The sequence below is a fragment of the Delphinus delphis genome, chromosome 20, assembly GCF_949987515.2.
Source record: "Delphinus delphis chromosome 20, mDelDel1.2, whole genome shotgun sequence".
Lineage (NCBI taxonomy): Eukaryota > Metazoa > Chordata > Mammalia > Artiodactyla > Delphinidae > Delphinus > Delphinus delphis.
Window position 1 is genome coordinate 54,891,516 of NC_082702.1, and position 143,402 is coordinate 55,034,917.

The following is a 143,402-nucleotide window of genomic DNA, read 5'->3' on the forward strand; positions in this document are numbered from 1 at the left end:
AACCGCGGCTCAGAGAGGACACGTGGCTGGTCCCGAGCCTCGCAGCGGCTGTAGGAGTCTGACTCAGCTCCCGCTAACCGTGCTCCCAACACCTTAGTTGACCACACGTGGCTCCCCATGAGAATCACCTGGGTGCTTGCTAAAGTCCAGCTTCCCGGCTCAGGGTAGGGAGGGGTGTGGAAATCTACATTTTAAACAAGCCTTTATCGCTCATCTCCAACCCATTCCGCCCCCCCGCGCCCAGCTCCAGATGCATCTCATCATCTGGCAAGTTTGGGAAACAGCTAGGCGCCTCTGCAGCCCCCGGGCCTTCCCGGGCCGCCGCGGCCCCTAAGGGCGAGAAAGTCTCGGGCGGAATCGCCGGACGGGGCGGGGCCAGGTGCGCGAGGGCCGCCGCGGGCGTAGCTCCGCCTAGGGGGCGGGGCCTCAGCTGCGGCGCACAGGTAGACGGCTACCCGGTAACGTGGGCCTGGCCCGGGAGGCTTGGGCGCGCGCAGCCAGCCCCGGCCACGCCAGGGACCGAGGGACTCAGGCAGGGGCGGCCGCCGGCGGGACGGGAGGCTGGGCGAGGGGCCTCCGCCCGCTCACCATGGTCGAGGGACGCTTCTCCAAGTTTCTGAAGAAACTCGCCTTCTCGGGCGGGGGCCACCAGTACCAGCTGCTGGAGAGGGGCGAGTTGGAAACCTTGGTGAGTCCGGGCGCGGGGCGTGAGACCCGACACCCCACCCCCCACCCCGTCCCACCCCAAGAGCCCGTCCGCGCGCTGCGGGCTGCGTTCCGCCAGCTCGCCCGCCTCCCCCGGTTCTAGAAAGAAGGTGTCTTCATAGCAACGCCAGCTCGCGTTTCTGTTCTGGGCCCGGCGCTCGCCTTTTAACCCTCGCCTGCCAGCCCATTTTGCGGACTCGAAACTGAGGCCGAGACAGGGGAAATATGTCCCTTAAGGGACACGCGGCTAGCAAATGACCCAGCTAGGAACTTAACTTTGGTTTCTCTGACTCCAGAAAATTTAAATTACCGGGTCTCCACACCAGGTTGCTATCCGGATTTTTTAAAGTGACTTGAATGGGGCGGGGGGATTAGAGCGCCGTAAAAAACAAAAACTGTCGTGCAAATGTTTTAGCTTGAATAGTAGGAATAATGGTGGAAATCAAGGTAAGAGTGGCCATGCCTACCACCTTTGTTTCCCGCATCTCCAGAGACACTTTAAAAGAAAACACCCAGATTTGTGTGTTGACTTTGCAGCCTCCAAGGGACCCTCGAGGATAAGCCAACAGGATTCTAGGGCCAGGGGAGTTTTTACCAGCAGAGAAACTGACAAAGCTGCCCCCAAAAGCCCTTCCTTCCATGTGGAGGACCCAGAGATGAAGCAGGGTCAACGGGTGACCCCCAACTTTCTCCGTAGCTTGTAAGCAGAACTCAGTGCGTGATACAAGAGCAGAGAGCATGGAATTTCTGCAAAAGCATCTCTGGGTCACTGCACTTTTTAAAATGTAATCAGTCATTCAAAAATAAACTTCCTGATGTGGAACTCTGGAGGTGCTCGTGGCCTTTCCACGGCTGAAGGGAAACCTCAAGTTAAGTTTACTGGTTTTTTTTGTTTGTTTGTTTGTTTGTTTGCGGTACACAGGCCTCTCACTGTTGTGGCCTCTCCCGTTGCGGAGCACAGGCTCCGGACGCGCAGACTCAGCGGCCATGTCTCACGGGCCCAGCCGCTCTGCGGCATGTGGAATCTTCCCGGACCGGGGCACGAACCCGCGTCCCCTGCATTGGCAGGCAGACTCTCAACCACTGCGCCACCAGGAAAGCCCTAAATTTACTTTTTAATGAAAGAGGTCAGCTGGAAAAACTTGACAGCAGTCAAAACATTTTGGTTGTATGGGTCTTAGTATTTGTGCATTTAAAAAACTAGTATTTTATACATGGTTGCTAACGTGAGAATTCTGGTGCTAGGGTGGTAGACCACGGTGCCGTGTAACTAGCAGTTCTCAGATAATCTCTATTATTCTGAAGCGACATGTATGTTAACCACGGGTTGGATGCAGAGTTCCAATATTTTGCCGACATCCATTTCTCTCCCTATATGCCACGTAACTCATTCTGTTGGAGGAGTTTGAAGTTAGTTTGCCAACATGGTTGCCTGTTCTATGTTACTTTGTCTCTTTTCTTTCCATCTTTTGATTTTTGCATCAAGCTAGGTATTTTTCAAACACTCCTGATGTAGTTGCTTGCAGTCAGATTTTATGGGATGTCCAGGTTTGCCAGGTATCCAGGTGTACCAGGTATGGGGATGATGTATCATGAATAGAGATGCTGGGGCGAATTTGATCTCTGCACCAAAGTGGGCTTCGTGCCCCCAGAGGGGCCCTCGAGAGTGGGACAGGTCTTCAACCCGTCTATAGGTATGCACTGGCGGGGGCTTGCCCACCTGGTGTGGTCGGGATGTTCTCAGCTGCACCCCGAAGGGTGTGTGACGACTTAGCAGTGTGGACGTGAGGCGAGACAGGAGACCCAGGCCGCCAGCCGCAAAGGTTGGCAGAGAAACAAAGTATCCTGTCTTTAAAGGCAGTTCATCAAACCCAGGAAATTGAAATAAAGATAAATGGGGAGTGTGATGAGGGAGGAGACCGGCCGGGCCAGGTGACCGGCTTCCTGCCAGCTCAGCTGACAGTCTTTGCTCTCACGCTTACATCCTCCAATTTGAACTCTTTTTTTTTTTTTTTCCTCAGAAACATTTGAAAAAGAAGCAAAGTTTGCTTACCGTGGTCATTTCCGTAATAGTCGTAACTCTCTTTCATGAGCACTTGTTGTAGGGGGTGTCCTGGGCGGGCCCTGAACCTCCCCGCCACTTTGCCGAGTCACCTCAGTTATAATACTAATTATTATTGAGAACATGCTGTGTCTCTTCACCCCTAGTTGAGTTGTGTTATTGTACCGGTGTGTTAGATGAGGCTGCTGAGGCGCTCATGTCGGCCAGGTGGTAAGGATACGGTTGTATCCAAAACAGAGTTCGTGGGGGAGGCTGACGGCAGAGACCCCAAGAGAAGTTTAATTTAAGATCCAACCGTCTTAAATGGCAGAGTGACCGGGCAGGGGATAGGTGGCTGAGACAGGGATGGGGGAGGACCCAGAGTTAGGAGCTTCTGAGGCTGAATCAGCATAGTTCTTACGGCTCCGCAGACGGTTCATTCTTGCTGCATTTCCAGTGTCATGAAAAGAAAAATGTGTGGGAGATCCCCTTTCATTATTGGAAAAACGCTCTCTCTGCTGATCTGAGCTTTGGACAAGGAAAATGTTGGACCAGAAATACCTGCTTCCCAGATGACTCAGTACCAACTCAGGAAGTTATCTTTGACCCTCAGGGCTCCCTTCTCTTAACCGAGACCGGCACGGCTCCATATCCTGTGCCGCCTTCCCTCTTGTGAACTGATCCACCTTCCTGGGGCTCTGCAGGGGGAAGCCTGGCTTCCAGCAGACCTGTGTCCTGGTTATTCATTCAGCCCAGATTCATGGGGCGTCTACCCCGTGTTAGGGTGGTGCTGCGTGCCAGGGATGGGGTGGAGAAAAAGATGCACACACTCCCTGCCCTCGTGGCACCCTGTCTGGTGGGCAGAGATGGGTCCCAAACTACAGATCATAGTTGACTGTTTAATGAGAAGGGATGTTTAAGACTCATAGGAATGGCATAGACTAGGGTGAGTGGGAAGGGCAGAGCTGATGGAGAGTTCTAGGCAGAAGGGAGTGAGGTGCAAGGGTTAGTGGCAGAGGTTGAGGCTGCCGAGGTGGACCACTCAGAGCCTTTGGGCCTTGTAAAGGGTTTGGGCTCCATCCATAGCGCAACAGGGAATCACCGACACGTTTTACGTCGGGGCATGGTAGTCATTCATTTATTCAAAGATGTGCCGAACATGAGGAATGCAGGTAACAGAGCAGACACAGTCAGATTTGCGTTTTTAGGAGATCACACTTGGGTTGCAGGAAGAGGAGTTCTGAGGTTTACACACACACACACACACACACACACACATGCACACATCATTGGTGTCTCTCAAAATTTAGCAGTATATGTCATCTTTTTCTTTTAAATTTTATTTTGGTTTTATTTATTTATTTTTACTTTTTGGCTGTGTTGGGTCTTTGTTGCTGCGCGCAGGCTTTCTCTAGCTGCGGCGAGTGGGGGCTACTCTTCGTTGCGGTGCGTGGGCTTCTCATTGCTGTGGCTTCTCTTGCTGTGCACCCTGGACTCTAGGCGCACAGGCTTCAGTAGCTGTGGCTCGCAGGCTCTAGAGCGCAGGCTCAGTAGTTGGGCGCACGGGCTTAGTTGCTCCGCGGCATGTGGGATCTTCCCGGACCAGGGCTCAAACCCGTGTCCCCTGCCTTGGCAGGTGGATCCTTAACCACTGTGCCACCAGGGAAGCCCATTATATGTCATCTTGAAGAAATGTATTGGAAGCCCCCAGTGTTGTCTTAAATTATTTGTATCAAAATGTGACTTAACTAAGTAGAAGCCTAAAATTTGCAACAAACATAGCCATGTGCTTATAACTCAATAAAAGCGAACTACGTTTATAATAAAATTAGGAAGTACACATGTAGCAAGTGCATTTTGATGTGACTGGTGATGTATCATTACAAGTCAACTAGTCGGGCTTCCCTGGTGGCGCAGTGGTTGAGAGTCCGCCTGCCAATGCAGGGGACACGGGTTCGTGCCCCGGTCCGGGAGGATCCCACATGCCGCGGAGCAGCTGGGCCCGTGAGCCATGGCCACTGAGCCTGCGCGTCTGGAGCCTGTGCTCCGCAACGCGAGAAGCCACAACAGTGAGAGGCCCGCGTACCACAAAAAACAAAACAAACAACAACAAAAAATATGTCAACCAGTGACGTCGAATGATTGTGTTCATTATAGATTGCTGTGTAGCAGGTCACTCCCAAATGCAACAGCTGAAAGCTGTTCATGAGGTTGCAGACACTCTTAAGGTTGTGTTGATCGACCCCACCAGTGTGCCCCAAATCCCTGGAAATGGCTCGTGTTCTTCCAGCTCGTCTTGCCCGTGAACTTCCCGTGGGCAGGGAGCAGAGCCCAGCAGAGCACGTGTCTGACCCAACTTGAAACTCAAGTACATGCCAAGGAAGACGTGCTCAAAGTTCATGATTCTGGAGTCCCCGGGGTAAGAGAGACTTGAAACATCTAGAATAAAGTCAGGCATTACCCATAAGTATTCTTTATATTTCAAACCACTGAAACCGGACTACTGTGGTCGGGCTCTGGTAGATTCACAGCTGACACACAGGATCACCCTGTGTACATCTCAGTATCCTCCGGTCTGTGCCTCTCCAGTAACACTGAATCTGGGGGACCTTGTGGATATGGGGGAAAGAATATTGGCCCAGAAGATTGCTCCTAACCAGGAGGTCTTGGTTTAGGGAAGGGACTGGGGCCAGAAGCCCAGAGGTGGAGCCCAGGTTCCATCACTATGACTACGTGAGTTTGGGCAAACTTACTTCATCTCTCCACATCAATGTCTTTGTCTGATAGCGGGGATGTGCCCATAGTGGCTTCGAGTTTCCCCATGGGTGCTGTTCCCTGACTCTTGGTGAAGATTAGATTAGGTGATATATGCAGATACTCACACGAGTATGACCATAGTAACAAAACAAGGATAAATGAGAGGGACTTCCCTGGCGGTCCAGTGGTTAAGACTCTGCACTTCCACTGCAGGGGGCACGGGTTCCAGCCCTAGTCAGGGAATTGAGATCCCGCATGCCACGAGGCACGGCCAAAAAATTTAAAAAACAAAACAGAATAAATGAGAGAACGGTTTAAAATGCTACACGATGCCTAGTTCAAAATGTGACGTTGGGTTTTATTAGGAATCATCACTGTCTTGTTCATTGTCTGGCCTCGGGTCCAGTGCTCAGCTCTGTGCCCAGGGAGGTGCTCAGTGGTGAGGGCAGGACCAGCTACATAATTTGCAAAACGAAAGTGTGGGTTCCTGTCGTGAAAAATGACTGAGAATTTCAGGTCAGCGCCGGCAGGGTGTTGCACGCAGCACACGCCCTCCTGAGCACACCTGCCGAGCCGGCCTGGTGGGCATCTTTGTGTGAGGTCCGTAGTCGGAGATGCCGGAAAGTCCTTGCCATCTGGTTTCCTCCTTTTCAGGCTCCGCACAGCCTTCTGACCCTCACATACTTTTGTGGTTCCTTTAGATCAGCTCTTCCTCACATGTGGTCTGGGGCCCAGGAATCTGAGTTGGTTGGTTCTGATGCTCAGTGAGTTTGAGAACCATTGCTTCGCCATCCCTGTGACATCTGTCCTCCTGAGGCCTGACCCCTTCAGTGAATAAAACACCCATCTACTGAGTGGAGCTTATAGTCTGGTGGGTAAGTCATCAAGTAATTATATAGTGAGCATATAATTACAAAATGAGATAAGTCCCATGAAGGAAAGCAGTGCATGTAAGAAAGGAGTTGGATACCGCCTGTGTATGCCTGTCACCTGTGGGGACGCTACTGCTGCAATCCAGGGAGGCTTCCTGGAGGAGGTGGCAGGGACTTGGCAAACTGAGATTTGCACTTAAGCGACATAGTCTCATTTTAATTGTTTCCATGGGCCACATGTCATGCGTGCCCTGGAACATGGCCTCCCTCCTCTGATCTGGGAGGTACCTCTCTGCCTGGGGGATCCTGCTGGTCGCTGGTCTCATTCAGCAGCACCTCATCTCCAGTTTCAGAAATCAACCTACTGGGCTGCCCCTCTCTCTGCCCCTCCCTCCCCCAAGTACCTGCATATTGAAATTTGAGTGACAGTTTCGCCTTCATTGACCACTGAATTAGGCTAACATTACCTTGGCTATTTTTCAACTGTCTTTTATGAACCAGGAACGCTGCATGGTTTTTTTCTTTATTTGCCTCCCTCTTTGTCCTTTGTTCTTTTCCCTTTCGAAACTTGTCTTAGTTTTTGTTTGTTTGTTTTTTCATGAACCACAGTAAAAGTTTGCGGAGACTGAGATTCCTGCTTCACTGCCCCACTTCTTTGCTTTAACTTTCCTCCTTAGTGAGGGGAGGAGGGAGGTACCGTTTGCCAGCTAATCAGTTTGCAGTAATCAGATTACCGTTTGCTTGGGTGGTCCTGGCCCCCTTTCTATGCAATTCTAGAGAGGCTATGGTTAGGAACACTGGAGTCTGCAGCACCAGATACCTGGCTGCAAAGTCCAGTTCCGCAGCCAGCGGAAGATGTTAAGCAAATTTCTTAATATTTCCAGTGCCTCTGTTTTCTCTCCAGTGGTGTCAAGTGCACACAAATCAGAGATCTGTTATGGGGTGGAATGATTCAGTACTAACGGAGTACTCAGGGCAGCACCTGATCACAGTAGTTACTGTTATTTATATACAACAACATAAGTCTTTTTTTTTTTTTTTTTACATACATAGGGTCCTACTGCACACACCGTCAGCAACTCCTCCACTCTCCCCACATCCCTGCAATACATCCCAATCAATCACATTCTTTTCTTTTTTAAATGTGATTGAAGTATAGTTGATTTACAGTGTTGTGTTAATTTCTTCAATACAGCAAAGTGATTCAGTTATACACTTATGTATTCTTTTTCATATTCCTTTCCATTATGGTTTATCACAGCGTATTGAATGTAGTTCCCTGTGCTCTACAGTAGGACCTTGTTGTTTATCTGTCCTATTACGTAACAGTTTGCCTCTGCTAATCCCAAACTCCATCCCTTCTCCACCCCTCCGTCTCTCCCTCCCCTTGCCCTTGGCAGCCACAAGTCTGTTCTCTATGTCTGTGAGTCTTCCTGTTTCGTAGATAGGTTCATTCGTGCCATATTTTAGGTTGCACATGTAAGTGATATCATATGGTATTTGTCTTTCTCTGTGACTTACTTGGCTTAATGTGATAATCTCTAGGTCCATCCGTTGTTGCTGCAAATGACATTATTTCATTCTTTTTTTTATTAGTTATCTATTTTATACATGTTAGTGTATATGTGTCAATCCCAATCTCCCAGTTCATCCCACCACCCCCTCCCCACCTTTCCCTCCTTGGTGTCCATACATTTGTTCTCTACATCTGTGTCTCTATTTCCGCCTTGCCAACTGGTTCATCTGTACCATTTTTCTAGATTCCACATATATGTGTTAATATGATATTTGTTTTTCTCTTTCTGACTTCACTCTGTATGACAGTCTCTAGGTCCATCCATGTCTCTACAAATGACCCAATTTCATTCCTTTTTCTGGCTGAGTAATAGTGCATCGTATATATGTACCAGATCTTCTTTATCCGTTCATCTGTCGATGGACATTTAAGTTGTTTCCATGTCTTGGCTATTGTGAATAGCAGCACGTTCTTTTCTAGTGGCCGTGTAGCCATTTTTATTTAACCTCCCTCCCCAGCTGATGGGCATTTAAGTAGTTTCCCTTCTTTAATTTTTAGAACAGTGTTCCACTGAACATGTGTGGAAGCACCACATTACTTTGAATCCTTACAAAAATCCCTGCAGGAATCTGAGCCTTGGAAAGTGAAGTAACTAGCCCAGGAGCTCGGACCTGGGTCTGCCTGATTTCTGTGCTTGAATTCTCCACTCCTACTGGCCAGGTTTCTCTGCTGTAAAGTTACTGTTTCCCCATTGTAATCAACTGGTATTTTATGACGAGTCGCATTAAGGCTATGTCAATAGCCTGTTTCTCATTTTCTGTTGGTGATCCTTGCCTGAATCCATTACTTTTATTTATTTATTTTTAAAATTTTTATTGGAGTATAGTTGCGTTACAATGTTGTGTTAGTTTCTCCTGTACAACAAAGCGAATCAGCTATAATTATACATATATCCCCTCTTTTTTGGATTTCCTTCCCGTTTAGGTCACCACAGAGCATTGAGTAGAGTTCCCTGTGCTATACAGTAGGTTCTCATTAGTTATCTATTTTATACGTAGTATCAATAGTGTATATGTGTCAATCCCAATCTCCCAATTCATCCCACCCCACTTTCCCCCTTGGTATCTATATGTTTGTTCACTCTGTGTCTCTTTCTGCTTTGTAAATAAGATCGCCTATACCATGTTTTTCAGATTCCACATATATGCATTATTACACAATATTTGTTTTTCTCTTTCTGACTTACTTCATTCTGTATGACAGTCTCTATGTCCATCCGCGTCTCTACAGATGACCCAACTTCGTTCCTTTTTATGGCTGAGTAATATTCCATTGTATATATGTACCACATGTTCTTTATCCATTCTTCTGTTGATGGACATTTAAGTTGTTTCCATGTCCTGGCTATTGTAAATAGTGCTGCAGTGAACATTGGGGTGCATGTGTCTTTCTGAGTTATGGTTTTCTCTAGGTATATGCCCAGTAGTGGGATTGCTGGGTCGTATGGTAGCTCTATTTTTAGTTTTATAAGGAACCTCCATACTGTTCTCCATAGTGGCTGTATCAATTTACATTCCCACCAGCAGTGCAGGAGGGTTCCCTTTTCTCCACACCCTCTCCAGCATTTATTGTTTGTAGATTTTCTGATGATGGCCATTCTGACCGGTGTGAGGTGATACCTCATTGTAGTTTTGATTTGCATTTTTCTAACAATTAGTGGTATTGAGCATTTTTTCATGTGTTTGTTGGCCATCTTCCATTACTTTTATAATGTTTGCTAAACAGAAAATTTCCAATTTCCTCATTCCTCCCTCATTTATTACCTGTGTTCTGATATCAGGAAGAGCTGCCCCTTTCCCCTCTTCACGTAGTTGTTTGTGTATTCATTCACGTATCGTTATGAGCTCACAAATTCCTATTCTATTAGGTGGGTTAAAACTGGTTACCATCAATTTTTTTTTATTCTGATGCCCAGATTGCCCAGATTTGGCCAATAGAAGCCTTTTCTCGTGGTGACGTTTGCATCCTCTAGACATTTTTCCATCCTTCTTTGAGCACTTGCCTGCTCTCTGGCATCCCAAGAAATTCCAGACTCATTGGGTACCTTCCCTGCCCCAGCCCTGGAATCAGCCATTTCTCCCAGGAGTCTTGGCTGTCTTTTCACTGGAAGAATGGTCTTTAGAAATCAAGATCTGGTATGATGTGTGTTCATGCTCTTGGGGTATGACGGCCTCTGGGCCCTCAGAGCAGGTGTGTGTGTATGTGTGCACTGTTAGAGCCATATTTAGTTTTATACCTGTGTGTATGTGTACACATACATATTTTTAATATACTTGATCATAGAGTTCAATGCAATAAATACCACAGGGCTGGTGCCAGCTCTTTATATATTTGTAAGTCCCTTCACCAACAGGGAGAGCGCCAGCTCCCAGGATCTTTGGTATATTTACTTATTGCCAATCTCCCTGTGTGTAACCAGGCTCTTCACCTTGCCAACCACCTATTGGTCCCCAATCCACTGGCCACCTCCTAGCTCTGCTGTCTTCTCTCTTGGCCCCTCGACTGCACTGCACCCCACCCCCCCAACAACATATGTTTTCTTGAGTATCTCATGTCCTATTGGCAGTTCTTTGCTGTCTGGGGTCACAGCACCGTTACACACACACTCACAGACCACAAACACTACCTAGATGTGATTTCAGGGACTGGAAAACACCTCTGAAACCCATCTTGACCTGAGGCTGGACTTTAAGAACCCCCACCTCGGCAATGCTCCGTGTGTGGTATCATTCCCATTTTACAGAGGAGAACACGGAGACTCAGGGAAGTCAAGGGAGTTGCTGAGAGTTGCACAGCTGGTAGCTGGGGGAACTGGAATCAGAGCCCAGATCAGTGAGACGTGGGCCTCCACCCAATTTCTGCAGTTAGGGTTCCTCCCCCCGCACCACCCCACAAGTATTAAAAAGTAGTAGGGGGAATAAAAGAGAGGGAAAAGAAAAGGGAAAAAAAAGAAAGTAGTGGGCAGGCCCTTTGAGTTCATTACATCACTCTTGCCCCAGGATCTGGGCCTCCTGTTGCTCTGTGCGCCCAGCCCTACCGGCCTCCTTATGGGTCCCTCTGGTCCCAGCCTCTGCCCCTCCTTCCCAAGTGAGCAGCGGCCCAGTCTGATTCTCCAAGCATCCCTGTTCCCAGGAAGCCCCTCCCCTCCTGCACCATCTCTGCCCCCAGGCTTGGTCGGGACTGGTTTCTCCCCCTTGGAATCAGCAATTCTTACACGTGGTTCAAGATTTAAGAAGATACAAAAGGGGGTCCAGTAGGAGTCTGTCACTGCCTCGGTTTTCCACCACCCTGTTCCCAGCCCCAAAGGCGACCCAGCCCCCGGTCTCTGTGGCTTCTGCTGGAGGTGTGCCCTGATTCGACTAGCAAATCCCTCCTCTCCTTCTGGTTATACACAGGCTAGCGTATTGCTCATGACATGCTGCACCTTTTTTTTTCTTCTCAAACTATTGCTAATGGTACCACTACTTGGGAGAGCTCTTGGGCAGTGTCTACTGTCACTAAAAGCACGTAAACCCACCCTGTGACCCCGCGGTCCACTTCTAGGTCTGTGCCCAGGAGAAATGGGGGCTTCTGTCTGCTAAAAGACGTGCGCACAGTGGTCCCAGCAGTGTTACGTATAAGAGGCCAAACTGGGCACAGCCTGAACACCCAACCGCATGCAAAGAGTTACATGAATCGTGCATATCCATGCAATGGCATCCTGGGAATACTACACAGCAACAAAAGACAGTGACTTACAGACCATGGAACAAGCTGGATGAGTCTTGCTAAGAGCCAATTACAGGAGTACATGTGTACGGTTTCCTTTGTGTGGAGTTCCCTAACGGGCAGAAGAAATCCACGTTGATAGAAGCCCCAGTGTCGGTCATCTTCTGGGGGGCTGTCAACCGGGAGAGGGCCCGAGGGAGCCTTTTGGGAGCTGGAGAGGTTCCACGTGGCACCTGGTGGGGTGACTCTGTCGTACACATGCGCAGAAGTGCGTCCAGGCACACGCGGGATTTGTGTACAGGATACTGCCACATATATTTCACATTTTCCATGTAGGCAAAGAAAAAATAAACGCTTATGCTCTTTGGGTGGCAACAAAGGGTTTCACGGTATGGTGCTACCGTAATTAATGTAACCCATCCTTTATTAGCAGCACGTGGGTTGTTTCTAGTACTTCGTTATTATAAACAATATTGCAATGGATGACTGAACAGAAGCCATTCTGCAGTAAATAAATCTGCAAACGATATGAGGAGAGCAGGTCCGTTTTCAACTTTGATGCTGCCGCCTGCCCTCCCCTGGGGCTCATCTGGCTTCACCTGCCCCTCCCGGCCTCGATGAGAGGCTCCATCCCCACCCCCTGGCACCAGCTCTCCTGTTACAAATTTCTGGAACCTTAGCTATCAGATAGGTGGCGGAGGGTGTACTGGAGTCTCTTGAATGCGAATCTCTGATTTTAAATGAGTTTGATGATCCTTTCATGTTTCAAGGTTATTCATCTTTATTCCCTTTCTGTGACCTCTTTGTTTATGTCCTTTGCCCTCTTTTTTTTTTTTTTTTTTGCGGTACGCGGGCCTCTGACTGTTGTGGCCTCTCCCGTTGCGGAGCACAGGCTCCGGACGCGCAGGCTCAGCGGCCATGGCTCACGGGCCCAGCCGCTCCGCGGCATGTGGGATCTTCCCGGACCGGGGCACGAACCCGCGTCCCCTGCATCGGCAGGCGGACTCTCAGCCACTACGCCACCAGGGAAGCCCCCCTTTTGCCCATTTTTGAAAAACATGAGCTGCTAGTTTTTTCCCTTCTTCATAAGTAAGAGCCCTTCATTTGTTTGGGGAATTGTTTTTCATCGGTGTTCTAAGCTACAGATATGTTCCACAGTGTGGCTTTTACCTTGGGACTTAGCATGTGGTGCTTCTTGCAGAAGACAACCCGGTTCTATGTAGTGAGTTTATCAGTCTTTTCCTTCCTGGCGTCTGGCTTCATCTGGCACTCAGAACGCCCTTTCTTACTCTGAGATGTTTTTGAAATGTAGTCCATAGTTTCTTCTAGTACTTCAGTGGTTTCTTTTGTTTCTACTTGTCCTAAAATTTCTTTTATTGAAGTATAGTTGAGTTACAATGTTGTGTTAATTTCTATTGTACAGCAAAGTGATTCAGTTATATATATATACGTGTGTGTGTGTGTATATATATATATATATATATATATACACACACACACATTCTTTTTCATATTCTTTTCCATTATGGCTTATCATAGGGTTGTTTTTTTTTTTTTTTTCCGGTACGCGGGCCCCTCACTGTTTGGCCTCTCCCGTTGCGGAGCACAGGCTCCGGACGCGCAGGCTCAGCGGCCATGGCTCACGGGCCCAGCCGCTCCGCGGCATGTGGGATCTTCCCGGACCGGGGCACGAACTCGCGTCCCCTGCATCGGCAGGCAGACTCTCACTCCCAAGTGGGCCACTTGCTGGCTCTTCCCGGTGGCCTTTCCACCTGAAGGCCCCCTCTGCTCCATGGGAGCTCACTCCTGCACCTTCTTCAAGGCTGTTTTCTCGCGATTCCTGAGCGCCCGCACTCTGAACCGGGGCCCCGTGGCTCCTTCGTAGGGCGAGGTGTCCCCGTCACGGTATGGCCGCACGGGTCACGGGCATCTCTTGGCTTGTTCCTTCCTGGTGTTGCCAGATCCCCAGAGGACGTCCAGCTGCATTTGAGTTTCAGATAAACAGCGAATCGCTTTTTAGTATACGTGGGTTCTATGCAGTGTTTGCCAAGCACATATACTGAAAGATGATCCATTGTTTATCTGGAGTTCGGAAGAAACTGGACATCCTGCACTTTTTTTCTTTTCTTTTGTTTTTTTTGCTTATTCTGGCGGCCCTATTAGGAACCCCCTCCCCTACCGTGTTCTTGGAGCTGCTGGAGGATGAGGACATCCCCGCCCTCTGTTGTCCCTGTTCATCACCCCATTGCTTAGGTTCGCTTATGCTTCCCGGGTGCCAGGCCCTGAACTCGGGGCTCCGAGTCCCTGGTTTCCTGTTACCTCACGGCAGCTTATGGAATCCCTGCTGTTATAACCCCCACTTTGCAGAGGGGGAAATCGAGGCACGGGGGAGGTTTGGGGCAAATATGTTGCAGAAATAAATGTTTGCATGAACCCTTTAAAGAGGGAAGCGAGCATTGGGGTCTAACTCAGTAAGTGTTTGAGGTGAACCAGAGCTGGATGGGATGCAGAGGAAGCTGGGCTCTGCTCAGAGGAGACGGTTCACCCCCAGGTGCCATGTGGTCGCTTGCTCTGCTGTGAGCTCACAGCTCATCTTTCAGCGATGCTGTTTACCTCTGTGGTTCCCTTGGAAGCCTCCGCCAGGTAGCATCAGCCCTGGACTGTCTTGCTTGGTGAAAATGCCCTAAGAAGTTCATATGTTCCAGACTCTTTCCTCGGGTCTCGGGAAGACCCCACTCACCATCACCAGTGTGGGTCTGTCCTCTGTGAGCAAACGATCCTTCGGGGTCACAAAGGAGGCACAGAAGGTCACATTATATGATTCTATTCATATGAAATATGTAGAATTGGTAAATCTGTGGAGGCAGACGGCAGATTGGAGGTTGCCAGGAGCTGGGTGTGTGTGTGTGACTGATGATGGTACAAGGTCTCCTTTTGGGGTGACGGCAATGTCTTACCACTAGGTAGATGGGGTGATTGCACGACACTGAGAATGTTCTGAATCTCCCTGAATTGTTCACTCCAAGATGGGTCATTTTATGTTATGTGAATTTCACCTTAGTGAAAAAGAACTTTGTGAAAAAAAAAAGGGGGGCTTCCCTGGTGGCGCAGTGGTTGAGAGACCGCCTGCCGATGCAGGGGACACGGGTTCGTGCCCCGGTCCGGGAAGATCCCACATGCTGTGGAGCGGCTGGGCCCGTGAGCCGTGGCTGCTGAGCCTGCGCGTCCGGGGCCTGTGCTCCACAACGGGAGGGGCCACAACAGTGAGAGGCCTGCGTACCGCAAAAAAAAAAAGACACAAAGGAGAAAGGAGGGGTGGTGCCCCCCAAATCAGGCTGGACAGGAAGGGAGAATCAGGGGTGCCCCAGAGGGTGCCTGACCTGAGTCAGGATGGGCCAGTCTTTACAGAAGGAAAACGCCGCGATTCAAACCCGGCAGAATCCACAAAGCACATGTCCTTAAGGGGTAGAGGGGGCCACACGAGAGCACCCACGTGCCAGTGGGAACAGGGACCACATTGCAGTCCCATCTGAGGGCTGTGCTTTCTGAGAATGGCACCCTGCAGTAAGGCGGAGTGAGCCCCTGCGGATGCCCTGTCCTAGCAGCCTGGGAACACAGGAGGGACCTGGGAGCCCGGCTGAAGTGGGTTGGGAAGTGGATGGGCGTTAACAAAGGAGAGACAGCAAGTGTAGACGGCTTCTTCCCAAGCTCGATCGTGGGCAAGGAGAGGAGTGAGTGTGTGGTCTCCAGCGTGAAGCCCAGAACGGAGGTTAGAGGTACGGGGAAAACCACACGGAAATGCGGCAGAGGGATTGGAGACCCGCAGGGGTGGGGCGGAGGTCTGAGACCTGATGCAGTTGGGGCCCAGGAGCGAGTTGGGGACGCAGGTCAAGGTTTTGGAGGGAGTTCAAGTCTAAGTGGCTTTTTATTTTTTAAAGAAGGAATATTTTCTTTTTTTAATTTAATTTACTTATTTATTTTTGGCTGCGTTTTGTCTTCATTGCTGCACGCGGGCTTTCTCTACTTGTAGCGAGCAGGGGCTACTCTTTGTTGCGGTGCGCGGGCTTCTCATTGCGGTAGTTTCTCGTTGCAGAGCACAGGCTCTAGGCGCGCGGGCTTCAGTAGTTGTGGCTCGCGGGCTCTAGAGCACAAGCTCAGTAGTTGTGGCACACGGGCTTAGTTGCTCCGCGGCATGTGGAATCTTCCCGGACCAGGGCTCAAACCCATGTCCCCTGCATTGGCAGGCAGATTCTTAACCACTGCGCCACCAGGGAAGTCCCCAAGTGGCTTTTAAATTTTTTTTTGAAAGATAAAATTTATTGAGGTGACATTCACATAACATAAAATTCCCCACGTTAAAGTGACCAACTCAGTGGCACCGAGTGCATCCCTAATGTCATGTGACCCCTGCTTCTAGTGGAACCCCCAGTGGAGGGCTCCAAACATTTTGGTCACCCCTAAAAGAAAGGTCACACCCAGAGCAGCCGCTCTCCAGTCATCCCCCTGCCGCCGGCACCTGGCAGCCATGCATCTACCTTCTGTCTCCGTGGATTTACCTGTTCTGATCATCCCCTAAAAACAGAATCACGTGATATGTGGCTTTTGTGTTCGGCTTCCTTCACTCAACGTGAAATTTTCGAGGTTCATCCGTGTTGGGGGATTGTCGTCATTCCCTAGGGCTCCTGAGACAAAGCGCTCTAAATTATGGTGGCTTCAAACAACAGAAATTTATTCTCTCACGGTTCTGGAGGCCAGACGTCCCAGATGACGGTGTTGGCAGGGCCTGGCTGTCTCTAACGGCTGTAGTGGAGAACCTGTGCCATGCCTTTCTCTTAGCTTCCGGTCCTGCTGGCGATCCCTGATGTCCTGGGCTTGCAGAGGCATCGCTCCTTGCTCGGTCTTCACATCGTCTTCTGGCCATGTGGGTCTGTCCCTGTGTCCAGAGCACTCCTTATGAGAACATCAGGCATATTCGATTAGGGCCCACGCTAGTGACGTCATTCTCACTTGGTTACCTCTGTAAAGACCCTATTTCTAAATGAGGTCGCATTCTGACGTTCTGGGGGTTATAACTTGAAGGTAGCTTCTTTTTCATTCCAGATTTATGTTTTTTAAGATTTGTTTATTTATTTATTTTATTAGTTTTGGCTGCGTCGGTCTTAGTTGCGGCACGCGGGATCTTCGTTGAGCCACGTGGGATCTTGTGTTGCGGTGTGCAGGCTCTGCGTTGTGGTGTGTGGGCTTCTCTGTAGTTGCGCTATGCGGGTTTTCTCTCTCTAGTTGTGGCGCGCAGGCTCCAGGGTGCATGGGCTCTGTAGCTGTGGCGTGTGGGCTCCAGAACACGTGGGCTCTGTAGTTTGCGGCAACAAGCTCTCTGGTTGAGGCGCGAGAGCTCAGTAGTTGCGGCACACGGGCTTAGTTGCCCCGAGGCGTGTGGGATCTTAGTTCCTGGACCAGGGATCGAACCCGCGTCCCCTGCATTGTAAGGCCGATTCTTTACCACTGGACCACCAAGGAAGTCCCTCCTTCCAGATTTATTGAGATATAATTGAAATACAGCACTAAGTTTAAGGTGTGCAGCAGAATGATTTGACCTACACACTTCGTGAAGTGATTATCACAGTAAGTTTAGCGAACATCCATCTCATATTTTTTCCTTGTGATGAGAACTCTTAGGACTTACCCTCTTAACAACTTTTGTACATAACATACGGCACTGTTAGTTATATTTATCATTTTGTACATTATATGCCTAGTACTTATTTATCTTATAACTAGAAATTTGAACCTTTTGACCACCTTCATCCAATTCACCCTCCCCACCTCTGGTAACCATAAATCTGATGTCTTTTTCTATGAGATCAAATGTTGTTTTTTGAAGTTTAATTGACCTATGACACTATGTTAGTTCCTGGTATACAACATAGTGATTCAGCATTTCTGTATATTTCAAAATGATCACCAGGATGTCTAGTGACAATCTGTCACCATACGAAGATATTACTTAATAACTGCATGTGTCCCTCTCACACTGTCGATTTCATACCTGCGACCCGTTTACTTTGCAGTTTGTAAAATTTGTACGTCTTAATCTCCCTCACCTATTTCTCTCCTCCCACCACCCCTCTTCCCTCTGACAACCACTTGTTTGTTTTCAGCGTCTGTAACTCTGTTTCTGTTTTGTGATGTTTGTTCATTTGTTTTTTAGAGTCCACATATAAGTGATATCCTACAGTATTTGTCTTTCTCTGTCTGACTTACGTCACTGAGCGTGATACTCTCTAGGTCCATCCATGCTGTTGCAAATGGCAAGGTTTCTTTCTTTTTTATGGTTGAGTAATATTCCATCGTGTGTGTGTGAGTGTGTGTTTACATATATATATATATACACACACACACATATATATATACACTGCATCTTCTTTATCTCTTCATCTATTACTGGGCACTTAGGTTGCTTCCATATCAAGGTATCTTTTTTGAAAAGACACAGTTCGACCCAGAGCATAGCATCCCTCAGCACTTCATTCCTTTCTGAGGCTGAATAATATTCCATTGTGTGGAGAGAGCACATCTCGTTCATCCCTCATCCGTTGATGGGCCTTTGAGCTGCTGTGAATTGTGCTGCTGTGAACGTCCACGAACGTGTAGTTATTTGAGTCCCTGTTTTCTGTTCTCTTGTTCACATACCTGGGAGTGTGTCAATGACTTTCACTCAGAGAACACAGTTGGAGGCCAGGTGCCCTCCCACTTTGGCCTCAGACTCTGTCCCCACAGTCATGGTCACAGTACACAGCTGGAATGTGGACCCTCCTTTCCTGGCCCCTCCCCTTACACACCCAAGCCTCTTTCGGCCACTTGGCTGGTTCCCAGGGACATGCGCTCGGACAAACTGGGAGTTCCTGAGAAATGGTGGGAACTCCTGCTAATCGTGACCCACAGAGGCAGAGGGAGTGGATTCCTTTGATCCTTTTTTTTTTTCTTGTGGATTTTGTGTGTGTGTGGTAGAATGTACATAACATTCACCATCGTAACTGTTTTTAAGTGCACGGTCCAGTGGCATTAAGTACATTTGCGTGGTCCTCCAATCATCACTACCGTCCGTCTCCAGAACTTTTTCAACTTCTCCCACTGAAACTCTGTCCCCATTAAACACTAACTCCCGGGACTTCCCTGGCGGTCCAGTGGTTAGGACTTGGCGCTTTCACCGCCGTGGCCCAGATTCAGTCCCTGGTCAGGGAACTGAGATCCCGCAAGCTGAGCGACGTGGCCAAAAACAAAACAAAACAAACAAACAAAAAACCCACTAATTCCTCCCCAGCTGCTGGTAACCACCATTCTACCTCCTGTCTCTATGAATTTCTCTATGGTGGGTACCACACATAAGTGGTATCATAACAGTATTTGTCCTTTTGTAACTGGCGTATTTCACTTAGCATAATGTCCTCCAGCTTCATCCATGATGTGGTAGGTGTCAGAATTCCCTTCCTTTTTCAGGTTGAATAATATTCCATTGTGTGGTTAGACCACACTTTGCTTACCCATTTATCTCTTGATGGATTTTTTTTTCCTGAAACATTTATATTAACATATTTCCATACAAATAACCCAAAGAAAGTTTAGTATTAGTTTTTTTGTTTTTTTTTAAATTTTATTTCATTTAACTTTTTATACAGCAGGTTCTTATTAGTCATCCATTTTAGACATATCAGTGTATATATACATGTCAATCCCAATCGCCCAATTCATCCCACCACCACCACCACACGCCCGCCGCTTCCCCCCTTGGTGTCCATTCCTTTGTTCTCTAGATCTGTGTCTCAATTTCTGCCCTACAAACCGGTTCATCTGTACCATTTTTCTAGATTTCACATACATGCATTAATATACGATATTTGTTTTTCTCTTTCTGACTTACTTCACTCTGTATGACAGTCTCTAGATCCATCCACGTCTCAACAAATGACCCAATTTCGTTCCTTTTTATAGCTGAGTAATATTCCATTGTATATATGTACCACAACTTCTTTATCCATTTGTCTGTCGATGGGCATTTAGGTTGTTTCCATGACCTGGCTATTGTAAATAGTGCTGCAATGAACATTGGGGTGCATGTGTCTTTTTGAATTACGGTTTTCTTTGGGTATATGCCCAGTAGTGGGATTGCTGGATCATATGGTGATTCTATTTTTAGTTTTTTAAGGAACCTCCATACTGTTCTCCATAGTGGCTGTATCAATTTACATTCCCACCAGCAGTGCAAGAGGGTTCCCTTTTCTCTACACCCTCTCCAGCATTTGTTGTTTGTAGACTTTCTTTTTCTTTTTTTTTTTTTTTTGCGGTGCGCAGGCCTCTCACTGCTGTGGCCTCTCCCATTGCGGAGCACAGTCTCCGGATGTGCAGGCTCAGCGACCATGGCTCACGGGCCCAGCCGCTCCATGGCATGTGGGATCTTCCCGGACCGGGGCACGAACCCATGTCCCCTGCATCGGCAGGTGGACTCTCAACCACTGCGCCACCAGAGAAGCCCCATTTTGAGTTTATTTTTGTGTACAGTGTTAGGGAGTGTTCTAATTTCATTCTTTCACGTGTAGCTGTCCAGTTTTCCCAGCACCACTTATTGAAGAGACTGTCTTTTCTCCATTGTATATCCCTGCCTCCTTTGTCATAGATTAGTTGACCATAGGTGCGTGGGTTTATCTCTGGGTTTTCTATCTTGTTCCATTGATCTATGTTTCTGTTTTTGTGCCAGTACCATATTGTCTGGATTACTGTAGCTCTGTAGTATAGTCTGAAGTCAGGGAGTCTGATTCCTCCAGCTCCGTTTTTTTCCCTCAAGACTGCTTTGGCTATTTGGGGTCTTTTGTGTTTCCATACAAATTGTGAAATTTTTTGTTCTAGTTCTGTAAAAAATGCCATTGGTAATTTGATAGGGATTGCATTGAGTCTGTAGATTGCTTTGGGTAGTATAGTCGTTTTCACAATATTGATCCTTCCAATCCAAGAACATGGTATATCTCTCCATCTGTTGGTATCATCTTTAATTTCTTCCATCAGTGTCTTACAGTTTTCTGCATACAGGTCTTTTGTCTCCCTAGGTAGGTTTATTCCTAGGTATTTTATTCTTTTCGTTGCAGTGGTACATGGGAGTGTTTCCTTAATTTTTCTTTCAGATTTTTCATCATCAGTGTACAGGAATGCAAGAGATTTCTGTGCATTAATTTTGTATCCTGCTACTTTACCAAATTCACTGATTAGCTCTAGTAGTTTTCTGGTAGCATCTTTAGGATTCTCTATGTATAGTATCATGTCATCTGCAAAGAGTGACAGTTTTACTTCTTCTTTTCCAATTTGTATTCCTTTTATTTCTTTTTCTTCTCTGATTGCCGTGGCTAGGACTTCCAAAACAATGTTGAATAATAGTGGTGAGAGTGGACATCCTTGTCGTGTTCCTGATCTTAGAGGAAATGGTTTCAGGTTTTCACCATTGAGAGTAATGTTTGCTGTGGGTTTGTCGTATATGGCCTTTATTATGTTGAGATAGGTTCCCTCTATGCCCACTTTCTGGAGAGTTTTTATCATATATGGTGTTGAATTTTGTCAAAAGCTTTTTCTGCATCTATTGAGATGATCATATGGTTTTTCTTCTTCAGTTTGTTAGTATGTTTTATCACATTGATTGATTTGCGTATATTGAAGAATCCTTGCATCTCTGGGATAAACCCCACTTGATCATGGTGTATGATCCTTTTAATGTGCTGTTGGATTCTGTTTGCTAGTGTTTTGTTGAGGATTTTGGCATCTATATTCATCAGTGATATGGGTCTGCAATTTTCTTTTTTTGTAGTATCTTTGTCTGGTTTTGGTATCAGGGTGATGTTGGCCTCATAGAATGAGTTTGGGAGTGCTCCTTCCTCCGCAATTTTTTGGAAGAGTTTGAGAAGGAAAGGTGTTCTCTCTTCTCTAAATGTTTGATAGAATTCGCCTGTGAAGCCATCTGGCCCTGGGCTTTTGTTTGTTGGAAGATTTTTTTTTTTTTTTTTTTTTTTTTTTTTTTTTGTGGTACGTGGGCCTCTCACTGTTGCGGCCTCTCCCACTGCGGAGCACAGGCTACGGACGCACAGGCCTAGTGGCCATGGCTCACGGGCCCAGCCACTCCGCGGCATGTGGGATCCTCCCGGACCGGGGCACAAACCCGTGTCCCCTGCATCGGCAGGCGGACTCTCAACCACTGCGCCACCAGGGAAGCCCCTGTTGGAAGATTTTTAATCACCGTTTCAATTTCATTACTTATGATTGGTCTGTTCATATTTTCTATTTCTTCCTGGTTCAGTCTTGGAAGGTTACACCTTTCTAAGAAATTTGTCCATTTCTTCCAGGTTGTGCATTTTATTGGCATAGAGTTGCTTGTAGTAGTCGCTTAGGATGCTTTGTATTTTTGCGGTGTCTTTTGTAACTCCTCCTTTTTCATTTCTAATTTTATTGATTTGAGTCCTCTCCCTCTTTTTCTTGATGAGTCTGGCTAATGGTTTATCAATTTTGTTTATCTTCTCAAAGAATCAGCTTTTAATTTCATTGATCTGTGCTATTGTTTTCTTTGTTTCTATTTCATTTATTTCTGCTCTGATTTTATGATTTCTTTCCTTCTAGTAACTTTGAGTTTTGTTTGTTCTTCTTTCTCTAGTTCCTTTAGGTGTAAGGTTAGATTGTTTATTTGAGATGTTTGTTATTTCTTGAGGTAGGATTGTATAGCTATAAACTTCCCGCTTAGAACTGCTTTTGCTGCATCCCATAGGTTTTGGATCGTCGTGTTTTCATTGTCATTTGTCTCTAGGTATTTTCTGATTTCTTCTTTGATTTCTTCAGTGATCTCTTGGTTATTTAGTAACGTATTGTTTAGCCTCCATGTGTTTGTGTTTTTTACACTTTTTTCCCTGTGATTCATTTCTAATCTCATAACGTTGTGGTCAGAAAAGATGCTTGATATGATTTCAGTTTTCTTAAATTTACTGAGGCTTGATTTGTGACCCAAGGTGTGACCTATCCTGGAGAATGTTTCATGCGCAATTGAGAAGAAAGTGTACTCTGCTGTTTTGGGATGGAATGTCCTATAAATATGAATTAAATCTATCTGGTCTGTTGTGTCATTTAAAGCTTGTGTTTCCTTATTTATTTTCATTTTGGATGATCTGTCCATTGGTGTAAGTGAGGTGTTAAAGTCCCCCACTATTATTGTGTTACTATCGACTTCCTCTTTTATAGCTGTTAGCAGTTGCCTTATATATTGAGGTGCTCCTGTGTTGGGTGCATATATATATTTATAATTGTTATACCTTCTTCCTGGATTGATCCCTTGATCATTATGTAGTGTCCTTCCTTGTCTCTTGTAACATTCTTTATTTTAAAGTCTATTTTATCTGATATGAGTATTGCTACTCCAGCTTTCTTTTGATTTCCATTTGCATGGAATATCTTTTTCCATCCCCTCACTTTCAGTCTGTATGTGTCCCTGGGTCTGAAGTGGGTCTTTTGTAGACAGCATATAGATGGGTCTTGTTTTTGTATCCATTCAGCAAGCCTGTGTCTTTTGGTTGGAGTATTTAATCCATTCACATTTAAGGTAGTTATCGATATGTAGGTTCCTATTACCATTTTCTTAATTGTTTTGGGGTTGTTTTTGTAGGTTCTTGTCCTCTGTTGTGTTTCCCATTTAGAGACGTTCCTTTAGCATCTGTTGTAGAGCTGGTTTGGTGGTGCTGAATTCTCTTAGCTTTTGCTTGTCTGTAAAGCTTTTGATTTCTCCATCGAATCTGAATGAGATCCTTGCCGGGTAGACTAATCTTGGTTGTAGGTTCTTCCCTTTCATCACTTTAAGTGTACCATGCCACTCCCTTCTGGATTGTAGAGTTTCTGCTGAGAAATCAGCTGTTAACCTTATGGGTGTTCCTTTGTATGTTATTTGTCGTTTCTCCCTTGCTGCTTTCAGTAATTTTTCTTTGTCTTTAATTTTTGATTTGATTACTGTGTGTCTCGGCGTGTTTCTCCTTTGGTTTATCCTGTATGAGACTCTCTGCGCTTCCTGGACTTGGGTGGCTATTTCCTTTCCCATGTTAGGGAAGTTTTCAACTATAATCTCTTCAAATATTTTCTCGGGTCCTTTCTCTCTCTCTTCTCCTTCTGGGACCCCTATAATGCGAATGTTGTTGTGTTTAATGTTGTCCCATAGGTCTCTTAGGCTGTCTTCGTTTCTTTTCATTCTTTTTTCTTTATTCTGTTCTGCAGCAGTGAATTCCAGCATTCTGTCTTCCAGGTGAATTATCCGTTCTTCCACCTCAGGTATTCTGCTATTGATTCCTTCTAGTGTAGTTTTCATTTCAGTTATTGTATTGTTCATCTCTGTTTGTTTGTTCTTTAATTCTTCTAGGTCTTTGTTAAACATCTCTTGCATCTCCTCGATCTTTGCCTCCATTCTTTTTCTGAGGTCCTGGTTCATCTTCACTATCATTATTCTGAATTCTTTTTCTGGAATGTTGCCTATCTCCACTTCATTTAGTTGTTTTTCTGGGGTTTTATCTTGTTCCTTCATCTGGTACATAGCCCTCTGCCTTTTCATCTTGTCTGTCTTTCTGTGAATGTGGTTTTTGTTCCACAGGCTGCAGAGTTGTAGTTCTTCTTGCTTCTGCTGTTTGCCCTCTGGTGAATGAGGCTATCTAAGAGGCTTGTGTAAGTTTCCTGATCTCTTTTCTTAAAAAAATTGAAATGTAGAGAAATTATTTGAGCCTAGCATCAAATGCAAATCAAAGGAGATTTTTAAAAAATAGAATTCACAATTTTTCTGCCTGTACTTTCAGTGTTGGTTAAAAACACACAGATTCGGGACTTCCCTGGTGGCGCAGTGGTTAAGAATCCGCCTGCCACTGTGGGGGACATGGATTCAAGCCCTGGTCCGGGAAGATCCCACATGCCACAGAGCAACTAAGCCCGTGCACCACAACTACTGAGCCTGCACTCTAGAGCCCATGAGCCACAGCTACTGAGCCCACGTGCCACAACTACTGAGCCTGCGCACACCACAACTACTGAAGCCTATGCTCTGCAACAAGGGAAGCCACCTCAACGAGAAGCCCGCGCACCGCAACGAAGAGTAGCCCCCGCTCTCTGCAACTAGACAGAGCCCGCACACAACAAGGAAGACCCAACCCAGCCAAATATAAAATAAATTTTAAAAAATAAATAAAAGCACACAGATTCAAAAAAATGAATAAAAATTTAAAAATAAAATAAAACCACACAGATTTAAATATTTATGTATCTTCCAGAGCCACTTGTAGAAGCCTCGGCCTCTGAGAGAACATCAGGGAATATCATCTCCAAAGAGACAAAGTCCCAGAGAGAAGCTCCTCCAGTGCTGGGGTCACCACACCTCCTAAATCCCTCTGGTTCTTTAGGCTGCTGGTCGCTTGTGAAATATTTACTGAATGCACCTGCCACGTGCAAGTCACAATTACAGAGTTGGGTTTTCTTAAATCTTCAAAACTACCTGGGACAGATTATCATCCCTGGTTACGGGGCTGGTCAGTGACAGAGGGGGATTTGAACCCAGGTCTGTGTGATTCCAACCTCCGTGCCCCTTCTGTCGCTCTGGGCGTCTTCCTGCTCTTGAGTTGTCTGAACGTGGCTGAGCCACCCGAGTGATGTCACCGTCATTGTCATTCCAACCAAGTGTCGGAGGCCTGGTCCCTGAGACAGGTACCAGGCCAGCATTTACTCGGAGTTCATGGTGAGTCTAGACTGTGTCAAGCCCTGTACAGGCACACACTTGCTTGATTCCAAAAAAGCAGGACGAGGTAGCTAGCCATCATCATCCCCATTTTGCAGATGAGGAAATTATGATCAGAGAGGTCAACACTTGCCCGAGGTGACATGCTGGCCAGTGGAGCTGGACTGTCTCCTGGGCAGTGCTGACAATGAGGGTAAAATGAGGCTTGTGGCCGAGAGTGCGTATCCAGTCGTCCACACCGTGGCGCTAAGTGCACGTGCACTTGGATTGGTGTCCTGAGCTCTGACTGACAGATGCTCGCGGAGCAGCCCCTGGGTACCGGGCCCTGGTCTTGCCTTCTGGAGGGGCTGCGTCATGAGCAGATGGCGGCATCCGAGTGATAATCACTTGCTGGTCATGTTGCAAATGAAAGTTGTGTAAGTGCCGTCAAGGAGACCTCCAGGGTGCCGAGAGGGTAGAGCAGGGTAACTCAGCTGGTCTGGGAAGACATCAGGACAGGACCCCCACCTATTTCTTTCTTCAAAAAAATTTTTTATTTAATATTTATTTATTATTTATTAAATATTTATTATTTTAAATGTTTATTTATTTGGCTGTGCTGGGTCTTAGTTGCGGCACACAGGATCTTCCTTGCCGTGTGCGGGATCTTTTAGTTGCGGTATGTGAACTCTTAGTTGCAGCACGCGGGATCTAGTTCCCTGACCGGGGATCGAACCCGGGCCCCCTGCATTGGGAGCGTGGAGTCTTAACCACTGGACTGCCAGGGAAGTCCCCCATCATCTATTTCTAAAGCAGGTCTTCTCGCCCTCAGCTGGATGGACGTTTCTTTTCCAGGTCATTCCTTGTAGGATGCTTGGCAGCACAAGTGGCCTCTACCCACTAGATGCCAGTAGCACCCCTGACCCCCATTAGGACAACCAAACATGTCTCCAGACAGTGGCAGAGTCCCCCAGGAGGCAAAACTGCCCTTGGTTGAGAACCCTGGATTTAAAGTTTGGTTTGGCAGTCGGGAAAGTGTACCATCTTCTGCAGGGGCACCGGAGCAGTCCACTCCTGGGGACACAGGACTCCTCCAGTGGGCAGTGGATTTTTTAGCTAGTATGCTGCTGCCCAACCCGAGGCCAGGAGAGCATGGAGGGTGGATGTGAGGCGGGGTCTGCTGCAGCCATATTGGAGACGGTTGGGTACTGCCCTGTAACTGGAGTCTATCCAGATGTTTCCAGCATGGGGTGTGTGTGTGTGTGTGTGTGTGTGAGAGAGAGACAGACAGACAGACAGACAGACAGAAAGAGACAGAGAGCAGAAGGGAGAGGAGGGGGCTAGATTTATACCTTCAGGGTTGCTTGAGATGCTGCATAAAAAGTGAGTTGAGTGTGGTCATGCCAGACAGAAATGGTCAGCTGGAGAACACCAGGCAGGCAGGTCCTGTAACCCCAGGACTGTGTCCATCTGCAGTGTGATCAAGGATTGAGCACTTGATTTGGTACCACTGAACCAGGTCTTGAGAGCAGAAAAAACATCCTGTCTCGGCTGTGATGTGCATTTCTCTGGGAAGTGGATCTTGCACAGTGAAGAAAGTAAGCTTGACTTAAGCAGAGAGAGTCTGTCGAGTGATATGTGTAATAATCATTGGTTGCTTCCTGGTCACTGGCACGGTGAGAAGCACCCCCCGGAAGTGGGTGTGGTTAGCAGTGCATTTCTAAGCAAACAAGGCGTTTGGGAGATGGGGGCGGGGAATGGCAAGAAGTAACAGAGGAATATACCGTCTCTGTTCCAGCTGAAGGAAGAGGTTAGCCAATGCCACTCCCCTTCCTCCTTCCCAGTGCCAGACTACCTGGTGGAAAAGGAAAAGATGATTATCATGTTCTAGGGGTAAGAATACTAGGAATAATTTTGCAAAAATACTCAGCGTTTTCCTAATTATGAGGTCTCCTCTGTGTTCCCGTGTCCTCCCACACCCTTCAGGTGTTTCAGGTGGCTTCTTCCCAGACCTGCTAGACACCCATACCTTGGCCAGGTTCCCCCTCTCTTCTTAGGTTATTGCAGACATCTCCTAGAACAGGCTGTGATATCGCCAGTCACCATCAGGGGGCACTCTCTGTAGTATGGGGCAAACGTCACAGAATTCCAGACGTTCAAGGTCCAGGGTTCTAAGCCTGTGCATTGTTGCCTTGTTCTGTCAGCTTTGTGAGTTCCGGTGCTTGCATCTGTAATAGCCAACAACTGGAAACAATCCATCAGCAGTAGAACAGATAAAGAAATTGTGCTATAGTCTTTTGGCGGTATATTATGCAGCCATGAAAATTAGCGAACCATCACTACACACATCATGCATGAATCTCACTAATAACCTTGAGTCAAAAGCATATATATTGCATGTTACCATTTACACAGAGTTCAAACCCCAGCAACACAAATCTCCTGGGGGCTGGTAATGTCTGTTTCTTGATATGGAGGCTGGTTATATGGGTCAGTTTGTGAAAATTCGAGCTGTACAGTTAAGATCTGCACACTTTCTCTTTGTATATTATACTTTAAAAAGACATATCAGTACAAAACCTGTGTGCCTAATAGCAATCCTGCTTTTTTTCACAGATTGACGGACAAAATGAGTTGAAAGCCATCGAGAAAGAGAAGACGGTGGTCGCTCTGCCCGCCAAGGAAGCAAGCAAATGCCACAGAGAGGATCTGGCCAAAGCATTTTATGTAAGAATTGAATTTGTATCTGATGCCAGGTGCGGTAGGGTTTTTAGATTAAGGAGAGAGCAGTACAAAGTCCTGAAAGTGGCTTTAGAATTCTGTGCTATAGTACCTTTTTATCATCACTGCTAGAAAATACTATCGCCGTTGAGCCATTCTGATTTCCACCAGGAGTGGCATCCACATTAATGGCAGTGGCGCTAATCGTCAAGGCCCTTCCTAGCAGCCAGGATCCTCCCAGCTCTCTGTGTACCTGTTGATGGGAGACAGAGGATGTCTCAGGGGACCCACACGGTTCCACAGCAGCACAGCCAGAGTTGAGTCCAGGTGTTTTGACATCAAATCTCAAACTCTTCACCGTGTGCTGTGCACACCCTTCATCTTTTCTAATCCATGGTGTTTCCAGTGACCGAAAACAAATCTCACCAGTTTCTCCAGCGAATTTGAATTCCTGGCCAGCACAAGACAAAACCCAAACCAAAAAATCACTTCCGTTCCATGAGGCTCCCCTCTGAGGCTGAAGGACTTTGCTTGCTTTATGTTTTTAATTATCTTTACTTAGATAACTGAGCACACATGGGGGTGTGTGTGTGTGTGTGTGTGTGTGTGTGTGTGTGTGTCCGTGTCCGTCCTCACCGCATTTTGCTTATCCATTCATGCATTTGTGGACACTGGGTTGCTTCCACCTCTGGCTGTTGTATGTTATGCTGCTATGAACATGGGTGGACAAATATCTCTCTGAGATGGCCTTCCAGTTCTCTGGGTATACACACCCAGAAATGGAATTGCTGGATTATATGGTGGTTCTATTTTTAATTTTTTTTTTTTTTTTTATGCGGTACGCGGGCCTCTCACTGCTGTGGCCTCTCCCGTTGCGGAGCACAGGCTCCGGACGCGCAGGCTCAGCGGCCATGGCTCACGGGCCCAGCCGCTCCGCGGCATGTGGGATCTTCCCGGACCGGGGCATGAACCCGCGTCCCCTGCATCGGAAGGCGGACTCCCAACCACTGCGCCACCAGGGAAGCCCTGTTTTTAATTTTTTGAGGTACTTCCATAACGTTTCCTACGGCAGCTGCACCATTTTACATTCCCAGGCCCATGCATTTTTCTAAAGATGAAACATAAGTGTTCCTGCATCTCCAGGTGTCCATACTACAGTTGCTCCTTGAAATGTAGGCCCAAGGCTGTCTTTTCTGCAGTATCTGGAGGGCAGAGTGCGGCCTAACTGACAAAGAATTGGACTCTGGGTTTCCTCCTGTCTCTGCCCCTCTTCGCTCGGTGTCTTTGAACCGGTGCCCCCTCCTCTGTGGACAGCCCATTTTCCTTGATCATCATGGAAGCAGCTGCCTTCCAGAGTGGGTATCCTGTGACCTGGGCTTCTTAATCCTTACTGGCCCATCCTTCTCCCTCCAGGTGGATTTACAGAACGGACTGTCAGAGTTCTCGGTGACACAGCGCAGGCTGGTCCATGGCTGGAATGAGTTTGTCGCTGATAACACAGAACCCGTGTGGAAGAAATATCTCGATCAGGTAGGACTGTAGGTGTCATTCCGTGAATGAACTCGTGCATGCCTGGGGGGTAGGGGTGGGGGACGGACATTCATTGTTTAAGTATGGATTGAGGGTGTCCGTGGACAAGTCCCAGGGTGTGGGGCAACTGTACTACAAAGTTAAACAAGGCTCTCCCCATTCAGGCTGCTCTTAGCCGGCAGGAGGGATCACTAACTACCCCAGCAGCCCTGGCCATGAATAGTAGTTGTTCCGTTCAGGGAGGGTTTACCATGTACCAGGCACACGCTGACTGAGTGAGTCCGCAAGCATCAACTCACTTAATCATCTTCCTAATCCCCACTTCGAGATGAGAAGGGTGAAGTACAGAGCAGTTGAAACATTTCCCGAGGCTGTGTAGGGTTGCCAGATGTAGCCAATAAAGTTACAGGATGCCCTGTTAACATTTGAATTTCACATACATAAAAAAACTTCTTTTTTTTTTAATCTATGTCCCAAATGTTGCATGGGACCGACTTATACTTAAAAAAAAAAAAAAAGTTCCTTGTTTATCCGAAATTCACATTTAACTGGGTGACCTGTAGTTTATCTGGCAACCAGGGCCCAGAGTCACGCAGTAGGTAGCGGCACTGCTGGGAAGTGAAGCCAGACATCTGGTTGCAGAGCCCCGGCCCCCTTAGCCTCTGCCATTGGTGCTGAATGCATGGGGCATGAGTCAAATGCCTGGAAGCCATTGGGAAGGGGGAAAAAATGGAAATAGACACGGCTGCAAATTCCCGTCTAGAAATCAGCCCCCCACCCCCCCAGTACCAGCTCTGAAAGCTCCAGTTAACAGGCAGAACTTCCCATGAAGCCATGGGAACGTGAAGCCATGCAGATTGCCTCAGTGTCCCCTCTGGCCTTTTGCACCCTCTCCCAGCCCCGACACCTCCCTCTTAGCCTAACTCAGGGCTGCCCCGCTTCAGCTGCCTTCCCCTGGCTCACATTTAGGGCTCTTCCGATTGGTCAGTTCAGGAACCAATCACAGCCCTCCTTGCAGCATCCCCACCTTCCTTTCTCCTCCAGTCCCCACCCCGCTCATTGGTCGGTTCTCAGTGCCCTAGGGATGTCATTCATGGACGCATTTTGGCCCCAAAATAGGCTTCTAGGTATGCAGGTGGTTCTGGGCAACCCAGAAACTTCCTGGAATCCCAGTGTTGGGAAGAGGCAGCAGAGGCTCCTGGAAGGTGAAGTTCAGGGAAGGGGGCAGACATGCAGGCTGTGAGGGACATTCTCCCTTCTGGAGTGGGGCCTTGGTCAGTTCTGCCCTGGCCGCCCCTTCCACTAGGACCTGCTCACCTGGCCTCTACCTCACGCCAAGGGCTGTCCTCCAGCCAGGGCCTTTCCGGGAATGCAATCTCTTCAGTTTCTAAGAGCAGGAAACGTGCTTCTTCTTCTTAACCTCATCAGTTCAGGAATCCATCTCAGGGAATCCTCGCGGGATTGGAAGGAAGCTCCCGATGGCCATGTTTACCCGCCCTGGATGGGCACAGGAAGTCCACGTGCTCTCACTTATTAATTCTTTTTGTTCATTGAGCATCTGCTACATGCCAGAGGCTGTGACTCTCCTGTCTGTCACCTGCAGTGACAGGGAACTCAACCACTTCACGAGGCAGCCCTGCTTCTCCGTCTCAGGAGACTCACCATCAGGAATTCTACCTTAGCGTGACCCGAGATCCCTGTCCTGGAGTCATGAAGCAAAGGCAGAGGAGAGTCAGCCGGGTTCAGATCCCACTTCAGCCTTGGGACTGTTACTCCTCCTTGAGCCTCAATTGTCCCCATCTAGAAAATAGGCCTAATAAGTACCTCCTGTTCTGAGTTTTACAAAAGAAGAGGCTGAGTCCGTATTAAGTGCCCAGTAAAGCTTGCCCCAAGTCCCAGTGTCTGCCAGTTAGCCCTGGTTTGATTCGAGCGTAGCTGTTAAGAGCACAGGTGTTGGAGTTGCCTGATCTAATTCAACCCTTGGCAATTCAGTTTCTTTCAGAGCCCCAGGTTGGTCATTTATCAGGCAGGACTACTTAACAGTACCTGTGTCTTGGGGCTGGGAGGAGCCTACGAAATGATGCAGGGAAAGCGCTGAGCACAGGGCGTGGCCTGGAGGAGGTGCTCGGGAAATGCTGGCTGTTGCGGTTGTTACTGTTCATGGTAATGAACATCTCCCGTGTACCACCATTGCACCGCACAGTAAGGTTTCAACAGACCGCTTTCTACCTGTCCCCCTTTACTTGTGGGCTTAGAAGGGGCCCCAAGAGCCAGAAGAGTCTGATTATCTGTGGCCAGGGCAGCCCTAGTGGCACGTGGTGGGATCTTCCCATTGGATCTGACACTTGTGTGCCGTGTCTCACGGTGACTCACCTGTCTTGCGTGGGAGAGGGCAGGTGCTTGGGATGGTCTCCTGGAGGGGAAGGAGGGAGGGAGGCTGATGGTACCAGTGTCAGTCTGGAGGGTTGCTCAGGTCCAGCCTCAGGGGGAGGGGGTGAGATTATGGGCTTGGGATTAGAGTTCAGGGTGAGGCCAGCACCTGGTCCCAGCTCTCAGAGCATCCTGGCCGGGACTGTGGACCCATGAGCTAGCCCTGAGCCCATGGCTGGAGGGGTCCCTTGTGCAGAAACAGGCACCCTGCTCTCTGAGTCTTCACTGGGTACAGCCTGCAGGGAGGGAGGGAGCTGCCAGCCAGGGCCGGCAGAGGTGAGGGCAGGGATCCAGGCGGCGGCACAGCAGTGACCTGGCCAGGAGGACGCGCCGCCGGGGCAGTGCAGACCCACTGCTGATCCGCACCGTGCTGGGTGACCGGGGTCAGGAGCTCCAACCCCACCAAGCCTCCGATTCCCCACCTAGCGATGGGCGTTGGCTGTTCGTTCATTCATTCTAGATAAACGCCTTTTGCGCTCCTGGCCAGGTCGAGGCACTGTGCACAGAGCAGTGGCCTAAACTGAGTTTCTGGTTTCAGGGAAACAGACACTCGGTGAGTGATAGAGCACCCAGTGGGCGTGGCCTGAGGAGAGGAGTCAAGACAGGAGTGAGGACGTGCCAATGGGGAGCCGGGTGGTCAGCAGAGGCATCTGACTGGCGTCTGGAGGGGGCGATGTCTGAGCAGAGACCCAGTGAAGTGAGGAGAGGAGCCGTGGTAGGGTCTGGATGAAGGATGCTGCAGGAGGGGGACGTGCAAAGGCCCTGAGGAGAGGCCTGGTGCATGTGGGGTAACCCGGCCTCGGAAGGTGGCCTGGAATGCAGGTGCATGACAGGTGTTCAGGGCGTATTTGTGCCCCCTCCCCCCTCACTTCTGTCCAACCGGGTGGGAAGTCTATGATGGGCTCGGGGCTGAAATAAAATCTTATTCTTAACTCCACTGAACTGAGGGGTTCTCCTTCCCTGTGCAAGGTTGAATAGCATCCCCTCAAAATTCACATCTACCTGGAACCTCAGAATATGGTCTTATTTGGAAATAAGGTCTCTGCAGATGTGATTAGTGAGGATGAGGTCATACTGGGTTAGGGTGGGCCCCTATCCAGTGACTGGTGTCCTTAGAAGAGACTCAGACACACACAGAGGGGAGAAGGCCCTGTGACAGCAGAGGTGGAGTGATGTGTCTACAAGCCAAGGAGTGCCGGCAATACCAGGAACTGGAATAGTCAGGAAAGGTTCCTCCCCTAGGAGACCCCGGGGCCTCCGGAGAGAGCACGGCCCTGCCGACACCTTGATTCTGGACTTCCGGCCTCCAGAACTGTGAGAGAATAAGTGTCTTGTTTTAAGCCCCCCAGGTTGTCATTTATCACCACATCCCCAGGACACCAATATACTGTTAGCCGGCTTGCCCTTGTATCTGGCCCTTCATCCTCCCTGGACTTCTAAGGAAAGGGTGTGTCCCTCTCTGGGGTGGTGGTGTTTGGCCGTGGCTGTGAGCTCTGCTGGGCAGCTGTGAGTCTAGCCCAAGGACTCTTGGCAGCCCCTTCCCTCTGCAAACTGCCCCCAATCCCCTTACCCCCATCTCCGGTGCTTCCAGGTGCTCTCAGGACCAGAACTGGAACTTCTCTGACCAAAACCTTTTATTAGGGAAAATTTCAAAAAGATACATTAGGAGGGAGGATAAGATAATAAACCCCATGTATCCAGCATCTAGTTTCACTAATTGTCAACCCGTTTTGCCCCATTTTTTATCCCCCTTTTTCCTCTGCAGCATTTTAAAGCAAATTCTAGATACTGAATCATTTTACCATCTATACTTTGATGTGTATCTCTGCCCTGGAGGACATTGTTCTTTCTCTCTCTCTCTCTCTCTTTTATTTTTTATTTATTTATTTATTTTTGGCCGCCCTGTGCGGCACGCAGGATCCTAGCTCCCCAACCGGGGATCGAACCCGTGCCCCCTGCAGTGGAAGCTCAGAGTCCCAACCACTGGACCACCAGGGAAGACTGTCTTTTTTTGTTGTTTTTCTTTTAAACCATAACAACAATACTGTTATCCCACTAAGAGCATGAGCGTTTCATTCACATCATCCAGTGCCTGGTTCAGAGCTGGTTTTCCCCACATGCCTCAAAGGCACCTCTTCACAGTTGATTTGTTAGTGCCCTTTAAATCGAATCCCTTTTCCTAATCTGTGGACTCATGCCCATGGAATGGCTTATAAGATCCGTAAAATGGATGGATAGTTTATTTACATGTTGAAGACATCGCTCTTGGGAAGAAGCCTGTAGCTAATTGAATAAGGTCCATCTCAGGAACTTTGATGCAGGTTTCAAGTTTTTGTGGGAAGCTCTTTCGCGGGTCTCCCGGGGTTGACTCCCACCCGTGTGTCTCAGACCGGAGCACCGGGGCTCCCAGGCAAGCTGGCTTTGAGGTGTGGTTCTCTCTGAAGGTGTGGTGACCCCCCCCTACCCCAGCCCAGCCCAGCCCTGGCAAGGATCGATGGGAAAGCTTCCCTGAGGGCCAGCTATTGGATCAAGAGCCCTGATAAGAGGGACCGTTTTCTGGAGCTCAGGCAGCCACGGTTCCTCCCTTTGACCAGTGTTTATCCAGTGCCTTTTGGAATCAGTCTTGGTCCTTCTGGCTCCCGTGTACTGAGCATCTACTGTGTGCCACCCACTGGGCAGGTCACTCTATCCTCCTTATGCCCTTTAGTCCTCCCATCAGCCAAGAGAGGCTGGAGAAGTCAGAGGCTCGCTCGAAGTCTGTCAATGAGCTCATGGTGGAGACAGCTGGAATTCTATCAGATTCCTGAGCTCTCGCCTGCCTCCCCATGTGCTCAGATCCCCTTCTAGGTCCTGGAGGGATTGGGGACCCCAGGATGGGCATGGCCTGTATGCTTAGGAAGATTACATTCTAGCAGAGAATAGAGACAAATAATTTGATACAGTCGCAGAAAAATTGTAGCTAAGAAGGTGAAATACATTCGAGTTGCCCAGTCTTGAGGATTCACAATAGATGCGGTGGCTAACACCGGGTGACCCGTGAGCTGACCGCAAAGTGCCCTGTCCCTCATTCAGAGGAGTTAAAGCACAGCAGTTCTGGGGTGAGAGGCATTAAATCCCTTCATGTACCACACTGGCATGATGCTGATGTGCTTCTTTCTGTCAGCAGTACGAATCACACATCTGATCACATTTCCCTTTTTGCCTTTGCTGCTGGGAAGCTCAGAGCCAAAGGTACAGCCCCAATTTAAACAACCATGATTTGCTTATTGATATTTTGACTCCCACCCCGATCCTGATCTTTGGTCTACTCTCTCCGATCCTGTCTTTATATGTTTGTGTTTATGCTTCCTTTCACTTGTCTGTAACCATTGAAATGTATGTGTGAAATGAGACAGATACAGTAGTCCCCCCTTACCTGTGGAGGGTACATGCCAAGACCCCAAAGGATGGCTGAAACAGTTGATAGTACCAAACCCTATATATACTATGTTTTTTCCTGTACATACATATCTATGATACAGTTTAATTAATAAATTAGGCACAGCAAGAGATTAACAGCAGTAATAATAAAATAGAACCATTATAACAATATACTGTAATCAAAGCCGTGTAAATTAATCTCTCTCTCTCTCAAAATATCTCATTGTCCTGTACTCACCTTTCTTTTCCTTGTGATGATGTGAGACGGTACAATGCCTACATGAAGAGCTGAAGTGACGGGAGTGACGCAGGCATTGTGACATAGAAGGAAGCTTATCTGCTTCATGTCATCCTGGATCATTGAGCCACGAGGGTGTCAGTGGTTGGATGCCAGGAGCAGGGGATGTGTTTGGTTGGGGATCCCAGGCAGGATGGAATGGGATAGCACAGACTTCATTATGCTACGCAGAATGGCACAGAATTTTAAACTTATGAATTATGTATTTCTGGAATTTTCCATGTAATAGCTTTGGACCACAGTTGACCGCAGGTCACTGAGACTGTGGAAAGCAAAACCACTGATAAGAGAAGACCACTGTACATAAAATCATAAAGTAAAAATCCTTTGGGAAGTTTCTGGAACACGTTTTCTCAGGAGGGACATCTCTGGAGCTCCCAGAGGCAGTTACAAGAGTGAGTCGTTGTGATTGGGACACACAGGATTGCAGGCCTGGTGTGGTGAGAGGGGACCCCTTGGCCATGCTGGGCCAGGGCTGGCATCCCACCAGAGGGGAAGATTCTGACCCGGAGCGTCGTGGAGATGTGGCAAAGCAAGACCAAGAACTCAAAGACAGGGCCGGGGCTGGCGTCTTGACAGGGACGGTGTCAGGATGACCCCAGGAAGTCGATGTCAGTGAAACTGCAGTGGTGGGTCTTCAGGTGGTGGAGAACCATCGGGTGGCGGTGGTCCTCGTCTCCCAGCCCGCGCATCACTGTAGGGTTGGCCTGGAAGCGGGCTGTGAGTGAAGAGCTCACGCTGCTACACGGGAGAAAGCCCAGTCTCTGATCTCTGTGAGCCCAGAAAAGATCCCCCTGCCCTGTGTTCATTTTTCAGTTTAAGAACCCCCTGATCCTACTGCTTCTGGCCTCTGCCTTGGTGAGCGTCCTCACGAAGGAGTACGAGGATGCCATCAGCATCGCCATGGTGAGTGCACCCCGTGGGGGGCAGTGCCCCATCCCAGACCCGGCTGCCAAGGGGCTTGCTGAGTCTGTGCTTGTCTTTGTTATGCAAGGAAAAAAGAGTTTGGCTGTAGATTTTTTTAGAAAAAGAAAACACAACAGAAAGAAAGGACAGGAAATCCACATCCTTCTCTACCCCCAAATAGGGCGTCCTGGTTCCCTGGCCGTCGCTCTCTTGGCGGTTACGCTGGTGGCTTCTGGTTCTTTGCCGTCAGGAACAATGTTGTAATGCACTCCTCCCCTGTGACCCGTGGGTGGAATTGCCGGATCCTGGCTGTGTGCGCAGTACAAAGAATAATTGCTCGGGGACTTCCCCGGCGGTCCTCTGGTTAAGACTCTGCGCTTCCGCCGCAGGGGACGTGGGTTCGATCCCTGGTCAGGGAACTAAGATCCCACATCCTGTGTGGTGCGTCCAAAAAAACAAAAACAAAACAAAACAAGAATCATCGTTCGTAATCATTATACAGAGAGAACCGTTGGGCACCTTTAAAAAAAATGTTTTTTTTAATTTTAAAAATCAGCCGTTTTAAAGTGAATAATTCAGGGACATTTACTCCATTCACAATGTTGTGCCACCACCACCTCTGTCTAGTTCCAAAATGTTTTCCTCACCCTAAAAGAGATCCCGTACCCATTACACAGATGCTCTCCTCCCCCGCCCCCCCCCCACAACCAGCCCCTTGAAACCACCATCGCTTTCTGTCCCCACGGATTTACCTGTTCTGGGTAGTTCCTATAAATGGACTCATACAGTACGTGACCTTCTAAATGTGGCTCTGAACATATTCTGATGACTTTTGTTCCTGCCTCCTTCCATCTGTCAAGTGCCGTCGTTTAAAATACAAAAACAGACTTCTTCCGTGCAGTGGAATGCGACGCTTCTGTTCGAAAGCCTGAGGCTAGGTCCGCATCTTCTGATGTGGACTGATGTTTATTAGCTGCTGTTGAGATATAAACGATTACCTCTGTACTAGCTGATCCTGTGTTGTACGTGTATCTATGCTGAAAAATCTAGAAGGCTCACCCCCAGATGTGAACCTCTAGGTGGCAGAATTGGAGGTGCTTTTCTGGCTCGTCTGTTTTCTAAATTTCTGCACAGTGTTCTTATTTTGCAAGAAAAAAGGAAATAATATTTTGCAGGACGATGCCCCCTCCTTGCCTCCCCTGGGCTCGTTCGCCTGCTCGTTGGGCAGCTGGGTGTTAACGTCCCTCCCGTTTGCCCCCTAGGCCGTGCTAATGGTGGTCACCGTCGCCTTCATCCAGGTGTGTAATGTGTGTCCTGAAGTCCTGGGCGGGGTCACCCGGGCTGATGGGAGCTCCGTGGAAGCCTCCCTCTTAAACACCACATTTCACATGCTTCCTACCAGGAGTACAGGTCAGAGAAATCTCTGGAAGAGCTGACCAAGCTGGTGCCTCCCGAATGTAACTGGTAAGTCAGAGACCCGCCCTGGGACTTTTTGGTTCCTCAGAGGAGCCAGTGGGCTGGTGAGTTTGACAAAAAGCTTGGCAATATTAATATCCTTTGTAATGTGATATGGGAGAAGCATGTCTCACTGGGGGTTGGGAAACCTGGTCTCTCTGCCCCGCCGGCCGATTGCTACATGTCTTTGGGTGTGTCGTTCAACCTCTCTGGGCCTCCGCTGTCACTGGTGTCTAATCAGGGCGCCCGGCCTGGGGGCCACGGGTGACGGGAGTGGCTTTGGGGAGAGGGTGGCCCACAAAACCTGTGATGAAGTGTGCAAAAACGTGTGCATTTTTCCTAGGGAGGCATTCGGAATTTTCACTGGATTCTCAAAGGGGGGCTCGGAAGAGGCTGAGAGGCGGGGCTTGAAGGAGCTGAGGCATCAGAACTCTGGCTGAAGGGGGTGGACAGCTCAGTAATGAACTCCGGTCATTTGCTCAGCTGCCCGCCAGCCTCTTTCCTGCCTGGACATTCCTGCTTTGCCATTTGGTTATCACACAGCCCTCCCCAGAGACATTTAAAAAGGAAAAAAGAAAGACAAAAATGTCTCCCCATTCCTCCTGGGCCTGTCTGCTTAGCGCAGTGCCATAGGACTTTCTGGAATGTTCTGTCATGTGTGCTGCCTGGGACGGCACCACTAGTCCCATATGGCTACTGAGGACTTCACCCGAGGAACTGAAGTCTTCACTTTATTTAACTTGAATTCAAATAGCCTCACAGGCTAGTGGTTGCAGTCTCGGACAGCTCAGCGTAGAGGATATTCAGGGGCTGCCGCCATGGGTAAAGGGAGCCGCAGAGGCAGAAGGGAGAAGGTTTGTTTTTGTTTTTTAATTTATTTATTTATTTTTGGCTGTGTTGGGTCTTCGTTGCTGCACGCGGGCTTTCTCTAGCTGCGGCGAGCGGGGGCTGCTCTTCATTGCGGTGCGCAGGCGTCTCACTGCGGTGGCTTCTCTTGTTGCAGAGAACGGGCTCTAGGCGCGCGGGCTCAGTAGTTGTGGTGCGTGGGCTCAGTAGTTGTGGCTTGTGGGCTCTAGAGAGCAGTCTCAGTAGTTGTGGCGCACAGGCTTAGTTGCTCCACGGCATGTGGGATCTTCCCAGCAGGGCTCGAACCCGTGTCCCCTGCATCGGCAGGCAGGTTCTTAACCACTGCGCCACCAGGGAAGCCCCGGGAGAATGTTTTAGGCTTGATTTTTTTTGTCCGTTTAATTTTTTAGTGTATCAGTAATGCCTATGTTATTTTCCCTGTAAAAATGAAACTCTTTTGGAAAAGGCCCAGGTCTTCTCCCTTACCACTGCTAGCGTCAGTTGAGGTTGTTTTAAAGTCACGTGTCTTTCCCAAATAGACATTGTTGCTCAAAAGAAAGTAACTGAAAGTATCTCGTGATCTGAGGTACTTTGGAAGGATTTAAACATACAGTAACTCTCTATTACCTGAAGGATAATTTGGGGGAAAGAACCTTAACGTGTATTTGGCAAAATGGAGCATAGGGCTGGGGGATAGAAAAATCTAGTGAGACAGAGTTCCACCTCTCATGGAAACAGCGAGCAAAGAGTATGTGTGTGATGTGTGTGCGCGCACGTGTGTGTGTGTGTGTGTGTGTGAGAACAGGCAGAGAATAATGAGTAACAAAATAGAGACCAGAAGAGCACGATGTGAAAGCATGAGAGAGGATGAGTCAATTCTAGAAGGTTCATCGGGGGGCAGTAAAAACGTCTGGGCCTAATGATTGGATGAACAAGGCTGTCAGAAATCCAGACATGTGATGTGTGACGTAATCCTATAAGCGGACGGAAGTATCTATGATTTAAACAGCTTGATGAGCTGATCTTAAGTTTAAATATCAAGTCTTGGCCTTTTGGATGAATAGTGTGCATTATTGATGTCCCTGGAAGTCACTTCTGAAAGATATTTTTATTTTCAAGAGCAGCGGAGGCGGACAGGCTGGTAGTGTTGAAAGAGCACTGAAGGGACACAGCCTCACTCCCCGAGTCCCTGAGACCCGTGGCACAAATCGGGAACAGCATCTGCCCTGCAGACACTTCCTATGTTACCTCCATCCTTTATGCATTCACTAAATACTTACTACGCACCTACTGTGTGCAGGGAGGTATTGTCCCAAGCGAAGCGATGGGAAGGCCCTGGCCTTCGGGGCGCTCACGTTTCTAACAGGGGAGCCAGATGATGAAGTGAAGGATGAGATGATTTTGGAATGTGGCAGGTGCATTAAAGCCAAAAAGATCCCCTGAAACCCAAAGCCGCACAAAAATTAGAAGGAAGAGAACCTCACGGAGATGCGGTAGTGACGAGGGGAGGTGTGGGAACTACCTTAAATAACTGGCTGGCAGCCCACCCTGATCTGACATTTAAGGAGGAGCTGACCTTTAGGTTGAGGACTGAGAAACAGCAGGAGCCAGCCATGGGAAGAGCTGAGGGAAGAGCAGATGTATATCTGATAGGCACTCTTGGATACAAAACCCAGAAAATTCAGCTGTGCAAACCACAAGGAAATTGTGTTGTCTTATGGTAAGGGATCTGAGTGGGGGGTGGATGCTGGGGTTAGTTAATTCAAGATGGTACCAAGGACCTGGTGCCTTTTATCCTCAGCTTGTTAGCTTTGTTCTTGGGCCAACTTCCCTCATGATCCCAAAATGGCTGCCACAGCTCCGGGCATCACAGCCAAGTATAAAAAGGTCCAACAGAAGAAGAGGCCATCTCTGTGTGTGTGTGTGTGTGTGTGTGTGTACGTGTACAGAGTGAAAAAAACTTTCTCTCAAGCCCCCAGGAAATATCCACTCCTGTCTCTTAGGCCAGTATTGTAGATCATGCCTGTCCCTATGCCGGTCATGGCAGGTGCTGGGATCACCCTGATGGTCTCAGCCACTCAGGACCCACCCGCTAGAGCACTGCGCAGTGGGGAGAAGGGCGGTACCTGAATAAGATTGAATTCTGTTAACAGGGAAGAGGGGAATGTCTGCTCCAGCATTCCAGGTCAGCAAAGACCTTGAGACTAGAAGCAGTTGGGTGCATTCGGGGGCGGGGTGACAGGAGGCAGGGCCTCTGGATTTGACTCCAAGGTCACTGGAGACGGTTGGAGTAGGAGGAAGTTGTGATCTGATTTTGTGCGTTAAGAGCTCTCTGGTTGCCACGTACAGGATGACTTGAAGGAGGTCGGAGGTGGGGTGGGCACAGGTCCATCTGGGAGGCTCCTGCCATGTCGGGCAAGGGGCAGTGTGTGGTGGGATTCCAGTGGGAGCCCATGCACAGAAGCACATCCGTGTCTAACGTTAGACGGCAGATGGCCGTGAGGAACAGTCCAGGCCCTGTGGGAGGGGGTGTCCCCAGCTTCTCGAGCACTTAAGATGCTCCTCCCAGCTTTGGCAAGCCTCTGCCATCCCTGAGGTCCCGAGCCGGGCTCTGCACACCAGAGTGCTGTGTCCTCTGAGGACAGAAGTGCCGCTAGCTGCCAGCTTCATTAAGGAATCGCTTCCCTAGACCAGCAGAAGCGTCTGGAGGCCGTGTGGCCCAGCCTTGTTTCCAGGCAGAGTGAACAGTAGTCACCCCACTTTTCAAATGAGGCTCAGGGTCTCCTAGAAGCCATACACTTTCCCAAAAGTCTTTTAGGATAGGTGAATTTAAAAAATAATAAAACCGTAAAGGCACAAGGGTTTGTCCATAAGGGAAAGAGAAAGTGTGTTTCTGCAATCTTTGCTCAAGGTTGTCAAAGTGCCTAAAAATGAGATGTCAACATGGGTGCTTTTGCTTTTTCCCATTTCAAACACAGCATAAGAGAAGGAAAACTCCATCACCTTCTTGCTCGAGACCTGGTGCCTGGAGACATCGTGTCTCTCTCTATCGGAGACCGGATCCCTGCAGACATCCGTCTCACAGAGGTGAGGGGTCCCAGACCCTGGGTCCAGGGGCCATGCAGACACTTAGCTTCTCAGAGGCAGGCGTTCTCTCTGTCTCGTGCACTGCACAGACACAGGCATGTGTGCACACAAACAGGAAGTTAGCAAGCGAGCTCATTTTAAGCATAAACCTCCTCCAATGGCACTTCACAAATTATTTCTTCTCATTTAAGTATAAGCCTAACCAACTGTGGTTATGTGATTTTTCTAGTTTACAGGAAACTGCAGTGGCAATTAAACCAGGGTGGGGCTGAGGAATGAGGGAAAAGTTGCTTCTAGAAACGGCCACACTGATGTCGGAGAGAAACGCTATCTGACTGCTTAATCACGAGGATGGGAACAACCGGTACAGCCATAAATAGTAGCGCAAGATTTTACAAGAGCGCAGTTGGGGACATCGGGTGTGGGGCAAGCTCTGTCCCCAACCTTTGTGGGTCTCAGGGTGTCACAGCTTCACAGAACATTTCCTGAGGCTCTCCGAGATACATTTGATTCTGGAGAAAAGCTTAAATCAAGTTCAGAGGGATCCGTCGATGGGAGTAATCTATTTTATGATCCCTGGAATACTTAAGAATATCAGCCTGATTTATTTATTTAGGGAGGACATGTTCTCAGGATGCACAGCAGGCTGTTTGCAGGGTGGCCTGGAGTCGGGGGATGGAGAGAGGCAAAGAGGCTGGGAGCTAACCCCCGGGAGCTGTGTTGACAGCATCCTGAGACAGTCTTCGACGTAGAGGCAGAGGCCAGAGGGCACCCAGGCTTTCAAGCCCTTCTGCCCCTGGCTTTCAGATCTCCAGGCGGGGCAGGTGGGTCCCATTAGAGGAACCATCGTCCAGTGGCCAAGCCCCACGTGCGGGAAGGCTGGGGAAGCCAATGTGACGTTGTCCATGCCTCCCCTAGGGGTGGGCTCTGCCCCACAGTGTGAGGGAGTCCCCAGGTACAGGGTGGGGAGTCCACATGCCGGTAGGGAGGATACACATATACTACAGGCTCTCCAGAGAGGCAGTGTTGCCGAGTGGTTAGTGCCCTGGGACTGGGCATTAGCCGGATCCTGTCATTCATAAGCTGTGTGACCTGGAGCGAGTTGCTTACCTTCTCTTTGCCTCGGTTTCCTCATCTATCCAAGCGGTTAATGTTTATTCCTGCCTTGTGGGGTTCTCCTGAAGCTGAAACGCTAAGACCTGCTGCCTGCTCGTGCAGCACCTGATGGGGGAACAGAGTCACAAATATCTGCAATTGATTTTACTGTTGATCAGTGCCAGGCTCTACAACAGTTCTTTGAAACAATTTTTTAAACCCCAAATGACTCCTTTCCTACTTCAGCTGGTTTTCTTCCTGCCCCGCTTCTGTCAAATGAAATTGTGCCTGGTCATTGCCACCACGAGGACTTTTTTCAAGGCTGCCAGCCGCCAACACTCTACAGGTTTCCTTTTTTGTCCTTTTGCAACTCCAGTGAACAATCAATAGCTTTGTTTACTCACAGTGGAATATTCTTCTCCACTATTAAGCTCTTAATTAGTTCCAATTAACCACATTAAGCTATTAATTGGTTCCCTTGCATCTTTCAGCCTCCAGAGGCCGCCCGCATTCCTGGGCTTGTGGCCTCAAATTGCTCCAACCGCTGCTTCTGTCTTTGTACTTCCTTCTCTGATCCTCCTCTTAAAAGGACGCTTGTGATGACATTTAGGCCCCATCAGGATCATCCAGGGTAATCTCCGCATCGCAAGGTCCTTAATTCAGTCACATCTGCAAAGGCTGTTTTGCCATTAAGGTAACACTTTCACGTGTTCCAAGGATTAGGACTTGGGTGTCTTTGGGGGATCGGATGGTCGGGGGCTATTACTCAGCCCAGCACACTCAAAGCCCTCCTCTAAGCCTCTCTTTCCTCCCTCCCTGCCTCAGGGCACCCCTCCCCATATCCTCATCACTCATTCAGTTAACAAATATTTCTTGAGCACCTACTATGTGCCAGGAACTGTGCTGCGTGCTGAGGAGGCAGTGGAGAAAACAGACGAGATCTCTGTGCTCATGGATTTATTGCCCAGAGTAACACACAAACCACATCTACTCATGACAGGTAACGATTGCTGCAGGGGCTTGAGGGAAAAGCCCCGGGAACTCTGGGTTTCCCAAACAGGACAGACTTGCCTGGCCCAACGCAGTCACAGAGGGCTTCCCGGAGGCAGTGGCTTTTGAGCCGTCCTGGAATGGACGTGAATCAGCTGTTCTAGGCAGAGGAGGCCCAAGCTGTATGCCCAGCCCTGACTTAGAAGCCAGGCGCATTGATGCTTTCAACTGCCTGCAGTGTGTCTTCACTCAGGAGGGCCGTTTCTGCCGCCAGAACCCACTTTCCACCAGCATGACTTACAGCCTTTCTCATTCCTGAGGTCTCAACTCACTGTCCCCTTCTCACTGGCCTCCCCTGACCCGTCTCCTGAGGCATCACCCCACCCCCCCACCCTGGGTATCTGCTGCTCTTTCCAGTGTCTGTTTGCTTTCATGTTTATTGCCAGTCCCTCCACAAAGGCAGGGAGTTTGTCTGTCTCGGCCCTGCTGGATTCCCAGGGCCCAGAAGAATGCCTGGCCCCTCGTAGGAGACAGATGGACAGATGGACAGATTGCCCACCTGCATTCCAGTACATCCAAACCCACACCCACCTCCGCACCTGCGTCCCCTTCCCTTCCCAGCCCCGCGCCCCATTCTTCCTGCTTCTCTGGCCATCTGCCTTCAGAGAGGCACCTTTGTCTCATCTCTCTCTTCCTTTCCTCTTTTTAAGAAAAACAGACTTTATTTTTTAGAGCCATTTTAGATTTACAGAAAAATTGAGAAGATAGTTGAGAGGATTCCCATAGATCCCACACCCTTTCCTGCAATGTCAGCATCATAAATTAGTAGGGTACCTTTGTTCCAATTAATGAACCACTCGAGGCACATTATTATTAACTAAGTCCATACTTTTACCAGATTGCCTTAGTTCTTCCCTAATGCCCTGTTGTTGTTGTTGTTCCAGGGTCCCACGTTACATTTAATCATGTCTCTTTAGGCTCCTCTGGGCTGTGACAGTTGCTCAGACTCGCCTTGTTTGTCATGACCTTGACAGTTGTGAGGAGGGCTGGTCAGGTATTTTGTAGAATGTGCCGCAATCGGGACTTGTCTGATTAGACTTTTTTTTTTTTTTTTTTTTTTTTTTGCGGTACGCGGGCCTCTCACTGTTGTGGCCTCTCCCGTTGCGGAGCACAGGCTCCGGACGCGCAGGCTCAGCGGCCATGGCTCACGGGCCCAGCCGCTCCGCGGCATGTGGGATCTTCCCGGACAGGGGCACGAACCCGCATCCCCTGCATCGGCAGGCGGACTCTCAACCACTGCGCCACCAGGGAAGCCCTCTTTTTTGCTTAAATGAGAAGGTCCTTAGGGGCAGAGCCCACCCTGATGCCTTGCATGTCCTCGGTGGTACCTCGCACAGTTCTGGCCACAGGAGACTCACCTCTTGAATGATACGTACTGGGCCTGTGGTCAGTTTTGCAAGGTGGTTAAGAGTGCAGTTTCTGGAGCCATCGCCTTGGTTCAGACCTCTGCTCTGCCACTAACTAGCTGTGTAGACTTGAGCACATTTCTTAATCAGTCCATGCCTCAGTTACCCCAAATGTAGAAAGGAGAAAATAATAGCATCTTTCATGGAGTCTGTGAGGATTGAGAGATTAGCCTTGTGTGGGACTCCCCTCGTGGCACAGTGATTAAGAATCCACCTGCCAATGCAGGCGACACGGGTTTGAGCCCTGGTCCAGGAAGATCCCACATGCCGCAGAGTGGCTGGGCCGTGCGCCACAGCTACTGAGCTTGTGAGCCACAACGACTGAGCCCACGTGCCGCAACTACGGAAGCCCGCGCGCCTAGAGCCCGTGCTCCACAACAAGAGAAGCCACCGCAATGAGAAGCCCGCGCACCGCAACAAAGAGTAGCCCCCGCTCGCTGCAACTAGAGAAAGCCTGCGCGCAGCAACAAAGACCCAATGCAGCCAAAGATAAAAAATAAATTAAAAAAAAAAAGAGATAAGCCTTGTGAAGTGTTCCGCGCCTGGCCTGGCGCATGGTAGGTGTTCTGGAAGTGTCACCCTGGAAACGTCTGGGTGTGTGTGCGTATCTGTGCCCGAGTATGTGTTTTGGGTGTTGACATGACCTTAGGCTGTCACTGCATAACACGGCTCAGTGCTACTCAGACTACACAGATTGTACGGGACCTTCCAAGGCAGGTGGGGTGTGGAGTGTTAGGGGAAAGACAGGATGCTCTGAGAGGGCTGTTCTAATTTAACCATTGCCTAAGTTTTTAACAATATTAAAATTTAAAATAATGTTAAAATAGGATATGAGACCTTTCTGCTTTCTGAAAGGGGCCGTACATTCAAAGCTTTTCTGTTTCCTGGAGGCATCCGAGGCTGCGTTCTGATCCTCGCTTCCTGCTTTCAGCACGTTCCTGTTTGCTGTCTGCTGGCGATGACACTAAGATGCTAGACACCGTTCTGGGCTTTGAACACCAGCTCACAGGTGGGAGGGTGGGTGCCACGCCTTCTCGCTTTGCCCCCCCAGGTCACAGACCTCCTGGTGGACGAGTCCAGTTTCACGGGAGAAGCCGAGCCGAGCAGCAAGACGGACACCCCGCTGACGGGCGGGGGCGACCTCACCACCCTGAGCAACATCGTCTTCATGGGGACCCTGGTGCAGTACGGGAAGGGACAGGTAAGCCCCGGGTGCCTGGGGGCCCCGGCCTCCGTCATCTGCAGGCTTTAAGCCTCAGAACTCAAGCTCCTCTCTCCTGTACGCAGGGCGTCGTGATCGGAACAGGAGAAAGATCCCAGTTCGGAGAAGTGTTTAAGATGATGCAGGCTGAAGAGGTGAGGGCAGTGGGGCTCTGGGTTTGTGGAAGCTGGGGTTTGAGATGATTCTCAGCTGGTGACACCAGCCCGGCCTGCTCCTTAGGACTAAGGATGATATGATTAACGTGAGTACCCTTTTTCAAATTTTTTTCTTTTAAAACATGTATTCGGATTTTTGTCAAGATAACTTACGGTGACATGCGCAGATCTGAAACGTAGCAGTCAATGAATTTTTATATATGTGTCCTTGTGTAATCGTCACTCAGCTTAAGACATTAAAAAATCCAGGCAGAAACTGGGGGACGCTGCTGGGATCTCATCTAACAAACCCATTGTTCTCATCCTTTCAGACGCCTAAAACTCCTCTACAAAAAAGCATGGACAAACTGGGGAAGCAATTGACACTTTTCTCATTCGGCATAATTGGTGGGTGAAGCAATTTCTGCACGGGGTCCCAGAGGGGATGGGGTGTGTGGAGGGAGCCGTCCGGAGCACCCACAGCTGTTTCTCAAATGCCCTGCTACTCACCTGGGTGAGAATTGGGGTTTGGGATCAGAGGTTCTTGGACAGTAACAAGAGGTTTCTCTATCAGAACAAGCTAATGGCTGTAACAAGCAGCCCCCACATTTTAATGGCCTAACATGGTCAAAATCTATTTCTTGCCCACACCACAGTCCATGGGCATGTTCCTGGTGAAATGGCTTTCCTGGATAGCTCACCTCCAAACACTGACTCGGGATCCCAGGCCCTACCGTATTGTTGCTCTGCCTTCCTGCAGGTCCTGGGAGGTGGGCCATAATTCTATGTAGCCAGCAGGTAGGGAAAGAGAGAATATGGAGGCTTGTGGGGGAAATTTTTTAAGGCAGGGACCAGGAAGTGATGTCATCAATTTTGCCTATTCTCGATTGGCTGGAATGAAGTCACATGGCCTACCTAACTGCAGAGGAGACTGGGAAATGTAGTCTGGTGGTGCACCCAGCCATGTTTCTATTCTACTAAGCAGGTTGTGCCTGGGCTTGTGCGTCCTGGCCTTTGGCAACACACCAAACAGCATCCGCAGATGCTGCAGAGCTAAATTCAGGTCTTACTCCTGAAGATCCCCATGGGGCTGCCCTGGTCCCTTCACCTGCTCCTTCCTGCTGTCTCCAGCTGTGGTTTTGACTCTGTGTCCTTCGTTCCCAGCTTTCAGGAGCAACCAGTGCCTGGGCCACTGTAGATTCTCAATAAATGTTGGTTGAATGAATGAGTGAATAAAGAAACAAACCAACCAACCACTGCTCATAGCATGAGCAGTGATGGGAGGAAGTACTAGAGAATCTGGCTAAACTGCAGAGCCAGTAATGTTCTTGGGAGAAACATCTGTCCCTCCTAGCAGCAGTTTTGTTGTGCTTCTGGGCATCTAGATGCAATTCATTCATTTAGTGAGTATCTTATGACATGCTAGACCCTATGATAGGTTCTGGAGCCACCAAGATGAGTCAGACACAGCTTGTGCCCTTTGAAGGACCCCAGGGAAATAGGAGAGAGACGCCTGAACAAATATGAAATGTGAAGGCAGCAGTTAAGTTTGCATGGGAGAGTTGGGAAGGCTCCCAGGATGAGGTGACATTAAGTTGGGTCTTGCAGGATGGGTAGGAGTTTGCCAAGTGAAAAAAAAAAAAAAAAAAGAAGAGATTGGGAATTCCAGACAGAGGAAGGGGTAGATTCAAAGGCATGGAAGGTATCTCCCACTCCTTCACAACTTGTAAGAGGTGGTAAATTTAGCAGAGTGTTAAGAGGATATGGTCTGAAGTCAAAGCTCTCAATTCTGTCATGCTGGGGACAGACCTGCCCACCCTTTCCTCCCTGGCCACCCCATCCCAACCTTCTAGTATCCAGTTTCCAAATGTCAACTTTGGATTTAGTGCTCAGACTTTGCTCAGTCAGTAGTTTTACTGTTTTCATGTAGCTCTATGTCCTCTTCCCTCCTCTCCACCCTAGTTTGTCCTGGAGCAGTTATGGAAAATGGGTTTCATCTTAACCTGCTAAGTCTGATCCCAGCTAAGGGGGCTCTGTGCTTGTGAGAGGATTTGGAGTCCATGCTCGGGCTTGGTGGCAGAGAACTGTGATGGATTAGTGATGTCTGTCATGGACGCAGGAGGGGAAAGTGGCTCTGCATCGCCGTTCACCTGCCATCCTCGGGGTTACATTGATCAGGCTTTTGGGCTAGACTGGATGCCCACGTGGCCCCAGCTGGCCAGAGGACCCTTTTACAGTCTGGAGCAGGGGATGGAAACTATGACTCCCAGGCCAAATCGGGTTTGCCACCTGTTTTTGTGTGGCTCACAAGCCAAGAATTTTTTTTACATTTTTAAATGACTGAAAAAAATAGAAGAAGAATATGTTATGACATTAAAGTTATATGAGATTCAAATTTCAGTGTTCACACATCTGTTTTATGGGCACACGGCCACACCCATTCACGTATTATCTATAGCTGCTTGCACACTGCAGTGGCCAAGCGGAATTGTAACAGACCATATGGCCCATAGAACCGATGCTGTTTACTATCTGATCTGTTATATGAAGACCTTTCCACCACCTGCTCTAGACATTGGGGTTGCCAGAAGGAGACTGGGCCGTAATAATGGCCCCAAGAGCAAATACCAAGTAGATGTGCTTCAAGGCACATTGTCAAATAGATGCTCTTAGCAGGCCTTTCCACAAGATGAAATTTGTTTTAAAAAAAAAAAAATCCAAGTCAGAGGTCCTGCACGGTCATTGCCTCGTATAAGCCATTATTCCTCAAGTTAAATGAGAAAGTAAATTAGCATGTGCATGGCCAGGCCCATGATACCATTCAGACGTGTTTTCTTTTTAATAAATATTTGAAGAATTGCTCGGCAGAGTGGGAATTTTGAACCCTCAGAGGGTCCAAGGAGGAGATTCAGGGGAACAGCGAGCTCCAGCGGAAAGCGGTGTTTGCCCCTTTCCATGGTATCAGTAGTCACAGCCGCCCATTTCAAGCTACCAGTGCAAAGTTACTGAACGTGGATTTGGGAAGAAATGAGCACAGTCAGCTCTTGTGAGCCCCTGGGGAACAAGCTCAGCCTCCTACTGCAGGGAGGCCCCCAGGGTAGGGGCGGGTCCTGGTGGGTGCGACCTGCACCTATTTTTAATAGAGTTCCCTCCCACCCAGTCTTTTGCAACTGGGTTCATTTGGATTGCAGCTAAGATTTTATTTGACTACTGAAGCCTGTTGCTAATCATAGTATGAAAATACGGACTTCCCTGGTGGTGCAGCGGTTAAGAATCCGCTTGCCAATGCAGGGGACACGGGTTGAAGCCCTGGTCCGGGAAGATCCCACATGCCGCGGAGCAACAAAGCCTGTGCGCCACAACTACTGAGCCTGTGCTCTAGAGCCCCCGAGCCACAGCTACTGAAGCCCGCGCGCCTTGAGCCCGTGTTCCGCAACAAGAGAAGCCACCGCGATGTAAGCCACCGCACCACAATGAAGACCCAACGCAGCCAAAAATAAATTAATTAATTAGAAAGATACATAGTATGAAAATAGCCCCTAATAAATCAGCTCTTCTGACCCCCGTACTCCAACACACATGCACACACGCACACCGCTACTACCCAGCAGAAAGCTTGCGCTGACTCCCCTTTCCCTGCAAAACAAAGCTAGTGCTTTTCAGCAAATCTCCCAGGACGTGTCAACAGGCGACTCCTCTCACCTCACACATTTTTCCCTTCACCTGTCCGGTAACCGTGGCCCCAGCAGTTCACGACTGGGTGCTACTGGGGGCCAGGAGCCGTGCTAAGCACTCCAAGTGCATTGTCACATCTTACATCCTGAAACAAGTCCTTGAGGAAGACACGGTCATTGTACCCACTTTGCAGGTGAGGAAACTGAGGCCACGCCTGGCGGCCCCTGAACTTTTCCCCATTGTCAGAACGTCTCAGCACTTTCACGGGTCCCAGCAACTCATGCCACTCCTGTGCCTGGAGGGTCCGTCTCTGACTGACTGTGTGTCCCATGCATAGCACAGTGCCTGGCGTTTAGAAGACGTTGGGTCAACGATTGACGAAGGAGAAAAATGGAAAAAGGAATGTATTTAATCATGAACACGCAGGATAACGTCAGTCAAGAGACAGCGGCCAATCTGTGCGTCACAGGAGCACAGCAGACACCTTGGGGCAAGTCCTGGGGGCGTGCAGCCCATGGGAACTTGTGGAATAATACAGAAATGTTGACAACAGCCCCAAATAAACTGGTTGGCTGTTTCTTTTACTTGAGCTGGCTTGATCTTCTCCTGAAAAAGTAAAGCCATCCTCTTTCTCGTAGGCAGGGGAGTTGTTTCTTAAAAAGAAAAAGGGGAGAGGTGGCACGTGTTTGAGGTTATTCATAACCGTCCTGTGTCTATATTACTGGAAACTCTTTAAGGAAATGAGTTTGGAATGCCTTCGTCCTTTGGAGGACATACTCGTGCGTGTGCGTGTGCGCGTGTGTGTGTGCGCGCGTGTGTGTGTGTGTGCAGGTGTGTGCGCGTGTGTGTGTGTACATACATACGTGTATGTTTTTATCTTCTCCCAGGCCTGATCATGTTCACGGGCTGGCTGCAAGGGAAGCATCTCCTCAGCATGTTCACCATCGGGGTCAGGTAAGGGCGCTGGGCCATCCCCCCCTCGTCTGTGTACAAGAGAAGGTGGGGAGATTGGGGGGAAGATGCAGCCCTTCCCCCTAAGCCACAGTCTCCCCGTAGCACACTGTCTGGCAGGTGGGTGCCCAGCGAATGTCTGCAAAAGGAAGGAAAGCTGACGATTCGGAGTCCCTGTCACTGTCCCCCTGGCCCGTGGGTCTGGGTCTTCCTGGCTGAGCGCAGACTCCAGAGCCAGCCAACCCACGTTTAGATTCTGCCTTTGCCACTTGCTAGCCATGCGACCCCGGCCCAGCGTCTTCATTTACTGGTCCTTCTTTTCCTCCTCTGTAAACGGGTGTGATGTCAGCCCTCCGAGGGGCGCGGTGAGGATGCCCCGGGTGCCCTGCGCAGGTGCCTGCGGCCACGCGGAACGCGCAGGGGCTGCGTGTTCTCATTACGCACTTGGAACTCGGCCCTTGATTTAAGGAGGCAGCTGCAGGAGAGGACAGAGACCGTGTAGCTGAGGCCGCACGGCTGACTGCAGGGCTGGGGATCGGGGCCCTGACTTTAAGCCCCGGGAACCTGCCCTTCCACGACCTGGTGGTGCTCATAACTGACCGCCCCACCCTGGGTCCCAGTGGAGAAGCAGAGGCAGACAGAAGGCAGGCTCTGTGCAGGGGCGTGAAGTTGCCACAGCTTTTCCACGGCTGCTCGGGGACACGGGGTGCTGGGGATTGTCCCTAATGGGGCATGTCCCAGCGGAAGGGCAGCCGGTAATCCGGGACGTGGAGGACCCACGTCAGGCCCCTCATGGTTTCCTCAGGGTGACGCCCCCTTGTGTTGTTGTCTGTAAGATGGTCAGGTGTTACGTGGAAGATTAATGTCGGTGAGCGAAAATACATACTTAGTACCTCAAACCCACAATGTAAACAAACTTCGGTGCCCGTCAAGTAGTGAACAGATAAACAGCATACAGGGGAATACTATTCAGCCACGAGAAGGAGGGAAGCCAGTGGGGGAAGGGTAAGCTGTCAGGAAGTGAGAGAGTGGCACGGACACATATACACCACCAAATGTAAAATAGCTAGCTAGTGGGAAACAGGTGCATAGCACAGGGAGATCAGCTCGGTGCTTTGTGACCACCTAGAGGGGTGGGATGGGGGGGTGGGAGGGAGACGCAAGAGGGAGGGGATATGGGGACATATGTATACGTACAGCTGACTCACTTTGTTGTACAGCAGAAACTAACACAACATTGTAAAGCAATTATATTCCAATAAAGATATTAGGAAAAAAGAGTGAAGCACTGACACGTGCTACGGTGTGGATGCCATAGAAACATGAGGCTAGGAGAAGGAGACCAGACAGAAATGGCCACATGCCATGTGACTTTGTCTCTATGAAATGCCCCAAACACGCAAATCCATACAGACGGAACGTAGATTCGTGACTGCCAGGGACTGGGGTCGGGGAACGAGGAGGGACCCCAACAGTGATGGGGTTTCTTCTGGGGGTGATGAAAAGGCTCTAAAGTGGTTGTAGTGATAGTTATACAACTCTGAATATAAAACCACTGAATTAGATGCTTTGAAAGGGCGAATCTTACGGTACGTGAATGACATCTCAATAAAGAAAACATAAAGCAGGTAATTAGGAAAGCTGTTATTACAAGGATCCTTGGATCCTTTCTAATTTATATATAAAAAGTGAACTGTTTGCAGACAGCCACGTTGTAACTGTCATTACAGTAAATTACAGTGACGCGCCTCACAATGGCTCGGGGCATCCCAGCGTAGGACGGAGGCTGCGGGGAGCTGCTTCCCACAGGGCCGGCCAACGTGGGCCAGAGAACCTTGCGTTAGGGGGTTGAGTGTACACGTCTCTGGTACAGAGTCAAGTCTGTCTGTGTAAAAATGAGTGGACACCATTACCTGGCAATTAGCAATAGAAGAAATTCAAATGCAGGTCTTGTAAAATTCCAAATGCCTCCCTTTTTAAAATTGAAGTATAGTTGATTTACAATGTTGTGTTAATTTCTGCTGTACAGCAAAGTGATTCAGTTGTACATATATATATACATTCTTTCAACTGCGTCATTGCCCTGTGTCAATGCCCTGTGTGCATTGAGAGGCAGGCCAGCAAAATCCACCTGCGGGCAGATGTGTACCTATTATTCCGTGACTATTTTGTGACTGAATGGAAACTGGAAAAGTCTGTGTCTGGTGTTAGAAGCTCTGCCGTTCCTTAACAAACAAAATCTCATTAATGCCAACTCCTGGGGGCATGAAAAAGGAAAAGGAAACGTTGGTTTAAAGACTATTATGCAGTTAGAATATTATGTGACAGAAACCATAAAAGCAAGATACAAATGGCAAACATTTGGAAAACGCTATCTCAGACTAATTCTGAGTATAAAAAGAAAAGATACCCTAACAGCAATTGTCTTTAGGTTTTCACTTTATATAAGCTATCAATAAATGGATTGATACCAGGGCTTGGGTCTTCCCCCCAAACTCTTTGGGACCGTGAAAATCAGGCCATTGTGCTGTACAGATGTTCCTGCTGGATTTCAGGCCTTTTCCCTGAAACACACCCGGATCATCATCGTCACATTTGGGTGGTGGCCACAGCAGACGGCTTGCAGAGCTCTAGATGCAGAGCCCAACGTGTTCTTTTGAGTGGACGAGGTCATGATCTCAAGTCGAGCGGGGGTTTCCTGACTTTAATATCCTGAGCTACGTGCCGTGAATGGTATAAAGGAAAATAGGACCCAGAGCTTTCATTGGCCGTTTATCCTTCCATGTCAGTGTCGGAGTGTTGACCAGCTAGGTGAGGCGGTTCTAGAATCTTCGAGAACGTGAAGGGGGCGCAGCCAGGGTCTGCTGATGCCGAGTGGAGGGGGGGGAAGGACTCGGGAGCAGCAGGTGACCTCGCTCATCGAGGCACAGCTCCGAGAGGCAGGCCGGTCTCCGTTTCACAGATGGAGTCACTGAGGGTTAGGCCGACACATCTGCCTGCAGTTACAGGATCAGGGAGTGGAGGAGACAGACTGCAGACCCCACGATTCTGATCCAAAGCCGGGGTCCGGCTCAGTGCCCCTGGCCACCTCCCGGGCAGGGCGGGGACTCTCCCTACCCTCCCCGGCCATGGCGCTTGGTTTGCTTATTTGCCCCACACATGTTTCTTGAGCACCTGTTCACTATGTACTTGCATCGTCCAGTGCTGATGGAGCTGGACCACGGAGTCTGCAGGCTGGTGGGGAAAGTAAACGTGAACAATTTAAGTGAACGTTAGCAAAATAATCACAACTTATGATCAAAGCTACAAAGGAAACGATGGTTGAGAGAGATTAAAAGGGAGGCGGGAAGGGATGTGGCCGGAAAAGGGGGCCGGGAGAGGTTTCTCTGAGGAGGTGAAGCTGGAGAGATGCTGCTAAGGGTGGGCGGGGCGTTCAGGCAGGGGAATGGCAAGGGCAAAGGCGCGGAGGCGGAGTGAGCCTAGCGCATCTGTGGAAGCAGCGGGGAGGCTGTGGTCAGGCTGGGTGATAAGACCAGACGGTGGGGTAGATGACGGGGCTGATCACGCGGGAACTCATGGGCCCCTTTTTCTCTGAATTCTAATCACATCCTCAGAACCCTTCTCAACACGCTGTGCCAGGCCATCTCTACTATTCTTTTGGAGCAGAGAGATGAAAAGTGTTGGCCATTCTTGGAATGGTGATGGGAGGGGTGAACCCTGGCTCGCTCTGAGGAGGGAGGGGGGAAGAGGGAACAGGGCAGCGGGCAGCTGGCTGCGCTGTGGACAGTGGCGTTTGAGGTGAGGGCAGGGCCTCCTGCAAGAGGAGGCCGCCGTAGAGCAGGGGGTCTTGGACTTGACCGTAACTAACCTCACCATACAAGCGTCCCTGGGAGAGCTTGTCCCACACAGATTGCCGGCGCTCTGACTCAGTGGGTCTGGGGGGAGGGCCCAAGATTCTGCATTCCTAACATTCCTAACATGCTCCCCAGGGATGGGATGCTGCCGGTTCAGGAAGCATCACTCTGAGCAGTGAGGCCATGGCTACAATTACCCTAGTCGGGGCTCCAGCAAGAGGTGGCACTAGGGAAGAAGGTGGAGCCCCAGAAAGAAGGCTCAGGTGACTCGGTCTTCAGAGGTAGGGGGTGGTGGCAGAGGGTGGAGCCTCAGCCACGAGGGGCTCCCAGAAAAAGCAGAGCTCTCAGAGGCCATGATGCATGAGAACCTCCCCCAAATAAGGATGCGTTCCATCCCATCTTGTAAACCACAGAAAGTGCCATGAGGCAAAAAGACTGTTAAGTATTTCCAGGTAAATAAGAGAAAAGGCTCCTGTGTCCACCGCATCCCTACTTCCCCAAGGTCATTTCTGATTTCTTGTCTAACAGCCCCTTTCATCTCTCTCATCCCACTCGGTCCATGGGAAACTTGCAATTGAAAGAAAACTGACTGTGGTCGTTTCACTTGTGACTTTGAAAGGATGAGGTTCTTCAGTTTTTAGCAGAAGAAAATCACTCAACACCTCTCAGTCATAAGGTAGAAATGGCAGGATAGCTGGTGAGGAAGAGATTCTCCAAAATAAATAGCAAGAGAATCATTCTTTTAGAAACTTTATCCTACTTCCCTGTGCCTTGAGCGACATTCAAGATGACCCAAGGTCTACTTGCTTTTCCTGGTCTATTCTAATCTTTATTAGTTTGCCAATTACTTTTTTATTATTATGAAAACATCCAGGCACACACAATGCCCTTCTCATGCCATGTAGAAGGAAAGTGCCCGTGAGAACCCTTTGCAAATGTTTGCTTAGCTGGCCTTGTCAGCCTGTGCCATAAAAGCAAGGAAACCTTCTTGCCGTCACCGTAGAAACCGGGCACAGTCCCTTGACCAAATCCGTCACCTTGGTTTATATAACTTACCCCTGAATGCTCCATGGCCTCCAGGTGAAAGGCCGCCATTCATATACCGTATTTCTTTGATTCTAAGACACACATTCTTTTTCACCTTCTACCTTCTCTGAAGTCAGACTGCTTCTCACAAGTGAGGTGATAAGAAAGCATCCCGGCACCGTTAATGGGCAGTATGTTTTTAGAGGTGCGCAGGATAATGGTGCCCTTCCCAATCAGCAGCGCCTTAGATCTGATGAAATACGGTAGCCATGCGTGGCTTCGGTTCATCCTCGGCGGCGGGGCGGGGGCGGCGGCGGGGGCGGCGGCGGCGGCGGCGGCGGGGCTTTCTGATTATTAACCAACCTATGTAGAGCGCTCACTGTGTGCTAGGCCAGGGTGGGTCCAGGCTCTTGCACTTGCCATGTGTTCACTCATTCCTGTGTGTTCACTCAGCAAATATTTACTGACTACCTGCGGCACTGTGCTCTGCAAAGGGTGAACCACCCTGGGGCTTGGCATGGTAATGCTCACCCCACAGCTCTGCACAGTCTGCCCCGCACTCTCCAGCCTCCCCCATCGGCCTGAGGTCACTGGCAAGACACAAACCCTGCCCACAGGAAGGGGATCCTGTGCTCAGTCCCAATGCAGATTCCCAAGGGAGGAGCTCATTGGTTCAGCTGGAGTCACATGTTCTCCTCTAACCCAATCAACCTTGGCTGTGGGAGGGCGGGGCCCCGTGGTACAGAAAGAGTGGTGGGGGGTGCGGGGCGTCTTAAGCAAATGAGCAGACAGCACAATAGCCTGCTTAGGCAAAGGCCTCGCCGCGCCACTTCACCTCCCCCAACTTTCATTTCCTTGTCTGGTTTTCTCACAGCAAATGTCTAAACCATTAGACCAATTTAGAGTAAAATTCAAGGGACCCAGGGAGGACCCTCTAAACCTAATAATTCCGCTTCCCACTTAGTGCCTGATTCCGGAGATTGCTTTCATAGGGCCCAAGACTTTTGTCTCTAATAGATGACAAAAGCACTTAAATAGGCAAAACAAGGGACAGACTAATTCACACTAAAGTGTGGTTGTCTGGTAGGAAAGCAGGGTTTCGCAGGGGGAAAGCTCAGAGCAATGGATGCTGAAGGAGGAGGCAGGTGTGTCATGGGACTGGCAGCAGAGAACAGAACAGAGAAGGTGGGGGAACCACGGACAAGCTTCACCGGGTAAACATGCTGCCAACGCCAGGTGCGATGCACGTCATCGTTAAGTGCGTGCTCGAGGTGATCCGCCTGGCCTTTTCGATCCAGCCTGGCTGTGGCCGCCATTCCCGAGGGTCTGCCCATCGTCGTCACAGTGACGCTGGTCCTGGGAGTGCTGCGGATGGCCAGGAAGCGGGTCATTGTGAAGAAGCTGCCGATCGTGGAGACTTTAGGTGAGGGAACCCAGCTGGTTGGATTACGAATTGGACTGCGTGGGCATTTTAGTGCCGTGCTGATTCTACCTGGGTGTTTCCTAAGCCTGAGAGTTGGTGGTGACGACTTCTTGTTCCTATAAACTCTGGTGTCTTCTTGTGCCAGGTTGCTGCAATGTCATCTGTTCTGATAAGACGGGGACTCTGACTGCCAATGAAATGACTGTCACCCAACTTGTGACGTCGGACGGGCTCCACGCTGAGGTGAGCCTGTGTGAATTTATAAGGTTCAAGTCCAGGTTGTGCCCTGCCAGACCCCTTCCTTCCCAGAGAAAGCACACGGAGTCTTCCAGAGAACAGTAAGGAAGAAGCAAATATGGGTTATTGGACAATCTCCTTGCTACCAGTAGCAGCAAGGAACACGACTGGTGGAAGGCAGCCACCCTTTGGCTGGCAGAGGATGTCCACATTGGATGGATGTTCACATTGTCCGTGCTTCCTGTCACATCACAGCTACAGAGTAATCGCAGCAGAGATTACTGCCAAGGCTACGATATTTGCTATCGGCTCTGCAAGAAAGAGCTTGCCCGCCCCGGTTCTAGAACATAAGCACCCTTGTATGCTAATACTTGGTTTTCATAACCATAATTTTTACCGGCTGAAGAATGCCCTGTTGCATTTTACTGAAGCACGGCACTTGGTGAGGTGTCTGATGAATACGTAATCCTGCAGGGGACACTTCACGCTTGGAGACGTGTTCGTGGTGGGACCGTGTCCTTAGGGATGGATCCCCAGAAAGGGATAGGGGTCAACCGGGGAAGCGTCTTTTTGCCTCCTAGTGACACCCCGTTTTTTGCCTTTGCCCTGTAGGTCAGCGGAGTTGGCTACAACGGCCAAGGGACTGTCTGTCTTTTACCCTCAAAGGAAGTCATTAAGCAGTTTTCCAACATCTCAGTGGGGAAATTAGTGGAGGTAAGTGTCAAAAGCGCCACCGTGGAAGTAAACATGCATTTAAAACAGAGGTAATGGGGACTCTCTCCGGAAAGAGAGACAGCAGTTGGACCAGCTGGTTCTCGGTGATGACTGGGCCACAGCCCAGGGGTCAGGTTGTCACGGCGGCCCAGATACAGATGGAAATATGGGACGTAAGGGAAGAGCTGGGAGCCCCTTCCTCCCCCCTTGCTTGCTGGACAGGGAAGGGGCTCTGTGAATGTTGGGAAACAAGCACGGGATGAACGCTGCCTGTTGTGACCATCAGTACTTGTAACGTGAGCCATACCTGTCCTCGCAGGACACACGTCCCCTCCCCACAGGAAGTTTGACCATCATCCTCTCCGCGCAGGTCCCACCTCCACGGTGACAATTAACAGAGCCCTGAGAGGGCTGCCCCATGATCTCAGTTGTGCAGATTAAGAAACGGGAGCTTGGGACTTCCCTGGCGGACCAGTGGTTAAGACGCAGCGCTCCCAATGCAGGGGGCACAGGTTCGGTCCCTGGTTGGAGAACTAAGATACGGCATGCTGGCATGCACAGCGCCGGCCAGAAAGAAAAACGGGGGCTCAGAGAGGTAGCCTGAGTGCCCAAGGTCCCCCAGTGAGTGGGAGGGAGCCGGGATTCACCCCCGTGCTCTTTTTGTCTATTTGTTTGTACTTCTCATTTTTCAGTTATTATTTTAAATTGAGGTGTAGGTCGCACACCACAGAATTCACCCTTTTAAAGTGTACAGTTCAGTGGGTTTTAGTATATTCACAAGGTTGGGCAGCCCTCACCGCTATCTAATTCCAGGATGCTTCATCGCCCCAATCAGAAACCCCGTCCCCATTATCAGGCACTGGCCATCACCCCACACGCGTGACCCCCCAGTCTGCCTGCCTCCCCACTGTAGTTCCTCGTGACAGCTGTGTGACGACCCACATTCAGCAGAGTCAGTGAATATTAATCGTGTGGATTTTGAGACTGATGTATTTTGAAGAGTAAACTTGTCCCTGGCCCCCACGCCAGCCCCAGCTCTGAAAATGGGTGCAGCGTTCAGGCACCTTTTCACGTGCCTGAGTAAGCCCGGAACCCCGGCGGGTGCAGCTCCAAATACTAACAAACGACCTTCGGACACCTCTCCTTCCAGGCAGGCTGTGTCGCCAACAACGCCACCATCAGAAAGAACGCCATGATGGGGCAGCCCACGGAGGGCGCCTTGGTGGCCCTGGCAATGAAGGTAGGAGGTCTGTGACGTCTGCGTGGGGAATTCCTTCTCTCGGAGCTACACTGGCAGTACAATTCGAGGTCCTGTCTGAGTGAGGGAGGTCCTCACGTGGCCTTGTCCTCTTCTTGGAAGGACACCGGTCATGCCGTCGTGGGCTCCCCCAACAACCTCATCTTAACTTCGTTACACCTCCAAAGACCCTATTTCCAAATCAGATCCTGTTCGCAGGCACTGGGGAATTACACCTTCCGTAAGTCTTTGAGGGACACAGTGCAACCGATGACACTCCCCTAAGGAGACTTTTTAGATGTTTTTTCCCTTATCACTCCCCCCATGAGATTTTAATACTTCAGATGTTATGGAAAGACCCAAACGCACTTTTTTGTCAGCCCAATAGTATGTATCTGTTCCTGTACTGTATGGGTGTCTGTGCTTTATACATAAAGGAGATTTTTTTCACCCCCTAAGAACCCGTTTTCACCCCTTGGGGGGCGATGGGATGCACGGGTTAGGATTGGTTTACAACTGGGGAAACCAAGGCTCAGAGCTGTCAAGGAACTGGCCTGAAAGCCATCAAAGAGCGAGTGAATGTGAGGCCTGGCAGGGACCCCAGGTGGTGACCGCAGGCACCCCACTTCCCAGGGCTCCTTTTGCCACGTCTTCAAGTCTGAAACATTCATCCCGGCAAGAAACCCCACAGGTTCCAGCTAGACGCTGTGGCAGAGGCCATCAGGCTCTGCCCCTGGGACAAGAGAAAAGAGAGATTGATTTCTTTTCCCGTGGGACGTTTGAAAGCAAATGGCTTTTCTCTGTGTGCTGAACGCTTGGATTTCTCATCTGCCTGAGGTGGTTTGAATAATGAATAATTTAAAGGGACTGAGCTTTGCATAGAGATTGGTTTAGGATGACTCGCTGAAAACGTCCCATTTTATTTTCCTAGATGGGCTTAAGTGATATTAAAGATTCATACAAGCGAAAAAAAGAGATTCCATTCAGTTCGGAACAGAAGTGGATGGCGGTTCAGTGCAGCCCCGGGAATGAGGTGAGTCTGCCTCTCTGCCCCTTTCCAGCAAAGCAAAATGCAGACGTCAGAAGAGTTTAAAGTTCCTGGCTACTTCTGGGAGCTTCCAAATACGTGAAAGTATAAATCTTTGCTTACCTCGGGTCCTCTTCTGAGATTGTCATCTGAATCTCTGGTTCTCAAAGTGGGGTCCCTGAACCCGCAGAAGCATCACCTTGGAATTTGTTTGAAATGCAGATTCTCAGGTTCTACCCCAGACCCACTGACTCAGAAATTCCAGGGCTGGGACCCGGTCATCTGTGTCTGCCGGGGATTCTGATGCAGGTTCACGTGTGAGACTCACTGGCCTACAGTACAATGACTGAGTAATTACCACTGGAGTGACTGCATGTCCTTACTGATGACACTGACCCCGCTGCTAACTTAGGGTCCTTTTTTCGCATCCCTGTGCTGAGTTCTTTATACACATGACCTCACGTAACTGTCATAACGGGGGAACGAGCCTTCATCCTGAAGGGGGATCCAGGACACACACCCCCGCATCCACCATAGATGGTGTGGACGGTGGGCTCGCACGTGTGTGCACGCATAGGTTCTAGGCCACCTGGGGAACAGGTACCGAATTCCTACTAGCTGTGCCTGGGTGGGGGGATTCAGCCGTTTTTCCCCCACTTTTTTCTTTTTAAATTTTCTGTAGCTTTTCAGATTTTCTACAATGAAGAAACTTTTTTTTTTTTAAGAGACTTTTATCGCCTTCTACCTTTTTCTCCAAACTTTCTGCTCTTTCTGGAATATGTCACGTCTTGCCCATGCTGAGATTTCCCGTCTCGTTCACAGTGGCGGGTAGCTGGGCCAGCTTATCCCAGCTCTTTGCCATGAGTGGACAGGCATATAAATTCTGGGTGCTTAAGAAGGGATTTGGATTTTTTTTTTTTTATGTTTTAATACCTTCAAATCTTATTTTCCCCCCAAAGGCAATGGTAATATATTTTCATTGGAAAAAATTATAGAAATGTAACTTCAAAAACGCAAGCTCACGACAATTCTGCCCCTCTTTTCTCCCTCCCCACTCCCCACCCGTGCTGACACCCCTTAGCAGTCAGAGATAGAGTGTTCCAGGTTCTAAATGTGCGAATGCAACACGGGGGGTAGTAGTTTCAAAAGAAGGTCATGCCGTATACAGTGTGTGTAATTTGCTCTCTTCCCTGAAGTGCTGTCTTGGACAGCTTTCCGTGTCAGTTTGCACAGGCTCATTCGCTGCTCACTGCAAGCAGGAAGGTGCTGTGCTCGTGCCGGGGTTACAGGGTGACCCACACTGACAAGGCACCTGGCGCTTACGGTCTCTCTCAGGGAGACGGCGCTTCACAAATGCACGGGAAACGGGTCAGCTGCTCATTTGGGTTCATTCTTATGGGCCAAGTTCATGGTGCCTGCCTTGCTTGGAAGCCTCCCTGAAATAGCCATCTAGGGGTCAGTCACACACTTAAAGACACAGCAATGGCTGGGATATGACCAGTTCGTGAAACGTGCAGATGCTCTGGGTGACATTAACCGGGGAGCCCGATGTAGGGCAGGCCTGGGTTGGCTCAGAGATCGGTATTCCATCACATGGATTTCCTGTAACTTCTCTAACCTGTCCTGTATTGGTGAACAGTGACGGTCCGGGGTAAATAGCCCCGCCGTGAACATCTCTGTGTGGATGAGGTGACGGTCACCAAGAGCTGAAGCAGCCAGTGTCAGCCCATTTTTTTCCTTTTGTCTTTTCCAAGGAGCAGGAAGACATCTACTTCATGAAGGGGGCCTTCGAGGAAGTGATTCGTTACTGTACCATGTACAACCACGGGGGTATCCCCCTGCCGCTGACGCCCCAGCAGCGAGCCTTCTGCCAGCAGGAGGAGAAGAGGATGGGGTCGCTTGGCCTGCGGGGTCAGTGCCTGTGGTCCCAGCCCCAAGCTCTAAGTTTGCACTTAACACTGACTTCTCAAGTGTATTGACGCAGCGTCCCGAGTCAACGCGGTGATGATCAGAGTGGTGTCAGGCAGGATGCTAATGCAAGCAGAGCCAGGGTGGACTCTCTTGGGCAGATGAAAGACAGGGAGACCCCCACCCATCTCAGCCGCCAGACGATACCCGTTATCCCAGACGCAGCTCATGCCTGCACGAAGAGGTTCTGAGTTTTCTAAGACAGGTGGACAGGCCGCCCCTGAAACAATGATTTTCCCGACTGGTCGTCCTGCTCACGGCTCGCTGTCAGGAAAACCCAAAGCTCTTGTAAATTAATACAGACGTTTCATTCCTTGGCCATTTCCAATTTTCTGCACCAGGGCCAACGCCTTCCCCGATGGGCTGAACATGAAACCTCACGTTTCCCGTAGTGTCATGTGTCAGCCCGTCCGTTTTCGGAGAAAATGTCTGAAAACACTCTGGAACACGTGTATTCCCTCAGGGGAAAGTGAGAAGCGTTGGCTTCCTGTATTGGTTTCAGTTGGCCTAGTTTTCCCCTTCAGGGGACAGTAATTATAAACTGACGAGCCTATAAGGTGAGGACATGTCAGGACAGAGCTGAGCTTGGCAGGGCAGGGAGGGTTGCTTTGAGAAAGGGGGGAATGGTACCCGCATCGCTGGCGCACCCCCCTGCATCACTGGTACAGTGTCATGACTGAGGGGTCACAGCTGGAACTTGTTGGCCATAGCTCCCCTCCAGTATCAGTAAGGTCAGTTCTCACACCACCCCCTCTCAGAGCACCTGTCCCCAAGAGCCGGGTCTGGCTTCTGTGCCCCTGAAACAGAGTCCTCTGACCCGTGTTGCCTCCTGCACGTTTTTCTTGACCTTGGTAGCTGTCGCCCCCAGTCTGCTGGCAATGACAGAGGAGGGCAGAGCAATGACAGATAGGCCATCCGAAATGTGCCCTTATGTGCCAGCCCACAGGTGTGCTCGTGGCCACTCCCCGTGGGGACTGCACCACCAGCAGACAGAGGCCCGTCTCCCGCTGGGCAGGTTGTTGCTACTTGCCCTGCTCTCCATCGTGGGTGAGCCGTCAACAGCCGCTGCCCTGCACGGGCCTGACGACCATCGGAAAGATCATCCCTCCCCTTTGTGGTCCAGGGACTTAGTGCCCAAGCCCCTCGCGGACAGAAGAGAGTCTGGGACACAGTGGGGCTGGGGCTGACTGGGGACGAAAATCTTCTGAACCTTCTGTGGGTCTTGCTCTGTCCGCAGTGCTGGCCCTGGCTTCTGGGCCTGAGCTGGGGGAGCTGACGTTCCTGGGTCTCATCGGAATCATCGACCCTCCGAGGGCTGGCGTGGAGGAAGCGGTCCACGTTCTCTCTGATTCGGGCTTGTCCGTGAAAATGATAACGGGAGATGCTCTGGAGACGGCCTTGGCGATAGGTAACCAGGGAATGGGGTGGAGGGTGAGGGTCGCTGCCACTGCTTACTCCTCGAGGGACCTGGTCAGGAGAGCTCACGCCTACCTTCCACGTGCTTGGAAGAGACTCTGAGGTTCGAGGACCAGCATCCCACCTTCCGAGTGGGTGTTTGTCTCTAAAATGTTGGCAGGTTCTCCCAAAGAGGAAAAGACCTCGTGTGCACCAGGAACCTTCTCTGCCCTGGGGCCTTCCATCCATGATCTCACCTCATCTCCACAGGCAGCATCACTGCCAGTGCACACTTCCAGTCTGGCTTCTGCCAGCAGCGGTGGGCCCTTGGCAAATCATTGAGCCACTCTGACCCTCAGGCTTTTCATCAGCAGAGGGCTAGCAACCTTCCTCCTCCTACTCTTTTTATTACTGTTAGCACGGTTGCCACACCTTGGGTTTCTAACCCCTCTGTCTTGAGGCAGCCTGGCACCACGGAAAGATCACAGACTCTGGAATCAGACAGAAAGAACCATGTCAGTTCCAGGATTAGCACTTAACAGCCCTAGGACCTTGGGAAAGTCACCGCTCTCTGTTTCCTCATCTTTAGAGTGGGGATAAGAGGCCTTGGTTGCCAGTTCATTCTGTGGATGGAATTAAGGTCAGATACCACAGCAGGGGCTCTCTCATTGGGCCCACCGTGGTTTTGTTTTTCCCTGTGGCCTAGGCGGGGCCTGATGTCAGGTAGGTGGAGTGAGGGGCAAGTGCAGGGACCACAGTCTCAGGCCCTCAGAAGGGACTGTCCACACCTTGCAGGAAGAAACATCGGCCTGTGCAACGGGAAGCTGAGCGCCATGTCCGGGGAAGAGGTGGAAAGCGCCGAGCAGGGCGAGCTGGCCGAGCGCGTCGGGAAGGTGGGGTCCTCCCGAGGGTCGCCGCCGAGGGGCACGGGGTGAAGGTGCCACCTCCTCATTCACTGATGCCCGGCCCTCTCCCGTCTCCGTATCCAGGTGTCTGTCTTCTTCAGGACCAGCCCAAAGCACAAACTCAAAATCATCAAGGTCAGTTGTGTGCCTCTCTGGTCCCTCAGGGCACAGCCCAGGGCGGTGGCGGCTCTGCTCACAAGGGGGTCCAGGGCCCAGCGGTGGCCGCCTCCTCTGCACTGGCCTCTGGGGAGGGGAGAACTGGGGGCCCCGTGCCACGTGTACCAAAAGCGGGGAGCGGGAATTGGGTGGTGCAAAGGGAGAAGCGCAGAGGCCAGCCTTCGTTAGTCGGGTGCTCCTTGGCGTATTCCTGTTATTTAACTCCAGGCCTTAGTTTCCTCATCTGTAAAATGGGGATAATATGAATGACAGAATGACACCAGCTAATTCACAAGGCAGGAGAGGACGAAACGAAGCCAGGGGGCTTTCCTGGCTGTCCAGTGGTTAAGGCTCCACACTTCCAATGTAGCGGGTGCGGGTTCAATCCCTGGTCAGGGAACTACGATCCCACATGGGATCGGCCAAAAAAAAAAAAAGAAAGAAACGAAGCTGGGCCTGTGAAGCCCTTGGCCGCCGCCTGGCCCACCGCAGGTGCCTTCTGATGGCGCATCAAAAACGAAACGACTAGAACGAGAGACTCCTGTGTGGTTCCCACACGTGGATGCTTTGAAAAGTTGTTCTTTAACACTTGTGTTTTTTCTTTTGTGTCATTTTGGGGTTTTTTAGTTCTACAGAGTAAATCTCTGTGCCAGTCATTCCTCAAAGAAAATATTTATCCTTATTGGGTACCACATGGATTCAGGGGACGAGCTGATTATTATTAATGGTTGTTGACTGAAAAAGAAAGCACACCGTGAGAGTTGTGAGTTAAGTTTTACTGGGGGCAAAATGAGGACTACAGGGTTTCCCTGAAGGTGGCGCAGTGGTTGAGAGTCCGCCTGCCGATGCAGGGAACACGGGTTTGTGCCCCGGTCTGGGAGGATCCCACATGCCGCGGAGCGGCTGGGCCCGTGAGCCACGGCCGCTGAGCCTGCGCGTCCGGAGCCTGTGCTCCTCCGCAACGGGAGAGGCCACGGCAGTGAGAGGCCCGCGTACTGCAAAAAAAAAAAAAAGAGAGAGAACTACAGCTGGGGAGACAGCGTCTCAGCTCTGAGGGGCCACCCCGAAGAGGTAGGGGTGGGGTATGTATGTGACTCCAGTGAAGGCGGTACCAGCAGGCATGCACGTGCTTTGGCAGAAGGCCGCTCCTGGCCACGAGGAGCAGACGTCTCTGTTAGTGATTTTAGTGCTTTTCTAGATACGAAAAGTTGTACGAATCTGGGCGCATAAAATCTGCTCCTGGAAACAGCTAACCATCTGAGGCTTGTTCTGCCAGTTCTTCCCTCGTTCCTGATCTCCGCCCTGAACCCCTTTCAGCGGGTGTGGAAGGTCAGCGGCTGCAGTGGCCAGTGACTTCGACCTTGTAGAACCAGACGGCAAGCGACAGTTTTTAGCTGGCGTGGTGACGGATAACACATTCACGCCTGCGCTCGGTGCCGGGCACTGTGCCCTCTGTGTTCTTGGTTTAGGGCTCACAACACCCCTGATAAGGAGAGACCGTGCTCCCACTCTGCAGATAGAGAAGCTGAGGTTAGGTTCAGGGCTTGCCCAGTGCCCACAGCTCATACGGGGGGAACTGGGATTCAGACCCGGGCCAGCTGACCCCAGTGCCCTCTAGAGAGGGGCCTTTGCCGTGGACCACTCTGTGTGAGAGGCGGGGCAGGAGGAGGGAAGGATCTGGAAGGAAGGTCCTCAGGCTGCAGGCCTCCACTGGCCTCCTCTTTCCAAAGGCTTTGCAGGAGTCGGGGGCGATCGTGGCCATGACGGGGGACGGGGTGAACGACGCGGTCGCCCTGAAGTCGGCGGACATCGGGATTGCCATGGGGCGGACAGGGACGGACGTCAGCAAGGAGGCCGCCAACATGATCCTGGTGGACGACGACTTCTCAGCCATCATGTAATTTGCTCTTTAGATGTTTCTTTGGTGGCAAAAATGCCTGGGGTGGCAGCCGCCTCCTCTGCTGTGGTGGATGTACACGGTGTCCCCAGGCCCACTCCCCCCATGGAAAGCAGGGCCACGGGGGCTCCGTCTCCTTGGTGGGTCACCGAGGGGCAGGGGGCACTTCGGGGGCCTTGGGTGAGGGCTGGGGTCCCAGGGCTCGGACGAGAGAATGGTCTACAGTCTTTGGACAGAAGGGCGATCGTGGCTTGGCGACCAGCCCCCAGTGGCTGAAGGCACCTGTTAGGACATGAGCATCCTCTACCGGTGATTCCCCGAGAATGCCAGCAAGGAGAATCGTGACCTCTGCTGACACCGTCGCTTCCTTTAGCAGGTGACGGAGCTGGCTGACCCTTCTCTCCCGGCCGCCTTGGTGAATAAATGCTTTCTCCTCTCTTGCAGGAATGCGGTGGAGGAAGGCAAGGGGATTTTTCATAACATCAAGAACTTTGTCCGATTTCAGCTGAGCACGTAAGTCGACGCCGGCGTCCCCCCACGTGCCAGGTCTGGGAGCAGCTCGTGACAGTGCCCTGTGTGTGCCCTGCAGGAGCATCTCGGCCTTGAGCCTCATCACTCTGTCCACCGTGTGCAACCTGCCCAGCCCCCTCAATGCCATGCAGATCCTGTGGATCAACATCATCATGGATGGGCCGCCGGCGCAGAGGTAAGGCAGTGGGCTGGCGGGAGCGTGCAGGGGAGATGGCGAGGGGAATGCATCAGGCGCAGGAGGAGGCGTCTGGTGGGCGGGCAGGGGGACGACCGAACTTTCTGCTCCTCTGCCTGGAATGCTCTCCCTGAGCTACCTGCATGGCTCGAGCCCTCTCTTCATTCAGGTCACTGCCTCCAAGAAGTCCTCCCTGATTTCTCTAGCAGCAGCCTCCTCTCTCCCAGTCACCTTACCCTGCTTTATTTTTGTCTAGAGGGGACCATATTTCCTTGTTTATCTGGTCATAATCCATCTTCCCTTTAGGACGTCAGCTTCCTGGGGGAAGGCTTTTTTGTTCCCTGTAGGATCCCCGACTCCTATAATGGTGCCTGGCACACACTAGGTGCTCAGGACGTTATTGGCTGGGTGAATGAGGAGGGAGCGTGAGGCTAACGGAATGAATGCTGCAGGAGGAAGGATGGGCTCTGGAGGCAGGGAGGCCGATGTGAGCAAGCAAGGCACCTCCCTGTGTCTGAGCACATAGCAGTGTTGCTCTCGGTGCAGCTGAATTGTTAGTTATTAATCTAATCACCACCAGTGATGGCTTTGCTCCCCCCACCACGCCCAGCGAGAGGGCCACCTCTTATACGTGCTCTCCCTGGGAACGGGGCCGTGAGCAAAGCTGGACCCAGCCGTATCTGCCCAGCATGGGCATCCCCCAGCCTGCTCCCTCCTGGGTGCCCCACACCGTCCACTGCGGGCCTGGCCCCGATCCCGCTGCCTTGGAGTTGGCTGAAGGCAGGACCCCTCAGTTGCTGGGGGGCTCTTCCGTGGGCAGGGCCTGGATCCCATTTCTCCAGGCCAGCGGGGATGAGGCCAGGCCTGAGCTGGGGGCGGGGGTCTCCGAGGTGATGGGGAACAACCGGGTGCCATTCAGGACCACGTGGTCGGCCACAGGCATGGTCTTCTCTCACCGCACTCATGGCTGGGGATGCAGGAGGGCGGGGGAGCTGCCAGGCTGCCGGTGGGGTCCAGGCTGTGGCGGCGGAGCAGAGGACGTGAGGCAGGAGGGGCCGGGGACAGCCTGGAGGCACTGCCCACGCCCGTCCAGGCCTTCACTGTGGACCCTTGTGCGTCACTTTGCCGGTGGCCTCGCGCATTTAACCACTGCACGTCTTTTCAGTGGTTTAGTTCAAAGCGTCCGGTTTTGTTCCGAGCAGCTTGGGGGTAGAGCCGGTGGACAGGGACACCCTCAGGCAGCCGCCACGGAACGTCAAGGACGTGATACTCGGCAGAGCCCTCATCCTGAAGATCCTCCTGTCGGCCGCCACCATCATCAGCGGGACCCTCTTCATCTTCTGGAAAGAGGTGGGGGAGTCCTCATGGGCTTGGCCAGCGGGTCTGTGTGGTCGCGGACGCGGGGCAGGGGTGTGGTCCCGGCCCCCAGGGGTGCAGGCGCCGTGGCTGGGGGAGACAAACACACATGCAGGGGAGGGGGCAGCAGAGGGTGGGGAGGGACTGCAAGCTGACGCTGCAGAGGTGGGACCGGGCGGAAGGGAGGTGAGGCCTCACAGGCAGAGAAAAGGTGGCAGGTTTTTTCCTAAACGGGACACAGTGCCTCTCCTGCTTTGTATTATCCCCAGGAAACAATCTGACATCTAGTAAAAGAAACTCCTGTCTTATTCTCAGGAGGTGACTGTTTGGGAGATCTTTTTTTTTTTTTGCGGTACGCGGGCCTGTCACCGCTGCGGCCTCTCCCGTTGTGGAGCGCAGGCTCAGCGGCCATGGCTCACGGGCCCAGCCGCTCCGCGGCACGTGGGATCCTCCCGGACCGGGGCACGAACCCGTGTCCCCATCGGCAGGCGGACTCTCAACCACTGCGCCACCAGGGAAGCCCGAGATCTTATTTTTTATTTAATTTTTATTTTATATTGGGGTGGAGTTGAGTTACAATGTTGTGTTAGTTTCAGGTGTACAGCAAGGTAATTCAGGTATACATATATACGTATCCATTCTTTTTCAGAATCTTTTTCCTTATAGGTTATTACAGAATACTGAGTTCCCTGTGCTGCCCAGTAGGTCCTTGTTGATTATTTACATGTAGTAGTGTGTATAAATTAATCCCAAACTCCCAATCTATCTTCCCCGCCAACGATTCCCCTTTAGTAACCATAAGTTTGTTTTCAAAGTCTGTGAGTCTGTTTTGTAAATAAGTTCATTTGTATCATTTTTTTAGATTCCACATATAAGTGATAGCATATAGTTGTCTTTGGCTTACTTCACTTAGTATGATAAGCTCCAGGTCCATCCATGTTGCTGCAAGGAGCATTATTTCACTCTTTTTTCTGGCTGAGTAATATTCCATTGTGTGTATGTACCACCTCCTCTTTATGCATTCCTCTGTTGATGGACGTTGAGGCTGCGTCCATGTTTTGGCTTTTGTAAGTAGTGCTGCTGTGAACATAGGGGTGCAGGTATCTTTTCAAATTATAGCTTTGTCTGGGTAATTCGATTTTTAGTTTTTTAAGGAACCTCCCTACTGTTCTCCATAGTGGCTCTACCAGTTTACATTCCCACCAACAGTGTAGGAAGGTTCCCTTTTCTCCACACCCTCTCCAGCATTTATTGTTGTAGGCTTTTAGATGATGGCCATTCTGACCGGTGTGGGGTGTTCTCTCTTACAGTTTTGGTTTGCATTTCTCTAATAATTAGTGATGTTGAGCATCTTTTTATGCACTTTTTGGCCACCTGTATGTCTTCTCTGGAGAAATGTCTGTTTAGATCTTCTGCCCCTTTTTTGACTGGGTTGTTCTGTTGATATTGAGCTGTATGAGCTGTTTATATATTTTGGAGATTAAGCCCTTGTCAGTTGCCTCGTTTGCAAATATTGTCTCCCATTCTGTGGGTCGTCTTTTATTTTCATTACTCTAGGAGGTGGATCAAAGAAGATATTTCTCTGATTTATGTCCGAGTGTTCTGCCTGTGTTTTCCTCTAGGGGTTTTATAGTGTCTGGCCTTCCATTTAGGTCTTTCATCCATCTGGAGTTTATTTCTGTGTATGGTTAGGGAGTGTTCTAATTTCATTGTCTTCCATGTAGCTGTCCAGTTTTCCCAACACCACTCACTGAAGAGGCTGTCTGTTCTCACTGTAGGGGCTCCTCCTATGCGTCACCTTTCCATGGCCTGCAGGTTCAGACAGCCCCTGTGCTGACATGGCCAGGGAGCTAGAGAGAGAATTAGGCAGGTGATCGTCCAGGCGTTTAAACCCCAGCTCGCCCATGTGCGGGAGGCGGGATGGGGCGCCGGACAGCCCCCAGCTCTGTTTTTCTCAGGTGTTCCCCACACCACCCCCGAGGAGCAGCGGGGCTCTTGCATCCTCAACGGCCCGGAAGGTGGAAGAGGCCCCGCGTTTGTCCAGCGCGTGTGCTCAGCCAGGCGGGAGAGAGAGGCACAGATCTGTCAGCTCTCACACAGGGGTCCTGAGGATGGGGTCCCCGCCTCCCCTGCACCTTCTCACCCTGTGCACTCGTGTTCCAGATGCCCGAAGACAAGGCAAGCACCCCACGTACCACAACCATGACCTTCACCTGTTTCGTGCTCTTTGACCTCTTCAACGCCTTGACCTGCCGCTCCCAGGTGAGCCCCCACGGCCCCGGCTCACGCTTTCCCGGCCCGCGTCTCTAGGCGGCTCCTGTGCCCCAACTGTGACCTTCTTCTCCGCAGACCAAGCTGATATCCGAGATCGGCTTCCTCAGGAACCGCACCTTCCTCTACTCTGTGCTCGGGTCTGTCCTGGGGCAGCTAGCGGTGATATACCTGCCGCCCCTGCAGAAGGTCTTCCAGACGGAGAACCTGGGGGCGCTCGGTGAGTGGGAGGGGTCACCCGGGACCGCAGCCGTCCTCGCCGCATGCACGGGGCAGCTGCAGACCTTTCTGGGCCGTGAAGTCCCCGCATGGGGCCTTCCTGTCCCCAAAGGACTGGGCTCGTTCCTGGACATCTGCACTGGGTAGGAGGGGGCGATGTGATGGGGGGAGTGGAGAAGGCGGCAAACACGGGGGTACCTCCTAGGAGTCAAGGGAGGGCACAGGGGTCTCAACGTCCCGGCCCACCCCCTCCCCGCCCCACAGCAGGAGGCTCAGAGCAGGGACGGCGAGGCCCAGGGGCAGCGCCAGGATGGACCACAGTCTAGGCTCAGCCTGTGATGTGCTGCCCCAGCTTAGGAGTGAGTTTACCCTGTTGGGGGTTTTAACAGGGCCTGTGTCACTGGGACCCGCTTACCTGGAGGCAGGAGTGGGCCAGCAAGCACTTCCTGCTGAAAGGGCCACATGCGATGACCACAGCTCTCTGGGCCCCAAGCACACATGCCACGTGGGGCACCCCGGGGACTGCCCTGCATCTTCAGCAGGCTTCTCTTCGGAAGCTGCGCCGGGTGGCTTGGCCTCCTGTGCCTGAAACGGTGGTGACGGGGACCAGAAGTGGGAGGAGGGGGCCTGGAGAGCAGCAGTGCAGGGAGAGCACCAGGGTGACCGCCGACCCAGCTTTCCGTCGGCAATCCCAGACCCCACCGGGGAGCCAGAGGGTGAGGGGGCTGGGGAGGCAGCCCCCCAGGGCAGCCTCCAAGGCAGAGCACAGTGCGGGGTACCGCCCAGGATCCTGAAATGCTCAGCAGCGTCCGAGGTGGTGGAGACGAGGGCACTGAAAACCTTTGGGCAAGACTGGGAACCCCCAGCTTCTCCTTCCCCAAAATCTAAAAAGCAGGGTCCCTGAGGGTACGGAGAAAGGAAAAAAACCTAAAAATGTTTTTTTACAGATGTCTCCATCCACTGGGAATTCAGGAAGCTTCCCAAGTCTAAAGGAAGTGCAGGGCCTGTGCCGGACACCATGTCCGTCACGCACCGTTGACAGCAGGGAGCCCAGAAAAGGCTCGGGGAGAATGTAGGGGTCAGAACTAGCCGGAATTGGGCGGGACTGGGAGCCTGAGCTGTGGCCGGGCGTCTGCCCAAGGAAGGGTCTCCTTACAGCTGAGGCTTGCAGCCTGCCCGCCCCCCAGCTCTGAGCTGCCTGCAAAGACCAGCTGGTCCTGGTGGAGCTGGCTCTGCAGCGTTTTGGATGCTGGGCTGGGGAAATCTCTGCCCCATCAGGACAGTGGAAAGTCTGGTCCTCGGCTCCCGGGTCCCGGCCCCTCGCCTCTGTGACTCAGAACGAACCAAGCACGGGGAACTCCGCGGCCCCCTGGGCTCCAGTGCTGGGCAGCACAGGGCTGGGGACCAGAGGGGCCAGCTTGTGCTCTCTGACCTTTTTCCCTCTTCACCTGTTGGCAGATCTATTGCTTTTAACTGGATTGGCCTCCTCCGTGTTCGTTTTGTCAGAGCTCTTCAAACTATGTGAAAAATTCTGCTCCAGAGCCCAGAAAGCCCAGATCCACCAGGAAGATGTATAGTGGACCCCGACCCATGTAAAATTCCCCTAAATCTATATTTTTATGTGACTGTGGCCCTCCCCCTGCCCCGCCTCTTCCGAGAGGTGCTTTCAGGACACCGTGGCGTCAGGTCACTCACCTGGCTATTCCTGGGAAACCGGCGGGGAGCTTGGGCTCAGCCTTGCGTCCATCCACCACTGTGTCCCGCCAGGCCCTGGGACAAACAGTGAAGGACCTGCACAGAAACACCTCACTATTTATTAAATCACAATGATTTTTATTAACCACGTCTGGCTACATATCTGTGCCATAGCTTGATGCCGTGCAGCCCCTGGTAGGATGGGAAGGTGGGGGCGGGGGAGAGGGCAGGACCCAGGCTTCTGGTCGCACTGCCCAACTGAGGCCCCCTCTCCTCATCCGTAAAAGGGGGGCTTTCGGTATTTTTAATGATGATTATTTTGATGGATTTAATCAGCCCTTTCCTACACGTGGCCGGGTGGGAAACGCACAACCTCATGTTCATGACCACGTATGTGGCAAGAGGCAGTCACATCCTGAACAGCCTAAGCAAAGGCCTCTGCTTTTGAGGCTGAACAAGACGTGGCCTTGCCCTCCAGAATCAGGAACCGGAATATGTCCGCCCAGCCTGAGGCTTCTTTCCCACTGGCCCCAGGGCTGTCCTTAACACGTGTCCGCCCTTCCAGCTGAAAGATGGCAGAGCGGGGATGTCTGTGGCCAGGCGAAAACCACCATGGAGAACCAGAAATGCAACTCCACCTTTCATGAAATGAGGCCATAGCTATAACGCCCCCCCACCCCCGACGCAGGGCTTTCCAGAGAAATCCAACCAACAGGATGGAGAGGAGAGGAAGAGAAGGACGGTTGTGTTAAGAAGTTGGCTTACATGACTGTCGGGGCCAGGGAGTCCGACATTTCCAGTGCTGGCCGACAGGCTGGAGACTCAGGAAGGAGTTGGTACGGCAGGGCTCGGGTCTGGGTTCCTTTCTTCTTGGGGACCTCAGTCTTCTAGCCTTCAACTGATTGGATGAGGCCCTCCCACATGATGAAGGTCATCTGCTTCATTCAGAGTCTACTGGTTGAAATGTTAATCACATCTAAAAAATCCCAGAGACATCTAGGCACCATGGCCTAGCCAAACTGACACACAAAAGTGAATCACTACACCCAGCCACAGGAGCTGTGAGACAGGCTGCCCCGGGTGGTAACACCCAGGCCAGACAGGGCGAAGAAGGTCAAAGTGGACCCCTGAAGCTCCCAGGCAAAGCCCACATTCCTCCAAAGTAAGATTCACAGCCTCACTAGGCTCCTTGGCCCCCAGTGACAGCAGAGCTGAATGACGAGACACACACACAAGCCATCCCCACGAGAAGAGGGGACCGGCTGGCTGGAGAAGACCCCTTTGGGGCAGGGGTGATACCTGCCCACAGCTACCAGCCTTTAGCGACTGCCTAGACGTAAAGCCAAATAACGTCACACACACACAGCCTGCTACGGGGCTTCTCTCTGAGTCAGGGACACTCCCTGCGGCTCCCTCCCTTTTCAGGATTCTTCAGCAAATCGCTGGCCCAAGCAATAGGTTTCTCATTAAAATAATAATTAGGGTCGATTGATACTTGCAATAGAAACAACAAAAAAGTATTCTTAACCCTTACTTATACCATACAGAACAAGCCAGGATAAACTGCAAATGTAAAAGGTAAAACAGTAAAGCTTTTGAAAGAAAAAATAGGGATAGGTAAATTTTTACCAAATGAGACACAAAGAGCTAGCCACTAAGTGTTATATATACAGGATGGACTGGACTGCATGCAAGTGAAGACACTCTTCTCGTCAAGGATGTAATAGAACAGGACCATTAAGCAGCTTAGCTCCATTTATTTTTATAGAACTCCACCCATCAACAGCAGGGGGCCGTTCACCAAAATAGACAGTAAAGAAAGAGCAGAAAACAATGAAGTCAAAGGCAAAAATAGAAAAAAAAAATCAAAACCAGTCTTTGAAAAAAATCAATGGAACTATCAGTCTTGCTAGAGGTTCATCCAAGGAAAAAAAAGATACAAACTACCAATATTAGGAATGAGAGATGGTATACCATACAGATCCCTCAAGATATTCCCAAAATAAAGGAACCCTAAGAACACCTTTATGCACTCAACAAGTTAGATGAAATAAACCAATTCCTTGAAAACCACAAACTACTAAAACTCACTGAAGATGAAATAATACATAATCTGAGTAGTCGTATAACTAGCAAAGACACTGAAGTTACCATTAAAACCATCCCCCGAAAAGGAAATCACCAAAGCCAGATGGTTTCACTGGTAAATTTTACTAAACGTTTAAAGAAATAACAATCCTGCACAATCCCTTCCAGGATATAAGAGGAGGGAACACTTCTCAACTCATTTTATGAAGCCAACATTACCCTGATATCAAAACCATACAGGGCTTCCCTGGTGGCGCAGTGGTTGAGAGTCCGCCTGCCGATGCAGGGGACGCGGGTTCGTGCCCCGGTCCGGGAAGATCCCACGTGACGTGGAGCGGCTGGGCCCGTGAGCCACGGCCGCTGAGCCTGCACGTCCGGAGCCTGTGCTCTGTAACGGGAGAGGCCACAACAGTGAGAGGCCCACGTACGGCAAAAAAATAATAATAAAAAATTTTTAAAAACCATACAAACACAGTACCATAGACCAACATCCCTCATGAACACAGAGACAAGAATCCTCAATGAAATATTAGCAAATTGGATCCAGCCATATATAAAGAGTACAAGACACCATGAGCAAGTGGGATTAATCCAAAAATGGAAAGCTAGGTCAATATTCAATAATCACTGCAATCCACCATATTAATAATCTAGAGAAGGAAAACCACATGGTCATATCAATTGAAGCAGGAAAAGCATAACATTCAAACCCCATTCATGATAAAAACTCAGTGAACTAGGAATAGAAGGAAACTTCTTGAACCAAATGAAAAGTATCTAGAAAAAATAAAAAACAAAAAACCCTATAGTCAACATCATACTTAATGATGAAAGACTGAATGCTTCCCCCATAACATTAAGAGCAAAGCAAAGATGTCCAGCCTCACCACTCCTATTCAGCGTAATACTGGAATTCCTAGTCAGTGCAATACGGCAAGAAAAGAAAATTAAAAGGCACTGGAAAAGAGATTTAAAAGGGGAAAATAAAACTGTCCCTATTCACATGACACTGTGTATGTAGAAACTCCCAAGGAATCTAAACACTAAAACCTTTCCAGAACCAATAAGTGAGTCTAGGGAAGCCACAGATACAAGGTTAACAAAAAATCACTGGTATTTCTATATACTAGCAATGAACAATTGGAAACTGAAATTTTAAACATAATACACATTTACAATGAAGCAAATTGAAATACTTAAAGTAACAAAACATGTTTAGGATCTGTTTGTGTGCTGCAAACTACAGAATGCCGATGAAAGAAATCAGAGAAAACCTAAAACAATGGGGAGACATACTGTGTTCATGCCTTGGACGGCTCAATATAGTAAAGATATCAGTTCTCCCTAAATTGGTCTATAGATTTAACACAATTTCTATCAAAATCTCAGCAGGATCTTTTTTTAAGACATAGACGATCTTATTCTAAAATTTATATGAAAAGACAAAGGAACTATAAAATAGCTAAAACAATTCTGAAAAAGAGGCAAAAAGTTGGAAGAAACATATTTCCTGGTTTTAAGACTTACTATATAGCTACAGTAATCAAGACAGGGCAATATTGGTAAAGTAACAGACACACAGATCAATGTCAGAGTAGAGTCCAGAAATAGTCCCACACAAGTATAGCCAATTTATTTTTGACAAAAAGGCAACAGCAATTCAAGGGGGAAAAAATATTCATTTCAACAAATGTGCTGCAACAACTGGACATCCATAGCAAAAAAGAAACTTATACTTTCTACAAAAATTAACCAAAAACGGGCAATAGACCAAACCATAGAAGAAAACAAGAGAGAAAATCTTTGGAATTGAGGATTAGGCAAAGAGTTCTTAGACGTGACACCGAAAGTACTATCCGTAAAAGAAAAGAAAAACTGATAAATTGAATTTCACAACTTTAAAAACTTTTACTCATGAAAGTTACAATTAAGAGAATTTTTTAGAACCTACACACTGAAAACCATTTTCAAATCACATCTAACAAAGGACTTGAGCCAGAATATTTTTTAAATCTCAAAACTTAACAGTTAAATTTTACAAAAAGGGCAGAAGTCTTGAACTGAGTCTTCACCAAAGAGGACATACCCACGATAAGTAAGCACAAGAAAAGATGTTCAACATCATTAACCAGTAGGGAAATGCAACCTTAACCCACAATGAGATACACTACACACCTATTAAAGTGGCTAAAATAAAATACTGACAATACTAAGTGATGACAAGGATGCACAGCATCTGGAACTCTTATATGTTGCTGATGCGGATGTAAATGCTACAGCCTCTCTGGAGAACATGGCAACATCCTGTAAACTTTAACATACACTTAGCACGTGACCCATCACCTACTCCTAGGTATTGATCCTAAAGATGACTTACCACACAAAAATCTACGCATGAAAGTTCATGGCAGGTTTATTTACAAGAGCCAAATCTTAGAAATAACCCAAATGTCCTTAAGAGGGTGAACAGATAAAGAAACTGGTACAACCATACACTGGAATTCTCCCCAGCAATGAGAAGGAACACGCACAGAACAACTTGGATGGATCTCATGGGTATTATGCTGAGTGACAGTATCCAGTTTTAAAAGGTTACATACTAAATGGTTCCATTTACAGAGATCCCCAAGGTGACAAAATTATAATGATGGAAAATGGATTTGAGGTTGCTAAGGGTAGGATTAAGAGGGTGTGACTGTCGAGGGAGAACCTGAAGGAGTTTGGGGGTGATGGGATAGTTCTGTATCCCAATTGTAGTGGTGGTTTCACTGATCTACACGTGTAATAAAATTTCATGTAACTTGTGGCAGGGGTCCCCAAGACTACCCTCAGGCTCAGTGATTCTCTAGAAGGACTCACACGAAGAGGACAACCAGAGGCTCTGTGTTTTGAACCCTCCCAGAATCTTCCCTTTATCTGGTTCTCATTTGTATCCCTTCCCTGTAATAAATATGACCATCAGTATGATAGGTTTCCATGAATTTTTTTTTTTTTTTTTAGCAAATTATCCAACCTGAGGGTGGTTTGGGGAATTCCCTGAACTTGCAATTGGTTTCAGAAGCCTTCGGTAGACTTTGCTATCTGGAGGACTGTGCCCTTAACTTCAAGTAGGCCTCAAATCAGGTACTATGGAAAAACTGGTAAAATTCACATAAGGTTTGAGCTGTTTAGTTCATAGTACTGCATTAACTCTGATTTTCTGGTTTTGATCATTTGGTCTATGGTTATTTAAGATGTTTTCATTGGGGGAAGCTGGGTGCTGGGTACACAGGAACTCTCTGCACTATTTTTACAACTTCTATGTCAATCTAAAATTATTTCAAAATAAAGTTCAAAGAAAAAAAAAGACTCAAATAAATTGAGCAAAAATATACCAGGCAAATGCAGACAACAACACATGCAACAGGGGTGACACTACTAACGTCAGATGAGATTTTAAAAATCCAGGACACAAGCATTCAGTGAGACAAAGAAGGGAATTTAATAAGACATAACCACCACCGAAAATCTAATAGGCCTCGGTATGTACCAACACAACATCCGAATTCATAGAGCACAGTAGAGGAAATTTAGGAAAAACACAGAAACTTCACTAGGAGACTCTTAACTGACCACAAGCAAGGAAATAAATTGACCTCAAAAAGTAGATACAGGTGACCTCACTCATCACTAACCTGCCATGTAAGGACACCACTGAAACCTCGATTGATTCCAGGAAGTAGATGTGATACAATCGACCTCTCTAATCACTGTTCAACAAAACCACAAAAGAGTCTTCCCTGGTGGCACAGTGGTTGGGAGTCCGCCTGCCAATGCGGGGGATACGAGTTCGTGCCCCAGTCCGGGAGGATCCCACATGCCGCGAAGCGGCTGGGCCCGTGAGCCATGGCCGCTGAGCCTGCGCGTCCGGAGCCTGTGCTCCGCAACGGGAGAGGCCACAACAGTGAGAGGCCCGCACACCGTAAAATAAATAAATAAATAAATAAAGGGAAGGACTTCCCTGGTGGCACAGTGGTTAAGAATCCACCTGCCAATGCAAGGGACACGGGTTTGATCCCTGGTCCGGGAAGATCCCACATGTCACAGAGCAACTAAGCCCATGCACCACAACTACTGAGCCCACGCGTCGCAACTACTGAAGCTCATGCGCCCTAGAGCCCGCACACCACAACACTGAGCCCACGTGCCTAGAGCCCGTGCTCCACAACAAGAGAAGCCACCGCAATAAGAAGCCCACATCAAAGAGTAGCCCCCGCTCGCAGCAACTAGAAAAAGCCACACGCAGCAACGAAAACACAACGCAGCCAAAATAAAATAAAGGCAAAAATTTTTTTCAGACAAAAAGAATCATAATAGCTGCAAACTCCCAGAGAATTCATAGATTATCAGAAACAATGAACAGCAGTAGTTCTCTGTGTGAGGTCCCCAGATCAGCCACAGCAGCACCACCTGGAAATGTATTAGCAATGTAGATTCTCTAGTCCCTCCCCAGAACTACTGAATCAAACTCTGGGAGTGGAGGTCCCCAGTCTGTACTTTAAAAAGCCCCCTAGGTGATTCTGATGCGGGCTCAAGGTCGAGAACCGCTGGATAAAAGAATTCAGTAAGGTAACGGGGTACAACACTATGTAGAAAAATCAAGAGCTTTCCAATGTTCATAGAATCATCAGTTGGGGTGGGGGGGAGGGGGAAGTCCACTCACAGTGCCAGCAATGACAACAAAAATTTACATAGCAAACTGAGATGTTCCTGTTCTTGGAAGAATCAGCATTAGCCAATGTCAGTTCTGCCTACGTTCATCGATACTTAATGCCATCTTGAAAATACTATCCAAAAAGAAAAAGAAAATACTATCAAACTTCTTAGAAGTAGTCAAAGTGCTACCAAAGATCAGACAAAATAAGCAGGCAAGCATTTGAAGGAAAAACAAAACAAAACAAACAAGCAAAAAAACCCAGTAGTAATAAAGGAATAGCTCTTACTCTTTTTTTTTTTTTGCGGTACGCGGTCCTCTCACTGTTGTGGCCTCTCCCTTTGCGGAGCACAGGCTCCGTACGCGCAGGCTCAGTGGCCATGGCTCACGGGCCCAGCTGCTCCGTGGCATGTGGGATCTTCCCGGAAATGGGGCACGAACCCGTGTCACCTGAATCGGCAGGCAGACTCTCAACCACTGCACCACCAGCGAAGCCCAGCTCTTACATCTTTTTATCACAAAACTCTGATAATTAAAACATGAGACAGAAACCTTCAGTGAGAAAGTAGCATTTTAAGTCAGTGGGAAAGAGACACACAGTTTAATATAAAATGTACTGGAATTTATTTGGGGGTAAGATAGAGGTATATTTTAAAATACAGTTTGAGCCAAAGCAATCTTGAGAAAGAAAAACAGAACTGGAGGAATCAGGCCCCATGACTTCAGACTATACTTCAAAGCTACAGTAATCAAAACAGTATGGTACTGGCACAAAAAAACAGAAATGTAGATCAATGGAACAGGATAGAAAGCCCACGCATCTACGGTGAATTAATCTATGACAAAGGAGGCAAGACTATACAATGGAGAAAAGAGAGTCTCTTCAACAAGTGGTGCTGGGAAAACTGGACAGCTACATGTGAAAGAATGAAATTAGAACATTCTCTAACACCATACACAAAAATAAACTCAAAATGAGTTAAAGACCTAAATGTAATACCAGATACTATAAAACTCTTAGAGGAAAACATAGGCAGGACACTCTTTGACATAAATCGCAGCAATATCTTTTGTGATCTGTCTCCTAGAGTAACAGAAATAAAAACAAAAATAAACAAATGGGACCTAATTAAACTCAAAAGCTTTTGCACAGCAAAGGAAACCATAAACAAAATGAAAAGACAACCCACAGAACGGGAAAAAACATTTGCAAACGAAGCAACCGACAAGGGCTTTATCTCCAAAACACAAACAGCTCATGAAGCTCAATATCAAAAACACGAACAACCCAATCAAAAAATGGGCAGAAGACCTAAACAGACATTTCTCCAAAGAAGACATACAAATGGCCAACAGGCACATGAAAAGATGCTCAACATCGCTAATTATTAGAGAGATGCAAATCAAAACTACAATGAGGTAACACCTCACACAGGTCAGAATGGCCATGATCAAAAAGCCTACGAACAATAAATGCTGGAGAGGGTGTGGAGAAAAGGGAACCTTCCTACACTGTTGGTGGGAATGTAAACTGGTAGAGCCACTATGGAGAACAGTATGGAGGTTCCTTAAAACACTAAAAATAGACTTGCTATATGATCCAACAATCCCACTACTGGGCATACATTGGGGAAAACCATAGTTCGGAAGCTATAAACCATAGTTTATAAACCATAGTTCCAATGTTCATTGCAGCACTATTTACAGAAGCCAAGACATGGAAGCAACCTAAGTGTCCATCGACAGAAGAATGGATAAAGAACGTGGTATATATATACAATGGAATATTACTCAGCCATTAAAAAAATGAAATAATGTCATTTGGAGCAACATGGATGGACCTGGAGACTATCATACTAAGTGAAGTAAGCCTGACAGAGAAAGACAAACATCATATGATATCACTTATATGAGGAATCTTTAAAAAATGATACCAATGAATTTATTTACAAAACAGAAACAGACTCACAGACTTAGAAAACAAACTTATAGTTGCCAAAGGGGAAAGGCAATGGGGGGATAAACTGGAAGTTTAGGATTGACATGTACACACTACTATATGTAAAATAGATAACCAACAAGGACCTACTATACAGCACAGGGAACTCTACTCAATATTCTATAATAACATAAATGTGAAAAGAAGTTGGAAAAGAACAGATATATGTATAACCAAATCACTTTGCTGCACACCTGAAACTAATACAACATTGTAAATCAACTATAGTTCAATATAAAATAAAAAAAGTTTTAAAGAGAATCAAAAAAACAAAAAATTAAAATACATTTTGAATGGATCAAAGATTCAGAAGTATAAGTGGAAAGCACAGTAGTAGTAGAAGAAAACACGGTATTTCTTTTTGTTTAATCTCAGAGTGGAGAAAAACTTCCTAAGCAAACCACACATCTCAGAAGCTGGGAAATATGATGACATCAAATGCAAAATTTATGTATGGAAAAATAAAGGCAGACAAACTGGAAAAAACATTTACCACACGCGGCCAATGCCATTTTGCTTAATTCAAAAGAGCACTCTTGGAATTCCCTGGTGCCGCAGTGGTTAAGAATCTGCCTGCCAATGCAGGGGACACAGGTTCGATCCCCGGTCTGGGAAGATCCCACATACCGCGGGGCAACTAAGCCCGTGCGCCACAACTACTGAGCCTGTGCTCTACAGCCCACGAGCCACAACTACACAGCCCGCGTGCCACAGCTACTGAAGCCCACACCTCTAGAGCCCGTGCTCCACAACAAGAGAAGCCACTGCAACGAAGAGTAGCCCTCGCTCGCCACAACTAGAGAAAGCCTGCGCGTGCAGCAATGAAGACCCAACGCAGCCAAAAATAAATAAATAAAGTTTTTTTTTTTTTAAAAAGAGCACTTTTGCAAACCAATAACACCCACACCCTAGGAAACCAGGTGAGGGATAGGACACACACCGTTCTTGAAAAATGAAGCTCTTCACTGTCATTCATAAGAGAAAAAAAAAATTAGTTTTCAAGCATCCGGTAAACAAAAACTAAATTTTAATATAGTATTGGTGAAAACATGGCAAACAGGCATGCCAGGTCTCAAAAGTAAAAATCTAGCTTGAAAGAGGTTCATTTGTTAATACCTAAATAAAAAAGCACGTACCTTTTGATCCAGCAATTCAGCTTCAAAGAGTTTATTCGCCAGACAAAACCACACCAAGATGTATATAAACGATATTCATTCCAGTAACAATTAGCTACAAACAGACCGTTCCCCAGCCGGGGATGGCTGACCACCAGAAAGGATGGGGCGTCCATCTCATGGGACATCACATAGACAATGAGAATAAATGGGTAGACAGAGCAATTTCCACCCAAAAAAAGGTGAGGGACACACCAGTGTGTACAGCACATTACCTCTTGGGAACAAAATGCTAGAGCGGAGTCAGGAGGAAGACTTAGCTTTCAAGTTACATCCTTTTGTATTTTGACCTTTTTTGCTGTGTATGCATAAGCTAATTTTTTAATTAAAAAAAACTATGGTGTGTCTATCAACAGATGAATGGATAAACATGTGGTGTGCACATATATACGTACATGTGAGTATGTGGTGTGTGTGTACATACATATAATGGAATATTACTCAGCCATAAAAAAGAATGAAACTTTGCCATTTGCAGCAACATGGATGGACTTGGAGGGCATTATGCTAAATGAAGTAAGTCAGAGAAAGACAAATCCTGTCTGATATCACTTATACGTGGAATCTAAAAAATACAACAAACTAGTGAATAAAACGAAAAAGAAGCAGACTCACAAATACAGAGACCAAGCTAGTGGTTACCAGTGGGGAGGGGCGATATGGGGGGGGATTATGGGATTATATAAGACCACGTGTGTGAAACCTTTTAAAATTGTAAAGCACTGGAGAATTTAAAGACTCACTCATTCAATAAAAGAAAAAAATTTCCAGAAAAAAATATGGTGGGGGAGAAAAGTAACAACAGCCATGCTGTACCATGAACAGCGTTTTTTCACCCCTTCCTTCCAGCGCCTATCAGGGGCCCTTATGAGTCTTCACCTCCAGGGAGACCGCTAGTCCTTACAACCTGAATTCTTACTCCCATTTTATCAAAGAACAAACTCATCACATGTTAAAACTAGCATCACGGGTTTCTCAGGCCCAGGAGGAGCGTGGTTCCTCGGGTCCTGTGGCCCCGGGCACGGCTGACACCAAACTGGTCTGTGTGCTCGGGACCACACATGCTGGGGAATCACACGGCTGCCCCACACCCTCTGCGAGGGCCGAACACCCCAGGTGACCAAGCGCCTGGGCTCGGCGCCCAGCTTCCCCCGAGGAGGTGTGCTGTCTTAGGAAACCGTCAGGCCCCCAGGTATGACCTGTACTCTTGTTAGAAGAGGCACAAGGCAGAAAACGGGCCGGCAGACACATCCAGCCTCTCTGACAGCCACAGACAGAGGCCGTAGGAAGTGGTCTTCAACGGACCTTTTATTAGCGAGGCATTATTTCATTGCATTTTTCTAAAAAAATATTCTGTAACACACTGAAGACTCGGGGCCTAATTCTTCAGATTACGGTAAGGATATGTGAGGATCCTAGTATCTTGCATCTGCTTCCCATCAATTAAGAAGTCACAAAATGTACCTGAGAAGCTGTTAAAAACTGGCTTTTTATAAGGAAAATCGATCATGACCGAGCGTGCATGTCACTGTCTGAGCACCTCTCTTCGAAGGCCCATGTGCAAGGCCTTCTGCTCAGGGCTCAGCGCAGAGTTTGACGAGCCTCCCGGTGGAAAATGCAGAGCCTGTGAAATGCAAACAGCTCGGTTTACTACGGCTTATAATCGGGGGCAACTCAGTAACAAGGCGGCATCTCGTCAGATCTGCAGAAGGGCAATGGGTAGCAAAGGGCAGAGCTCCGCTGAGCGGGATTCTCAGTGTCCGGAGATTCCTGCAGGGACTGGAAGGGACACGGCAGCTCTGCCTGAGGTCCAGCCCACCAACATCTTTGCTAGCACTTCAGGATCACTGTTCGTTTAAAGCAAGTCCATGCTGTCAAAGTACCCAACGTCCCCTCGGGAAGCAGCACGGGGTGGGGGTGATGCTGGGAGGTCAGGAGCCCAGGCCAGTCCAGTTACTCACCACTAATTCCTGCGACAGGCCATACGTGTATTAACAGGAATCTTAGCCTCAGGGCCCCGAATGGCCCCACGTTTAAATTAGTAAGAGAACCACAACTTTGCTTCTCTGTAGACCTCCTGGTTTTCCCATTTGCTCATAGCACAGACTCACTTAACTCATCATTGACCGGGGGATTTTTGCAGAAACTAACGCCTGTGGACGGCGATTTGTTAGGTAAATGAATACTGAAACGTCTCTGGTCAATGATGTTTGGGTAACAAAAGACGTAGTAATACGTCTCTGGCCAGTAATGTGTTAAAAACATCTGAGAAAGGCAGATATTGAACCTTACTGAAGACCCATATCACCGTTATCTTCAAAATCTCCAGCTGTTACTCCCGTTAGTACACTCCTGTGCTTTTTTTTTTTTCCAAAATACAAAAATTCCATGTCAGAGGAAGCTGTTCCCCAAAGGGTTGAGATTCCCATCTGAGCACCTCTGCCCTTTACCAGTAGAAATGGGACATCGAGGCTTTTAGCTGGGAGGCCTGTGCAGAGGCCAAGTGACCCTCAGTGAGTGGACCCCCCCCTCCCCTCCAGCAAGAACTCAAATCCCCAACCACTGCTAATTCCAGTCGGCCTCAAACGTCTCAGCATCGTCTTTGGATTTCATCTGTACAAAACGAGCAAAGTCCAAGAATCAAGCTGGTAATCAGACATATTTCGGGGAGACACACCCACCAATCGATATATAGCATCAAAGGGACTGTACTCTGTTTCAATTAGGCACCTCCAGGACCACCTAGACGTGACCAGCATGCTCTGGATTAAAGTAAACACAGTCTGCAGGCTGTGCTCCAGCTCCAGGAAGGCCCGTGCTGGGGGCTCCGCCTCACTGGTCCTCAGGCACCTCCCGGAGCCCTTCGCTGTGGCGCATCCGCCCGCTGACTTCCAGCAGGGCCTGGGCCGTAGGGTCCATGTCCAGAACGCTCTTGGTGTTCTTGGCCTTGGGAAGAAGGGAAGGATGGGTGTGTTCAGTGACCAAAACCAGGCAGTGACGTCCTGCTGCTGTCAAGTTTATCAGAGGGGAATTTCCTACTGTCGCCACAAGGGAAATGTGGTAGAGGCTCTCCCCCGAGCCCCACTGAGTCCCCCCACCCCGGGACGCCATCGTTGGGAGGTGACAAGACACAGGGGCCCCAACGGTGACTCATCATCAAACCCTGGAACTAGAAGGAACCCCAGACCCTCCTCATCTTGCAGACAAGTCCCCACCCCCCCCGGGATCCCACCTCCCTGGGGTGGTTCTTTCTACTAAACTTCCACCCACTGGCATCCCTCTGGCCAGCAACGGCTGCTAGAAACAAACTGGAATAAACCATCTCCAGATGGAGGAGTAAAAGGGACAAAGCCGAGAAAGGGGAGAAACGCCCCCATGCTCACCAGCTGTGTCACCGAAGCATCTCCCACCGCCCACACCTCCATCTTCTCGAACCGGAAGTCCTCCTGGGCCGAGAGCTGAGGGCTGTTGTACGTGGTGCATGTGGGCTTGGCCTTGCTGTGTCCTTTCCCGAAATCGACATCGATCCACAGGCCAAAATAATTGTGCTGCCCTCCCATGCCCTGCGGAGGGAGGGGCATAGCACCGCCTCGGTCTGGAGCACCAGACACCTGAAGCCCACCCCAGCCGTCATGCCACCGGGGCGTATGAGAAGTGAACGCAATTTTCTTCCTTTCTTTTTTTTTTTTTAACTGTGAAATACATATTCACAGATTGATACAATTTAAGTATCCCATGACAAGTTCCTAGAACACTCATCAAGGTGTCCTGACTCGTACGCCATGGCCCCTTCTCACGGGGATGCACTGGCAGGAAACACAAGGGACAAGAGAGGACAAAAGAATACAGGCCCTCAGGCCTAGAGACCCCAATCGGTAAAATAAGGGGAGAGGTCTACACAGCACTTCCCGGACAGGGATGCCGATCCGTACCCGGCCCAGGACCCGGTGCTCAAGCAGGCAGGTCGTTCACTCAGCACAGCAGGGAGGGAAAGGAGGAGGCAGCCCCGGGAAGGCGGGAACCACTCGGCACACGGCGGGCTCTGAGCTAGCGGCCGATGGGAACAGACTGCTGTTCAACCTCTCTGATCCCTTTCCCTCTCCAACAGTGCCTCCCCGCCCCGGGCCCGGAGAGCCTGAAGCTAACGCCAGAGCAAGAGACCAGGGCAGGAAACGCAGCTAACCTCAGGGCTGCTTCTCCCCTCGGGCCGATTACTGACCACCACCGAGACCCACTGGGTGCTGCTCCTGAGGCCAAGGCCCTCGCCCCTGTCATCACCAAACTGACCTTTCTTTTTTTTTTTTTTCCGGTACGCAGGCCTCTCACTGTTGTGGCCTCTCCCATTGCAGAGCACAGGCTCCGGACGTGCAGGCTCAGCGGCCATGCCTCACGGGCCCAGCCGCTCCGCGGCATGTGGGATCCTCCCGGACCGGGGCACGAACCCGTGTCCCCTGCATCAGCAGGCGGACTCTCAACCACTGCGCCACCAGGGAAGCCCCTTTCTGAAAGGCGTCCGGGGTCATCAGGTGGCCCCGTGGGAGCCTCACAGTGAGCCTGGGAAGGAGCACAGGGCCCTCTCCACACCGACAAGATGGACCAGCCCCCCCGGCCCTTGGCTTTGCAGAGACAGGGCTGGAATTTCCCGAAAGGGGCTTTTTAAGAAGCAGGGGAAAGAAATAGGCTGGTGCTGCCAGGACACACATTTCTCACACAAGCTAAGCATCTGTGCGGGCGCCCGTCCCCACCACCGCCCCCGGCCTTCCCCCACGTCCTCTTCTTCCTGTGCTCCGGCTGGAGCACAGAGCAGACAACCCCCAATGGGTCCAAAGGGTCTGGGGTGCCCAGCCCCGGCCCCGCGCCTGGGTGCTGCCCCAGGCAGGGCAGCATCTCCAGCCACGAAGGCCACAGACCAACCACCTGACGGCCAGGAACACTGGGCGACTCCGTCATTTGCACACAAACCCCGGAAATGCCCCAATAGAGGCCCCTTTTTTCCATGAGAGAAATTCTGTCCTCGTTGTCGCTCATCGTATCACCACCCTGAGACTCGGGCAGAATGAACTGAGCACGTACGGCTGCCCTGACGCAGGGCGGAGCGTCCCCGGGCACGTCGGGGTCAGTGCATCACCACAGGGGAGACGTGCCCTGCCCACCCAAGTCCTTACCAGTCCATTCGGGATGGTCTGCTGCCCTTGATTCAGGTACATGTAGTGGTCATTGTAGCCCGTGGAGGTGTACACGGCCATGCTGGGGGAGATGGAGAACAGGAAGCACCTGTCATCCCCTGAAATCGATCACAGCAAGAAGAAGCAAGGTCAGCCATCGGCGCTGGGCACGGGGAGAAGCAGGAAACGGAAATGGGCCGTGGCTCGGATGGCTGAGCAGGAAGGGCTCCCCTTGGGTCCTCGGCATGCGCGGGGCTCCTGTGCATTGGGGGCAGGGCCGGGCGGCCGGCCAGCGGGCAGAGCCCGGGACCGTAGGATGAGCTGCGGGTGACCGTTACAAAGGAATGTGACATCTGCTTGCTGGGAACACCTGTTAGCGCTCTCCCGGGGAGATGGGAGCCCTGCCCCACCGCCCCAGAGTCAGCAAGAGCAGCCTCGTCTCAACTAAGGAGCAAGGGGCAGGCGGCCACTCCACGTATTGGCTGGGCACTCACGTGGCCTCAAGCAGGCACATCACGCAGAGCGGAGAAGGCAGGGTGCCTGCAGACACAGCCGCCCACAGGGAGGGGCGGGGACACGCAGGGAAAGGGGACCCTCTGCCTTTGCCCGGGCACAGGAGTGGGCATGCCACCACCCGGAGAAGGTACCGGTCAAAATCCTGGAAATGAACAGCACCCTCCATCTCAGAGACTCCTGCCCTCCCCGACGCACTCGCTAGGGAGGGGACGGAGGCTGCACTAACCAAGGGAACTCCCGGCTAGGCCAGAGCCAGACCAGGGATGCTCCCCACAGCTGTGAGACCTTGGCCGGAAGGACCGCCCCTCGACGGTGACAGCGTGAGGGCACCTGACACAGGACCGAGCTCGGGTACTTGGGGGTCGGGCCATTCGTCAGGTGGGAAGGACGCTCCAGGAAGCTCCAGGGAGCCCGAATGTGGAGGGCGGACAGGAAGGGGGCTTTGAGCCCCAGAGGGGCCTTGGGGAGGACAGCCCTCGGCCACAGATGGGCCTGGACCTGCCGAGTCAGGACCAGTGACGCTCGGGCCTCTGCGGGGACTTAGCTCTCCCAAAGTCGGGAAGGACGTCCTGAGGTGCAGACGGTTGGGTGAGAGCCACTCAGGGAGGAGGGACCCCGCAGGGACACGGCAGGGCATGGGGGAAACAGCAGGGCCCTCGGCTATAGTGCAGGGTGTGAGCCCTGGTTGGGGAAAGGGGGAGGTGAGCCTGGGGAGGTCACCGGGACCAGGTGGCACAGGGCTCCCCTCCAGGCTTAAGACTCCGGCTTGAGTCCATGTGCCTCAGAAGGTTGGGTTTAGCCTCAAGGAATTGCCTGGTCCCACCTGTGGCCCCGGGCACTGGGCCTAAGCATCACTTTGCCTTGCCATCCTAAGGCTGCCTGTCAACCAACATTTACTGGGTCCCGGATGCTAAGTGAGGTGATGGGGCCACAAAGCATGGGCCCCTTGGCTACAACGGACCCCACTCTAGTCCATCCTCCGGTCTGTGCCCAGAGAGAAGGGCCCCGTGGGGAAGATGACCCTCGAGGGTGCAGGGCAAGGACCAAGGAGTCATAAGACCCGTAAAAACATCACTTCCACAGAGGGGCTCCTCACCCAACTCTCACAGTGACACCACCACCCATCGCCCAGTGGGTTACAAGCTGCCATTCCTGTGGTTCTGGGGAACGGAGGCCCAGAGAGGGTAAGCAACTTGCCCAGGACAGAGCCGGACTCAGCTCAGAGCTGCGGGCCTGTAGCTGCCCCCTGGACGACAGAGCCGAAAATGAAGTGACCCAGCGGCTGTCACAAGGCTCAAATACTCAAGGCTCAAATACTCGGAGTGATTGTTTCCCGGGACAAATGGACAGGAACGCCCTGAACTTGACTGGAATCTGTGATGCTAGGCTGCCCCCTGCTGGAATTCTGTCCTCACGCTTCAGAACAGAATGAGCTCAAGTTTGAAAACATGGTAATCTCATTTTTCCCCCTTTCTTCAAGAAGATGAATTCTGCTTGTTAATAAAACATGAAGACGCAGCAGAGCTGACCTGGAGTTAATACTAAAGGAGCTGGAAGAAGCGGAAGTTCCGTCTATAATAATGATTCTCAGGGTTTTTCCACATCCTCCAACCACACAGAGACCCAGCCCGTCATCCCCCCCAGAGCCCCTCCCCGTGACACCGTGACAGAGAGACCTGGGTGTGTGGAAGCCCAGGCCTGAGACTGGGGTCCCCAGAAGGGCCGCCTTCCAAGGTCAGCCCTTGGCTGGCGTCTGGGAAGGTGGATTTGGGGAGGGTCCCCCCCTCCCAAGACTGATGAGCGGCTCCCTGTGGCTAAGCTGTGTGTACAGACAGGGGCGTTGGTGCCGGACTCCTGCTGTCCTCCTGGGGGTCTGGGGTTTGGGTGCGCGTCAGTCAGAGGGTGCTCATGTGAACGGCCCCCCAAATAAAGACCCCGTGCGCTGAAGCTCTAACGCGTCCCTGATGGACGACACTGCACACGTGCTGTCACAGCTCGCGGCTGGGGGAATTTAGCGCGTCCTGTGCGACCCCACTAGAGAGGATGCTGGAGCCTGGTTCCCCCGGACTTCACCCTCCCAACCCCTACCCAGCCTCTGAGCTGATCGTGCCCTGCATCCTCTCACTGTAATAGATCAGCTGTGATGACAGCGCTGTGCTGCGTCCCCGAGTCCTCCTAGCGACTCACTGATATGTGGGTGGTCTTAAGGGACCCTGACACAGTGGGGAAGGGCTGGTAGCAACAGCTGGATTAAAGATCTAGAACAATCTAAAACCTAGAGAGAACCAAACCCTGGAAGCAACAGGATCTCGGGGATGAAGGCACCCAGCCTTCACACCATGGTCCCTTCCACCCACCCCACCACTGCTAAAAGCCCTCCTGTAATGGCACCTCTGCACCTGGACACGGCTCCCCAACCAGCAGAAGCTTCCCTGGTGCAAGGAAGATGGGAACAATTCCAGAAGCGTGCAGTCCCGTAGAGGACCGCGGGGAGTAGCTGGCACTCGTGTGGTCGGGAAGGCTTCCTGAAGGAGGTGACCGTGGACTGAGTCCCGACAAGGAGCTGACTGTGCACAGGTGGAAGAGGGAGAAAAAGCAGCATGTGCCAATCCTGAGATGAGAGCGCGGCCTGTTCTGGAAACTCTGGGTAATTCAGTGAGACTGAGCCCAGGGCCCAGGGCACAGGAGAGGTCGTGAGGCTGGAGATAAGGATTCACCATTCTGAGTGCACGGGGGGTCCGTCCAAGGGTCTCCAGGGCACAAGCACCACGGCAGGTGGGCCGGGATGTGGCAAATGAACTGGACGGGTGAGACCAGGAGGCGAGGGCCAGGCAGAAGGCACCCGCAGCAATGCAGGTGAGAGTGGGGTGGAGAGAAGAGGGAGCGGGGACGCAGGCAAGGTGGATGCAGCTGACAGCTGTCTGGCTACGATGTGCAGCCCCCATCCCAGAGGAGCACGTGGCCTTTCTCCCCCGTATTTCGCATCTCAGGACCCTGGGTTCTCCCTTCCACTGACCCAGCCAGGGAGGGTGTTAGCCTCGTGCCCTCACTGGGAGGGACTCTCCCCGGAACTGCGTCGGCCAGGCTGCCCCATTTAGCTGAGGGGAGTGATGACAGGCCTGTATCCAGCTGCTCAGAGCCACTAGGAAAAGGCCTCCATCTCACAGTTGTTGGCCCCCAGGAGACCTTCTGAGAACAGAGACTCGGGCAGCCCAGGGCAGGTCCCAGGGGACACACCGTGACATCAATCCTGGGAAGACAGGTTCACCTCTGAGTACGAGAACAGCCCACTGACAGATGAGCGTTTTCAAAAAGAGTCCTTTAAGAGCGTTTATCAGAGTAGTTCTTTGAGGAAGGGAAGTATTTCATCAGGGCCTTTGATCCAGGGCATTCAAGGTCTAGCAAAGAGCTTCCAATCTCCAGCAAAATCACAAAACCGAAAAACTACGGGCAGAAGCAGCAAAGCAGACCCACACAGGGGGTTCCAGGAAAGGAAGACGGTCCTCCGAGAAAACACACTCCACCTGCAAGAGCCGGTATCTCCCAGTCCCCTATGCAGCACCTACGGCCCAGCCTCGCCCGCGGTCAGGACCTGGCATCGTTTAATGCTGATCCGCTGTTTCCTCACCTGAAGGCCAGGGGTGAGGACAGCTGTCCTGCTTACCTGACCCTGCAGCCAGAATCTATAAGGAAATCCATGAAGTTAAACCATCATAAAGAAACACCCCGTTTCACTATCCCCCCAAACACGTCTCGCAAAACGCTTGCGGGAGGAGATGGAAGAAACACGCACATCCCCTGGCGGGCTCGGAGGTCTCCACACAGCAGCCGTCTGACCAGAACTTGGAACGAGCACTGGTGCTACCGTGTGGGGTTTTGGTGGCCAAGACTCACCTTGAAACTGAGGTTTGACCTCCCAGGAGCAGGAAGCAAAGCCACCGAACACGTGGCCGTCGTGGTCCTCGAGCAGCACCACGCAGGGCCCGCAGTGTGTGATGCGCCCGCAGAGCTGGGCGAAGCTGTGCCCGTGGAGCTCGGATGAGAACAGCAGGCGCCAGTGGTTCCTCTGCTCCCTGGGCAGGTGGGAGTTGATGTAGATGACCGACAGGACATCCAGGACGCTCGCAAACTCCCGTCCCTGGTCGACTTGGCGCTCGGGGACCAGGGTGGCCAGATCGAGGGACGAGCCCAGGAGGAGGAAGCCTTGGTGGATGACCACGCTCAGAAACGTGGCCACGTGGGGAGCCCTGAACACCCAGTCCTCAATTGTGGTGCGGTCACATTCCAGCCGCTGAGGCCCCAGAGGCTTCTCACCGCCTAGGGGAGGAGAAAACAGTATTAGTGGGTGAGGACATCGCCTTTTCTCTACTTACCTAAACCTGCTCTGTCCAGCGGGGGAGGCACGCGTGGTTCGTCTGCATTGAGATGCACAGTAAGTGTAAAAGGCACACCCCATGTCAAAGGCTTGGCGTGAAAAAGAAAATGAACGTAAAATATCTCATTTTTTTTACATTGATTGCGAATGTTAAAGTATACTTTGGACATATTCTTAAGATTAATTTTGCTTGTGTCTTTTTGGTATTTCCATGTGGCTACTGAAATACGTAAAATTTCATATGTGGTTGGCTTTGGAGTTCACATTCTGTCTCTATCGGACAGTGCTCATCTAAACAATTCAATATCGACACTCTTATCTTTTCTCTCTGCTCCAAGCTGCATTTCAGAGACACAGGAGACAGCTACACCCTCACCCCAGGGCCCCAAGACTCCCCAGCAATCCCTCCTGAGAGGGCTACACCAAAAGCCGCTAGTCCTAACAAAATCATTTGCAAAGGATTTAGAAAGTGTGCTGTCCTCCAGCTATGGCAGGGTAGTGGTTGGTTACTTCCTGGGCACCCCCCTAGTTTATCTGGGGAGAACGGATATCATTAACTGCAAATTATACTTAATTGTTTCCGACCAGCACCCATCACTCTGATTTCCATCTCTTATCTACTAAGAACAGAGGTGACATGGAGGTGATACCAAGAGACGAGCTGTCGGTACTTCATTCATATATACGTATATACGTACATATACACACGTATATATGTGTGTGTATATATATGACAGTATTATATAGTATATGATGTCATTATTCTTTCCAAGTTCCAAATACCTCACTTAATTTTTCAAACTGTGTTTAAAAATCCAGCTTTATAATAAAACAGTAACACTTTTATAAAACGAATCTACTTTGCAAAGAGATTCACCACAAGGTATTTTAAAATCGCAAGTAAATTTAATTATATACTGTTTCTCAGCCAACAACAGCAGAATATATATTCTTCTCAAGTGTACCTGGAATATTCTCCAGAACAGACCATATGTTAGGCCATAAAACATGCCTCAATAAATTGAAAAGAACTGAAATCATGTCATGTATGTTCTTCAACCACAATGTAATGAAATTACAAATCAGTAACAAGGCAATTTGGGAATTTCACAAACACATAGAAATTAAAGACTATACCTCTAAACAACCAACAGGCCAAAGAAGAAATCACGAGGGAAGTTAGAAAATACTGAGATGGGGACTTCCCTGGTGGCGCAGTGGATAAGACTCCACGCTCCCAATGCAGGGGACACAGGTTCAATCCCTAGTCAGGGAACTAGATCCCACAAGCATGCCACAACTAAGAGTTCACAGGCCGCAACTAAGGAGCCGGCGAGCCTCAACTAAGGAGCCCACCTGCCACAACTAAGACCCAGAACGACCACATAAATAAATAAATAAATAATTTTTTTAAAAAAAAGAAAGAAAAAACTGAGATGAATGAAAACAAAAACACAATATACCAAAACTTATGGGCTTCAGCTAAAACAGTGCTTAGAGGGAAATTTATAGTCATAAATGCCTATATGAAAAAGAAGAGAGATCTCAAATCAATAACCTAAACTTCTAACTTGAGAAATGAAAAAAAGAAAATCAAACTAGCGATCAGAATCAAGATGGTCAGTAGTGGGACGTGGAACTCACCTCTTCCCACGAAAACATCAAGAATACATCTATGAATGGAACAATGCTCTCAGAAAACTAGCAGAAGACCTCAAACACCTCAAAGGACAAGAAAGATCTCCAAGTAACTGGGCAGGACAAAGGAAAAAAACAATAGAGGAAGTGGGACGAGACCTGTGCCCCTGGGGGGGTGGAGCTGAAGGAGAGGAGAGGTTCCCGCACCCAGGGAAGCCTCACCGGTGGGGAGATCGGCCGGGACAGAAAGGGAGCTTCAGCGGCTTGGAGGAGAGCACGGCAGCCAGTTAGTGGCGGGCAGGACAGACACAGACCTACACGGATGGCTGTGCCACCGCCCTGTGTGCCCCAGCCTGAGACGCACGTCCGCTGGTATGGGTGGGGGCTGGGGGCTGTAATACGGGGTTTAGGGGACAGACCCAGGGAGAGGACTGCTGTTGGCTGTGCAGAGACGCCTGAAGGGGCTGGAGCGTGGGGCGCAGCAACCAGGAGTGTTTGCGGAAGAACCCCGGGCCGCCATTGTTAAGAACCCCGGGCGCCGTTGTTAAGTGGCCAAGGTAGAGGCGGGGCTGCCATCGCAGCCTCTTTCCCCACCCACCGGCTCCTGCCTACGCAGGCTCCAGGACAGGCTCCTGCCCAGGCAGGTCACACACCCCGGCCACCCCGGTCCCCTCCTGCCTGGGCAGGCTCGTGTGCCCCAGCCACTGCCCTGTGCACCCAGAAGCAGACAGCAGTGGGTTGCCCATACGCACAGGTGGGGCTGAAATCACAGCTGAGGCCCACAGGCCGTGTGACTTAGGAAGCGGAGCTGAAATCTCTCCCCACGGCTGCGTGAACCTTGGATTTATACCTCCACGGCCGACTTTGTAAATTCAATGCCTGTGGAACAACCAAACGGACAACTGGTGCTCCCGCAGCTGGGACGGGTCTGGCCTCAGCAGCTGTGGGCTTTGTGGGCGCGTACACGCGGGGGCTGGGCTGGGCCAGGGTCTGGGCTGCATCCACAGCTCCCATAGTGGGTCCAGGTATGTAACGACTGCAGTCCTGGGACCTGACTTCAGTGGATCTGCGCTGGTGGCCTTGTGAAAACAAAGCCTGAGAGGCACCAGGGCTGCCTGCCAGCACACCCAGAGCTGAGGTGGGGCTGAGGGCAGTGCCAACAACAGTGTACTCGGTGAGCCCGCACAGCAGGTGAAAGGTGACACACTCACAGGGGAACAGCTCCAGCACAGTAATACTCAGTGGCTCCTCTCCCAGTGGGAGCGCTCCAATCCCGCCTATTCTTGCACTGCAGATCAGAAACAGAGCTAGGGGCTTCTACACCAACAACTAGAGAGCAGACCCTGCCCTGGACAGGGCAGTGATAACCACAGAGGGAAGACGAGTCCCCACTCACTGGCCAGTGCTGGCTCTGGTCATCGCAACACGAGTCGCACCTCCTATCAAGGGGATAACAGCCAGCACACGCTGAGGAAAGAGGCAGCAGGCATCCATACTGAAAACAGTCCTTGCACCAAAAAAATACTAAACCCATGCAGGCTACGCAGGGACGCTCCCACATAAAAATAGCCCCCCGAGACCACAGTAGATAATTGTTTCTCCTAAACTCATAGAGCAAGAGAAATATAAGTAAAATGAAGAAGCAGAGGGACCACTCCCAATTAAAATATCGAGAGAATTCCCCTGAAAGAACAATGAAACAGGTCTCTTCAGTCTAATAGATACCAAGTTCAAAAAGGAGATAATGAAAATACTGAAGGAACTAAGAAAGGCTATCAATAGAAATGCAGATTACTGTAAAAAAGGAACTAGAAACTATAAGGAGGAGTCAAGAAACATTAGGAGATTCATTTGCTGAGACAAAAGCAGAACCAAAGGCTATGAATAGCAGAATAAATAATGCAGAAGAACGAATAAGTGATCTGGAAGATACAGTAAAGGAAATCATCCAATCAGGACATCAGACAGAAAGCCAAGTGAAAAACATGAAAGCAATCCAAGAGACCTATGGGAGAATGTAAAGCATGCCCATCTACACATAATAGGGATCCCAGAAGGAGAAGAAAGAGAAAAGGGGACTGAAAACGTATTTGAAGAAATGATGGCTTAAAACTTCCCAAAGCTAAAGAAGGAAACAGATATGCAGATACAGGAAACACAGAGGGTCCTGAACGAGACAAACCCGGGAAGACCCACACCAATACCAAAAGTTAAACATGAGAAAGAGGATTCTAAAGGCAGCAAGAGAGAAACACAGAGTTAACGACAAGGGAACCCCCATAAGGCTGTCAGCTGATTTCTCTACAGAAACGTCGCAGGCCAGAAGGGAGTGGCAAGATATATCCAAAGTCCTGAAAGGGAAATATCTGCAACCTAGGACACTACCCGGCAAGATGATCATTTAGAACAGAAGGAGAAAGAAAGAATTTCTCAGACAAGCAAAAGCTAAAAAAAATACAGCAATACTAAACCTATCCTAAAAGAAATACTGAAAGGTCTTCTCTAAATAGAAAAGTAGTAAGAAGCTATAGGAAAGAGAAAATCACAATTATTTTTCTAGAATGTGTTTGAGCCTAAGTGACTACTAGTCTAAAGCAAGTAGATAAATGAAGGGGTTAATATACTTGAAAAACAGGGCAACCACAAATCAAAAACATACAACAGACTCACAAAAATCAAAAAGAAAAAACTATAAGCATAATACAAAAGAAAAGCACAAAAGAAAAAGGGACAAAAGAATATAAAATCAACAGGAAAACAAGGTTTAAAATGGAAATAAATATATATCTATCAATAATTACCTTAATGTCAATGGACTAAATGCTCCCATCAAAAGACACTGAGTGGTAGATTGGATAAAAAACAAGAGTCTACAACATGCTGCCTACAAGACACCCACTTTAGGGCAAAGGACACACGTGTATTAAAAGTGAGGGGATGGAGAAAGATACTGCATGCAAACAGAAATGAAAAGAAAGCAGGGGTCGCAATACTCATATCAGACAAAAAAGACTTTAAAACAAAGGTTATAAAAAAAGATAAAGAAGGACACTGTATAATAAAAGGATCAATACAAGGAGAGGATATTACATTTGTCAACATATATGCACCCAATATAGGAGCACCCAAATACAGAAAACAAATACTAACAGACATAAAGGGAGAAACTGACAGGAATATAGTAATAGTAGGAGACTTTAGCACCGCACTCACATCAATGAATAGATCTTTGAGACAGAAAATCAATAAGGCAACAGAGGTCCCAAATCATACATTAGAACAGTTAGACTTAATTGATACCTTCAGGACATTACGTCTAAAAAAAATACATTCTTTTCAAGTGCACACAGAACATTTTCTAGGATTGACCACACACTTGGGCACAAAACAAGCCTCAACAAATTTAAGAGTAAAGAAATTATTTCAAGCATCTTTTCTGACCACAAAAGCATGAAACTAAAACTCAACCACAGAAAAAGAAACAAGAAAAAAACAATTACATAGAGGCTAAACATGCTACTAAAAAAACAATGGGTCAGGCTTCCCTGGTGGCACAGTGGTTAAGAATCTGCCTGCCAAGGCAGGGGACACATGGGTTCGAGCCCTGGTCCAGGAAGATCCCACATGCTGCAGAGCAGCTAAGCCCGTGCACCACAACTACTGAGCCCACATGCCACAAATGAAGCCCACGAGCCTAGAGCCCTGCTCCACAACAAGAGAAGCCACCATAATGAGAAGCCCGTGCACTGCAACGAAGAGTAGCCCCCACTCACGACAACTAGAGAAAGCGTACACGCAGCAACGAAGACCCAATGCAGCCAAAAATAAAAATAATTTTTAAAACCCAATGGGTCAATGATGAAATCAAAGAAGAAATTAAAAAATACCTTGAGCAAATGACAATGAAAACACAACCATACAAGAACTATGGGATGTAGCAAAAGCAGTTCTTAGAGGGTAGTTCATAGTGATACAGGCCTTCTTTAAGAAACAAATATCTCGGGACTTCCCTGGTGGTGCAGTGGTTGGGAGTCTGCCTGCCAATGCAGGGGACACGGGTTCGAGCCCTGGTCCGGGAAGATCCCACATGCCACAGAGCAACTAAGCCCGTGTGCCACAACTACAAAGTCTGTGCACTACAGCCCGCGAGCCACAAATACTGAGCCCGTGTGCCACAGCTACTGAAGCCCGCGTGCCTAGAGCCTGTGCTCCGCAACAAAGAGAAGCCACTGCAATGAGAAACCTGCACACTGCAACAAAGAGTAGCCCCCGCTCGCCACAACTAGAGAAAGCCCGCGCGCAGCAATGAAAACCCAGCATAGCCAAAACTAAATATATTTTTTTTAAAAAGCAACAAATATCTCAAATAAACAACCTAACACACTACCTAAAAAAATTAGGAAAAGAACAAACAAAACCTAAAGGAAAAGATAATAAAGCAAAGGAAAGATAATAAAGATCAGAAATGAAATAAATATAAGAGAGATTAAAAAACAAACAAAAAAATCAATAAAACCAAGAGCTGTTTCTTTGAAAGGGTAAACAAAATTGACAAACCTTTGGCCAGGCTCACCAAAAAGAAAAGAGAGAAGACCCAAATAAACAAAATAAGAAATGAAAGAAGGGAAATCACAACAGATACCACAGAAACACAAAAAACCATGAGTGAATACTATGAACAATTATATGCCAACAAATCTGACAACCTCCAAGAAACGGACAACTTTCTAGAAACATATAACCCATCAAAACTGAATCACAAAGAAAGAGACAACTTAAACAGACCAATCACTAGAAAAGAAATCAAACCTGTTAAAAAAAAAAAAAACAGCAAACAAAACAAAACCTGCCTAAAATAAAATTCCAGGACCATATGGCTTCACAGGCAAATTCTACCAAACATACAAAGAAGAACTTATACTGATCTTTCTCAAATTCTTCCAAAAAACTGAAGAGGAAGGAACACTCCCAAAGACATTCTATGAAGACACTATCACCCTGATACCAAAAGCAGACAAAGACACTACCAAAAAAGATAATTACAGGCCAATACCTTTGATGAATATAGATGCAAAAATTCTCAACGAATTATTAGCAAACCGAATCCAACAACACATTAAAAAAGTCATACACCACAACCAAGTTGGATTCATCCCAGGATCACCAGGATGGTTCAACATATTCAAATCAATCTACATGATATACCACATCAACAAAAGAAAGGACAAACACTACATGATCATCTTAATAGATGCATAAAAAGCATATGATGAAATTCAACACCCATGCATGATAAAAGTCCTTACAAAATTGGGTATAGAGGGAACGTATCTCAACATAATAAAAGCTATTTATGACAAACCCACAGCCAACATAATACTCAATGGTGAAAAGCCGAAAGCCTTCCTGCTAAAATCTGGAACAAGATAAGGGTGACCACTCTCACCACTTCTCTTCAACATAGCATTGGAAATCCTAGCCACAGCAATCAGACAAGAAATAGAAATAAAAGGTATTCAACTTGGTAGGGCGGAGGTAAAATTATCATTATACACAGATGACATGATAATATATATAGAAAACCCTCAAGACTCCACACAAAAACTACTAGAACTCTAGAGCCCACAAGCCACAGCTACTGAGCTCGCAGGCCACAACTACTGAGCCCGCATGCCTAGAGCCCGTGCTCTGCAACAAGAGAAGCCACCACAATGAGAAGCCCATGCACCACAATGAAAAGCAGCCCTGGCTTGCCACAACTGGAGAAAGACCGTGTGCAGCAACAAAGACCCAACACAGCCATAAATTAATTAACTATTTATTTTTTAAAAGATGATTCAAAGAAATGGAAAGATATCCCATGCTCTTGGATTGGAAGAATATTGTTTAAATGGCCATACTACCCAAAGCAATCTATAGGTATAATGCAATACCTATGAAATTACCCATGACATTTTGCACAGAAATAGAACAAATAATAATAAAATTTATATGGAACCATAAAAGACCCAGAATTGTCAAAGGAATCCTGAGGAAAAAGAGCAAAGCTGGAGACATAACCCTCCCAGACTTCAGACAATATTACCAAGTTACAGTAATCAAAACAGCATGATATTGGCACAAAAACAGGCATATAGATCAATGGAACAGAAGACAGAGCCCAGAAATAAGCCCACACACCTACGGCCAATTAATCTTCAACAAAGCAGGCAAGAATATACAATGGAGAAAAGACAGTCTCTTCAGCAAGTGGTGCTGGAAAAGCTGCACAGCTGCATTTTACATCAGTGAAGTTAGAACACACCCTCTCACCACACACAAAAATACACTCAAAATTACTTAAAGACCTAAATACAAGACAAGACACCATAAAACTCCTAGAAGAGAACATAGGCAAAACATTCTCTGACATAAATCATACCAATGTTTTCTTAGGTCAGGCTCCCAGGGCAATAGAAATAAAAGCCAAAATAAACAAATGGGACCTAATCAAACTTAAAAGCTTTTGCACAGCAAAGGAAACCATAAACAAAACAAAAAGACAACCTACAGACTGGGAGAAAATATTTGCAAATGATATGACCAACAAGGGCTTAATTTCCAAAATATACAAATGGCTCATACAACTCAACAACAAAAAAAAACAAACAACCCAATTCATAAATGGGCAGAAGCCGTAAACAGACATTTCTCCAAAGAAGACATACAGATGGCCAAAAAGAGAAGAGATGCTCAAGGTCGCTAATTATTAAAGAAATGCAAATCAAAACTACAATGAGGTACCACCTCACACCAGTCAGAATGGCCAGCATCAGAAAATCTAAAATCAATAAATGCTGGAGAGGGTGCGGAGAAAAGAGAACCCTCTTGCACTGTTCATGGGAATGTAAATTGTACAGCCACTGTGGAGAACAGTATGGAGGATCCTTAAAAAACTAAAAATGGAACTACCATATGACCCAGCGATCCCACTACTGGGCATACACCCTGAGAAAACCATAATTCAAAAAGACACATGTACCCCAGTGTTCACCGCAGCACTATTTACAAGAGCCAGGACATGGAAACAACCTAAATGTCCATGGACGGATGAATGGATAAAGGAGATGTGGCAGATATATATAATGGAATATTACTCAGCCATAAAAAAGAATGAAATAATGCCATTTGCAGCAACATGGAGGGACCTAGAGATTATCATACTAAGAAAGGTAAGTCAGAAAGAGAAAGACAAATACCATATGATATCACTTATATGTGGAATCTAAAATATGACACATATCTATGAAACAAAAACAGACTCACAGACATAGAGAACAGACTTGTGGTTGCCAAGGGGGAGGTAGGGGAGGGAGGGAAGGATTGGGAGTTTGGGATTAGCAGAGGCAAACTAGTATATATAGGATGGATAAACAAGGTCCTACTGTATGGCACAGGGAACTACATTTAATATCCTGTGACAAACCAGAATGGAAAAGAATAATAATATAGGGACTTCCCTGGTGGTCCAGTGATTAAGAATCACTTGCAATGCAGGTGACTCTGGTTCAATCCCTGGTCAGGGAACTAAGAACCCACATGCCGTGGGGCAACTAAGCCCACGTGCCACAACTACTGAGCCCATGTGCCACAACTAGAGAGAAGCCCGCACACTGCAATGAAAGATCCTGCGTGCTGCAACTAAGACCTGATGCAGCCAAAAGTAAATAAATATTTTTTAAAAAGAGTAAGAATGTATATATTCATATATATATATATATATATATATATATATAACTGAGTCCCTTTGCTGTACAGCAGAAATTGACACAACATTGTAAATCAACTATACTTCAATAAAATTTCTTTTTAAAAAAAGGAAAGAAAACCAAACTAAATCTAAAAGAAGCAGAAGAAAGAAATAAAAGACTTGGATGAAGATAAATGAAATAGAGATTAGACAACAGAGAAAACCCATAAAACCAAAAGTTGGCTCTTTGAAAATAACAAAAAGTGAACAAACCATTAGCTAGACTGACCAAGAAAAAAGGAGAAGAATCAAATGGCTAACATCAGAAATGAAAGTGGGGACGTCACTACTGACCCTGCAGAAATAAGGATTATAAGGGAATACTATGAACGACTGCCCACGGTTAAATAATCTAAATAGTCCTCCAAAGTTGGAAGACCCACATTTGCTGGCTTCAAAGGTTCAGTACAAGCCTACAGTAATGGAGATGGCGTGGTACCACTCTACAAGGCCAAGGTCTAAGGACGGAGGCAGGGCACTTGCCTTGAAGCTTCATCTCGGAGCACAGCTGAGCAGCCAGCACCTGCACCCTGGACAGGGAGCCTGGGCCTTGCTTCTGAGTCCAGCCTCTCAGCTCCTGTCTGTAGTTTAGCACGTGTGCCACAGAGCCAACCAGGTCCTCTGTAAACTTGAAGACCGCAATTTTACCATTAATCGCATTTCCGTTGTCACCTATGACCTACATCATATCAACATGGGGAAGGGTGTCTCATGTCCTTAAGGCCAACTGTGATGGCCCACAATCTGGAACAGATCATGTAACTTGGGTAGTTACTCATTTTTCCAATGACACATTTGGCTGGTCTAGATTGCCAGTGCCTTTTTGTCCAGGAGTTCTGACCTCAACCAGTGACATGGTCTAGGTACCCGCCCCCCGGGGTGGACTTGTGCGCAATGCCTCCATCAGCTGCTTAATCGTCCTAGGTCCCCCACCAAAGGATACCAAGGCTGCTTGGGATGGCTGCAAAGGGCCTGGTGGCCTCTTACCTTTTTGACCTCTCTTACTTTCACGGGACCTTCTGTGGCAGAAATCATTTTCAGGATCACGAGACTCTTCTCCTCAGCATTTCCTTTCAAAAGGTAGGACATGGACACTGTGAACTGCTCCTGGGAGATGCGCTCACTGGGCCCCTTGGTCTTCCCAGTCACGTCCACCCTCCGCATGCCCTCAAACAGTCTGGTGACCATCTCTTGGGGAAGAGCTTCCCCCACATGGCTCTGCGGGGACAGGTAGGTGAAGAGGTCAGACAGGGTGCCAGTCAAATGAGGCAGGATGATGGAAATATAGCTAAGGGAGAAAGACCAACCGCTGCTACCAGCACATAACCTTCCTAGATCCCCAAATGCACCATCTCTCCCCACCTAAGGGCATCATGACACCGCAGGACCCACACACCTAACGCGTCCTGGCTCGTGGCTCATCTTGGCCGTCTGACTCTTCCATCATCTGTTCCCATCCTGCCCTCCAGACTTCCCAGTCTCCCAGACTGGCTGTGTCATTCCTGCCTCTGGCCATCGTCTGCTCTTCACTCTGCTTACAACATCTCCTCAATTCTAGATTCTAGTAGCTGTCATTTGCATGTCTAAATTCATTTCCATATGGAACATACGGTCTGTGTAGTGCTAAATTGGCATGCTCTACACTATGGACTTCCAAATATATTAGCTAGCTTTATCAATCCGAGTTCTTTGTGCTCAGTATGCATTGGAAAGGGGGGGGGGAGGATAAATTGGGAGATTGGGAGTGACATATACATACTACCATATATAAAATAGATAACGAATAAGGTCCTACTGTATGGCACAGGGAACTACTCAAAATTCTGTAATGACCTATATGGGAATAGAAGCTAAAAAAGAGTGGATATATGTGTAACTGATTCACTTTGCTGTACAGCAGAAACTAACACATCACTGTAAATCAACTACACTCCAATAAAAACTTTTTAAAATTTTAAAACTCTAGTTCTTGGGACTTCCCTGGCGGTCCAGTGGTTAAGACTCCACGCTGCCAATGCGGGGGGCATGGGTTCAATCTCTGGTCAGGGAACTAAGATCCTACATGCCACACAGCAAGCCCAAAAAATTAAAAGAAAAAAATCTAGTTCTTAATCGTCTTGCCAGTAACGTTCTGTAAATATCCTCTTCTCTTTGACTCCAACATCAAATCTGATTTTGTCCAGGGATCATAAATACAGGGGGAGAGAAAGCAAACCATGAACTAAATCAGCGAGGTCTGAAAACTGAACTCTCCTGTAACAACTTCCCGTGTCTACACGGTCTGTGACAACATCAATATTCTGTATTTCTTGTAAAGCAGTTTCCCACCCTCATTGCTCAAAAAGAGTATTCCTATTTCTGTCGGTGTTTCCAAAGTTCTACTGGAAGAGAAACCTCTAATTCGTTCCCAAAGGAACCTTTATTTGGTTGCCAAGGTTTTCTGACCAACTTTTCACCCTATTTATCTTTTTTTTTTTTTTTGCCGCACTGGGTCTTCATTGCTGCGCGCAGGCTTTCTCTAGTTGCAGCCAGCGGGGGCTACTCTTCGTTGCGGTGCGCGGGCTTCTCATTGCAGTGGCTTCTCTTGTGGAGCATGGGCTCTAGGCGTGCAGGCTTCAGTAGTTGTGGCATGCAGGCTCAGTAGTTGTGGCTCGTGAGCTGTAGAACGCAGGCTCAGTAGTTGTGGCGCACGGGCTTAGCTGCTCTGCGGCATGCGGGATCTTCCCGGACCAGGGCTCAAACCCGTGTCCCCTGCACTGGCAGGAGGATTCTTAACCACTGCGCCACCAGGGAAGCCCCACCCTATTTATCTTGATAAACACCTGTGAACGTTGTCACGAACTCAGCAGTTAAGTCCCTAAGTGGCCTGTCTTGTTCTGTCTGCTCCAGCTTAGTGGGCGACCCAGCAGACTGGGGTGCTTTTGGTCTAGTGGAGATACACATGATACACACACACACACACACACACACACACACACACACAAGCTGTAACCCCAATAACCTCCCTGGCCAGTTTCCTCAACTATAACGTGAGTATGTTGGGGGGATCCCCAATGCCATCCGCTCCTATTCTGCATGTCCTAAAAGAGGAGGCTCTCCTCAGAAAACTAAAAATAGAGCTACTATATGATCCCACACTCCTACTTCTGGGCATACATCCAGACAAAACTATAACTCAAAAAGATACCTGCACCCCTATGTTCACAGCAGCACTACTGACAATGGCCAACACATGGAAACAACCTAAGTGTCCATCGACAGAGGAATGCATAAAGAAGATGTAGTACATATACACAATGGAATACTACTCAGCCATAAAAAAGAATGAAATTATGCCATTTGCAGCAACATTGGATGGACCTAGAGATTATCATACTAAGTGAAGTAAGTCAGACAGAGAAAGACAAATACTATACGATGTCACTTATACGTGGAATCTAAAATATGGCACAGAAGAACCTATCTACAAAACAGAAACAGACTCACAGACATAAGAGGTCATACTTGTGGTTGCCAAGGCCGAGGGGGAGTCAGGGAGGGATGGAGTGGGAGTTTCAGGTTAGCAGATGTCAACTATTATACATAGGATGGATAAACAACAAGGTCCCACTATATGGTACATGGAACTATATTCAATATCCTGAGAGAAACCAAAATGGAAAAGAATATAAAAAAGAATGTGTATATGTGTATAGCCGAGTCACTTTGCTGTACAGCAGAAATTAACGCTACGTTGTAAATCAACTATAGTTCGATAAAAAACTAAATTTGAAAGAGGAGGCTAGGGGTAAGGCAGGAATAAAGACGCAGACCTCCTAGAGAACGGACTTGAGGTTATGGGGAGGGGGAAGGGTGAGCTGTGACGGGGCGAGAGAGAGTCATGGACATATACACACTAACAAACGTAGTAAGGTAGATAGCTAGTGGGAAGCAGCCGCATGGCACAGGGATATTGGCTCGGTGCTCTGTGACAGCCTGGAGGGGTGGGATAGGGAGGGTGGGAGGGAGGGAGACGCAAGAGGGAAGAGATATGGGAACATATGTATATGTATGGCTGATTCGCTTTGTTATAGAGCAGAGACTAGCACACCATTGTAAAGTAATTATACCCCAATAAAGATGTTAAAAAAAAAAAAAAAAAAGAAAAAAAAAAGAAAGAGGAGGCTCTGAAATGTCTTCACACATTGCACCGCCTCCCCACTGCCCAGGGGGATGGGCTGATGAGGTCTCTTTGCTGTTGTCTCGCTCTGTCTGAGCACCCAAACCACCCAAACATGTGGCTAAGAGCCCCATGGAACGGGGCCAAAAGATGGGTAAATGGGCAGTTCTCACTCGTTGTCAGGTGCATCTTGACTCTGAAACTTCGTTATTTTGTTAGGAAAACCACCAAACTCCCAGGACGTCAAACGCTTACGAATCCTAAAGGCCAAGGTGGACTTGAAACTTTGCAGTTATTGGACCCACAAATACAGCTAAGGGCAGCCTATCACTCGTCTGGAGGGAAACCGGCGACAGTGGTTCAAGAGACAGGAAGAGGCCAGCCCCTCTAGTCAACCTCAAGTGGGAAAAGTCCCCCAAACACTGTGATACGAAGGCTGAGCAGAGCAGCTACAACACGGACCACGGAACCCACAAAGCTGAAAATAGGTACTATCTCTCCCTTTCTAGAAAACACACCCCTCCGTGTTCCCACACCTGTCTTACGGGAACAGACAGCCAATGTTGGCCTGACCCCTCCCCAAACTCAACATGAACTTCTGACTGTTACTCTTGCCTTCAGTGCCTGTAGAGAGAAGGATCTGGGCGAGGTACTGGAGCGGAGTTCCGCCGACGACAGAGCATCAAACAATCTGTCGATCTCGGCCTGCTCTGCAGGAAGAAACCGCGGGGAGAGACTCTGCCCCGAGAGGCTCTGGCTATTCCCCATCTGTCCTGGTAGCTGGCAGGAGTCTCTGCAGAAGGAAAGTTCACACCCAGTTAGCAGGGAAATCAAGAGGTAATCATCACAGAAAATAAACATCGATAATTACATGGTCAAGGTAATCAATACTGACCTCCTTGCAAAATGCAGCTACAACGCGTCAGAGCTATGTAATGTTGTTTCAGTGTGGCAGAAATTAATGGTCGACACAAATAAAGTGGGAAAACCCAATTCTAATTCTTCTGACTGCCTGAGGCCTGCTCATAATTGCCAACCAAAAGTCGATTTCTTTATTCGAAAACAGTTTCTAAGCTAATGTAACTAAAATGTAGAAGAATCAGGATTTCAATCTAAATATTTATTTTTTAAAAGTCTGAGTTGAAAAAATAATCTATAAGGCTGGATGATCACACACATTTTAAAAAAATCAACACCCTGCAAATATCACCTAGAGAGCAGACGTGCTATTAGACATGTTTTTCCCTTCGTGATCCTGGCTCCACCTGGCTGGCTGTATGGTCTTGGGCAAGCAACCAAAACTCTCTGTGCCCCAGTTTCCTCGTTTGTAAAATGGGAATAATCACAGCCCAACCTCAGACGGCTGTGATCATGGTTGGCCAAAGCCGTGAGATCAGGACTTCCCCGGTGGCACAGTGGTTAAGAATCCACCTGCCAATGCAGGGGACACAGGTTTGAGCCCTGGTCCGGGAAGATCCCACATGCCACCGAGCAACTAAGACCATGCGCCACAACTACTGAGCCTGTGCTCTAGAGCCCACGAGCCACAACTACTGAGCCCCCATGCCACAACTACTGAAGCCCGTGCACCTAGAGCCCATGCTCCACAAAAAGAGAAGCCACCACAATGAGAAGCCCGCACACCACAACAAACAGTAGCCCCCACTCGCCGCTACTGGAGAAAGCCCGCATGCAGCAATGAAGACCCAATGCAGCCAAAAATAAATAAATAAAATTAATTTATTAAAAAATAAAGAAGTAAATAACATACAAAGGAATTCCCATAACGTTATCAGCTGATTTTTCAGCCGAAACTCTGCAGGCCAGAAGGGAGTGGCAGGATATACTTAAAGTGATGAAAGAGAAAAACCTACAACCAAGATTACCCAGCAAGAATCTCATTCAGATTCAAGGGAGAAATCAAAAGCTTTCCAGACAAGCAAAAGCTAAGAGAATTCAGCACCACCGAACCAGCTTTACCACAAATGCTAAAGAAACTTCTCTAGGAGGGAAACACAAGAGAAGAAAAGATCTACAAAAACAAACCCAAAACAATTAAGAAAATGGTCATAGGAACATACATATCAATAACAACCTTGAGTGTAAATGGATTAAATGCCCCAACCAAAAGATACAGACTGGCTGAATGGATACAAAAACAAGACCCATCTATATGCTGTCTACAAGAGACCCACTTCAGACCTAGGGACACATACAGACTGAAGGTGAAGGGATGGAAAAAGGATATTCCTTGCAAATGGAAATCAAAAGAAAGCTGGAGAAGCAATACTCATATCCAATAAAATAGACTTTAACATAAAGACTGTTACAAGAGACAAGGAAGGACACTACATAATGATCAAAGGATCAATCCAAGAAGAAGATAGAACAACTATAAGTGTTTATGCACCCAACACAGGAGCACCTCAATACATAAGGCAAATGCTAACAACCATGAAAGCAGAAATCAACAGTAACACCATAATAGTGGGGGACTTTAACACGCCACTTACACCAATGGACAGATCGCCCAAACAGAAAATAAATACGGAAACACAAGCTTTAAATGACACAACAGAACAGTTAGATTTAACTGATATTTATAGAACATTCTACCCAAAAGTGGCAGAATACACTTTCTTCTCAAGTGCACATGGAACATTCTCCAGGATAGATCACCTCTTGGGTCACAAATCAAGCCTCAGAAAATTTAAGAAAATTGAAATCGTATCAAGCATCTTTCCTGACCACAACATTATGAGATTGGAAATCAGTTACAGGAAAAAAACTGTAAAAAACACAAACACATGGAGACTACACAGTGTGCTACTAAATAACCAAGAGATCACTGAAGAAATCAAAGAAGAAATAAAAAAAAAAAACATAGAAACAAATGACAATGAAAACATGACGATCCAAAACCTATGGGACACAGCAAAACCAGTTCAGGGAAGTCTATAGCAATTCAATCTCACCTCAAGAAACAAGAAAAATCTCAAACAATCTAACCCTACACATAAAACAACTAGAGAGGGGCTTCCCTGGTGGCGCAGTGGTTGAGAATCTGCCTGCCAATGCAGGGGACACGGGTTCGAGCCCTGGTCTGGGAAGATCCCACATGCCGTGGAGCAACTGGGCCCGTCAGCCACAACTACTGAACCTGCGCGTCTGGAGCCTGTGCTCCGCAACAAGAGAGGCCCCGATAGTGAGAGGCCCGCGCACCGCGATGAAGAGTGGCCCCCGCTTGCCACAACTAGAGAAAGCCCTAGCACAGAAACGAAGACCCAACACAGCCCTAAATTAATTAATTAATTAATTAATTAATTAATTTAAAAAAAAAAACAACTAGAGAAAGAAGAACAAAGAAAACCCAAAGTCAGTAGAAGGAAAGAAATCATAAAAATCAGAGGAGAAATAAATGAAATAGAAACAAACAAAAGAGCAAAGATCAATAAAACTAAAAGCTGGTTCTTTGAGAAGGTAAACAAAATTGATAAACCCTTAGCCAGACTCATCAAGGAAAAAAGGGAGAGGATGCAAATCAATAAAATTAGAAATGAAAAAGGAGAAATCACAATTGATACTGCAGAAATACAAAGGATTACAAGAGATTACTACAAAGAACTATATGCCAATAAAATGGACAACCACGAAGAAATGGACAAATTCTTGGAAAGGTACAATTTTCCAAGACTGAACCAGGAAGAATTAGAAAATATATCTTAAAAAATATAACTATTTTTGATAAAAAATATACCTATCACAAGAAATGAAATTTTAACTGTAATTAAAAATCTTCCACCAAACAAAGGTCCAGGACCAGATGGCTTCAGAGGCAAATTCTATCAAACACTTAGAGCAGAGCTAACACCTAATCATTCTCAAACCCTTCCAAAACATTGCAGAGGGAGAAACACTCCCAAATTCATTCTATGAAGCCACCTTCACCCTGATACCAAAACTAGGAAAAGATATCACAAAAAAAGAAAATTACAGACCAATATCACTGATGAATATAGATGCAAAAATCCTGAACAAAATACTAGCAAACAGAATCCAACAGCACATTAAAAGGATCATAAACTATGATTAAGTGGGATTTATCCAAGAGATGCAAAGATTCTTCAATATATGCAAATCAATCAATGTCATACACCACATTAACAAATTAAGGAATAAAAACCATATGATAATCTCAACAGATGCAGAAAAGGTTTTTGACAAAATTCAACACCCATTTATGATAAAAACTCTCCAGAAAATGGGCAAAGAGGGAACCTACCTCAACATAATAAAGGCCATATATGACAGACCCACAGCAAGCATCATACTCAATGATGAAAAACTGAAAGCATTTCCTCTAAGATCAGGAAAAAGACAAGGATGTCCACTCTCGCCACTCTTATTCAACATATTTTGGAAGTCCTAGCCACGGCAATCAGAGAAGAAAAAGAAATAAAAGGAATACAAATTGGAAAAGAAGAAGTAAAACTGTCACTGTTTGCAGATGACATGATACTATACATAGAGAATCCTAAAGATGCCACCAGAAAACTACTGGAGCTAATCAATGAATTTGGTAAGGTTGCAAGATACAAAATTAATGCACAGAAATCTCTGGCATTCCTATACACCAACAATGAAAAATCAGAAACAGAAATTAAGGAAACAATCCCATTTAACATCTCAACAAAAAGTATAAAATACCTCGGAATAAACCTGCCTAAAGAGGCGAAAGATTTGTACTCAGAAAACTATAAAACACTGACGAAAGAAATCAAAGATGAAATAAACAGATGGAGAAATATACCATGTTCTTGGATTGAAAGAATCAATATTGTGAAAATGACTATACTACCCAAAGCAATCTACAGATTCAATGCAATCCCTATCAAACTACCAATGGCATTCTTCACAGAATTAGAATGCCATTACAATTCGTATGGAAACACAAAAGACCCCGAATAGCCAAAGCAATACTGAGAAAGAAAAACAGAGTTGGAAGGATCAGGCTCCCCGACTTCAAACTATACCACAAAGCTACAGTAATCAAGACAGTACGGTACTGGCACAAAAACAGAAATATAGATCAATGGTACAGGACAGAATGCCCAGAGATAAACCCACGCACATATGGGCACCTAATTTACAACAAAGGAGGCAAGAACATACAATGGAGAAAAGACAGCCTCTTCAATAAGTGGTGCAGGGAAAATTGGACAGCTACATGTAAAAGAATGAAATACACTCCCTACCACCATACACAAAAATAAACTCCAAATGGATTAAAGACCTAAATGTAAGGCCAGACACTATAAAACTCTTAGAGGGAAACATAGGAAAAACACTCTTTGACATAAACCACAGCAAGATCATTTTTGACCCACCTCCCAGAGAAATGGAAATAAAAACAAAAATAAACAAATGGGACTTAATTAAACTTAAAAGCTTTTACACAGCAAAGGAAACAGTACACAAGACAAAAAGACAACCCTCAGAATGGGAGAAAATATTTGCAAATGAAACAACAGACAAAGGATTAATCTCGAAATATACAAACAGCTCATGGAACTCAATATCAAAAAAACAAACAATCCAATTAAAAAATGGACGGAAGACCTAAATAGACATTTCACCAAGGAAGGCATACAGATGGCCAAGAGGCACATGAAAAGATGCTCAACATCACTAATTATTAGAGAAATGCAAGTCAAAACTACAATGAGGTATCACCTCACGCCGGTCAGAATGGCTATTAACAAAAAATTTAGAAACAATAAATGCTGGGAAAGGTTTGGTGAAAACGGAACCCTCCTGCACTGTCGGTGGGAATGTAAATTGATACAACCACTATGGAAAACAGTATGGAGGTTCCTTAAAAAACTAAAAATCGTATTACCATATGACCCAGCAATCCCACTACTGGGCATATATCCTGAGAAAACCATGATTCAAAAAGAGACATGCTGCAATGTTCACTGCAGCACTATTTGTAATAGCCAGGACATGGAAGCAACCTAAGTGTCCATCGACAGATGAATGGATAAAGAAGATGTGGCACATTGATACAATGCAATATTAGTCAGTCATAAAAAGAAACGAAATTGAGATATTTGTAGTGAGGTAGATGGACCGAAAGTCTGTCATAGAGTGAAGTAAGTCAGAAAGAGAAAAACAAATACTGTATTCTAACGCATATTTATGGAATCTAAAAAAAAAAAAAAAAAATGGTACTGATGAACCTAGTTGCATGGCAGGAATAAAGAGGTAGACATAGAGAATGGACTTGAGGACACAGGGTGGGAGAAGGAAGCTGGGGCAAAGTGAGAGTAGCATTGACATATATACACTACCAAATGTAAAATAGTTAGCTAGTGGGAAGCAGCAGCATAGCACAGGGAGATGGGCTCGGTGCTCTGTGATGACCTAGAGGGGTGGGATAGGCAGGGTGGGAGGGAGGCTCAAGAGGGAGGGGCTATAGGGACATATGTATGCAAATGGCTGATTCACTTTGGTGTACAACAGAAACTGTATTGTAAAGCGATTATTCCCCCCAAAAGATCTATTTATAAAAACAAAAGATAAAAAAAAATAAACTCCAGGTACCAAAAAAAAAAAGTGAACAATTCAGTGGCATTTGGGACATTCACAACATTGTGAGACCACCACCTTTATCTAGCTCTAAAACGTTTCCATCACCCCAAAAGACAGCCCACACCCATGAGCGGTTATTCCCCATCCCCGATCCCTCAGCCCCTGGCAACCACTAATGCGCTTTCTCTGTGGATTTGCCTATTTCGAACATTTCATGTAAATGAAATCATCCAGTACATGGTCTTTGGGGTCTGGCTCTTTTCACTCAGCATAATGTTTTAAAATTTCATCTGCATGGTAGCACGATCAGTACTTCACTCCTTTTTATGGGTGAATAATAATTATGGTAGATGGAGATGCCGTCTTTGGCTTATCCATTCGTCTGCTGATGGACATTGGGGGCTGTTTCTATCCTTTGGGTGTTGTGAACAGTGCTGCTGTGAACATATGTGTACATGTACTTGCCTGAGTCCCTGCTTTCAAATTTGGGGGCGGCAGGTGCTATACCTAGGAATGAATTGCTGGGTTGTATAATCTGATGTTCCCTGAGGAATTGCCAAACTATTTTCTGATTTACATTCCCAGCAGGAAAGCATGAGGGTTCCAATTTCTCCATATCCTCTCTGACATTCTTGCTATTTTTCCATCTTTTTAATCCAGCCATTCTGGCAGGGGTGCCCATCTGCCCCAAACAGGAAGCGTCCAGCAGAGGGCTCCTTGGACAGGAGCTGTAGCGCACTTGCAAAGGCTGCTGGAAACGGGTGCTTGTGCAGCCCAGTTTGGGGCTATCACTCACAGGCCACCTGATCTAACTGGTTCCAGTTCTCAAGTTTTTCAGCAGCCTAAGAGCCAAGAAGGAAAACTTCCAGCCCGGGGCTCAAGGTCCAGCCTGCGTGAGGCTGTCTTCATGTCTAAGATACAGCGAGTGGCACCACCGGGTGCCTGGTCCCCTCCAGGGGGCACAGCCCAAGCAGCCATGCCAAGGCAGACCCGTCTTGTTTGTCAACTTTTCTAAGAGCCCCAAGAAACAACCTGATCACGTAGGACTGGATGAGGAGACGAGCCATCATCATTTGATTTTTAACTACCTGCCACTTCCGGAAGAGAGGAGGAAAGAGTGCCAAGCAAAGGCAGAAAGAAGGTACGAACATCACTGACGCTGCAGTTAATTTAATATATTCTGCCAACTGCCAAGCCGTGCGCTTAGTATTAAGTGTCTGAAAGCCACGCCTGAGAGAAATCACAATAGAAAATAGGTCGGTGCCCCCTGGCTATCGACAAGCAGGAGTACGCGTGTGGTCAGAGCTGCATTTCCAACCCAAGGCAGCGAGGAAGCGCGGGGTCTCGGTGAGAGTGTGAAGGGGGCTGCTTTCTTGGAAGGCTCAAAGAAGGGGCTGATGCCATTCAGTGACCGGGTAGCTTAATCCTTTTCATCGAGGATGCAGGAGGAACAGAGAAGGGCTAGGGTGATAATTAAGAAGGACGCTGCCCTGTTCTGTGGACCAGAAAGCAGGCCGCGAGTTATTCTGGGTCCCCGCACAGTGACCTGACCTGTCTACACAGCATGATTTTGCTTTCACTGGGTTCACCCCCGCTTTACTTCCATTAGCGATACATCACGATGGCTTTAGTCAACAGTATTTTTAGAGTCACACCCTTCCAACCAGGGAAATTCAAGATTCTCTCAAAATCTGTGTTAATTGGTCAAGTCACCAAAAGATCTGTCACACAACTCTCCCTGCGTCCCTCCCTTGTTACCCTGCTGAAATCCTGGAAATGGTAAATGAATTAAAATGTACCCTAGTGAAAGCTATTTCGTTCTCAGGGTCTTCCTAGCAAAGATCACCACGTTTCTTCACTTCCTCTAGAAAACCTTAAGGTTGTGACACGAGAAGGCCCCTGACTCACCTAAACTCTGGAAGAGATGGCGGCCTTCTGACACCTGCGGGGAAAGGTTTCTGAGATGGCAGCACAGCTGCATATCAGAGCTGGACCCTCCCGGCCGGTGACAGCCGTGCCCACCCGGGTGGGCTCCCAAGGCCGACCTGGCGGATGCGTGTGGTCCCCTCGGAACGTCAGACACCAGTCTCTGTGGACAGTTCCCTTCTGCCCGTTGTCTGGCTCAGAGGACCCTCATGTCCACCTCTGCACCCCTCATCATCTACTCAGCCTCAAGTTCCACGACTACCCAGCATTCCTGACTTTCCTAGAACCGACTGCTGCCTTAACTGACGTGGACACAGGGCCCTCCTTACTCACTCTGCTTGCGCTGCACCCACACCAGCACGCCTGACTCACCCACCGCAGAATCTGAATGCCATTAAAGAGACTGCCGCACGGCCACCTGGCCAGCACCTGAGTCAGCCTGGTACACGCAGGCACGGGGACGTGCCGGTCCAACAGCTATGTTGTTCCCCACCCACCCCTCGGGTGGACGGCCTGTTCTCTCACCAGCTCGTGAGATCCCGTGTGCTCACTCCAGGAGGTCGGCCTTGCCTGGGTCCCTCACGTTCGGGCCCCATGGGACTCACTCCCAGACCCCAGGCACTCAGGGCCCCTTGGATCAGTGCCACTCACTCCACCACCCGTGACCAGTCCCCTGCCCACCTCTGTACCCATGGTCCACCAGGCCTGGGCCACCAGGGAGAGCTCACAGCAAGGACAGGGGCTCCATCTACATGCCGCACCTCAAACTCCCCACATCCTGGGAAAACATCCTTCCTTCTCAAAACCAAGGAATCGCTCGACCGGGGGATACCGGCCTCTTTTAGGGGGACGTCTGGGGCTAAGAGGCTGCCAACACGTAAGTGCCTCTCCTCAGTCATTCCCAGATGTTCCATGACTGAGCAATCAGGGCGGCCAGGGGCAGCGCACTGAGAGGTCACGGGGCCTGCCCCCTCCAGCACACTGGCCTTCCTGACATCAGCACATGCGTCAAATTCCTTCAACAGATAACTCGGTGTCTCCTAGGCCAGGCCCCGTCAGAGGGAGAGCAGACAGAAGCCTCAGAAAGGCCCAGGGCCTGCAGGAGCGTCCCGTCCAGCAAATGCTGTGGGGATCGGCAGGGATGGGGCGAGAGTGGAAAACGTCCCAAAGGACATGTTCTGGCTGGGTTTTCCGGCACCCACTGGTGGTTCACCCAGGAAGCAGGGACAGTGCACACAAAGGTGCAGGGTGACACCGACATCGTCCAGGCGAGGTCTGGTGTGCGGAGGGGGCCAGAGGGGTCTACAGAGCAAGGCGGCCTCATCTGCCTCCACCCAGCCACTCACTTCCAGCCCATCCCAGCCCCCTCCTCTGTCCCACCGGAAACAGGCTCCTCCACTGTTGTCCGGAAACAGCAGCCTGGCCTCCTCAGGGTCCAAATGCCTTCGAGAAAGGACCAGAGCTGGGCGAGGCGCCCACAGGGAGGACTGGAGGGCAGAAATGCACAGGAGCGGTGCGGCCCATCGGCATGCATGCGGTAGGCTCAGGGCGGCCCCTGGAAGAGATGCCAGGGATGGCCCAGAAGCAGGGCAGCTGGCAACACTGGCTTTTCTTCTAGGAGGAGGAACTGCTACGCCCTCAAGCAGGAGCCACCGGCCTGGAGCCAACAAAAGGTGGAAGGAAGGGCAGCCTCTCAGACCATGCCCCAGGCCCCTGGCCCACCATTCTCGGCGTCCGCAGGGCACTGGTAAGAGGACACATCTTTAGGCAGCTCCAAGGACAGCCCGCTCCTGTTAAAGAGCTCCACACGGCGGGATGAAGTAGTGGCAGTGGTACAGTGTCCCCAAGTTCCTCCAGCCTGGACTGCATCGTTTTATCAGGCCTGAAATCTCTTCAATCAACTTTGGGGAGGAACTGAAGGCCTTTGATGCGTCCTTACTTCTCCCCAGATGCATATTCCTGAACTTCCTTTCAGTCCCTGGCCATGGTTTTCTCACGGGACTGTCCTGGGTGCACCTGGATATGTGCCACAGGCTTTTTTTTCCGGGCAAGCTGTGCATAAAACAACCCAGCGCTGGCCTGAGTCTCCTGCAGGTTTACGTATATCACATTCTCTTTCAAGAGGACGCGCCTCAGTGTTCCTTTAAGATGGCTAACCCCAGTGGTTCTCAACTGGGGGCGGTTCTGTCTGCCGGGGGACAGCTGGCAATGATGTCTGGTTGTCACGACCAGGGAGAGGGGTGCTGCTGGCATCTAGAGGATAACAACCAGGGGTGCTGCTAAATACCCTACAACGCACAGGACAGCCCCCCCTGAACAAAGAAGTCCCTGGCCCCAAATGTGAGTAGGACTGAGAATGAGAAACTGGCTTCCAAAGATGCAGGGCCGTGGGGCAGAGCGGGAGGGTGGGCACTGAAGTGCGCTGGCATCCAGGCGGTGTAAGCAAAGGTGCACAGATCCGAGTCCAAGCTCTGACACTGGTCGGTGCTAAGACTGAGGGCAAGTTATGAAGGCTTTTCCAACCCTAGTAAAACAGGGACAGTGCCACCAGCCCTGTAATGAGCGGAAAGGATTAAATGAGGCAGCATCGGGCATTTATCAATAATTCGGCTTTCTGGAGGCCAGAGGAGGAGACACATGAGCCCAAGGCAACAGAAGGTTTCTTGCCTTGGAACAAAACAGGCCAGCTTGGAAGGAACAAACTCCCCAGGGCTAGGGAGGGAGCCAGGAGCTGTTTTTCTGCAGAATCGGCCGCAGTTCCTGCTGGCATCCTAGCATGGCTCAGGCACCTCTTTTCAGAGCCTCTCTGAGGACTCCTGTCCTCGAGGGACACCCTGGACTCTCCACCTCCAAGGGGCCACAGTCCTGGGAGCAGCAATCTGGCCCTCAGTACGCCCCTTCTGCCAAGACTCCCAGCCCCTCATCTGCTTCAAGCTTTGTTTACATCCCAGAACCTTCCGCGAAGGGTCAGCTTGAGCCTGGGCCAGCCGCCAGCTGTGCAGAGTCCCTGCTAGCCAGAAGGTGACCTGTCCCGCTCCTGCCCTGTGCTGGCTTCCCTCCCTCCAGGGAGCCCCAGTGGCTCATCTGCAGGGTGTCAGCCTAGGAGCACTTTCTTTTCTCCCCTCTGCCCTGAATTTAGCCATCAGCTCCACTCTCCGGGGACAAAGTGAGTAGGCTGTGGTCATTAGAGAGACCGCCCCAGCCCGGCACACACTCCAGTACAGCCCCCTGCCTCGCCTCCTCCCGCCGACGCTCCCCAGTTCTTCCTGCGTCTCTACAGCTCTCTCTCGCTTTCCCTTCTGACAGCGGGCCTCCACCCTGAGAACCCTCGGGTAAGAATCTGCCGGAACCCTCCGATCTCAACCACACGGCAAGCAGAATGTGAGGAGTGATTCTGTGCTCCAACACGCGGAGAGACTCTTCCTCCCTCGCAGCTATCCCCCCACCACTCCCCACCCCGCCGCTGGGCAGAGAGGCACGGGCTGCCAGGGAGGGGCAGGGCCCAGGTCCACTCTGGCACCATTCGTTCCCAGGACCAGGGTCATCGCCCCCAACCCTAAGTTGGCCAGGCTGCTCCCTCCAGGCCTCCTGACCAACGACCTTCCCCCTCCCACACCCCCACCCTTCCTCCCACCGAAGCCCTCACCCTCAGCCCCAGAGCCGACCCGACCTGCCTTTCCGGTTGCGGTCCACAGGTGCTCCTCTAGAGCCGCCCACCCCGTTGCCAGGCGACAGCGCTGACGGACGGCTATCTGCCCCAATCGCAGAAGCGGAAGTCTAGGGGCGGAGCCTTATAAAGAATTCAGCCAATGGATATGCACCTCATGGGGAGCCGGCCGGCGCAGAAGGGTAAGGGCGGGGCCGTGGGCGGGGCCGGATGCAGGAAGGAAGGAGGTGGGATTCCTGGGGAGCCGCCGTGGGAGGAGCTGGAAAAGGCGCTAGAGGCGGAACTGGGAAAGAGAGTGGCTGAGGATTCACGGGAGGAGCCAGGGAGGAGCACCTGGGGAGGGAGGGGTTGTCTGGCCTCGGGTAAAGTAGCTGGGCCTCGGGAGTACGGGGTGTGGCCGGGATGAGGACGGAGCTGGGAGAGAGGAGAGCGGGCCTAAGTGAGACCCAGCGAGAGACGAGAGAGGCAGGTAACCCAGCCGCGGGACCCTCCGCTACTGAGGCCTCCATGGATTAAGACCCAGGCAACCCTCCTCTGGCACCCCTCTGCCTCCCCCAACTAATCTGGGCGCAGCCTCGCATCCCAGGGCCCGGGCTCCTGCCTACCCCCCACCCCCGCTTCTAACCCTCGGCAGCCCAGCCCCTCTATCTTCCTGGGAGCCCTCACTTCTGTCTTGGTTCTCTGACCCCCAGTCCTTTCCAGTGGCATTTCAACGTGCTTAAGTCTGTCCAGTCTGGATAAATAAACTCAGCTAGACCCTCAGGCCTTCTCCAGCTTCTCCCATCCCATCCTCAACCCCTCGACCCCAGCTTCACTCCAAAATGTCTCAGGACTGTTGTCCGGATTTATAAACCTTCCATTCGCTCCCCAAACCACTGAAACCTGGCCCCAGGGGCTCTGTCACTAAATCCATGGGGCACTTTCAGTCCTTACATGCAGGGGTTCACAGTCAGCCTTATTAAAACTCTCCTTCCTGGGCATCTAGGTCACTCAGCCCTGGCTTTTCTCCCCTCCCTCCCTGGTAGTTTTCACGCTACGCATCCTCCCTGAGATTAATTCCTTCCTCCTGTCTTCCTGGTGACTTCACTTCCCACCTGTCTGCTCTGCTGACCCCCAAACCTGCACGTCCACCTGGTGGTCTAGACTGCACTCTGACCCTTAACGCCCATCAGGTTGCATCTCAAACTCAGCCCAGCCAAATCCAAACTCTTCCCTCCAAAACTGCATCTCCTATTTACTTCCTTCCTGAGGGCCGTCCACCACCTTCCAGGCCCAAGTCAGAGAACTGGAACCATCCTGGATGCTTCCTCCTCCTTCTCTCCCCGTGTTCCATTACTCACTAAATCTGTTTTACCCCCAAGATCTGGCCTGCATCCACCCACTTCCCTCCATGTCCCCAGGGCCCCCTGTCTGGGCCAGACCCCAATAACAGCCTCCTTGCCTCCTCCAACCCATCTCCCAGCCGGAACCAATGGAACAGTGAGCACAGAAATCTTCCTCCTGCCCGCAAGACTGAGAAACGGCAGCACAGGATCGAGCAGAGTAACAGACACAGATGAAACCAGCTGCTGGGTTTTGCTGTCCTCAAGTTCACGAGGAACAACATTTCTCAAGGACACTCAGCTGCAGCTGTAAAGTGTCATAATCACCCCCTTTTTTGTGTAGTGACTGTTTCACTCAAAAAGAACTTTGAACTGTAAAATCATAGATGAGCAGAAACTTCACTGAAATTATATCACTCAGAATGAAACTTCCTGCTCCCGCCTGAGAATTTAAGTCAACTTTGATGGAGAAGCAGCCTGGATTTCCAACCCAGGTGCAGATCCATATAAGTGGTTTCTGGACATGATGGCCCATTGGCCTCCTAACTCTGGTTCCCAAGGGAACGGGAGCCGAGTCTACACTGCAGCCCAGGCCAGATGCTGGCCGCTTCCCACACAGCCCTGTTTGGCCCTGAGCCTGTTGAAATGCTGCTTCTCTTAAGTTTCACCCAAACCCCACCTTTCCACAAAGTCCTATGAAATCTGTCTTTGCCTTTGTCAGTTTGAGCTGCCCAGGGCTCCCAGTGTCCTGGGTGAACAGGCCTGATTTGTCAGACTACGGGTTGACCTTGATGGTCCTGGGCCTGTGGGGCTAGGACAGCTGTAAGGTCCCAAGGGCAAGGGCAGTGCTGGTCACAGGTCCCCAGATCATACTGAGCACCTGCTATACACCTGCCAGGCCTGGTGATACAGCAGTGAGCATTACAGTCCCTGCCCTCAGTCTTCTAGTCCTTTATCATTCAGTTCCACCTGCTGAATGAGTGGGGAGGAGCATGATTAAATTGAGGGCAGGGGATGGTTGGGGGGTTTCTGGCTGCAGAGGAGAGGCTGGGGAAGATAAGAGGGAGAAAAACCAGGACGGTGAGAAGCTACGGCGGGAAAATAGATGGGATATTAAAAACTACACAGAGACTTCAAGGCTTAAAAAGAATTCAGAGCTGGAGAACAGTATGGAGGTTCCTTAAAAAACTAAAAATAGAGTTGCCATGTGATCCAGCAATCCCACTCCTGGGCATATATCCATAGAAAACTATAACTCGAGAAGATACATGCATGCCTACGTTCATAACGGCGCTATTTACAATAGCCAAGACATGGAAGCAACCTAAGTGTCCATCAACAGAGGAATAAAGAAGATGTCGTGTACATATATACATATACGTACATATACAATGGAATTTACTCAGCCACAAAACGAATGAAATAATGCCATTTGCAGCAACATGGATGGACCTAGAGATTATCATACTAAGTGAAGTAAGCCAGACAGAGAAAGACAGATATCATATGATATTGCTTATATGTGGAATCTTAAAAAAAAAAAAAAAAAGTACAAATGAACTTATTTACAAAACAGAAATAGACACACAGACATAGAAAACAAACTTATGGTTACCAAAGGGGAAGGGAGGGGAGGGATAAATTAGGAGTTTGGGATTAACAGACATATACCACTATATATAAAATAGAAAACCAACAAGGACCTACGATATAGCACAGCGAACTATACTCAATATTTTGTAATAATCTATAAGGGAAAAGAATCTGCAAAACAATATATATATATATAACTGAATCACTTTGCTATACACCTGAAACTAACACGACATTTTAGTCAACTGTACTTCAATTAAAAAAAAAAAAAGAACTCAGGCCATCTGAACATTTTCCTTTTTGTGTCAAGGGACTACTGCCTTCCAGACTCTTTCTGTTCACCCTCGTCCCCGCCGTTCCTGCCAATTGGGTGCTTCCTGGCCAGAGCCCCTTCTTGCCTGCTGCCTGGGGACTGCCTGGATGCTTCAGGCCCACAAGGCACAGGCCCTCGTGGAGAGATGGGTCTGAGCACCGAGGCTGTCCCGTGGGAGCAAAGTGTTCCGCAGCCCAGGCGCCCTCACCCTCCTGGACACGAGGGAGTAACCCCAGCTCTTCGTCTCCGCTCGCTCAGGTTTCTGCCGCCTGCAGCCAAGGGAGTGGAAGGATAAGATCCCCTGTACTTATGCGTGCAAACCTCGTGAGTATACTTTCAGGAATATCCGAGGTGGTGGCATTCTGTGCAAAAAGGCAATTTCCTAGAGGCCGGAACACGCCCAGGGCAGGGGGCCAGGGGGCTATGGTGGTCCCAGGTGCAGGCAGTGGGGGGCAGCGGGGGCCCCCCGGCTGTAGATATACCGACAATAAAACCAACTAAAAGTCGGTCTGCTTTTTATCCCCAAGCGCCAGCAATTCTAAGCAACATCAAGTGACATCATTCTCCTCCCTGAAAAAGCCTTTTATTGGGCTAAGCACAAAACCAGGGGTTGGCAGACTTTTTCTGTCAAGGGCCTGACAGTAAATATTTTTGATTTTTCAAGCCATACCATCTCTGTCACAGCTACTCACAGCTCTTGTGGCACCAAAATACCCACAGGCAATAGAAGAACAGTTGGGCATGGCTGTTTATGTCACACATTTATGGACACAGAAATATGAATTTCACATAATTTTCACACATCATAAAATATTATTCTTCTGATTTTGTTTCCAACTGTTTAAAGTATGAAAGTCATTCTTAGCTCACTGGCTATATAAAAGCAGACAGTGGCCGGACTGCAGTTACTGTTACGGTTTTTTTTGTTTGGTTGGTTTATTTTTTACTAGAAGGATGAATTCTTAGAATTAAAAAAAAAAAACTTTACCCAAAGAAGAAAGCTGTTTGCTACTTCAAATGTGCCAACAGGGCTTCCCTGGTGGTGCAGTGGTTGAGAGTCCGCCTGACGATGCAGGGGACGCGGGTTCGTGCCCCGGTCCGGGAAGATCCCACATGCCGTGGAGCGGCTGGGCCCGTGAGCCACAGCTGCTGAGCCTGCACGTCCGGAGCCCGTGCTCCGCAACGGGAGAAGCCACCGCAGTGAGAGGCCCGCGTACCAAAAAAAAAAAAAAAGTGCCAACAGAGGAACAACTCATCAAGCATGAAGAGCCACAATAACATCATCTCACAAAAGGAAAATGACAAGTCTCCAGAAACCAAACATGAAGTCAAGGAATACTATGATCTAACTGATAGAGATTCAACACAGCTGTCATAAACAAACTAAAGAGCTACAAGAGAACTCAGAAAGGCAGTTCAGTGAGCTCAGGACTAAAATTAAGGAACAGAAGAAATACTTCAGTAAAGATACTCAACTCTAAAAAAGAACAAAATAAATTCTGGAGCTGAAGAACTCAATGAGATGAAAAATGCATTAAAAGGCATTGGAGGGCTTCCCTGGTGGCGCAGTGGGTGAGAGTCCACCTGCCGATGCAGGGGACACGGGTTCGTGCCCCGGTCCGGGAAGATCCCACATGCCGCAGAGCGGCTGGGCCCGTGAGCCATGGCCGCTGAGCCTGCACGTCCGGAGCCTGTGCTCCGCAACGGGAGAGGCCACAACAGGGAGAGGCCCGCGTACTGCAAAAAAAAAAAAAAAAAAAAAAAAAAAGCATTGGAAATAGAGCAGACCATATGGAAGAATTAGTGAGCTTGAAGAAGCTTATGTTTTAATAATATTTATATTTTTTATTTATATATTTTCATGTATATTTATAATATTTACATAAGCTTCAAACTGTACATTTTTATGACATTTCTTTAAAAACCGAGTTTACCAATCCTGTTTAAAATTGCGTCAAAAAAAATAATAAAATACCTAGGAATAAACCTAACCAACGAAATGAAAGACCTACACACTGAGAACTATAAAACACTGATAAAGGAGATAGAAGATGATTCAAAGAAGTGGAAAGATAACCCATGCTCTTGGATCAGACGAATTAATATCGTTAAAATGGTGTACTACCCAAAGCAATCTATAGATATAATGCAATCCCTATCAAATTACCCATGACATTTTTCACAGAACTAGAACAAATAATCCTAAAATTGACATGGAACCACAAAAGACCCAGAACTGCAAAAGCCATCCTGAAGAAAAAGAACCAAGCCAGAGGCACAACCCTCCCAGACTTCAGACAATACTACAGTAATCAAAACAGTGTGGTGTCGGCACAAAAACAGACATATGGATCAATGGAACAGAACAGAGAGCCCAGATATAAGCCCACACACCTATGGTCAATAAATCTTCAATAAAGGAGGCAAGAATATACAATGCAGAAAAGACAGTCTCTTCAGCAAGTGATGTTGGGAAAGCTGGACAGCTACATGTAAATCAGTGAAGATAGAACACATCCTCTCACCATGCACAAAAATAAACTCAAAATGGCTTAAAGACTTAAACATAAGATAGGTCACCGTAAAACTCCTAGAAGAGAGCACAGACAAAACATTCTCTGACATAAGTTGTACCACTGTTTTCTTAGGTCAGTCTCCCAAGGCAATAGAAATAAAAATGAAAATTAAAAAATGGGACCTCATCAAACTTACAAGCTTTTGCACAGCGAAGGAAACCATAAACAAGAGGGAAGGACAACCTACAGAATGGGAGAAGAATCTCTGCAGACGATGCAACTAACGAGGGCTTAATTTCCAAAATAGACAAATGGCTCATACAATTCAACAGCAAAAAAACAAACAACCCAATCGAAAAATGGGCAGAAGACCTAAAGAGACATTTCTCCAAAGAAGACATACAGGTGGCCAATAGGCACATGGAAAGATGCTCAACATCACTGATTATTAGAGAAATGCAAATCAAAACTACAATGAGGTACCACCTCACACCCATCAGAATGGCCATGGTTAAAAAGTCTACACATAACAAATGCTGGAGAGGGCATGGAGAATAGGGAACCCCCCTACACTGTTGGTGGGAATGTAAATTGGTTAATCCACTATGGAAAACAGTACAAAGTTTCCTCAAAAAATTAAAAATAGAGTTGCCATATGATCCAGCAATCCCACTCCTGGGCATAAACCCAGACAAAACTATAATTCGAAAAGATACACGCACCCCTATGTTTATAGCAGCACTATTTACAATAGCCAAGACACGGAAGCAACCTAAGTGTCCATCAACAGATAAATGGATAAAGAAGATGTGGTACATATATACAATGGAATATTACTCAGCCATAAAAAGAATGAAAGAATGCCATTTGCAGCAACATGGATGGATCTAGAGATTATCATATTAAGTCAGACAAAGACAAATATATGATATCACTTATATGTGGCATCTTTAAAAAATGATACAAATGAACTTATTTACAAAACAGACTCACAGACAAGGAAAACAAATTTATGGTTACCGAAGGGGAAAAAAGGGTCATGGGCTTAACAGATACACACCACCATGTATAAAATAAACAACAAGGACCTCCTGTATAGCACAGGGAACTATATTCAATATGTTGTAATAACCTATAATGGAAAAGAATCTGAAAAAACATTACGCATATACACATATATATATAAAAGTGAATCAGTTTACACCTGAAACTAACACAATATTGTAAATCAACTATACTTCAATAAAAAGTAGACTTTTTTAAAACACTGGGTTTATTTGGAGAACACCAGTTATAGATCTGGCCCCAACACACATGGATACAGCTACAGGCATTCAACTCAAGAGCAAGTTTGAAATACCTGGAATTTTCTGAGGTCACTCAGGGTGCAGTTTGGGTCTCCAGCCCCCCCTGCGTTGAAAGAATAGATTTGAACTAAACATCACCAATACAGTGATGCGCATGACCAAGAAACAGGCCTTGGGCTACTTCAGTGCTGACATTCTACATGACCACTTGGACTTTTTGTGCTTAAAAATTCTCAACTCCAGAACAATCTAAAAGCCTTTAGAATAAATCCCAAAGGAACTGAGGCATAAATGGCTTTTCAGTTTCTGGACTGTAGCATGTAATGCAATTTGGGTGAATCTCTGTCAAACGTAGCCTTAGGCTTAAGGCCTTCCCTACTCATACAGCTGCTGCTTCATGAAAGCAATCTTGAAAGCAAAGCTAATAAAACTTGTTCATATATATGTGATGGATTAAATAAATGTGGAAGAGAAGGTACCTCTCCCTTTCCAAAGAACCCCAGTAATTTATGCAGATGCTCCCAAGTGGGGGAGGCAGAGCATGACTCCCTCTCCTTGGGCCTGGGCTGCACACGGCGAACTTCCTTTCAGAGAGATCAGAATGGAAATGGAGACCGGAGTGAACCATACAGGGCAGGAAACTGACCAGGCTACCGCACGCAGATGATCACAGCTGACATCAACAGTCATAAATTACATGGGTACAATGGGACCTTCTGACCAGAGGGTCCCTCTGTGACCTTGGTTTGGGGAGCCCTCAGCTCATCACGGACCCAGCAAAGGCAGCTTCTTCTGAAGTTGGCCTGCAGGCCGGGGACCCTCAACCCCCTGGTCCCCTGTGTATTTCCGCTTTCTCTGGAACGTTCCGCCCAGTCTGCATCTCTCCCAGCCTCACCGGCCGTTCTCCAGTTACCAGGCATGCCTTCTTTCTTCCCTCCCGTGAGCTCACATCTCCACTGCAGGGAGGCTCAACCCCTCACAGGAGGAAGGTGTAAAAGGGTCAAGGTCATGGAGATGAGGGGAGATCTGGGGAGAGACTTGTTGGAGGGCCGAGTCTGTTTCCCCGGGAGGAGAGGGGGGAGCCTGCCTCTGACCTCAGGCCCTGGGGGTTCGGGGCTACAGTGCCCCTCCGAGAGCTCCAGCCAATGGCCACGTCACACATGCCACAGCTGAGGTGTGAGGGCAGCGGAGCGGGCTCTGCTCCCGGCAGTCACCACCCTGCCACCCAGCAGCCCGTCAGAGGAAGAGGATCTGGGACAGGATTCAGGACACACCCTGGGCGCAGACGCCTGGAATCACACTGAGTCTCCCCAGGGCCCCACGGCAACAGGCTGCAGGGCATCAGCCAGCCCAGGGCAGGCAGTGCCCAGTCAGGGGAGTTGCAGTGGCCAAGGAGGCCTCCCAAGGATGCACAGAGGTGACCATGAGATCAAAGTCAGCTCAAAACATGGGCCAGGCCCAGATGACCTGAAGCCAGCGTGCTTCCCGCGGGACGCCGAACAGCAGCCCTCAAAGACGTCCAGGTCCTAATTCCCAGAACCTGCGGGGATATGTGAGCTGACATGGCAAAGGGAACTTTGCAGATGTGATTACATTAAGGATCTTGAGATGGGAGATGATCCTGGATTATCCACGTGGGCCCAGTGTCATCACAGGTCCTTATAAGAGAGAGCAGGACAGGACTTCCCTGGTGGCGCAGTGGTTAAGAATCTTCCTTTCAATGCAGGGGACACGGGTTCAATCTCTGGTCCGGGAAGATCCCACATGCCGCGGAGCAACTAAGCCTGTGCGCCACAACTAATGAGCCTGCACTCTAGAGCCCGCGAGCCACAACTACTGAGCCCGTGTGCCACAACTACTGAAGCCCGCGTGCCTAGAGCCCGTGCTCCGCAACGAGAAGCCACCGCAATGAGAAGCCCACACACAGCGACGAAGAGTAGCCCCTGCTCTCCACAACTAGAGAAAGCCCGCGCGCAGCAACAAAGACGCAACGCAGACAAAAATAAACAAATAAATAAATAGTTTTTTTAAAAAAAATTGGGAGTGTCAGAGTCAGACAAAGAGATGTGATGATGGGGGGGAGGGGAGAAGAAGGAAGGAGGGAGGGAGGGACTGGAAGATGCTATGCCTACTGGTTTGAAGATGAAGGATTTCTAGAACCTGGAAAAAGCAAGGGAAGGAATTCTTGATTTCAGACTTCTGACTTTCTGAACTGTAGGAGAATAAATGAACATCTTGAGCCACTAAATCTGTGGTAATTTGCTCCAGCAGCAATGGGAAATGAATAAACTGTCATCCGGCAAGTACAAACTTTCTGCCTACCTTCCACCTCTCCTCCCTCCTCCACGAGCCTGGAGGGGACAGAAATAGGATGGACAGACGCAGCAAATAAAGATACAAGACGCCCCGTTAATTCTGAATTTCAGGTAAACAATGAATAGTTCTTTAGTATGGAGAGTCCCAAATATTGCATGGGACATACTTATACTGACAAGAAATGATCTGTTTTTCAGCTGAAATACATATTTAACTGGATACTGTGGCTGTATCTGGCAGCCCTAGCCACAGACAGCAGCTGTAGGTGAAGAAAAGAGCAAAGAAGAGGAAAACTGCCCTGTCCCTGACACCCACGGCAAGTGCTCCAGGGGAGAAGAGAGATTTAATATTAAATCAAGCCCCAAACTTTATTACCTGGGACTGGACACTTTTAATTCATGAAATGGGACCACTTTCAATCTAAAGTGACCCTGGGACCTAATTTCCTAAGAATGGAGAGAAAAAAACCACAGGAAATGTCTGGGCTTTTCATCCAAGGATGAGAAGGTGGCTCCCTCCCTCCATCACGCTGAGAAGGTTGGAGGGACAGCAGGAAATAAAGCTGCGACACCTGCCGGGCTGGCCTGGACCAGTGACAATGGGATGCATCAGCTCCGTCTCCCGCCCAAGGTAAAGGTTCAGATAGATGTTGGCTGCGATGACGAGTCCTGTGTTTGCTCTGCACGTTCCCCACTGGATGTGCAGCCAGTGCAGGGCCGGAAGCAGGCCTATCCCATTCCCCAAGCCCAGTCTGTGCCCCTGCGTGTCTGAGGAGACCCGACACAGCTAATATAGCCGTGTGCCCACAAGGTGGCGCTCATGGTCACTGCAAAACAATTTGCTCCGGTCATTGTTGTCACAAAAAAATATTTTACAATAGTTTTAGATTTACAAGCTCGTTGAGAATAGGATACAAAGAGCTCCTGTGTGTCCCAGACCGAGCTTCCCCTGTGATTAACGTCTTACATTAGTGTCGAACATTTGTCAGCACTGATGAACCAATACTGATCCCACGTTATTTAGGCATCGTATCTCTTTAGGCAGCTCTGGGCTCTGACAGTTTCTCAGACTTTTCCTGGTTAGTAATGACCTGGGTAGGTGTTCTGTAAGGTGCCTCTCTACTGGGATTTGTCTGAGGTTTTTCTCACGATTAGACTGGAGTTGGGATTTGGGGAATGAGGACCCCAGAGGTCCAGTGCCCTCTCATCCCAGGTATCAAGGGCACACACGGGCCCCAAGACCCCTCACTGCTGGTGTTGGCCTTGATCACCTGGCTGAGGTCAGTCCCATCCAGCTTCTCCTCTCTACACGTGCTCCCCTTTTCCATAATGAGCTCCTTGGATCATGTGTTTTTTTTAAGTTTCCTTTTTTTTTTTTGGACGCACGGCTTGTAGGATCTCAGTTCCCCTGACCAGGGGTTGAAACCTGGGCCATGGCAGTGAAAGCCTGGAATCCTAACCACTGGGCCACCGAGGAACTCCCAAAGGTTTCCTTTTTAAATCAGTTCGTGTCACCCCTGGTTCAGTTAGGACAGTGGGGGCGGGTGTGAGAAGAGGGGGCGGGGGGTGCCCCTCACATGGCATGAGAAGTGGAGACATGCATCCCAGGGTGTACAAAGGTTGGAGTCTAGGACAGTTACTCGCGGTTCTTGCCTCTTCCCACCTCACCGATGATCCAAGTAAACCTCCATCAGTGTCCTCGAAGGGGTCACAGGAAGGAGAGCACAGGAGAGGGCGGCCAGGGAGAGCGGTGGGAGAGGGGACCCTGTCACGCTGCCCTGGGAGCAGCACGAGGATTTGGCGTCCCAGGAGTGCGGCACCGCGCATGCGCCCCCCACACACACACCGGCGCTGCTCAGAACGGAGACTGGTGCCCCCAACCCGCCCCCCACCCCACTCCGCCCAGGCCGGCTTCCCTGTAGCTCAGCGAGTTTCCATCAGTTAAGTCAGATCACACCTCTCTGCTTAGAAACCCTTGTGTGACCTCCTCCGGTCCCAGGCAGACCCTGCGGCCTCCACACCCTGGGCCTGGACATCCCTCCACCTATGGGGTCACGGGCACACCGACTCCCCAGCTCAGGGCCTTTGTAAGGGCCCTTCCACTCTGCCCAGGACAGGTGTCCCACTTTCTCCACTCCCTCACCTTCAGGCCTCGGCTCAGATCCCACCTCCCAGAGACCTTCCTGCCTCCACCCCCACCCCCACCCCCGTCCCTACCCCAGATGCCTCGATGAAGTGGAGCAGAGAGGGTGATGTCCCCTGAAGACAGTACAGGGTTCAAGGACCGTGTGGGAAAACCTAACCTGGCCAGCAGGGAAGACCCCAAGGATGAGCCCTGAGGCTCCGGAGGGGGGATGGGGGTTTACGCCCCCCCAGCCAATGACCACCCCCCCACCGGGCTTAAATTCTGCAGGTGATTCCTGTGGCCACCCCGGGGGGCACACACAGCCTCCTTCGCGGTCTCTTGTGAGCCAGGCGCTCTGCTCTGAGGGGTTAGTTACATTCTGGTTTTGCAATAAGTGTCTGGGAGGTCAACCCAGCATTTCTCACCACGATAAAGCACTGTTTTTCTGCTTTTGTGGTGCACGGTCTTTTCCTTCTTCTCTAAAACCATAAAAGATGTCAAATCACACACACCCTGCCCCCATGGCTGAGATCCTGTGGTGCACACCCCCAGTTAGGAGCGCCTTGGGGGCTGGGCTGAGCGAGGCCCCTGCAGCGGCCTGCTCACCCCTGCTCACCTGTGTGTCAAGGGGTTGCCTTATAAGGTGAAAAGCAGCTGCCCGCCCGCCCGCCCCGCCCGCTGCGGGTTCAGCCCAGGGCTCAGAAAGGAAGTCCTGAGTTTCGCAAGAAGCTCTGCACCGATCTTTGCAGGTCTGGCCTCCAAGCCCCCAGCCAGCTTGCTACAGGGTATCTCAGGGTATCTGTTAACAACAGGAGTTAGGTGCCAGAGACGCACGGGGACAGGGTCCTACTTCCTTTTCAGCAGTTAAAACCAGAAGAGATGCTTGGACATTCATTGCCTGGGGAGGCCAGCAGCTAGCAGACAGAGGCAGGAGGGCATTATAACATCAGGGGAACCAGATGAAGCTGCAGTTTGGGGTTTCGAAGATGACAATACTAGTACATGTCGGCTCTAGTGAACCATGGGCCAGGCCTGAACCAAGTACCCGACACGCAGTATCTCATTTAACGCTTACAACAGCTGGGTAGGATAAGTACCACTATTAGTCCCACTTTGCAGATAAGGAAAACTAAGGCTCAGAGGAAGGCAGTAACTTACCTAAGGTAAGATAAGTAGCTTTTCTACCAGACAACCAGCAAGTGGGAGAGACTGAAGAGGCCTCCAGGAATCCCCCTCTGAGAAGGATCGCTGTTCAACGCAGCAGCCACACGGGCCACATGTGGCTACCAAGCCTTTGAACTGGTCCCAGCTGCGATGTGCTGTGAGTGTGGAACACACACCAGAGTTCAGAGACTTGGTTGCATCTTTAAATTTTAAGTTAAAAAAATCTGAACTGTAAACTATCTCCAAAATTTTCAGCTTCATTCTGAAATCATTATAGATTCATGGGAAGTTGCAAAGATAGTACCCAGAGGTCCCTTCACTCAGTTTCACATGGTGACATCTTATGTAATTATCATAATTATTGTACAGTATCAAAACCAGGAAACTGACGTGTGTATAATTCTACGTCCTTTCACCGCATGTGTGCATTCGTGTAACCACCGCCATGATCGAGATACAGTAATTATAAAATAGCGATGGCATGTTGAAATATTATCTCGGCTGTGTTGGGTTAAACAAAATAAATCATCGGGGTTAATGCCGCCCGTTTCTTTCCGCTTTGAAAATGCGCCACTGGAACATTTAGAATCGTGCACGGGGCTTGCCTGTTTCCACTGGACAGCGCTGACCTGGAAGTTCAGACCCAGCTCGGCGGTTAGGACAGGTCACTTGACCTCCCCGAGCCTGGCTCCTCTGGAGTAGACCAGGCCTTCAAAGTAATTGTACAACTGCTCATTCATTCAGTGCATTTACTGAGTGCCTCTCGCATGCTGGGCATTACGCTAAGGGCTGGGGACACAGAAGCAAAGACTGTGGCTCAAAAACACGAATTGTCCCTGGCCCCCAGAGCAGGTAAGTCCAGCAGGGGACTCCTAGAATCCCACCGCCTTCCTGACACCTCCCAGAACTCAGCAAGAGGCACAGGGAAGGAAGTGACAATGGTAGAAAAACAAAGTGCCGACCCACAGAGGACACACAGGTACTGATGTATACAGCTGGTGCTTCCAGTCAGAGAACTCAGCAGCCAGCCCCGAACCCAAGGCCCACATCCCCCACCTGTCCACCTGTCCTTCCATCGACCTCAGCCTAATAGACTCGTGGTTGCCAAGGGGAGGGGGCTGGGGGAGGGGTAGAATGGGAGGCTGGGGGAGCAGCTGTAAGCTTTTACATAGAGAATGGACACACAACGAGGTCCTACTGTAGAGCACAGGGCACTATCTTCAATATCCTATGAGAAACCAGGATGGTAAAGAACAGTAAAGAATGTGTATGTGTGTGTGTGTATATATATATATATATATATATAACTGAGTCCCTTTGCTGTAGGGCAGAAATTAACAGGACATTGTAAATCAACTATACCTCAATTTAAAAAAAAAACAAAAAAAATACCAGACCAACATTCACACACACAAAAAAAGAAATTTCTAACATGAGGAAAAGCAGGGTAATCAAACTAAACCTAACCCCTCCACCTAGCTTTAACCATGATCAACATTTTGCCCTATTTCCTATTGTTCATGGGAGTATTTGAAAGAAAATGAGAGGCACCCTAACATCTTAGCCTTAAATAGATCCGTCTGCATCTCTGTAAAAAATGACACCTTCATACCCAACCACAATGCCATTAACAATATTTCCTTAATATAACCCGGTCTTCACTCTTTGGATGCTGATTAGAAATGCTGAGTCCTGGGCCTTGCCCCAGGCCTTCTCAATCAGATTCTGCATCTCCATAAGGTCCCGAAGAATTCATGTGCCCATTAGTTTGAGAAACAAACTTTACATCCGGTCTGTTATTGAATTGTCTCCCACAAAATCCACACGTTGAAGTCCTAACCCCCAGGACCTCGGACTATGACCTTATTTGGAAATAGGGTCATTGCAGACGTAATTCGTTCAGACGAGGTCAGACTGGCATAGGGTGGCCCCTAGTCCAATATGACTGGTGTCCTTATTTTAAAAATTAGAGACAGACATGCATAAAGGGAGGGTGATGTGAAGAGACAGTATAAGAAAGAATGAAATAGTGCCGTTTGCAGCAATATGACCTAGAGATTATCATACTAAGTGAAGTAAGACAGAGAAAGACTATTTGTCACATGATATATACGTCATATGATATCACTTACATGTGGAATCTAAAAACATGATACAAATGAATTTATTTACAAAACAGACACATAGACTTAGAAAAAAAGTTTATGGTTACCAAAGGGGAGAGGTGGGGGGAGGGATAAATTAGGAGTTTGGGATGAACATACACACACTACTATATATAAAACAGATAACAAACAAGGACCTACTGTACAGCACAGGGAACTCTACTCAATATCCTGTAATAACCTATATGGGAAACAGACCCTGAGAAAGTGTAGATATATGTTTATGTATAACTAAATCACTTTGCTGTATGCCTGAAACTAACACAACATTGTAAATCAACTATACTCCAATATAAAATTTTAAAAAAATTTTTTAAAGAGAGAGAGAGAGTAGACGGCCGTCTCCAAGCCAAAGAGAGAGGCCTGGACCAGACGCGTTCCCCGTGGCCTCAGAAGGACCACCCCTGCTGAGAGCCACCTTGAGTTCACACTTCTGGCTCCCAGAGCTAAGACAGGATACGCTTCTGTTGTCTAAACCATGCAACTTGTGGTACTTTGCTGCGCCAGACCTAGGACACTCAGTATTCAAAGTTGGGGGGGGTTAAGTGCCCCCAGCTGAGCCCCCATTGAAAGCTTCTGATATAACGGGTCTGAGGCAGAGGCTCAGGGGTGGACGTCTGTAACGCTCCTGAGGGGTTCCCAGCTGTAGCCGGGCTGGAATCACTGCTCTGCTTCCCCAGTTAACCATCAGCCAGCGGATCACCTGCTGCCTACTGCTTTGTGGTGAAGGGCTAGCGGGTTACCTGCGGAGAGAAATACCCAATGCCAGGAGTCCTCAAAGCAGGGGTCCTGGACCAGTAGTTCGGCACCAGCCGGGAGCTCGTGGGAAATTCAGAGGCTCGTGCCCCAGGCAGAGCTGTTTCAGAGACTCTGGGGTGGGGCCCAGAGAGCTGTGTTTGAAGGAGCACCCCCCTCGTGATTCCCATGCACCTCAAGTTTGAGAACAAGCCTCAGAGAGGTGTGGGCCCCGATCCCGGCGTGCACTTAACAGCCTCCATCCGAGCCAGCCGGTGGGAGTTTTAAGAACCATCAGCGAAACGAAGCAAATTCCATTGCTAGCCACAAACCAGATGTTTTCTTCCTGACCCTCCTGACCAGCATCCCCCCTCTGACTCTGGTTCCCAATTTCTTTTTTTTTTTTTTTTCCGATACGCGGGCCTCTCACTGTTGCGGCCTCTCCCGTTGCGGAGCACAGGCTCCGGACGCGCAGGCTCAGCGGCCATGGCTCACGGGCCCAGCCGCTCTGCGGCACGCGGGATCTTCCCGGACCGGGGCACGAACCCGTGTCCCCTGCATCGGCAGGCGGACTCTCAACCACTGCGCCACCAGGGGAGCCCCCCAATTTCTTTGTTAATTAACTTGTTCGTTGAAATATTAACACACCAACACGGTAACAATTTCAAACGGTCCAGGAGAGGAAGGAAATCTCCCCACAGTTCCCAGTCCTTCTCCCCAGAGGCCACCACGGCCAGAAGCTTCTGGTGGATTTTCCCAGAGCTCTGCTATGAATCCACCTTCACAGCCATCCATTTCCCTTAAACCCACACTCCGGCAGCCGACTGCAGTTTCATACCTCTCCTTCCTCTACTTAATCACGAAGCCACACAAGCCTCTGTTTTCATTACATGCCACTGTCTGAGCGGATTTAAGCCAATCCGCCACGGAGGAGCATTTCCGTTGCTCCCCAACTTTTAGTTCCATGTGTGATGTTACGTTTAACACCCTTCTGCATATACCTTTATACCAACGGCCGAACGCTAAGGTCTCCAGATTTGTGGATTTCACAGATGAATTAAAAACACCAAGGGGGTGATACGAGGCTGCCTGCTTCTTATTTACCGACAAGCATGTTAAAAAACAAAAAAAGTAATGCCACTTATCATCACCTCTGTTCCATAAAGTAAAACCACTTTAACACCGAAATCTTAGCAAGACAAGATTATTTTAAGAGGCTAAAAAAAAAAAAAACCACGTACTTTGCTTCGTAGAAGATTCGCGTTTCTCAGTTACTACAGACCTGCAGTAACTTCCTCCTGGAATGGTTTTCAACACGATGCTTCGAGGGAAGAAGGGATCCAGGATTGCGCACGTGCACTCACCCACCAACGTCCCCAAGGGCGTCGTTTTGTAAAGAGAGGCTCCAGCAGGCGCCCCCGTCCCGCTCTCAGCGCCGCCTGCTGTCCCGGGGTCTCTAGTGCAGAATGAGCCTTCTGTCCTCACGAGGAAGGGCCAAGTGAGTTGCTCGGGGAAGGTAATTCCAAGCACGTGTCTGATGAGATTTTTGAGACAGCTGGATTTCATTCTCAAAGAAATCCTTTGGCAGGTCCTCATTCACTCAGCTCTAGCTGATGAAACCAACTGCTCCGTAATTCAATTGCCTGGTCTCTACTATCCAGGTGTTAAAATGGCTAGAAAACAGGAGGGCGGTCTGACCCCGCCCCCCGCCCCTCCCGGAGAGCTCCCCGTCGCACACCTCCTATGCGTGTTTGCAGAGGGATCCCGCGGATGTCTCCTAAACTGGGCCCATCGATGCCTGGTCTGAGGGCAGCAGAAAGCAGCACCTGGAAGCCAGAACCCAAGTTTCACCAGGTGACTCGCAGGCACCGGAAAGCTTGAGAAGGGCTGCCCGAGCCGAGCTCTGCAGAGACCCAGAAAGGCATGCATTCAGACAGCGTGAATTTGGGGGCAGTGAACCGTCAGACAGCTGGCTGTGCACCCCACTCCGCCGCCGTGTCTGTCTGTGGACACTGAGTAAGATGCCTCTCTCTCCCTGGGCCTCAGTTTCACCATCTGTAAAATGGGGGTAAGAATAAGAGCTGCCTCCCAGGAGCTGTTCTGATGATTAAATATGCTAATGATGAAGGCATTTTGTCACAGGGCTTGGCACACAATAGGAGCTCAAAAAACATGGATGCTTTTTCCCTGGCCCCAATAAAGGGACTCTGGCTCCCTCAGGGCCACTGTCTCCCCAGCCCTGACCACCCCCAGAAACCCACACGGTCCTGGGCACCTTAAATTCAGTGGTTGTAAGGCTGTCCTGGGGAGGTGCTTAAACACGCAGATGTGGTGCGTGGTCCCAGAGAGGCTGACTCTGCAGGTCACGAGTGGGGGCCTGGGACGTCTCCATCCTGGCACACGTGGTCCAGGGAGCACTCACAGACCCACTATCCTCAGGCCTCGCTGCCCGGGGTGGTCCTTAGGCCTGCAGCATCACCTGGGAGCCTGTTAGAAATGCAGGACCTCAGGCCGCCCCCAACTATTAACTCAGGATCTGCATTTTAACAAGACCCCCGGCAGACCCAGCATCGCCCAGGTTCAACCTGGTTCACTAAAGGCAAAATGCAAGGACACGGTCAATGTGGTGGCCTCCCGGGTTGGGGCCTCCCAGGCCTCCAAGCCCACCTATTCTTCATAAGACAGGTGTTAGCTATCATCCCCCAGTGCTCAAGCTCGATTTTCCTGGAATGGGTCTTGTAACTATTGCTTCCTGGAGCTGCTGTAAAGAAGCAACACAAACTGTGGGGCTTAGAACAATAGAAATGTTCTCTCACAGTCCCAGAGGTCAGAGTCCAAAATCAAGGTGTCGGCAGCGTGGGTTCCCTCCGGGGCTCCGAGGGACAGACCGCCCCAGGCCTCTGCTAGCTTCTGGTGGCTGCCAGCACTCCTGGGCATTAGGGACCTCGTAGACGCATCAGCGCAGTCTCTGTCTGCATCACCGCACGGCCTTCCTGAGGCTGTGACTTCTCTCATCAGGACACCCGTCATTGGATTCAGGGCCCACCCTAATCCAGGATGAGCTCCTCTCCAGAGCCTTAATTATATCTGCAAAGACCCTACTTCCAAACAAGGTCACATGCCCAGGGCCCAGGTATGAGGGCTGGGACCTGCCTTTTTAGGGGGGCTGCCATTCAGCCCCCCGAAGGTCTGCTCTGTGACTTACACCTCTGAGTATCTCAGCCCCTCTTCTCTGGAGGTTTTATGTTTAAGTCTCCACTCTCATCTGGGAGGAAGAAAGGCTGCATCCTCCTTTAAGAGATTTCAGTTTCCGAGAGCTAATGGCAGAGGCTGGCTTCATCCCACACGGGTGCCTCCAGCCTCAATGACAGTGGCACCAGCGCCCACTGACACCCACCAGGAGACTGAGGCTGGAGAGGGACCGCCAGGTGGCACTCCTCCCCCAGGGGTGGGGGCGTGGCCTTGAGACAGGGCCCCACCCACCAACCAGCAAATTTCACAAAATAAACTGGGGCACCCAGGAGAGGCCACCAGGGAAGGATCCGGCCCTAAATACGAGCATGCTCATCTGGCAGTGCTTCCTGAAACACCTAACACCCGACACTGAAGGGTCTGGGAGTTGCTTTGATGAGACCCACCGACTGTGAGTGTCCCCAGGCCTCGGGGCTCAGGTGCTGGAGGTTACCTGAGCTGGGCCATGTGTGACACACACACTTGGACAGCACAGGCTGTTGGATCCAGAGCATAACTGAGTCGAAAGATCCAGCTTCCCGTCGCTCTTGGTGTAGACCAGCGGCTCTCAGCCTGGGACCCTCCTCTTCTAACCCCGTCCTGCAGCGGACTTTTGCCTCCAGAACCCACGCTCTTCAGGGCTACTCTGTCTGTGCTCCTGGGTTTTTGGTGGCCATGGGGGTGCACTGCTCACATCTCTCTCCAAGAGAGAACTCAGCAGCCTCCCTGCTCCCAGCCGAGGACAGACCTGGAGGAATGGGTCATTCCAGCCTCCCGGGGGGCTCCTCCATCACCTCACCTTCTCTCTGGGGCTCCCCACCAGCCGGGCCAAGACCCCCTCTGTGCTGCCCTGCAGGCCGAGCCTCTTCCTTCTGCATCTCCTTTCCCGGGTGTCAGACCCGCACCGTGGGTCTCCCCTCCTTCTCCCTCCCCACCGATCCCTCACAGGCTTCCCACCCAATCAGGCTCTTGCACGTCTAATTCCAACCAGGCCTCTGAATTGGCACAGGGTTCAACTTGGCTTCTAGCTCAGGAGCCGGCAGGTGGGTGGGTCCCCACACCCAGGAATGGGATTCGAGACACCCATGGCCACAACATGACACGTGTCCTCTGTGTGCATCTCACTCCCCAAAGTCCCACCCCAAGCAGCAGCCGATCCTCTCTCTCCCTCCCCAGCACCCTTGCTCTCTCCTCTCTCCCATCCTTCTCTCCCTTTTAAACACCTGGTCTCCTCTTCCCTGCATCTTTCCGCTGTGCCCTTTCTCATAGAAACATAACCCATTTCCCTGATCAGAGCTATAAAGACCTGAGAGATGTCCATCAGGCAATCCTGCCATCAGTCCCACTTGGAAGAGCAGAGAAGGACGTGCATACTTTTTGTTAATATTTTCCGCATCCCATGGACACCAACTTCATAATTACAATAACTTAATAACTCGCTTTTTGAGTTACTGCTAAGCATCCCTTACTTTACATCGAGATGAAAGTTCAGGGAATTGCTGACCATTTGCCCAGAAGAACCTAAGGAAGGCCCCTCCTGACCAGCCAGTGGTCCCCAGACACTTTCAGGAGCTCTGTCGTAGGGCTGCCCCCATCGCCCCTCTCCCCAGCCCGACCTTGGAACTGACGGCACCCCACTCCCCACCCCACAAGCCTTGTGTGCAGAGAAGCACCTCAGCCCCAGGCTTGGGGAGGGCTCCCCCTCTCCTGCTGACCCCAAACTCCCTCCTGGCCTCCCTGCAGCCGCGTGGCCCCAGGGCTCTGCCTCCATCCTTTGTTCATCCGAACCGGCCAAGCTAAGAGCATAAGCAGATTCCATGCAAATCGCCCTCAGAGAGCACAATCCGCCTTTGCCAGCCCCGCCAGTCCAAGAGGCTGCCCCGACCTTCCATAACCTCCCGCTCCGGAAAGCCACAGGACACCCAGAGCGGGGGCGAGCGGCCCCAGCACATGCGCAGTGGAGGCCGAGGCCTCGGAGAACTTCGGGTGTGTTGCCTCTTTGGTCAGGACTGAAGAGTTCCTGATGCTCTTCTAAGGCCCACCAACCCCACCGTGGACATGACGAGCCCAGCCCCTCGGCAGCCCACAAGGTGGGAAACAGGGAGACAGCGGCCGCGCCATCAACGACGACCCAGAGGCTCTCTAGCGGCGCACGCGCCAGGCTCAGAGAAGCACGATTCTCCCTCTGAAGCTGTATTTGCCCGTGTGAATCTCAGATCGCTGGTTCCAAGGCAGAGACTCTCAGGTTCAGTCCCTTGCTCTCTAGACCCAGTATTTCTCCAACTGCTCAGAGGAATCCTGTGGGGAGGACGACCCCTGATTTTGCAGGTGGGAGAAATGCCGCTCAGACAGGTCTAGGAACTTGCCTAATGTCACACAGCTGGAAAGGGCAGCTTGCCTGGCCACCCAGGAACCGGCCAAAAGAATCTTCCAACAGAGCGCTGTTCTTTGAGCAAACATAGGTTTGTTGTTATTTTAAAATGTAACAACACCAAGCACACGTATCATGCTCACAACCTGCCAGGTTCTGCTCTGAGCCCTTCACCGGCACTGTTTCGTTTGATCATCTCGGAGGCAGGTTCAGGCATTAGGCAGGTTCAAGTGTTACAGCTGAGAAAACCGAGGCACAGGAAGGTTAATGGACTCCCTCAAAATCACACAAGGAGGTCGGAGCTGGGACTTACACTCGGGCATGTGGTTTGGCATCAATGAGCTTTAAATGCTGCCCTCTGCCACAGAGGAAAGAAAGGAAACACAAGAGAACTGGGTTTGGCTCATGAAAAGGATCAAAACTCACTGAATTTAAGGGCAGAAATACCCTTGGCCTTTAGCATCGAACAGCTTTTGTGATGAACCCACCGTCAAACAGACGGCAGAGCCTCCGGGTAAAGACAGGCGGCCCAGGAGCCAAGCTCTGCAGATTCCCTAGCTGTGGGACCTGCGCCCACGCTTTAGCTGGCCTCAGTTTCCCCATCTTTAAAATGTACATAAACACTTGATCACAAGTGTTGTGAAGGATAATACAACAGGACCAGGAGAAAGGGTCACAGAGAATGCGACCTGGGCTTCCCTGGTGGCGCAGTGGTTAAGAATCCACCTGCCAATGCAGGGGACACGGGTTCAAGCCTTAGTCCGGGAAGATCCCACATGCCGCGGAGCAACTAAGCCTGTGCGCCACAACTACTGAGCCCACGCGCCACAACTACTGAAGCCCGCGCGCCTAGAGCCCGTGCTCCGCAACAAGAGAAGCCACCGCAATGAGAAGCCCGCGCACCACGACGAAGAGCAGCCCCCGCTCACCGCAACTAGAGAAAGCCCGCGCGCAGCAACAAAGACCCAACACAGCCAAAAATAAAATAAATTAAAAAAAAAAAAAAAAAAAAAAGAATGCGACCTGGTCAGGGAGGGTGGGCGCTTAGGAGATGGACAGTAAGGAGAGAGGACAAATCAGGCCAGGCTGCAGGAAAGTATGGTCATGGTCCGGCAGCAGCAGTGAGATCTCAGGGTCTGTTAGAAACGCAGGATCTCACCCCCCACCCCCAGACTTGCCAAACCAGAATCTACAGTTTAGCAAGATCCTGCAGGGAATGTGTCTGCACGTTAAAGTCTGGAAAGTCCTGCCCTGCCTCACGGGATTTTTGTTTGGAGTCAAGAAAATCTAAAGTTCCTGGTACCTTATTGGCTTCGATAAAGGTCAGCTCCTTCCCCCGCTCCACCCTCCGCCGGCAAGCGATCGCGATGGCCCTAGGGAGCCAGAGGTGAACCACCGCTGCCCAGTGCCCGCACTTCACACACACAATTTCATTTCAGCCTCAGGTGAAGGACAAATACTGTCACCACGTTACAGATGAGGAAGCAGGCGCTCAGAGAGAGAGAGAGGTCACTTGACTTGCCCCCATTCCCTGGGGCCGAGGCAGGCGGGGGACCAAGCCTGTCTGATGCCCCAGCCCTTGTTCTAACCATTGCGCTCTCTTGCCATGTCACTCAGCCTGCACCGTTTGGAACCCTGGGCTTGCGTGCTGCGTTCCCAAGAGCCACCCCCGGGCCCGCTCCCCCTCCCCTCCTCCATCCTCGGCTTCCAGGAGCCGGGAAAGGCGTCATCTCCCGGTGTGAAGACGGCCCCCCGGGGACCAGTTGGGAAACTCTGGACAAACGCGCTGTCCAAGCAGACAAGCCAGAACAGGAACAAAGGAACGCAACAATGTTACCGACTTGCAAATTTAGGAGCACTCTGGACTCTGCCGGGTTTGCATTGTTGGCACAGCGATCTTTTGCCCACTCTGCTGGCTGAAATCACTCCGTTCTGATTCCCTCATTTGGGGCGCAACCAGGACAGTCACCGGGACAGTGCATGGGATGCAAGCAGTGACCCTTCCAGAAAAGAACGGCCAGTCGCCTCTGCATTCCTGAGAGGAATTCCCCAGGAGCGACTGAGGACCTCGGAACCAGCTCTGGAAGCGCGCCCCTCCACTGCTCACAGTCTCCTTCTCTACTTGGGAGTTCTGGTTTCTGGCAACATGCACACACTTGGTTTCCCTTCCAGGGGTGAGGCCCTGCTCCGGGGTACCCCAGCAGTTTCCTGGCTTCAGTGGCAGGAGGAGAGGCGGGCGTGGGTTCCGACCATCTGCCCCTCATCGGAGGGACGTCAGAGCCGAGGGCCAGGAGTGGGAAGGAAGCCACCGGGCCGAGCGGTGGCTGGAAACACTCAATGCGGATGCCGCACCGAGAACGGGATCTTGTTGCAGAAATAACATCGTGGCTGCGCATCTGCGCGTTCGTTCGACACAATCTTAGAGCCTATTTATGTGTTCCTTGTGAAAGGAACAGAACTACCTACCAGAAACAAAAAAGCAAGAAACCACACACGCCCATTGCGGCGAGGGTTCCCAGACCACACCCACATTCAGAGACTCACTGAAAGAAGTCACGAGTTTCAGCACAGAGCCATTTCCACGGCAAAGCTGTACTGACAGCAGCGGAGTCAGGATACACAGCCGGATCGGAAGGCAAAGACCCACACACAGCTGGATGTTATCGCCTGAATGTCTGTGTCCCCTCAGAACTCGTTAGGTTGAAGCCTTAAGCCCCAAACGTGACAGCAG

General features: G+C 49.3%; 2 protein-coding genes across 4 annotated transcripts; one reads left to right on the forward strand and one right to left on the reverse strand.

The window, feature by feature from the left end:
- Positions 1-506: 506 nt before the first annotated feature.
- Positions 507-73,736, forward strand: ATP2C2 (ATPase secretory pathway Ca2+ transporting 2). Its single transcript, XM_059999623.2, has 27 exons — positions 507-688; positions 28,035-28,145; positions 29,553-29,669; positions 36,634-36,723; positions 37,986-38,021; positions 38,126-38,187; positions 42,003-42,111; positions 46,714-46,863; positions 46,950-47,018; positions 47,351-47,426; positions 51,581-51,647; positions 57,823-57,947; positions 58,093-58,190; positions 58,797-58,898; positions 60,049-60,138; positions 61,067-61,168; positions 62,917-63,073; positions 64,368-64,538; positions 65,321-65,418; positions 65,515-65,565; positions 67,317-67,483; positions 67,928-67,996; positions 68,073-68,189; positions 69,392-69,539; positions 71,709-71,807; positions 71,895-72,036; positions 73,494-73,736. The coding sequence occupies exons 1-27, from the start codon at positions 590-592 to the stop codon at positions 73,610-73,612; spliced, it is 2,841 nt and encodes a 946-aa protein (XP_059855606.1). The 5' UTR covers positions 507-589; the 3' UTR covers positions 73,613-73,736.
- Positions 73,737-80,813: 7,077 nt separating this feature from the next.
- On the reverse strand, positions 80,814-119,535 carry MEAK7 (MTOR associated protein, eak-7 homolog). 3 transcript variants are annotated; one of them, XR_009517539.1, is made up of 9 exons: positions 119,518-119,535; positions 107,943-108,120; positions 104,156-104,386; positions 103,652-103,796; positions 93,261-93,683; positions 88,851-88,969; positions 87,069-87,248; positions 86,363-86,631; positions 80,814-85,309 (listed from the first exon to the last, which is right to left on the reverse strand). XR_009517539.1 is itself a non-coding variant. In XM_059999620.1 (8 exons), exons 2-8 carry the CDS (start codon positions 108,093-108,095, stop codon positions 86,518-86,520), a joined length of 1,365 nt encoding a protein of 454 aa, XP_059855603.1. In that variant the 5' UTR covers positions 108,096-108,120; positions 119,518-119,535; the 3' UTR covers positions 80,814-86,517. The 3 variants fall into 3 exon arrangements, 2 of the variants coding, with proteins under 2 accessions (XP_059855603.1, XP_059855604.1); XM_059999620.1 differs by having other exon boundaries at positions 80,814-86,631; XM_059999621.1 differs by lacking the exon at positions 119,518-119,535 and adding an exon at positions 115,830-115,858 and having other exon boundaries at positions 80,814-86,631.
- Between the last annotated feature and the right edge of the window lie 23,867 nt (positions 119,536-143,402).

Bases quoted from the DNA above. Each gene is read 5' to 3' on its own strand.
- ATP2C2 (XM_059999623.2), top strand. From the start codon at position 590: ATGGTCGAGGGACGCTTCTCCAAGTTTCTGAAGAAACTCGCCTTCTCG. The intron at 46,864-46,949 runs GTAAGCCCCGGG...TCCTGTACGCAG, and splicing joins TGCAGTACGGGAAGGGACAG to GGCGTCGTGATCGGAACAGG. The intron at 47,019-47,350 runs GTGAGGGCAGTG...TCATCCTTTCAG, and splicing joins AGATGATGCAGGCTGAAGAG to ACGCCTAAAACTCCTCTACA.
- MEAK7 (XM_059999620.1), bottom strand. From the start codon at position 108,095: ATGGGGAATAGCCAGAGCCTCTCGGGGCAGAGTCTCTCCCCGCGGTTT. The intron at 104,387-107,942 runs GCAAGAGTAACA...CTGTCCCCGCAG, and splicing joins TCTCTCTACAGGCACTGAAG to AGCCATGTGGGGGAAGCTCT. The intron at 93,684-103,651 runs GCAAGTGCCCTG...CTCCTCCCCTAG, and splicing joins CTCCGAGATGAAGCTTCAAG to GCGGTGAGAAGCCTCTGGGG.